The sequence below is a fragment of the Sciurus carolinensis genome, chromosome 1 (assembly GCF_902686445.1).
Source record: "Sciurus carolinensis chromosome 1, mSciCar1.2, whole genome shotgun sequence".
NCBI classification, from domain to species: domain Eukaryota; kingdom Metazoa; phylum Chordata; class Mammalia; order Rodentia; family Sciuridae; genus Sciurus; species Sciurus carolinensis.
In genome coordinates, this window is record NC_062213.1 from 73,998,842 (window position 1) to 74,143,020 (window position 144,179).

Consider the following 144,179-nt stretch of genomic DNA (forward strand, 5'->3'; position numbering starts at 1 on the left):
GGCTCAGACTGCAGAAAGTCAAAACCTGATTCCACTGTTTACCGGCTGTGTGACCTAGGGCAAATTACTTCACCTCTTCAAACTTCCATCTCACCATGTCTAAAATTGAGATGATAATTGAGGATATGCGAGATCATGTTTGTACATAGTTTAGCACAGTGTTTGCCAGATAGTGAGCGTTCAACAAATGTTAGCTATTGTTTATATGTGGGTTACCATTACTACACAGTCTTCTGATTTTAAGAATTCTTTTGGGAATATCACTATTCAGCTCTTCATTATAATCATAACTGGGTCATCCTAAGTTAACTCTGCCACAGAGGTGCTTTAGGCCTCACCTCACAGCACACTGATATCAATTCATTTCTTTTTAATTTATCAAGGGACTTCCACTAGCTACTAATTTAGCAGAGCTCTGAATCTCCCTGTATGTCCTTGAGCTGAGATGTACAAGATCAAGTACAAAGACAGAGGAAAAAAATACTAATTGCTTTCCAGCTGTTCATTTTCTTGTTTTCAAAATGGCTCTTAGCAGCAAGCAGGAGACAGGAACAAGGTGGTTTGAAACTGGAGTTTGATTTAACGTGTTCTAGACATTTAACTTTCACTTTCTGACCTCTTCAAGCCCACAATACATGAAATGCAGCCTGTAATGTGTTTAGTTAATGGTGAGGAGCCTGGAGGTCAAAGACAGTCTGGCATTAGGGGAAGATTCTGATCTTGTTCAGAAGTTGCTCTTGCTGGCTGGCTTTCCACCCAGTGGGTTTGATGGTTCCCTCATTTCTGGGGAGGCAGTGTAAAATGGGTATAAGTCCCTTTGGAACAAGGAGGGGAGAGCCTTCCCGTATTCCTTTCTCATCTCTTTACTTTGAGCAGGTTGAAGTGGCTGCAACTGAGGTCAGATTCCCACTGAGTCCACAGAGAAGGACCATTGATCCTCACTGGGGGCAGTGCAGTTGCCTGACATTCCTCCCAGGACAGGGCATGGTCCTAGGTCACTATAGTGTACAGGTCATGTTTCCAGAGAAGGGCAACTTTTGTTTTGGTGGTAAGATTATCTGTTTCAACTCATTGACTTATTTTCTTTAAAACTCATCATGGCATAAAGTCTATAAAATCTTAAAGGATATTAACTGCAGAAGAGAAATTTAGGGGGTAAATATTCTTTCTTTTACACCTAGCTTTATTCAGAAAAAATTGTATGAATGTTTAAGTTGAAGCAGGGATTTTTAACTACTGAACTCATAACTCAGATACTAAATAGTTGTTTTATTTTGGTCCCTTAGTATTTCTGGGTATCTGCTTCCTCAGATCAAAAATGAGGGGCTTGGAATAAATGAAGTTTTATAACTCCTGTCAGATTTAAAAAACTTTATGGCTTTGCTAGAGGCTTAATTTATAAAGAAATATATCCCCCTCCCCAGCAGTTCTAGATAATGTGCTATTTTTCACAAACATTGCTGATATAGCATCTATTTTCAGTTTCCAATGAAATGGAGAACAATGTGACCCATTTAAAAGCTGGCTCATAAGAGAGCATTATCCACTAGTTATCAATCCTTCTATTTAATTTTCTTGATAAGAACCATATGATAGGAACATTTCTTTGCTGCAAAACTAATAGCAGTCTAGACTGCATTTGATAATACTGTACATGTACTCTGTAATAGCTCTGAAAAATGGATTTCATATTTGTTGCCAATTCAATTTGGATGAGTTGAGAAAAAGAAGAATATTCACTTCTGTGCTCATCTATCCCGAATGACTAAACAGTTAAAAAGACATATGTTTTCTTCATCTCATTAGAAAACCATAGTTGTTGCTTTCCATATGGATGGCTCCTGTGTTTAGGATCAGAAATCATTGCTATTAAAATAATAAGAAATTTCCTTTTTAGTTTTAGGGAAATATTCTTATGTTCATAGACATGCTTTCTGAGGATGAGTTATAGGACATTCACTAAAAACGATGGGAGAATAATAATAAATGCGAAGCAGTGTTATTTTAATTAATAACTTAGTTGATAGATGTAGTTTCCTTCATTCCACCTATTTAAAAGCAATATGGATAATGTTTGTCTATGGTAGTTGAAAGAGATAATAAAAATCTGTTTCTCTAGAGACAGATGAGACTTGGATATACTTGGCAAGTAATGTCAATTGTCCTTCATCTTGATATTCTCTTTAGAAAAACGAAATTTTTGCTGTTAAGTTAGGGGGAAACCCCACAGCATATAACATTTTTAGTGATGTGTTTTAAATTTCTAAATTCACTATTTTTAAAATACCAGAATATGATGGTCTTTGGACAGAACATGTTCTATACATAAGAGATGCTTAAGAATTGCTTTCTAAGAACAAAAACTAGCCTCTCAATTCTGACACTATGACTCTGAACCCTTTCCGATTTCTGATACTCTGGGACTGGGATTATTTCATAAGACACAGACACAGACACACATGTACATGCACACACCATGCAGAGATACATACACACATGTGCACGTGTAGTCATATACACGTCATAAGATATATACACACATGCATATATCACAGACAGAAATGCACATATTACACAGACGCACACAGATATATAGACACACAGATATAAACAAACATGTACATGGCACATGTACAGACACACAGAGACATGTATACACCAATACACAAGTCACACAAAGACATAGGCACAAACCACTTACACATACACACACACACCACAGAGACATACATACAGGTGCACACATATAAGCACACCAGACAAGAAGCACACACAGAGACTAATTTGAATGGGTGATGTGGGGAGGAGAACACAGTGGCAGAAATGCCAGGTAAACAGGAGCAGGGAAAGGACTGTCTGGGGCTTGGAAACCAAGTCCTAAAAGGGAACAGAATGTGTGCTGCTCTCCCTTCCACTGGAGCTTAGATAAAGTCTGCCCAGAACAGGGGAGGCCAGCACAGGGTACAAGCCAGGGGAGCATTGTTGTCAGGCTGCTCTGTCTTTGGCTCACTTCTGCAAAGGCTGGTGTGGAGAGAGAGAGGAGAGCAAATGAGGGAAGAAGAGCACAGAAGTGAGATGGAAGGTGATGGGGAGAGAAGGATGGAGGGCAGGGAGGAGGGGAGTCCTCGAGGATGGACTTGACCTAGGAGGAAGATGACTTACATCCTGGTTTGCTTATTGTCCAGGCATAATTGGAAATGTGCTCCTTCACTCTAAAGGCATCCCAGCATTTACAAATGGTCACTTTACACCCACAAGTGTCCCCAAAGCTGGCAGTATACTCAATGATAGGACACCGGTTTGAGGACTCTGAAGGGTCGGAACTGTACAACCAGAAAGAAAAATCAACACTTGGGCAAGCAGTGGTACCTGTGGGAAGAAAATGTCATTGCACTGTCTTGCCTATTTGTGTAATTTGATTGTTAGACTTCTTGGGACTTAGATATCTAGAGAAAGGATTTTATATCAAGAGTCATGATCTGAAGTTTGGATGAGATTTTTTCCTTATCAGAATTCTGCCACTTCCTGTCTCCCCTTTCCTCTGAGATATCCCAGCAGTATCCACATCCTGTGTGATCCCTTCTCTGAATTTAGACTGGCTTTTGTGACTTCCTTCTGGCCAATGGAATGGGGAAGAGATAATGGAATGCCTCTTCCAAGATTAAGTCATGACTCAGAAGGCATCTTGGTTCTCACAATCCCCTCCCTCTCCCTCTGAGGGAAGCTGGTGCCATTTTGTGAACTTCCTTATGGGGAGATCCACATGCAAAGGAGCTGATGTCTCTGGCCAAAGTCACTAAGGACTGGGGCTGCCAACAACCAGGTGAACAACTTGGAAACAGATCCCTCCTAGTTGAGCCTAGAGATGATGCAATCCCAGTCCACACCTTGTATGTAGCCTTGGAAGAGACCATGAGACAGAGATGTGCATCCCCAGCCATGCCCAGATTCCTGAACTAGAGCAACTGTGAGATAATCAATGTTTTGATGCCCCTACATTTCAGATTAATATATTATGTGGCAGTAGATAGTGAAGACAAGAGTCTTTTTTGTCTCCTAGTGCTGCTCATATATTGGTCTCCCTACTTTCCACTGATCAAATCTGACTGAAACAAAATCTTACAATTAAGTGGATTTGAACAATTAATTAAATGTTTACTGTTTACCAGCATGGCATGATTTCAAAAGAGTTTACAAGGGAAAAGACAATAGTGAGAGAGAGGATTTCTATGCAGAGGAGGCTTCATCTGTCAAATTTTCTCAGGGCAGAGCTTTCCTTATTCATTGTCTAATCTCCTACCGTAGTTTGGATCTGGTATGTTCTCCAAAGTCTGACGCATTGGAGGCTTGATACTCAGAGTGGCACTATTGGAAAGGGGTAGAACCTTAAAGAGGTGGGGCCTAGTAGAAGTAAGTTAGATCACTGGCAGGTGCCTTATTGGTACGTCAGCATCTGACTCCTTTCCCTCTATCTCTCTGTTTCTTAGTTGCCATGAGATGAGGTAAGCAGTTTTGCTTTATCATATGCTTCCTGCCAAGATGTTCTGCATCACCACAAAAGTAATGGATCCAACCAACTATGGACTGAAGTCTTTGGAACCATGAGCCAAAATAAAATCTTTTCTTCTTATAAACTGATTATCTCAGATATTTTGTCACAGCAATGGAAAACTGATTAACACATTCTCCAACTCCAATGGCTTAAAGTCTTAAAACCTGAAACTCTTATTAGACCATCAAAAGTACACACTTCCATTTCTTATAGAACGGTTCCTAAGACAAGGACACCTTATCCAGTTTTCCACTTGAGACCCCAGTCCTCCTCCTAAATTCCCTTCAATCAGGACACAGGTTGAGGACAGGGATGTGCTGCTCTTGTTGAAAAAACAGTGGCTCCATTTTCTGCAGCTGACTAGCAAAACTTTTGGCTGACTCATTAAACAGTGTACTTTTGTTGGTTTTAAAGCATAGATTACTTCTTAATGAAGCCATCATTTCTCTTTTTGATAAAGGCTCTTTTCACAGTTTCATGATACAGTTCACTTAAAAAAATATTTTATATCTTTATTTTTATATTGTGCTGAGGATTGAACCCAGTGCCTCATACATGCTAGGCAAGCACACTAATACTGAGCCACAACTCCAGCACCAAAGTTCACTTTTGAAAAGCAATAAATCATGGTAGTTGGGAGATTGGCTCTGCATCCATTTTCAGGCTCAGGCTCTTGTTCTCAAGTTTTACCATCTGAGTGACCCTGAGTCACATCCCTTGCCAACTGTGTGACCCTGGGCAATTTCCTCCACCATTCTGTGGCTCCATTTGGATGATGATAGTTGTAATTGAATCAAGGAAAAGGTGTTCCTATTTAAAAGGACTAGAGGAGCTGAACAACTGTTTTACAATGCCCCCAAATCAGGGTCTATGGATCACATTCCTGCAGGTGCTCAGGCATACGTTAATAGCTACTATTACCACAATATTGTTGGGTACGAAATACTTTCTTGAGCTGGGACTATGTTCTTACTTAAATGTGGGGGATTTGCCACTAATTGTCAAACAGCTCACCAGCATAGAATGGATTCTTAGATCCATACACTCAAATTTCTCAAAATAAGACTTTTCTCTGCAAAGCCTTTAGAAGTCTTTTGGATTCATTGAGTCAGATACATCCTGCATTACCCCAGGAAAAGGGAAACTGCCTAGGTGAGATGAGGATACTATAGAATCATTTATTGAACTTGCAAAGAACTGCAATTTGTAAAGTAAATGAGGCATTGTGGAAAAGCCATTCTGTTAGTCAAAGGAGGATGCAATTTAAGTTTCATTATTCCACAAAAGGGAGATGAATATATGCCCAGTGATGAGGCATAGATACTCACATCCTCCTCATAAATGTTATTAATAGCAATAGTTCCAGTGGTCTAAGAAATGTGTATGTATGTAATGTTTTATTTATAAAGACTGGAAATTAATCTCTGTTTTGGAATAAAAATGCAGAACATACACACACACACACACACACACACACCACTTTCCTAAGAGGCTTGGGTGTATCTGCTCCCAGTCTTTCTTTCTTCCTGTTTCTCTGGTTCTTTCTCCACCCCATTTATTCTTTGCTTGCTGTTTTTGCTGACCCTAACCAAAGCAGTCAACCCCCTGCTCCACTGACATGGCTAACACACAGATATGCGGGCACCAGAGGTTACTGGTTGATGCCACAAATATTCATGGTGGTAATGAGAGTATGTTGTCTGCATCCAATTCCCATGAGGGAGTAGAAGATGTGGAGAAAAAAAAAACTATGAATAACATATTTTAAATAAGTGAGTGTCTATCGTTGATCCTAGACTCCTGAAACTCAGAGTATTGTCCTTGGACCACCAGTACTGGTATCACATGAGAGCTTATTAGAAATGCAGAATCTCAGATCTAAAACCAAAATACTAAACCTGAATCTGTATGCACTTTAATGTTCTAGAATTTCTTCTCTAGAAATATGTTTGATTAAAACTCCAGAGCTTAGGACAGTGTGCCACAGAAATAAAAGCTAGAACACCTAGGTTTGTATCCTACCACCTATCTATCACTTGAGCTATGCTTTCTTAAATCTAACCTCTTAGAGACTCAGTGTTATCATCTATAAAATCAGAATGAAAATGATACTATCCCACTAGATTGTTAACTGAATAAATACAGTTTTTGTTTTTGCAATGCTGGGGATTAAACTCAGAGCCTCATGCTTGCCAGGCAACTACTCTGTCACTGAGCTACATCCCAGCCCTTGCTAATCAAATTAATAATTATAGAATGTTGAGAGCAGTGACCGACATGCAGCAATGAAGTACCATATAAGTGTTGGTTAAAAAAAAGTTTCTAAAACTCAGCATAGCATAATGAAAAAGTTTTAGATTTTTTTTATGGAAAAAAATTTATGGAAAACATTTCTATGGTTTGTTTGATCAATTTCTCCATATTCTCACTCACCACTTCCCCACACCCACTTCTGGGCAGCCTCTGAGCCTTGCATATTTCTTCACTTTCTGCTCATTGCCCCTGCAATGTGATTATTTGTTTATTGCTTTACCTTCTACACTAGACCTGACCCTCAGAGACAAGGATAAAAGTTCTCAGTTCTTGTAAAATGAATGGGCAGGCCTGACATGGTGGTGTGTGCCTGTAATCCCTGCATTTAGGTAGACAGAGGCAGGAGGATTACAAGTTCAAAGTTAGCCTCAGCAACTTAGTGAGGCCCTAAGCAACTTAGAGAGACCCTGTCTCTAAATAAAATATATATAAAAGAAGGGCAAGGGATGTGACTCAGTGGTTAAGCACCCCTGGGTTCAATCCCCAGTACCAAAAAAAGAAAAAAGGAAAAAAAAGGGGCAGATGTTTGATTTATCACTATTTGTTCATCTTTCTTAAGGCCCAGACATTTCTTTGTTTTTCTCATGCATTTTTCCCTTTATATTGTTAGAGAACAGAATATGTCACGTGATTGTAAAGGAATTTGAAACTCTTCACCCAAAATATAGCACTTGGTATATTGATTATTTTAAGCAGGAGGCACTTGAGGAACAGCAAATATAGGGAGATGCTTTCTCTGAATTCCTATCTGCTTAAAGTCAGATGTTCCAAAGAAAGTCAATTGTCTTTAATCCATTCTGGGGAGTTTTGTGAACCGGGGATCAATTCCTTTTGCAGGAGAGTATACCAGAAGTTGACACCAGACTTAGAAAAGTTTAGTCACAAGCTGTTCTATCTCCTGTCTGTTCTCCTAAGGGCCCACTCATTTTTTCCCAAAAATCATATGCTTCTCCTAAGTGGGTTACATCCCCTTTCCTTTCCCCTATTAATATAGCACATAAGCTCTCAAATCTTACATTTTTGGGTATTCACATTTTTTTCCCCACCTGGAATGTCCCATGCACTTACTTCAAAAATTAAGTGGGTATGCCTTTTCTTCTGTTAAATCTGCCCATTATCAGTCTGTCTTATAGACCTAGCTATCTAGCTTAAGAGGGCAGAGGGAAAGGTTTTCTTCCCGTATGATATGATTTCATCATCATCAGTCAATACTTAGGGAGAGCCCACATATGTTACTGTATATATTTCTTGGTTTACTAAATATGTCTTTATATTATGTTTTAGTCAGCTTTTTTGCTGCTGTGACTAAAAGAATCCGAACAGCACAATTGTAGAGGAGGAAGAGTTTATTTGAGGGCTCACAGTTTCATAGGTCTCAATCCACAGACAGTAAACTCCATTCCTGGAAGCTTGAGGTGAGGCAGGACATTATGGTAGAAGAGTGTGGCAGAGGGAAGCAGCTCACATCATGGTGATCAGAAAGCAGAGAGAGAGCGAGAGAAAGAGAGAAAGAGAGAGAATGAACCTCTCGCTCCAGTCATACCCCACCTGCCTCCAGTTACCACTCAGTTAATCCCATCAGGGATTAATCCACTGATTAGGTTAAGACTCTCACAACCCAATCATTTCTCCTCTGAACTTTCTGGCATTGTTTCACATTTGAACTTTTGGGGGACACCTCACATCCAAACTATAACAATTATTTACATCAGTTTTGAAAGTAGTACTTAGTAGTCTTGAAAATACAAAACACAGCAGGTTTCTACAAGATATTAAGTCCAGGGAGGACTCTTTGCCATAAGTTAGTTTCGTTTCTGCATGCTTCATTGAGAATAGAATGTGAATTCCCTAAGCTGTAGCCCTTTGGACATATGTTACAGCCTGTGTTGGGTCCTAGGTATTTGGACCTAATTAAGGTATACAATCTTGACTTTAAATCATCGACAAAATATTAATAAACTAGTTGCATAAAAATGAAACTATTATATACTATGAGAAACTGGAATTTATCCCAGGAGTATAAGATTGGTTTAACATCAGAAAATCAATTAATATAATATGATATATTACATTAAAAACAAAAACTATATGTTCATCCAATAGATATAGAAAATTTTTTTATACAATCTACTACCTTTCATGATTAAAAAAAAAACACTCAGAAAACTAGGAATAGAAGGGAACTTCTTCAAATTGATAGAGAATCTGTGAAAAACCATCAGTGGTGCTCACACTGAAAGGTAAAAGACTGATAAAAATGTTCTAAAATTAACTGGGCACAGTGGCACAAGCCCCATAATCCCAGCAACTGGAGAGGCTGAGGCAGGAGGATTGTCAAGTTCAAGACCAGCTTCAGCAATTTAGTGAGGCCTAAACAACTTTGTAAGACCTTGACTCAAAATAGAAAATAAAAAGGACTGGAGATATAACTCAGTGGTAAAGCACCCCTAAAATGCAAAACCAAAAATCCAAAATTAATAGTTGCAAAACTCTGTACATATAGAAAATCATTGAATTGTACACTTTAAACATGTAAACTTTGTGTTATATAAATTATATTTCAATGTTGCTGTTAAAAAGGCATTATAATTTTAAAAAAATGACGTTATAAATGGTAGCTAACCTTCTTCTGAGTATTAAGGGTATGCTGGGCAGTGCACTAAACTCTTTAAATATGTTATTTCCATAATCACACATAAGGTAACATAACATTCTGCTTCTACCCTTATCTTACAGATAAGAAAATGAGTGCTTAGAAAGCTTACGTAATCAGCAAGTTTACATAGCTAGCAAGTGGTAAAGTTGGGATTTGGTACTAAATATTATCTGACTACAAAGTACAGTGGGGGCAAAGGGGAAGGATTTTTCAAATTACTGTTATTGAACAATATACTCATATTATTAAGTATTTATGCCATTATAATTCTGTGGACTTTTATAGGGTTGCTTCCCTTGGTATTGGGGGTGGGGGGTTGAATTTGCAAGAGTGCTCACCTGAGTCATAAAATGTTTCAAAAGTGGACTGAGCTGAAAAATGGACTCAGGTTTGGGGAGGTTACATACCTATTCCTTCACTTTGCAGCAATGATAATAATATTCTATCAAGTAATCATCAACACACATATCCTAAGCAGGGAGGGGGAATTCAGTAGATGAAAAATTACTAAAAAGAAACATGAGTGACAAAGGGGATTTTGGTTAAACTATCCTTATAGAATTCTTGTCAAACACAGGCCAGGGTGTTTAGACATTACCTGGTGGTCAGGGGAGGATGAACAAACCAATCAGATATTGAGGGTAAATAAGATGCTAAATCATCTTATCAGGTTCTTCACTAAAACTGGATTTTATAAGTACACAAATAGTTTAGAAAAAGTTTTAGAAGCCTAATTGAAGTTTGGTCAAGAAAAGAATATCACTATCTTTGAAACATCTCAAAGGGAAAATAGAATAAGCTCAGAATAATTTTAAAGTGATTCTAAAAAATAGATGCACGGAAAATAGATTTTTGTTTTTGTTAACAGTTTTTGTAAACTTTATTTTTGTTAGAATCATGATTGCTAATTCTCTAAATTACTTTTGAAATGACATAAGAAGTCATAGGGCTGTATAACAACAACAATAATAGATGCTTATAAAAATAAGGACATGGAAACACGTACATATCTTTTGTAAAAATGTAGGGAGTCACAGAAAAAAATTACATCAAATTTTGAGATGTGCACAAAGTCAGCACTACTAGGTACTGAGGATCTTCCCTGTCTTTCAGGGCAGATGTATGAGGAAGATAAAGAAACTTGGGCTCAGGGTCTTCACTTTCAACATGTCCCTTGCATGAACCTTAAAGGGGCTCTAGTAATTTTATATTATTAATTTTATATTCTTTTTTGGGGGGGAGAGTAATTTTATTGAAGTATAATATGACATTTTAAAAAGTGGACAATTTTGCATTATTCTTTTCCCACCTCCCTAATTGTTTAAAACTGCACAGTATGTACACTGGCTTCTCTCCACCTTGCTTCCATAGAGAAACCTTGTGCTCCATTCTTTCCAATATCAACTGTGGAAGCAGATGCAGCTTACTGAATGACTCCTTGAGGTCTAAGTGGTTTGGGTATCTGGTTTGCATTTTGATAAAGACATAAACGACGTGATTATGACTTCCTCAGGCTGACATAATTAGCTCAAATTCTCAACACTAAATTTAAAAGATAGATATAAAAGTTAGCATTTGTGCTCTTTTAAAAAAGGTACATGATGGGGGTGTTGACACAAAATAACAACTCTGCCTTAAGAGAAATAAGAAAATAGTTTATTCTGAGCCAAATATGAATTATGAATGACTCATTCTACTATGGAAGAAGTTATATGAACTTTTATAGTCATGGGGGAAAAAGGAAGTCATAAATCAATATATTTACCAAATATAATGGTGGGGATATTAGGTAAGTGGGTTATAGCAAAGGGGGAAATTTTTTCTATAATTTTCAGGTATTATAGCATTCTTAGGTTTAGGGTTGGTGGAGGCTAGAGGTCTGCTAAGGTTAGTGATACATTCCACAAGTTTTACCTAATAGTTATAGTGATATTAGGTCAGATACAGAGGTTGAAAGTAAATGGTTATTCAAGGGACTAAGATAGATCAAGATAATTTTGGTTTTTGATCTGCAACATTCCATCTCTCCATAATCACTATGGTCTAGTCATCCAAGTTCAGTCTTCAGAATCTTTAATATAGATGTGGCTTCTTCAGAGAACCTCAGTTCACAGGGGAAACTGGGCTACAGTATCATCCATAAAGAAATGAGCTAAGTCTTTGGTTTCACCACAAACTCAAAGTGTCAGTAGTGCTCATGTGGTTATTTGAAAGCTCTAGAATTAGGATGTGTGCAGTCAATGGGCAGCATGGAGGGGTCTACAAAGCTTAGACTATATGTGGTGGGTTGGACTATATTCTGGAAACCTTGTTTTATTAGTGGTAGAGCATAATTTTCAAAAAGGTAAAATTACAAAAAAATTGGACATGTGTCAAATATTTAATTTGACTCACTAATTAAAATCTACTTAAAATGAGACTTTTGACTTGCAGAAGTCTATATTCTCTGACACAAAATTCATTTGAATTGTCATCAACAGAAATCCTTTTGCATAGCTACAGGCAGAAAGCATTTGCACTATTATCCTTTTCTATACGTTAAACTCTTTTCCTACAGTTTTAACATTGCCTAGTGTGTCAAAGGCAATCTAGAAAGTACATACCTTATAGAATTAGATAATCCCCAAAGGGGCTACTAACAATGTCCTGAACTTCCCTGAAAGGAAACCAGGAATTACTTTGGCCCACTTCCAAATCTTGGACCAATTTTTCTATAGGAAGGATGTTACTGAAGAGGACAAGTTTCAGCAGAGGGTAACTGGGATAGCAGGAGCTCTTAAAATCATGCCTTATATGGACACATTGTAGGACTGGGGTTATTTGCTGTCTGGCAAAGACAAGACACATTGATGACATTGGTTCAAGTTGTGAAATACTGGAGAATTATCACAAAGCAAAGGGCTATCCTTATTCTGTGTATTTCTAAATGTTAGAACAGGGTTAAAGGCAGGGGTAGTATGGGGTCTGGTAAGAGTTGGGGTGGAAGTTAACCAAAGTGGATTTTAACAAGTGAAAGACTTGTTCAGAAATGAGAGTGCTGATTTGTGGGTCCCCTGTCATGAAAAAAAATCCAAGCAAAAATTATAAAATTTTCTGTAGAAATGTTGTGGAGGGGATTTTTATATTTTTAAGGAGTCTGGAGTAGGGAAACATTGTCCTATAGAAATATAATGTAACTCATAACTTCATGAGCTGCTCATAAACTTGCATAACTTTACTGATGTAACTACATTTTCCTGTAGACAGATGAATAAAATAAAAAGAAACCAATTAAACTGATTTTAATAATATACCTTGTTTACCCTAATTTATCCAAATTATCATTTCAATATTTAAATAATTCAAAAATAATAAAATTTTGTATATTCTGTTTGTTTTCACTGCTAAACAAAAATTATAGGACACCATTATTATTAAGCCTTTGTGTGGGGCCCCAACAGATCACACTAAAAATCAAAGTGGAGTCACCCATGCTGAAGTTCTGCATTATCAAACTGCCACTCATTTTTCATCTGACCTCCTTAGAAATCTAGGGAGGGAGGGAGTGAAGGAGGGAGGGAGGGAGGGAGGGAGGGAGGGAGAGAGAGAGAGAGAGAGAGAGAGAGAGAGAGAGAGAGAGAGGAGGGAGAGAGAGAGAGAGGAAAAAATAGTCAAATTTCCCCAACAGGCCAATTATAACTGACATAATAATGAAATTCCCTCTGTTTTAATGCTTACCAAAAAAAAAAAAATTAACCTGAAGTAACCTGATGTTAAGGAGTCAATTTTTTTATTCTTTTGATTCTCTGTCTCCACCTAAATAGAAATAATCAATCTGCTTTTTGTTCTTTGTTTCTTCTTTCTTTAGCTCTTTTCTGTCTATAATACCAAATTTTTCTGCTCATTCTATTGTAGAACTTACTCTATTTTATGAGTAAAGTGTGCGATTCTAGAATAAAATCGTCAATGAAGATCTTTAAATTTGTTGTAAGTTTTTCTTTGACATTACTAAGTTTCTGAAATCCACTGGACATCTTATACTTGACAGCATGTCTCCATTTGAACTGGCCACATTTCAAATGCCTCATAATGACATGTGGCCACTGGTGGCTCTCTTACTGGACAGCACAGATCTAGATCACTTGTTCTCAGTCTGAAATTATTAGATTGCTGGAATCAGAAACTGATTTCCTGAGTCTGAGATGGAGCCCAGGAATTTGCATTTCTTTTTTAATATGCTTTTTAGATGTTGATAGACCTTTATTTTATTCATTTATTTATATGTGGTGCTGAGAATCAAACCCAGTGTCTCATACATGCTAGGCAAGTGTTCTACCAGGGAGCCACATTTTTCAGCTGATGAGGATTCTGCTGGTCCAGCCACCATAATTTAAAAACCAATGGTTTAGACAAACCTAAGGTATTTACACATGAGAGGAGAGTTGCTTCTTTGTACAATGGATGTATATTTTTGGTTTTTGTCACTCAGTTTTGTGAAGTAATGGTCCTCACTCAGTGAACTTGAGACTTCTGGGGTTGACTCCAAATGATTCTGCCTTTTCTCAGTCTTTACTAAATATTTCCTCTATATTTTGATCTTATTTTTGAGCTCCAAATATCTTATTTGGATTCAACAGAGGCATGTCTATACATTTCACTGAACATATATGAAAATTAATGTAAGGATCAGACAAAGGTGGTGTTTAAGATATTGCATTCTTACAAATAGCATTTGGTGGTGGCACACACACTTTCTCATGTGTAAAATACAGAGGTATAAATAGCACCATGTTTTCCTTTTGTAACATTTCTGTAAGCTACTGAAATCATGAATTTATTTATATCTTTCTTTATAAATTTGTCAACCTGCATAATAATTTCTTTGAAGCTTACTAATTGCATAAAATACTTTCCATTTTTCTTAAAACTATACCTTTTGATCTCCAGGAGGAGCGTTCATAAATTTGTTATTTCAGGACTTGGCAAACATGACTAATATCCAATGTACTGACAACACATTTTTTTCCAAATAGAATGTGTATACATATCTCCTTGTTATATTAGAATCTTAAATGTCCCCACAAAGGTCCATGTATTAAAAACCTTGGTCAACTTGTGGCACTATTGGAAAGCAGAGAGACATTTAGAAGGTGTCTAACAGAAGTAGGTTAGTTCATTGGCAGTATGCCCTTCAAGGGGATGTTGGGATCTCAGCACCATCTGGTCTCTGTTCTTGACTGCCAAGAGGAGAACAGTTTTCCTTTGCCACAGTTCCTGTCATGATATATGGTGCCACCATGGGTCCAGAGCAACTGGGTCAACTAAGCATGAATTGAAACCTCTGAAACTGTGAGCCAAAATTGACCTTTTCTCCTTTTAAATTGATTTATCTCAGGTATTTAATATAGCCAATAGAAAGCTGACATATGGCTACAGCTAGTAAAGTCATAAGAGTGGGGCTGCCCAAGCCCTATGAGGCCCAAATTCTGTCACCATTTGTCCTGGATGCCAGACATGGAGTTATAGCATATAATGTTTGCTCTACTAGGTTTTGATCTTGCTTGGATCTGATTCCTCCTTGCTATTTTTCAATTCCTCCCTTTGGGCATTAGAATATTTACCCTGCACTCTTGTATGTTGGAAGTATGTAACTAAATTGTTTGATTTTTAAAGTGGTTCACAGCTAAGAATTTGTCTTGCAAATCAGAGGAGACTTCAGACTTGGATCAAACTGTTCAGCAATGTTGGAACAATTAAACCTTTGGGGAATCTCAGAGATGGACTGAGTGCATTTGCATTGTGAGATGGATGTGAGCCTTTGGGGGACAGTGGCAGAATGTTACAGTTTGGATCTGGAGTGTTCTCCATAGTCTCATGTGTTAAAGGCTTGGTCACCAGCCTGTGGCACTATTGGAAAGTGGTGGAAACATGAGGAGGTGGAATCTAATGGAAGGAAGTGAGGTCACTGAGGGCATACCCTTGAAGGGGATATTAGAACGCTGGCCCCTCCCTCACTCTTTCTTTTTGCTTTCTGGCCACCATGAAGTAGACTTCTTTGCTTCACCACATATTCCCCACCATGATGTTCTGCCTTACTGGAGGTTCAAAGCAGTGTGACCAAGACAATGAACTGAAACCTCTGAAACTATGAGCCAAAATGTAAGTTCTTTTCTCCTTGTAAGTTGATTATCTCAGGGATTTTGTTGAAGCAAGAGAAAGCTGTCACTAATCAGTTCACCTTGGAAACTTTAGTTAGGGTCTTGTGTGTTGGTTTTTATCCCTTGGATGGATATATCTGTCTGAATCCATGGGGAATTCCTTTTCAACCTACACTCCCAAAGCTACTTTCCTTGCACAAATTATTTTGGTTTAGTTGCATGAAAATCATTCGTTAGTACCAAAGCAGTTAGAGGGAGAGAGGGAGAGACAGAGAAAGGATAGTTGGGGAGAAAGGTGGGGGTGGGTAGAATTGCATTTCAGTGTATGGGGGAAAAGGAGACAGGCCTGGATATTCTTCATAGCCAAGAGGACAAAAGGTTCTTTTCAGTTGATGCAAAGAAAGACAGATCTTTATTTTCATGTAACCAAGAACCAAAAGTTTCTTTTTTGCAGCACATTCTGGAACACAGCAGGGACCATTTTCCCACAGTTATCAAAAGCACAAGGTTTCCATCAACTCCAAATATGGATGGGCTTGGATTCACATGTAAGCCAGGAGCACAAGGTCCTCATCAGGCTTCTGCTACAGAGGGGAAGGTGATTCAAGTTGGAGAAATTCCCAAGTAGGACAAAAATTAATGGTTTAAAAATAGAAAATACATTGCTGATAGTTTCCTTTGCTGAGAGAAAGCTTTTTAGTTTGAATCTATCCCAGTTATTGATTCTTGTTTTTATTTCTTGTGCTATGGGAGTCCTGTTGAGGAAGTCTGGTCCTAAGCTGACATGTTGAAGCTCTGGACCTACTTTTTCTTCTATAAGATGCAGGGTCTCTGGTCTGATTTCGAGGTCCTTAATCCATTTTGAGTTTAGTTTCGTGCATGGTGAGAGATATGGGTTTAGTTTCATCCTGTTGCATATGGTTTTCCAGTTTTCCCAGCACCATTTGTTGAAGAGGCTATCTTGTCTCCATTGCATATTTTTGGCCCCTTTGTCTAATATAAGAAAATCGTATTTATTTGGGTTTGTGTCCGTGTCCTCTATTCTGTACCATTGATCCACCTTTCTACTTTGGTACCAATACCATGCCGTTTTTGTTACTATTGTTTTGTAGTAGAGTTTGAAGATCTGGTATTGCGATACCCCCTTCTTCACTCTTTCTGCCAAGGATTGCTTTAGCTATTCTGGGTTTTTTATTCTTCCAGATGAATTTCATAATTGCTTGCTCTATTTCTGTAAAGTTTTCTCTCAGCAAAGGAAACTATCAGCAATGCGAAGAAAGAACCTACAGAGTGGGAGAAAATCTTTGCCAATCATACTTCAGATAGAACACTAATCTCCAGAATCTATAAAGAACTCAAAAAACTCTACACCAAGAATACAAATAATCCAATCGACAAATGGGCTAAGGAAATGAATAGACACTTCACAGAAGAAGATCTACAAGCAATCAACAAACATATGAAAAAATGTTCAACATCTCTAGTAATAAGAGAAATGCAAATCAAAACCACCCTAAGATTCCATCTCACCCCAATTAGAATGGCGATTATCAAGAATACAAGCAATAACAGGTGTTGGCGAGGATGTGGGGAGTAAGGTACACTCAAACATTGCTGGTGGGGCTGCAAATTAGTGCAGCCACTCTGGAAAGCAGTGTGGAGATTCCTTAGAAAACTTGGAATGGAACCACCATTTGACCCAGCTATCCCACTCCTTGGCCTATACCCAAAGGACTTAAAATCAGCATATTACAGAGATACAGTCACATCAATGTTCATAGCTGCTCAGTTCACAATAGCCAGATTGTGGAACCAACCTAGATGTCCTTCAATTGATGAATGGATAAAGAAACTGTGGTGTATGTATACGATGGAATATTACTCAGCCATAAAGAATGATAAAATTATGGCATTTGCAGGCAAATGGATGAAATTGGAGAATATCATGCTAAGTGAGATAGCCAATCTCAAAAAACCAAAGGACCAATGATATCGCTAATAAGTGGATGATGACACATAATGGGGGGTGGGAGGGGTTAGTGTGAGGGTTAGAGTTAGGGTTAGGGAGGGGGGCAAGAATGGAGGAAGGAAGGACTGTATAGAGGGAAAAGAGGGGTGGGAGGGGTGGGGGGAAGGGAAAAAATAACAGAATGAATCAAACAACATTACCCTATGTAAATTTATGATTACATAAATGGTACGCCTTTACGCCATGTACAAACAGAGAAAAAACAAGTATCCCATTTGTTTACAATTAAAAAAATGTGAAACTGGAAATAAATGTATAGTTGATAAAAAAATAGAAAATACAGAAAGTTTCAAAAATGTAAATTAAAAATTTCTTATGCTTATACTTTCCATTAACAAAAAGGATGAATTCATATCCATCATGACCTAGAAATGCCATTTAAGAATGGGACTGTGTACTCTAAAATATATAGCAATGTATTTCAATTATTTTTGCTCAAATGCTAGCTAAACAATTCTCAGCAAACCCAGAATTTTCATTTTAGAGCGTCAAATTATAGACTTTCCAAAAGATTTGTTATAGTTTTTTTTTAGATTAATATCTGGTTATGTGAATTAGTTCATAAACATTTATTGAATGCCAACAATGGGGATTTAAGGATGAATAGAACGTAGTCATTGTCTTTAGGGAATTTATACTCAAGTGCTACAGGAAGTCACATAAGCAATGATTAGGTTGGAACTTCTTTAAGAATAGCAAGCCACCTGCAGACTGTGGAAGTTTGGGAAGGCTTTACAAGGAGAAATAATTTGAACAGTTTGTAGGCAATGACTGGCCAAGGTAGGTTGTGGAGGGGAGCAGGATTGGAGTGACAAGGGTTCTGTCTTTGGGCTCAAGGGACACCATGAGCAATACACATAATTGGAAATAAATGATATCTGGGATCAACAAGCATCTGGTTTTGGAGTTATGGAAGAGGCAGGTTCAAGCCAGTTGAGATCAATCTTGTATGCAGAACATGGGATTTTTGAGAATACAGGAAGTTCAAAATGGAGAAAACTGAAGAGAGGGGTATGTGTTAGTAGATAATCATAGCAAGAAATGATGAAGTGTAATTACTAGCATCCTGATTCTTTACACTGTATATCAATAGGGACTTAATACATTTTTAATGTCAAATTGCTTTTTGAAAATCAGATTTTAGTTTGTTACCTATTAATTAGCAGCTATTTATTTTTCAAGTTTTCTTCTTCTTCTTCTTCTCCTCCTCCTCCTCCTTCTTCTTCTTCTGTTTTGTTTTTTGTGTGCTGAAGATCAAACCAAGGTCCTTATATGTGCTAGGCATGTGCTTTACCACTGAACAACACCCTCAGTCAAGCAGCTATTGATGGATTGTCCATCATGCTTCTGGAATCCCAGAACTCTATCACTGGAATAAAGGAAGTCTTATGATCTTTGAAGCTAGCACATCTTGTGCATTTTCTAATCTCACCACTTGTTTCTGTCATGTTGGGCAAGTCACACACACTCTTGGAGCTTCATTTTTCTCATCTCTAAAATGGAGATAATACATCACTGAGTTTTGAGGATTGAGTAAATAAGCCCAACAGTACCTGAAATGTGCACATAACTTCTTCTTCTACAACCCCTGCCTGGGTATGAAGTGTGTTTTTTTACACTCACTACATTTGAAATTCTTAAGTGATGGACAACTCTTGTTTTGTATGCTTTGAGCAATCTCAAAATTTACAAATCATGAAGACATTCCTGAATATAAGACAGTAATAATAAAAACACAGACAGTATTCAAACTGATAGTAATAAAGTTAAATCAAACAAAAAGTCATCTGAAAAAATATACAGGCCACATGAACTGTTAGTTTCTTATAATAATTACATTATATGAGTGTTTATTAAATGCCAGATATAGTCAGTTTTGCTATAACATTACATATACACTTCTAAAAACCAATATGCTATGAAAAGTTGGCAATAACCACCACAGTGCTTATGAGGAAAATGGATTTAGTGGCACATTAACTCCAAAAAAGCTTTATCAATCATACATTAAACACACACACAAACACACACACATGCAAACACACAGAGGACCTAATAAAATGCCATAGGTTTTTATTTTTACACATGTTCAATGGTTAAAAATATCATAAATTATCAAATAAGTATGGCATTTTAACTTGGCACTTGCTTGTGAAAGTGAGTGTCAGACAGTCACAGCTTGGGTGTTGTTGTAAAGGGGTAGAAGAAGTGTTGCCTGCAACCTGATGAGAAGTTGTAACACCAGATGGGGACAGAGATGACCGGCAGCATGTGATAAATTGAGGTAGTTGTGGCTATTTGAACTGCGCATATGTATGTGTTTTGCGTGTTCCATACAGACTCAGTTCAATTAGGTGTGGTTTTCTATTTGTTTCCTTTGTGTTTCTTAACAAGTGGCATAAACACGGGTGACTTAATGTGCTCAAATTGTTCTCTAATATGTTAATCTCATTGGAAATAGTTTGCATTTTCAAAACAAGCATTCTAATGGACCTGATTATACTATTTCAGATGCTTTATCTATTAATTTATTTAAGCCCCCCAATAGTCCTTTTGATTTGGTGCAATTACTGTTCTCATTTTAATGAACACATTGAGGCAAAAAAGTCTTGATAAAGATCAAAACTTACTAAGCAACAAAGATATTATACTCCTTCCAATGTACTATATTATACTAATGATGATAATACATTTAATAAGTATTTTCACCAGACTTTGAAGTTGGATTTTATTTTGGAAAGGTCCACTTTAAATAATTCTTAATATGTGATAATCATTGTGTCTTATTTAAAGTTTTCATGTTGTAATTATAGACTATTTTTCTGATATCTTCTCTGGCAAGGTGGGGAATATAAAGTTATTGTATTGTTTGTTATTGCCTCTAAAATAGAGGTCCAGATGAAAGTAGTGTAGTTGTTCTTGCTTAGTGCTAAGTATATTTAGAATAAAGTTCACCTTTCTCTTCTATCACTGATAATGATGCTAAAAGTAATAGCCAGAGAAGTTTAATCAAGGGGTTCCAATCATTCTGTAAACATGCTGTGCTCCATTAGCATTCAAAATGTTTATTGCTTTGGGTATTTCATTAGTGTTCCTGGTTCTTCCTCATTACACAAACTCTTTATGGAATAGAAATATTTAACATAAAACATCTTGAATGCTTTTTATTTTTGAGGAATAGCCTTTTAGATTGCTAAAAAGGCACTTCACAATTCATGTCCCACTGAGAATTGGAAGCAAATGTGAATGGATGAATAACCACTGACACTTTGAATGGGCTTTTTGGTATAATGGTGACTAACACCTGCTTCTGAGGTGCAGGTTTTGGGGGGTCCATGGAATGAGATCTGACTTTGGAGCTGATCAGAGTTACACTCCTCCCTTTATTAGCTGTGTGACTTTGGTCAATTAATTCTCTGAATTTCAGTTTCTTTAACTATAAAAAATTACCTTTTCTCATGTTTTATGAATTAATGAGTGAAATCATGCTATGCACATAATATATAGTATTGATTTAATAAATTACCTGCCAATATAAAAACATCACAGTCTATCAAGAAATCAAATACTGGGTTGCTGGTCTGAGCAGGACAAGCCTGAGATTGGAGATAAGGTGTGGACAGGTAATCTTGTGATGTTCAAATAAGCAGGACCTGAAGGACTGAGATGGGAAAAGTCAGATCAGAGCAAGCAGAGAGGGACTAGGGTATGCTTGCAGAGGAGGGTTTGTTTGGGAGCAAATCTCTTCAACAAAGACTTCTAGTCGGTGATTCCCTTTTGTAAATCTAAACAGAGTCTTAAAGTTATACACAGAATATCCATTGCAGACAGTGACCCCTAATATAAGCCATGGACTTTAGTTAACAATAATGTATAATATTGTCTCATTAATCGTAACAAATGCATTGCACTAATATTAACAACTGGGAAAACTGGAGTGAGGCGAGAAGGTGTAGGAGAGCTCTCAGTACTTTGTGCTCAAATTTTTCTGTAACAACAAATTTCTTTAAAAGAAAGTCTATTAATAATTTTTTTTTAAAGTTTTGGTTGTACTTTTTCCAACTTAACTTCCTTTATTCTTTCTCTTTAGACCCCTCTGACCCTAGCTGTGAAGACTGGTCCATCATATACCAGGGCTTGCCTGGAGGAAGGATGCACTAGGGCTGGAGTGTGCTTTTGGATAGGTGATAGTGTTTCCACAAGCCATACTCTCCTGGTGGTGGAGTTGAGCACATTGGCTCATTTCACCCACTCAAGGCTCAGAGGACAGGTTATGGAGTCAGACGGACCTCAGATAACCCACTGCTTCTCTCTATGGCAATGGATGAATCTGAGTCTTCATTTGATCCTCTGAATATTGGATGCTATTACTGAGCCTCTTGTGAGAAATAAAGGGAAACACTTGTGAAGTGCTTGCCATGGTATCTGGTATATAATAATAATTGCTTTAGTTATCTATGCTGCATAATAAACCAAAACATAGTGGTTTAAAACACTGGTTTGTTATTTCTCATGATTCTGTGGACCAGGAACTCAGGGATGATCCAGATGTGCATCTTTTTTCTCTTTCACAGCATGTCAGCTGGAGTCACTCACTTGGCTGCATTCATCTGGTGGTTACACTGTGTGGAAGGTCTTACACCAATGTGCCTCATGTCTCTCCATGAGTTTTCTCTCCCTGTAGCTGGTCTGCACTTTCTCACAGCATGGCAGTCTCAGGGTGGTAGGATTTCTTATGTGATGACTGTTTTCTGAGAGCAAAGGAGTGACCAGCCTTCTCAAAGACTCAGTCTGAAACTGGCATATGGTCACTCTGCTATAGTCTATTGGATCAAACAATTCATAAAACCAGCTCTGATTAAAGGGAAGAAATATGGCAGCCATCTTTGGAAGTGATCACAGTGCTCAGGTTATTATTTCCCTGGGATTTGGTTTGCCATCTTGCACAATTGGACAGTGAAGAATTCCAGTTCCCGTGGAAACTAAGGAATGGGTGTGGCCAAGGGGCCAGTCTAACTTGGGCATAGCATCTTCTCTTAAAGTCAAAAAAGGCTCTGTACATTTTTAGTATTGCTGTTTTGTCAACAATGTATATTCACATAAGCATATCATTTATAATTTATTTCATGTTGTGAGATTATTTTGAGACTTTTTAAAAATATTACTAAAAGAGACAAACTACTTTGTCATTTCTCTCTTTTATTAACACCATTAAAACAAAGAAGTTTGATTTACACTGCCTGCTGCATTCAAGTTTTGTTGTTTGCTTTTCATTTGGAGTGGAATGTCCTTCTTACCTTCCTTCCTTCCCCCTCTGTGGGTAAAGGAGCTCTTGTTTATCTTTCAAGACGGCTCACATGTCACTTCCTTGATGAAGCCCCTATTGACACACGAGCCACCAAGTAAACTTGACCACTCCCTTTTTTGAGGCCCCATAGCACCCAGAAAGCCTCCACCTTAGTAACCATAACTTTCATTGCACTCATATATTTATAAAGGCTAATCAGATCACTGAATGGCTGGTTATATAAACAAACTAATTCCTAAGTGCCTACCTTGTGCTGCAAGAAGGATACAAAGAGAAATAACATGAACCCCTTGCTCTTGAGAAGTTCATTGTCTATTAACAAAGGTGGTCAGAAAACTTGTATTTAAAATATAATCTTAATTTCAGGGCTAGAGATCTGTGTATTATGCAAGCATTAGGAAGAGACACTTTAACCAGTAGGATGGTTTTTTTTTTTTAAACACCAGATCTGCATTTTAACTCAAGAACAGAAATTCCTCATTTGGACAGCACCAAGAAACCTTGTAGGAAGGAAGCTGCTTCTCAAGTGTTGGAATTTGAAATTTTCTGAAGGGAGAAGGCTCCCAGAGAAAGTTTGGTTTGCTAAAATCATACGTTTATCAGTCACTGGTGTTATGATCTCAAACATTCCAACTTCAGCAGAAGTCATTTTGGTGCTGAAGTGGGTGGGTACTGGCCTCAGGCATAACTTTGGTGGTGTCAGAGAAGTAGTGAGAAATGTGGCCCATTTTCCCTTAGAGGAGACAAGGATTTTCAATGGATAAGGGCTTTCCCACTCTCTTAGGAAGCTATGAAAATCCTAGTTAGTATCAGAATTTCTAAGAAATTTGCAAGGTGAACATAAGGACATTGTTTTAGACTATTTAGCTTAAAAAAAGACAGACGCACACACACAAAAAAATTTGAGCAAAAACAAATTACCTTCCAACTCATCTTTACCTGATGGGCTACTGTAACAGTTAGCTTTTATCAAGTGATGCTCCTGTAACAAATCTCAGAGGTTTACGAAAAAGGTTTATATCTCACTGGCATTACACATCAACTTCTAGTCAGCTGTGGCTTTGATTGATGAACGTTCTCATCCCAGGGTTCTAGATGAAGGAATTGTGCTTTTATTCTGTTGGGTAGTTTAAGAGGGCAAACAAAATCCTGAAAACACAAAAATTTTTAAAGCTTCCTGCTCAAGAAAATGACACGTGCTACTTCTACTTACAGTTAATTGGTCAAAGAAAGTCACATGACCAAGCAGCGAAGGGGCAGCAAATGTGAGGGAAAATAAAAAAATCTACCATAGCAACACAGCCCTGAGACCAGAAGCTGATGTTTCTGAAGACAAAGACCAAGAAGAGGTCAAACAAAAGGAGATTAATAACCTGTTGAAGAAATCTAAAAGGAAGAATCAAGTCTTCTTATGAACAAAGTTTGAAATTGAAATATAAATTATACCAAGGAAAATTTTGATCTTTCCCTACAAAACAAAACAAAACCAATAGCAACAAACCAGACTAACGAACAATGAGGGAAATATTTTGCATAGGGTCTGAATTGATTTTGGTGGATCACAAAAGGCATTTAAAGGAGAATATGCATTCATACTGAGCACTTTCATGATCCACAATCACTGTTCATGCCTGGAATGTTCTGTACTCATTTATTGCCAACTCAAATTCTACTCACTTTTTTACATTTCCTAAACTCCATCTTTTCTAGGAAACCCTTCTGGATCTTTCCCATCTTTCTTAGTTTTAGTAGTAGTTGCATCTCCATACAACACATTTCACATGTCTTGTATTGCAGTTAATTATTTACATTCACTTTCCACTCAACCAGAGAACTGAATTCCTGGCAGGTAGAAAAAGAGTTTTATTCAGTATGGGGTCTCCTTTAGTGTCTAGTGCAGAGCAGTGCACAGGAAGGAACACAGCCATTCATTATGGTTGAAGTTCATGAATTATAATCTGGATAGAACACATTTGACACGCACAAGTTACCTCTATCCTCCAGGTGTTCCCAGAACATAAGGTGCAAACAGAGAGAGGAAGGTAATCATTGTTTATGATTACTCAAGGGCCAAACTCACTACAGGGAGAAGAAAGCCTTGGTAAGGTAGGAAATGGTGAGAAAAGATTGGAAGGAGAGGGCTGTGTAGGTATCAGTTGCTGTGAATCACTATTAGTACCTCTGTTCCTCTGATATCTAGATTAGTTTGTCCCTTTTAGGTATTTCTATTTATATTCTCTTAGTATAATGCTAATTAGTTATATAGGGCTTAGTTCTAAGAAATTGTTCCACTGATGCAGTTTGACCTTCATTATGCAAAACTAAAAGTGAGCAATAAGAGAATAAGTTAAAGGATCACATATGATCTTACATTACAAAGGATTAAAAAATCATACAAAGGGATATGTGGAATACTTACATTCATAATATAGAGCATGGATATTTTTAGATTCTCTGATATTGGATTTAGATGTGCTTGTTCTATTTTGTAAGTCCAAGAATTGGCCTATATCTTTGATCTGTGTGTTTAGGTTCTATGGTGACAGACATCTTATAATAACTAGAAATAGAAATTCCATCTTTGGTGGTAATATAGTACAGGGACCTAAGGAGAGAAGGTCTTAAGGTGCTGTTAATTAGCAGAAATCTGAAGCACACTGTCTCAAAGCAATTAAGGTTGTTAATTGAATATTTGGATGCAGAGTGGAGTGGCTCATATGTGGCTGAACAGGGTATCCTGGGCTTGCTTACAGGAGTAACATTATACAAATGATGATGAAAAGTTCAGAAAGAACAAATATGGGTCAACAAATGTTTGTCTAGTAGGCAACTGCATTTTTGAATGGCAATGCATTGCCAGTTATATGCAAAATTGTCTATTAGTCACAAAATTCAATATTAACAATTCAGTCTTTCACCCTGTTCTTTGTAAATATGCACATAACCAGTTGCTCTCAGTAAACCCAGTTGTTTGATTTGGTGATTTTGCTGTCCTCTGGTTTGGTAAGCATCTTTATGTTTATGGGATACTTTAAATGTAATTAGTGGTTACACAATGATTTCAATGTCACATCTATGCATGCTTGAGGAAAGAAGGAAATTATTATTGCTGAATAAGTTCAGTGGTAAAGTGACTTTATTTCTGAGGTCTTCCTTTATATGGGCTTCATTAGTTGTGGGGTTTGATTAAAGTGTGAACATATTTCTAAAAAGAAACTCAAAACAAGTTTAACATTGCAAAAAAAATTTTAAGTAAAGGAAAAGAAGGAAATCTTTTAGAAGAACTTCCATGGAAAGTGGTTTTGGTAATTCTTACTAGTTTTAATAGTTATATGTCTTTAGGGTAGACTTCTGCCAATCTCAGGCCTATTAAAGTGCAAAAAAAGAGAGAGACTGTCTGCTGAAGAAGAACCTGAAGACAGTGAATAGAGAGTGGATTCAGTTCCAGACTGGTTTGGTTCTATGAACGATGGAGCCAGCTTTAGGGTCTCTGCGTTAAGGGGAAAGAGAAATTACACAAATATTTGAAATCTTCAAAGCTAAAGTTGGCCAGTAGTTTTCACTTTACTGAACTTTCCAGAAAGTGGTAGAATTGATTGAGTTGAGTTCCTCTTCCCACTTTCAGACCCAATCCACTTTATGAAGGGGTTTGTAATAGGCTTGTGATAAGACTTAAAGTTTATTTTTTTATTAAAGTGAAGGTGCTGAGTAGGCATTGGAGGACAGGAGCACAGAACGCAAACATTCCCCAAACTAACCATATCCATCCTTTTGAAGAATTAAGCATTCATAAGGTTGGCATGATTTAGAACAACAGACTATTCAAACTACTAACAGACATTCTGGTGTGTGCATGGGGCATATAAAAAACAAATTGTACTTAAGGCTAGAATCTGAGCTATTATGCACATAAATCTTTCTAAAAATGTGGAGTTAACCAGTTTAGGGCTTATCAAATAGGGCATTGGAAAAGGGCGCTGAAATTATTAAACATGTTGAAGAGGTAACAGTGTGACCTCTTTGGATCAGGAAAGTTCCTGTTATGCAATGTGTGCATTTCATTATTTACACGATTTCACTAAGTGATTGGGAGCTGTGTACACAGCAAGGTGAGCCTGTAGCAGCAGACTTGAAGCTACAAGCAAGTACCCTCTCTTTATTTCCTTTCACTAGTTTTGCCTTTGAAATAATACTTTTCTATGCACAGTTTCACCCCAAGAATATCTACATCTCGACATTAAAACAATCGTTTTTCCTGAAATGTTTTTAGGAACTCCAACTATTTCAGGAAATTTCCACGCTCGTTTTCACTGTGTTCTAAGGACGAATTAAAAAGTAAATACTGAGCAATCAAAAGATTCCGGGGGAGAAATCCTTTTTAAATTTTGTTATGGGGTCTGCAAGTTCTAATTTTCCCCCCTCCATCTTTCTCCTTTCCAAGTCACTTTCTTTCCGGCATTTCCTGGAATAAAGATGAAAATAAATAAACGGAGAGAGCGCGTGTTCCAGGCTGGGGTGTGGGGTCCCGAGAGGGCTGACCTTAGGAGACTTGCGGGGCTTTGGAAGGGTGAAAAGGGCAAGGGCAGCCAGGGGTGGTGCGGACGACCTCACGGGAGAGCATGGGGTGCCCGTGTTGCTTCTGTGGTTTCGCCAGGTAGTCCCGAAGCCCTGTTTCCTGCTGTTCGCTCCATGGGTCCCCAGGCCATTAAGCGAAGGGGGCGGATCCTCGCGTGCAGACACGCCCCGGCCGGGTTTATAAATCGCCGGTTCCTTACTCCCGGACCTGCCTCTCTCCACCCCGAGTGCAGACGCGCGCCGCGGCGGGTTGCAGCAAAGCTAGGCGCTGGCGGTACGCACGTCGGCCCAGCGCCTCGGGCACTCTCTTGCCCGCGCTCCCACGCCCACGGCGGCGCGCTCACACTCCTACAGTGCTGCACCGCAGCGCGCGCGTTCACACTCCCACGCGCACCCCGGAGCGCTTATCCAGCCTAGGCGCAATCACTTCTGGAGAGAGCGCTGAGACACCCGCGACTTTCCTATGGCTGACTTGAGCTTCATCGAAGATACCGTCGCCTTCCCAGAGAAGGAGGAGGATGAAGAGGAAGAGGAGGAGGGCGTGGAGTGGGGCTACGAGGAAGGTAACAGACCGCGTGTCTGGGTGTCTGGTACGGGACGGCGCGTCAGTGTCCTGCGGAGCTCGGGGCCCTGCGCCCTGCAGCTTTCGAGCGCATCCACTCCTTCCCACGGGAGTCTCCGTTGCTTTCCGGTTTCTCTGAGGTCTTTCCAGGCGCTCCGGGGAGGCGTGCCCGCCACCTGCGGTCTCCCGCTGCCTCGGTTCGAGACCTGGGCGGCTGTGGGGGTTTGACCTTCTTGTGGCTGTTCGCACCTGCTGCTGCCTGGCGGCGGGTACTCAAAAGAGTAGCCAGGAAGAGCCGCGGTACGCGTTAATATTTAGAGGTGGCCGTGAAACTATTAGTTTCTTACTTTGTATTCTTTTCATGACGGATACTATCAACGCTCAACTCTTTATAAAACTTGTCTTAAGTTTCAAACTGAATCAATGGGTTTGGGTTGACTTTTTATTAAACAGAAAATTTATCCCTGAAGGCGTATGGTTCCCAATAGCTAAGCCTTAGTGCTGATGTTTACTACATATGCTGAAACACAGGATGTACAATTTTAATTGTAAAATATTTGGAAGGAGCACGTTTATGTATATCTAGCTATCTTTACGCACACTTTACTGCATATGCATTTCTGATACGACAGTGATAGTTTTTAGCTCTCACTAAGCATGTTGAAAGTTACAGGTATTTCTTAAGTCCTAAACATAATTGAACAGGAAATTTTTTTGTTGTATTTTTTTTATAATCACTTAGAGATAACTTTAATTTTCCAGAGCCATAAATTATTATATCTATGTGGACAAATGCAAACAAATAGGATATTTCATTAGTTAAGGATTTTGTATGTGTATCTGATAATATTAGCTCATTTATATATGAGCGCAAAAATTTACACACATCATATTTCATTTGTAGAGTTGTGGTAGTCAAGACTCTTTGTGAAGGCTGGGGTGGCTCAATGGTGGAGCGCTTGCCTAGCATGTGTGAGGCAATGGGTTAGATTCTCAACACCATATATAAATAAATGAATAAAATAAAGGTCCATCAACAGCTAAAATATATATATATATATATATATATATATATAATTTTCAAAAAACCCTATTCATAACATGAGAGTTTTTAACTAGTTTTCATGTGTTAAATTTTACTCTAATTTACTTTTTTCCTTAACTTGTTCTTGATTTTTTTATTTTTTCATTGTGTCCTTAGGTGTTGAGTGGGGCTTGGTGTTTCCTGATGCTAATGGGGAATATCAGTCTCCTATTAACCTAAACTCAAGAGAAGCTAGATATGACCCTTCACTGCTGGATGTCCGCCTCTCTCCAAATTATGTGGTCTGCCGGGACTGTGAAGTCACCAATGATGGACATACTATTCAGGTTATTCTGAAGTCCAAATCAGGTATTTTAGAAAACATGTTCATGCCCTTTTGTAAACTAGAAGTCTTCAGGAACTTAATGGAAAATGATTTAACTTGTTTGATTTTAAAGTTACAGCTAACAAAGCTCTATTTTCAGGACACCTTTTTATACCATAAGATACATTTTTGGGGGAGTATTCTGAAACAATTTTGAAAGGATAAAAGGGTCAAATTTTATGAAGATTTCAGTTGTTAGTGTTTTTTTGTGTAATGTTACTGGAACCACCTTAGTTTTGTGAACTTTGTGAAATATAAGGAAAGGTGTACAAATTCTATTTTGTTCTAAATTGTTAAATAGCTGAAATCACTTAGATAATTATAATTCTGTTTTGCTACTTTGTGAAACTGAAGATAGAACTTACTGACATAATCTGGCATTTAAGATAGACTTTGCAAATTAGTTGTTTCTACTATATTAATATTAATTATAGCACTAAAAATCCTCTAAACTAAAACATTTAAATGGCAAATGAAACTCTTGCTTTTATTTATTTTTTAACTCCCCCCATTCCCAAACCCCATTCCCAAATCTCTTTGAGATGAATTGGAAATATTTTGTGGAAAAGGGTAATTTTCAAGGAAATCAGTTTTTAGTGTAAAGTTAGGGGAAGGGAAAACAGGTTTATTTAAACATTAGCATTAATATCATGATTTTTTTTTTTTTTTTTTTTTTTTTTGGTTTTTTTGTGGTGCTGAGTATTGAACCCAGGGCCTTGTGCTTGCAAGGCAAGCACTCTACCAACTGAACTATATCCCCAGCCAGTCATTTTTTTTTTTTATAGTGAAAAATAACTGTCTTTCCCTCTTGGAAAAATTGTAAAATTATTTTCAAATAACTGGTCATGCTTGGTAAGCAGAAACTATTTAAATTAGTTCCAAATCAACAAGTTTGATATTTCAAGCCATACAATATTTAGGTTTATTATTAGGTAAGGCAGGTATTGATTTCCAACTATGGATTTTTAAAAAAATATTTTTTTAGATGTTGATAGACCTTTATTTTATTAGTTTAATTATGTACGGTGTAGTGATTTGATCCCCAGGGTCTCACACATGCAAGGCAAGTGCTCTACCACTGAGTCACAACCCCAGGCCCTAAACTATGGATTTTTAAAAATATTTTTAGCTGTATATGAACACAATATCTTTATTTTTTTTATTTGTTTATATTTGGGGTTGAGAATCAAACCCCGTGCCTTGCACATGCTAGGCAAGTGCTCTACCTCTGAGCCACAACTTCAGCCCTCCAACTATGGATTTTTCATTCACCATGAATGTTTCTGAGCTTTAAGTTAGAACCCATGAGGGAGTCTTAGATTCATGTAGTCTTCCCTGTTGTCTTGATAGCCAAGATGGGGGCATCACCCTGAGAGATCCTTAGTTTTATATATATTTAATCAAAGAGACATATATAATGTAAGTCAGAATTTTGGGGAGAAGGTTTATCTATGATGGGACACTGTATATTATTTTTAAGTATATTGTGAAGTTATTGAATGATGACTTCTGGCATATAAAAACACTTTAAGGTACTACATGTATATGACATGATGTGTTGATTGCTGACAATCTGAATGGATATCCATTTGTATTTCTGGAAATAAATGTTTATAGATTCATACAACAAAAGGCATTTTGCATTAAGCACCAGGATGAGTATTGGTTGTCTACAAATGGCTAAGAGCATTCTTGAGGACTCATTGTCTAGTGAAAACACAGTTGTTTAAAAAGTTCTAGCGTAAACATGATAGGAACCTTTTATAAAATATTGGAGCATAGAGAATGACTAAGTACAAATGCCACATTGAGTGTGTCCAGTCCTGCTTGAAAATCAAATTTACTTCATCAAATTGGACTTTTATTTTTGTAACTGAAGATTGAACATAGGGGTGCTTCATTACTAAACTATATCCCCACCCCTTTTATGTTTTATTTTGAGACAGGGGACAGGGCCTTGCTAAGTTGCTGAGGCTGGCCTCAAACTTGGGTTCGTCTTTCCCCAGCCTCCTGAGTTGCTGAGATCATAGGTGGGCACCTCCATACCTGACTGGACTTACCATTTTCTTAAGGTGCCTTCTTAAAAATTTGTGATCTTCCTTACTCCTTAATTCACCCCCAGCTGGAGACTGTCTGGCCATGTCCACTGTCTAGCCATGAGAAGTTTCTTCCTCACCTACCTTTATTTTCCCTTCCTCCATCCTCCACCCCTGTCCACTGAGGAAGAACTCTGTGTTTCTGTCTCGGCTAATGTGAATGCACTTAAACTCTTCCTCCTTGGAGACCTTCCTCCTTTAGATGCCCTGTCACCTTTCTACTTCTTTAATGCTTTCTTCCTCATTGTTTCTTCCCTTTCAGTATTTCTGCAAACAACAACAAGCAAGCAAACAAATAAAAACAAACTAAAAATACCGTATCTTGACCAATAAATTATTTTTTTCCTAGGGGATTTATGCTTCTTAAAGAAAAAGTCTGTAAGCCCTGAACACCCTGTCATTCGTGTATTTGAAAAAAATTTTCTTCTTCAAAATGGAATATAGACATAATTTAAATAACTGAATATTACTATATTTCTGTCTGTCTCTGCTTGTACCCTGACCCTCTGCACTGCAACTTCTCTTCCTCTAGTGATGGCTGCTTTGAACGTTTTTGGTTGTTTTTCATGTAGTCACCTCCATATTTCCTAATAACGTGTTTATCCTGTTATGCTCTGATGTTTAGGATATTTTTGAATGCCCTACTATGGAAGATGAGGCCAGTTCTCTTATTTCTCTTTCCTCTTGTGATTTCACTCCTACTCTTATATACTTAAGTTGTATTTTTATTTAAATTAATACTCAGTGTTTTTTATTATTTTGATTAGGTAACGATTATTTACAGCTGAGACTATATTCTGTTTCCTTTATAAAATAATGTATTTTTTTTTCCTGGAGTTAATGTGTTTTTGTTCCTTTATTTATCATAAATTCACTTTCAAACTCTGACAGATCACAGATCTTCTCTCAGGACATACAAAAGCATACAAAAGTCAGTACTCCTGCGTCTTGTCCTTTCTTCTGCTCCTTGGCTCCTTGTTCTTCTTGTCTGAACTGCAGGCTCCCCAGCCTTCTTTACAGCCATCACTTGCTCTACTAGGACCTTATACCTTCAAAGTCCCTCTGTTTTCTTTGTTGGATTCCATCTTTCCTGAAGGCTGTGCCATCTGTCATCCTCTTTTGGGACTGCCCTGTCATTTCAGGGAGTTTATTGGTCTGTTCCCTCTTATGTTCACCTTCCAGGAACTACTGGATGCTTTGTGTATCTGCCAGAGTGTCCTTACACCTCACACTTGATTGGATTTGCCTGGGATGGCTGTAGTTTTGGAAGTAGTTTCTGGTGTCATCTGTTGTTTGACATCATGGCTCCCTCGCCTGTTAGCTTCCAGTCTTGCAGTGGAAAAATCTAGTGCCATCTGCTTTTCGATTTCCATCATGGGCCTTAGTGTGTGTTTTTTATTTTATTTTTTTTCACTCCGTACTGGGCACCTGGTGAGTCCTTTCAATCAGAATAATTGTATCTTTATTTCTCAGAAATTTTCTTACATTTCTTGTATTATTTCATTGATAAGTTTTAATTTTTTTCCCTTTATTCCTGATTTCTTTTTACCTTTTTCTTCTGCTTTCTGTTACATTTCCCCAATTTATATCTTTCAGTTTTTCTGTTAGCTTTTATTTTTTCTGTTCTCATATTTTTAATTTCTAAAAAATTGTGCTCATTTTATGGAAAAAAAATTTCAGTTTTTAAAGTACAGCATCCTGTATTTCATGAATGTGAGCTCTTTCTTCATTGATTTCTGTATTGCTCCTTTCCTGAGTCCCACGTGTCTCTGTTAATTCTGGATTCTTTATTCTGTTTGTTTTTGTCCTTCTCTTTCATTTTGGAGGTGCTCATCAAACGTCTAGTGATTTTGGTTCTTTGTTCATACTTAAGAATGAGTTTAAAAAAGTACACATGATCAGGGATTGAGGTCTGGATTGACTTCTGGTAATGTGATCAGGCAAGGACCTGCCCACATGGAGGAGTCTTTGTAGATTCTGTCACTTTCTGGGAATTTATCTGCCTTTTACTTGTATTTTGGGGTGGGGGCTGACTCACACCTGACTGCCCACATTCTGACTGTTGGCCTCAGACTGGAGAATGTCACTGGCATGTTCACATTCCTTTCATCCTTTGCCAGAGAAGGTGGAGGGTAGCTGCCTGGCCATAGGAATGAGATCTGGAGGCCTAATTGCTTTTTTTTTTTTTTTTTTTTTTTTTTTTTAAGGATTTAAATCCCCTTTCTTGTTTTTTCTTTCCTACTGTGTACCTCCATATCCTGAAATACCTAATGCTTCTCCGGTCTTCCCTGGTTTCTTACTCCATTTGGTTGCTATAACAAAAGACCTTAGACTTGGTCATTTATAAACAAACGGGATTTATTTCTCACAGTTTTGTAGTCTGGGAAGTTCAAGGTGCAGGGGGATTCACTGTCTGGTAGGGACCCACTCTGCTCCATGGAGGACATCTCACGGCTGTGTCTTCATGTGGCAGACAGACAAAAAGGGGCAAAGGGGCAAATGGGCCCCCTGGAACCCTTTTGTAAGGCACTAATCCCATTTATGAGCACAGAACCCTCCTGACCTGATTACTTCATGATTACCTCTGTAGGCTCTAGCTTTTAATGCTGTTGTGTTCGGGAGAAGACACAAGCATCACACCGTAGCAACCAGCTTCTGTGGTAGGACTTGCCCACCTCCTGTGGGCTTCCCCTTCCTATAGCTTCTGTTTTGCCATATCATTTACTACCTTTTAGGCCTCTTAACAGCTCTCTGGCACTTTTTGTTTTGTTTTCTGCATTTCTCTTCTGCTATCTCCACTCTTGTCCATTTTACTTATGCAAATTTGTATTCTTCTAATTTAGTGAGGATTGAGAAGGGTGGGAAGATGAATGTTGGAGTACAGTCTTCCTTGTCTAACTGGAGGTACCCACTTCAAATGTAGTATGCTGCCTTTTTATATTTAAAAATTCATAAAATATGCACAGCTTTTTAAAAAGAAATTAAGGCCAAATTTGTATACACCACTCTGCTGAAAACTCAGGCCCCTTTGAGGCTTTAATGGTCTGGGAGCCTTAGTTTTTCTTTCCTTCCTTCTTCCTTCACTTTTTTCTTTCCTTTCGTCTCTCCCTCTTCCTCCCTCCCTTCTTCTCTTTCTTTGTGTTTATATTTAAAAAAATCATAGAGATTTACCTAAAAGGATACAACAATTGTAGTGTAATTTAAATGCTTATACTTACCAAACTAAAGCTTGTTTTGGAGATACTGCCTTTATATTTGAGGTATTTCATGAACATGTGCTTGCTGCTCCATCCAACTACCTGGGATTCTGTTGTAACTTTTCAGGCTAAGGTTACTGGTGACTTTGTAGTCCCCTAAATCCAATGGGCACTTCAAAGTTCTTGTAGTACATTAACTCTGCTGCCTTCGAAATGAAACTTTTGGAACTCCTCTCCTGTTGGTCTCTGTGACACATAGCGTTCTGACATTTCTTAGTTTTGATTGCCTCTTTTCTGCCAGTTCTTCATCCTTCATGATCCTTAATAATGGGATTCCTCAGCATTTCCTCCTTGACCCTCTTCTCGTGTTGCATGTACCCCATAAGCAGCATACCCATACACAGTGTGTGCTACTTTGTACAGCCAACGCATTTAGGAAAGGGACTGTGGTCATAGATTCTCCCTGTGAAATGGGTTCCTGGAGGGCAGCCAATCCAGCCTTCCCTCTCAGACCTTCTGGCAAGATTTGTACAGCATCAGTTTGAACATCTCAGGGAAGGAAATTCATTGGCATTTGAGCAATTACAAAAGTCAGAAAGTTCTGTAATCTCCTCCGTTGCTTTCTATTTTAGGACTCTGGACCTATATAGAACAAATATAACTGTTCTCCCACACAAAATCCAATACTGACCATTGTCATGGTACCACCTAGTTGCCACTTTTTGCCCTTCTGACATGTATTTTGTTCATTCAACTAATATGATGGTCCTTCACCCCTTTAAAATTACTAATAGGAGTTAAAAATGGGCTTATCTCTAAGAATCAGACAGACACTATAAATATCAGCAGCCAGGAAGAAGATTGAAAATAGCTACTGACTGCCTGTTTCATCTGTGGTGTTGGGAGTCAGTATGGCTAGGAGGGGACTGTCGGAAATGGGCAAGGTGCAGAGAGCATGCCTGGTTTTACAGTTGTTTGACTTGTCAGAAGCTGGAGTTGTGCACTTGTGCCCCAGACTTGCATGTTTTTGGGTTTCCTGTGGCCTGAAGGGTAGAGCTGACAGTCTTTGTTTTACCTTATGTAAGGAGTCATACATACCTTGGGTAAGGTAAACCTAAATCATGACTAAAACCTTCCCTCTGGGAGATTACACTGGAAGGTCATGGAAGATAGGTATACAGGGAAAGATGATTTTTGGTGGGAATTATCAGGAAAGGGTTTGTGGAGAAGGTAGCATTTGAAGTGATCCAAATGTGTGAACAGCATATGGGAGGAAGAGACAGCATGCAAAAGAGACACGAATGTGGAAGGGTCCAGATCTGGATGGTATGAGGAAAGGAAGATCCTTTAGCTTGGAGGGAAGATTCATGGTAAAAGGGTGTTAATGGGAAATGTAATAGAGAGGGTGTATTGGGGCACATTCACGAGGGCCCTGAACGAACTCTAAAGAATACAATCTTTTTTTTTCTCTCTGTGGAATAAAGTCATAATTAATGTGTTGCCTTAGAAAAATTAACCTGAGCGCATGGAATGAGACGGTGTCTGAGAGCGAGTTTGAAGTTCAATTCAAGAGATTAAACAATCCAAGACTGAAGCCATCACAGGATCAGTGGAAAAGGAAGGGTGACGGAGATTTCTGAGGAGCAGTTCATGGAACTCAAGGAATTAGCCATGTGGAGAAGGAGAAAAAGGAATTGTTAGAGGTGGCTGCCTGTTGGGTCTTGCCTCCTTGCCTTTGTTCCACACTGGACATATTTTCAGGGAGACAGCCCCTCCCAATGTGGAGTTGAACCAAGCATTGTGTTCTTGGTGTGACCTAACCACACCGTGGCCTTGAATGTGGAGACAATTTATTAAACCTGCCACCATGTATCATTTTATTTTTCAGTAGGACAGGTGAATCATTGTGTGCAGGAATCTTAACATTTAAGGTTACAGACAAATCAAAATTGAACATATTTATGGTATGAACAGTAGCATAAATACAAAAATATTATTACAGTAATCCTTACTTATTGATTTAGGGGTATGTTCCAAGTCCTTGGTAGATGCCTGAAATGGATTATACCAAATTCTATATACACTGTTTATTTCTATCCTACATACCTATGATAAAGTTTAATTTATAAATTAGGTGTAGTAAGAGATTAACAGCAATAAATCATAATGAAATATAACAATTATGAAAATATACTATAATAACAGTTATGTAAATCTCTGTCTCTCTCTCTTTCTCTATCTCTCTCATTTTCCATTCAGTATTTTCAAATTGTGTTTGACCATGGGTAATTGATACCACAGAAAACGAAGCAGCAGATGAGGGTTAATGGTGTGTAGATTTCTAGCCTGAGTGATTAGATACTTAGGTAGTGAGAAGGTGGGGGACTGCCCAGGCCTGTGAAGTAGCATGTCATTCCATCTGAATATCAGGAGTGTATTAAAGTAATGACATTTTTAATGGGCCATCAGTGGGAGAATTTGCTGTTCAGGATAGGTCATTTGTGCCCTTCTTGGAAACTTATTATAGAAACTTTAATTAGGAAATTTTACTTCTGGGTCTTTTACAATTCACAATACTAATTTTAGGCTAGAGGATAATTATTAGTCACACCCCTCCCCCAAAACATGACAACTTCTTATACTGTTTCTTAGCAGCCTTGCTGATACAAAGATGAAGTTGTTAAAGACATCTTGACCTTGTTTTTGCTGAAGAGGTCCTATGTTTTTTATTTATATGAGATATCAGGGTTAAATTTCTTCATGACTAACTTTATTGTTTGGAGAACTTGAATTACTTAGTTGCTTTAATCTGCTTTACTTTTCTCAGTGTGACTGACTGACCTACTCTCTATGCTATTACTGTGATCTCTACCTTTTTAAAGCTGGGTACCAAACATAGGGTCTCATGAATGCTACCTGAAAATACCTCATGAATCCATGCAAATACTCTTTAACACCTCCAGCCCTGATCTCTACCTTTGAGAGCTTGAATATGTGTGTGTGTGTGTGTGTGTGTGTGTGTAGTCACACACATATATATATATTTTTTTTTCCACAGCTTTATTGAGGTAAAATGAAGTACCATAAAGTACTTTATTTAAAGAATGTAATTTGATCAGTTTTGACATGTATGTAATCAATACAATAATATAAAAAGCACTTCCATTACTTTTTTAAAAATTTGAAATCATATAGACTGTGTTTCCTGCATGATTTATTACATTAGAAATCAATCACTTTAAGATATATAGAACCCCACCCTGACATGTCAACTATTTCAAAATGAAATATCTCAGAGGTCATGGAAGAAAGCACAAGAAAAGTAATCAAAAAGTGCTTTGAACTAAGTTATAATAAAAGCTTAAAATATCAGGATCTCTGAGATGGAATAGTACTAAGATGAACTTTTATAACTTAAAGTACTTGTATCAGAAAGAAGCTAGAATAACAACCAAAATATTTTCAAATTATGTAGTAGGAGGGAAAAATAAGAGTAGGGGCAGAAATATATGAAATAGAGAAGAAATAATACAGCTAAACTTTGATTAAAAATAAGTCTAAATTAAGAAAAAAATAAGAACACAAAAATTAATATCAATGGAAAGGGAGCTATCAAAATACCCTACAGAAGTTAAAAATATATTAAGGTAATATTACAATTGTATGCCAACATAACACGTATATATATTCATTAGCAAATAGTTTCTTGGTAAGTACATGCTTTTAATAGCAGTCATCAGTTCCCTTGAATAGGAAGAGTAATCAATTCATAAGAATAAATGTACCGCAAAAAAAAAAAAAAAAAAAAAAAAAGAAGAAATGCTTACTAGTCATCAGAAAATCTGTGGCCATTCAGGCTATCACATGCAAACCCAGAATCAGTCAGAGGCCAAATCTTAAAGAAGTTTCCTTCTCTTGTTAGTCCATGTGGAGTAGCTTCATAGCACCCGGATTTTGTGGAATTCTGTAGATTATTGCCTTCTAATCAAATATTGCCTGTTGTCACATAACTATGGCTTTTAAAGAAATTTGGACTAGTGTTGAGGATTTTGTCTTCTTCCAAACAAATCATTCTTTTGAGAATTCATTTCTCTCTCTCTTTTTTTTTTTTGTGGTACTGGGGATCGAACTCAGGGCCTTGCACTTGTGAGGCAAGCACTCTACCAGCTGAGCTCTCTCCCCAGCCCAAACAAATCATTCTTTTACAAATGTTTGATTTTGGATCACTTGGACTTTTTACAATCACAGTAGCATCTCTTTGGACACCATAACAATGTTGGCTAAGATTTTCTGCGGGACAGTATTTGGATTTTGACTTGTAAGCCCCATTGATAGTCCAGAGCATATTACAACACCACATAAAGCCTTATTCAATACAGTGGGCTCATAAAGCCTTATTAAATACCATAGGCAGTAAGTTGAAAGGTGTTTCCCATAATGCCATGGAGTATAGTTCTATGTCAGTTCTGCCACCATTGGCCATACTGTTCTACAGTGCATTCAGGTTTTAGGGTAATTGCAGGGTTTCTAGGAAAATAATCAAAAGCATGTCTCAAAGCCTATGAGGGTGATCCATGGTTTCTGATGAACTAGTGGTGAGGATTTTGACCAAAGAATCCTGGGAGTCCTTCTACAAGACTCAGATTGGGCCTTTTTCTAAAAGCTGAAGATATTTATTCTTTATATGAAAGAGAACTATGTATTAAAAAATGAGAAGAGTAAAAATATTGATCTTTGCTTTGAAGATTTAAAATGTTGAAAACAAATATTTCTTTTGGAATGTTTTATGAATGCCTTTGGGATTTCTTAAAAGTTATTCTGAAGTTTTAAAATCTTCAAACCTATTAAGAATAAAGTAGTTGGGCCTTTGGGTCCCTTAGGGGATGTGTCAGGGGTCCATTAGTGTTTCTCCTCTGGTTGGAGTGTGGCTTTAGCAGCCTTTTTCTCCTGGCCCTGCCACCTTCGCCTGGGCCATGGCAGCAGCTTTCTCACTGGTGGGGCTTGCCCTTTGCTGTTCCGATATGTGTGCAGACCCTGGAGTAGTATCTCACAAGGCAAAGACAATCATGTTAGTCTCCTGCGCAGAAGCCCTCAGTGGCTCCCTGCAGAATAAATTCTATCTCCTAGGCTGCAAGCCTCCTACTGAGGCCCCTGTTATGAACCTGCCCCTGACCATTGGTTACCTCTTTTTATTCTTGGAACAAAGTTATGCTATTTCACATCTCTGAGCCTTTCTAAGCCTCTTCTCTCTGCTTCATTTGTACTTTTCTTACTTCTCTTAGCTTGGCTATCATCGTCTTCAGAAAGTTTCCCTAACTTCCTGAACTTGTTTTAGACTTGGTTGGCTTCTCTCCTACTACCTGTCCACTTTCCTTTCCTGTCCCTGATGCATCCTACTTGGACTGTTAAGTGTGATTTCTTCATCAGTGAAAATGCCTGGCCAGTACTAAGACTGGATCCCTTCACTTTATATATTCAGTGGTCAGCATGGGACCAGGCATGGAGTTGATCTCATTATGTGTGTTGAACTCAAGTGAAATGAGCAGCAGACTTCAAATTATCTGGTAAATTTATTTTTAATAAAGGATTATAGAAGCTTAGATTCAGGTAAATGTACATACACCCAAGTCTTTTTGGGATTCTCAAATTTTGCAGGAGTTTCCTCTGGGAAACTTCTCTTTTTATGCCTGATAAGGTTAATAGTCATACTATTAAAGAGCATTTAGAAAAATCGAGGTAGTGGCAAAGACATCCATTTATTGTATAATTCTTTTCACAGGTTTGTTATTTTAAGAATATTTAGCATGTTGTTTCATTATAATTTTATTGAACATAATGTCATCACAACTAATAAACCTGCCAGTAACCAAGTATCGTTCACCAAAAATTGGCATTCATTCATGTAGGAAAAGAGCAGCACTTTGATATGACTGGTTTCTTTACAAAAAAGATATAAGGTGTAAAAAGAAAGAATAATATTTTAAGGTTATGTTGTCAGATGGATAAAAGTGAGCTGCAATGCATTTTTAGTTTTATAAATAATCACTATTGGGGGATGAACAGGTAGTACTTTTACCTAGCACCTCATAGAACTCTAAATTCCATATATATATTTATTTTTAATGGCTTTGTATAGCCACATGATTTTAGTATGGTTTTACTTTAGATTATTCATTTGCAGCAAAATGAAAGATACCCAGGCCCTAATTCCTAGTTGAAAGCCACCTCATTGTCCCCTCTTCCTGGAGGACCAGGCCTGGGCAAAGAGTTTCCCTTCTCTGTGTCCACTTCTACCTCATAGAATATAAGATCCATGAGAATCTTGTTTTGTAATTTTATTGAACGTAATAACTTTGCAATTAACACACTTGTCATACAGAGACCAAATAACAAACACTCAGTGAAATTTGGTCTTCATAAGTGAATGATTTTACATTTCAACATGGTAGAATGTAAGAACCATGAAGTCAGAAATTTTGTCTGTTTGGTCAAAATCAGTGTGTCAAACATCTCATGCAGTGCCTGGCACAGTGTAGTAGATGATCAGAAAACATTTATAAATGAACCCTCTTGGGGCTCTGGACTTCTCCCTATCAAAACATGGATCGGTGTCACTTGAATTTCCAGGTATTTCAAATAAAAGCTTTTATCTTCATGTTTTAAAGACCTGTTGCTTTTAAAGAAAAGCATTGGGATGTCAAATGGGGAGTACAGTTTTGTAAGGTAGATCTCTTTTTGGTCCCCTGAAATCACTGTTAAGACCAACTATATTATCCATTTCCATTAGAAAGTACTGATAGATTCTGTAATTGTTTCAGAGAGATATTGGGAGAGAGAGAGAGAGAGAGAGAGAGAGAGAGAGAGAGAGGGAGGAGGAGGGAGAGAGCATGTGTATGTGCGTATGCTCACAATAGTGTATGGGACGATTTTTTAAATCCTCTTTCTCATTTCATATGTGCTTCATTTCATGCTGCTTTCTTCTTTCTTATCAACATGGAGCTGAGCCTCCTCTAAGACAGTTTTATTGCTGCCTTTTAAAAGTAGAGGGTTACAGAATTAACTGGCTGAAGCCCCAGGTCAGGTCATCGCTGTGCGTGATGAAGGATGTGCTTACTCCTTCCACTGATACAGGCTGGGATGCCTTGTAAGACAGAAAAAATCCTCTCCCTCTTTATTTTATTTTATTTTCTTTCTGAGTTGGTTGGTAGTATGCAGTGGGTAGACTTATGGTCTCCTTCTGGGTTTTTCTTAAGACCAAATTTGGACAGCTATTGCCAAAGGAGGTGGTGAGGAAGTTTATTCAGAAACTGTGGCATCTACTTGAAATAAAAACAATTCACACATTCTTAAATCCACATCATGCAATGTTTATTGAAGAGGAAGATGGAGTGAGCCTGCACCATAGCTATGAATATCTGTAAACCTTTTTGATCCACATATTTAGATATTTTTTGGATTGTCTTGGAAAATAGGATGAAATGTAGTTCTCAAAGGAGGAGCTGTAGTTCAGAAATCTAGGTTTTGAGAATTCATTTTTAGTTCACATTTAAGATACTGACATTTGGGTTTTCCTGTCATTCTCACCTGGGGACATGGGCCAGGATATTCCAGCCCGGGCTCTGTCCTGGGTTTGCTAGCTGGATGAATAGAGCAGGTCACACTTAGCCCTCTTCAGCCTACCTTTCTATTTTGCTGATGGGGTTGACAACATGGACCCCTGGGATTTGTTGTGTGACCTAAAACAGGCCAGGCATGAGCAGGAACACTGAAATCCTGTGGGGTGGTCTGATTCTAATGGCCATGTATCTCACTTTTATCAACTTTAAAAATTAAAATCACCTTTTCTTATGGACGCTGTTTTTCTTTTTTTGTTTGAGCTGCTGGAAAGCTAAGAACCAAATTTTTAGGGCATGGTTAATAAGGAGTTTATGTCCTTCATTTTCTATGATAGATTTTTCCATCTATTTTCTGTTGGCCTCTTTGTTTCCCTCTGTTTTTCTACATAATTTACACTTTCTGACTATGTTTTATGTTTGTGGATATAATCAGCCTTAAATCCTGTTTAGAATAAATTATTAGGTAAGACCCAATCAAACAAATAAATATCCCTTCATTAGTTTGCTTTCTTGTCCATTGAATTTGAGGAAGGACAGCTGTTCCTCCAGGACAGGGCTCTCGTTTTTCCTCCTCAGAGGCAACTTATGTGTGAACAGTAATCTGTTTCAAAGATCCCTCTTCTATGGTGGTGGTGGTGGTGGTGGTGAAGGTTGTCAGCTCTTTGACCAAAAATAACCTAAAATTCTTAGCTACTACTGTGTAGAATTGGGAGTTGATAGAGGAAACGTGCCCGGAATTAAACCACCTTTATTTGTGTTGAAATTGGCCCATTTGTCTGTAATAAACTTTATTTCAAGTTTTTACATATGCTGTCATGGAGCATTTAGCTAAAATACTTTGTCTTCAAAACATGTTATCATGCAAATGTGCTTTTCATTATCATATGATGTATCCTTTTTTGGGATGAAATTCTGGATCATATCCAGAAATAAGGAAGAGGGACAGAGCCCTGTAGAACTGTTGTTAATATTTTGAGGATTGTTAGAAGTTTATTAAGATTAAATTTCATTTGTGTTCTATATGATAATGAGCGGTCATCTCTTTTATAAATGTGATTTCATTGTTAAGTGACTCAGTGCTTATTCTGTTCATGAATCGTTTTGTTAACCTATGCCTGTTCTCTAAATAATAGCCTGCTAGTGCCAATTGGTAATGTGTAAGTGTGGTTTAACTTATTGATAAATCTACAGCAAATTGTTGGTTATTCTGAGATTAAGATCATCTTTTTGTCACCTGACCAGTGCTAAACTTATGTCTCAGGAGGAGTTGGCTTTCCTTGTCTATTCCTGGACTGAAAACACATGAGAAGTTAAAATATACATACTATTTCCCAACTTTTTAGGGATTTTGAACTTCTACTGTATCTGAATGAGCACTTGCAAGAATTTTGGACCAACTCAAATATTGTAAATTTGCCTCAGAGTTGTGATTATTTCTCATTTTTGCTTTATAAATTTAATTTGTAGAGCTCATAAGAGCATTTTGGTCAAACACTACCAATAAAACCTGAAAAATCTCTAGTGATTATAATGTTGTACTAAAACATTTGTGATGTAATTCAATAAAATTTATTTTTCAGTTCTCTCAGGAGGACCTTTGCCTCAGGGGCATGAATTTGAACTATATGAAGTTAGATTTCACTGGGGGAGAGAAAACCAGCGTGGTTCCGAGCACACAGTTAATTTCAAGGCTTTTCCCATGGAGGTAAGAATAATGATCATTGTGTGAAAGTCTTATTCAGAAAAGTATTCAGTGATCTGCTGAGAATGAGTAAGTATAAAAGGAGATGCATAACTCTTGAATTTTGTCAGTTTATACTAAGATAAAAAAATACTTAATGAAATATAAGATTGGGGGCAGCAAGTGAAACTCCCCACCTGCTTTACTGGGCTGGGAGCATGCAGGTGGGTAGCTGGCCTTAACGGTGATCCATGCTAGTATCCTTATTGCTGTAGATATGCTGTGGTCTTGGCACATTCATCTGGTCACTTTTGTACCTTTGGGAAGGTGATGAGCTGGAAACAAATAACTGTTGGAAGAAGCTCAGGAACAATTAAAACTTTAGCTTATTTAAAATTGGTCCCCAGACTTTTGGGGATAGGGGGATTTATAGAGAGTGATTCTTTTGTCTGCAGTCTTCCCTCCTCCACTTACCTTTTTAGTTGACTCCTACACTTTCTTCAGTACCCAGTGTCATATCTTCTATGGAACTTCTTCTGAGTTCCTTCCCTAGGTAGAATTTATCTCCCACTCTCTGTGTCCCTGACCCCTGACCCCTGCCCAGTGTACTAGATGATCATGATAGGTCAGTTCCATGCACTGAACCCATGGACTGGCACATGTCATGTCCACTGTGTCTTTCTTGCTGACCTCGGATTGTCTCCCTCTCATTTCCCTGTCAACTCTGTCGTTTAGCTCATTGTAGGCACATCATAGACAAGCATTCCATGTTGGTGAGGTTGAGGGGATGTCCAGGCCTTGTCTGTGTCTCTTTCTATAATTCTCCCCAGGAAATAGCCCTTCGGAAGCATGTATGAGCATGTTTTCTTTATTTCCACCAACCTGTCTTCCTTACCCCTTTTCCTCCTCCACCCTCCCTTCCTCCCTCCTCTTTTCCTATTTTCTGGGTCATCTTTTCTGTTTCTAAGACTTTGATTCTCAATTATATCAGCTCCAGATTTTAATCTCGATCCAGAATCATATAGACGACTTAGGTGCCAAGTAGAGATGATGGATCAAAATGATCCATCCCTAAAAAAAAAAAAAAAAAAAAAAAAAAAAAGAGTACCTTGTGGGGGCTGCAGGAATGCCAGTCTCCTTTCTGTCATTCCCATCTGCTTCATATTAAACATGGAATTGCTCAGATCAGATAGCAGGTACAGTACCACCTCTGTGACTAGACATCACTATTGTATGATTTTACATAAATTATACGTGTATGTTAAAGGATTACATTGTTACATTGGAATGTTTCTTGGAATTAGTGTACTAATTTTTACAAATCCTTTTTGAAGCTCAGGATATCCATTTTATTAAAGAGACCCAAGTCTTAAAAGTGAAATGTGAGATGTTTTAGGAATGAAGGGGAAGAAAGCCGCACTGAAGTCTATTGAAGATGAAGGAGGAGTGAGGACCATGAGAGAGGACAGTTCCTTGGAGGCCTCAGTGCTGAAGGTCTTGATGTGCTGCCGTGCAGGGAGCTGCCCTCTCAGTGCCTAGAGATGTTCTCTTATTTCTGCTGTGTTAAAACAACCCTGTATCACCTCTGGCTACTGCTCTGTCCTCAGCCAACCTGGGAAGGAAACATCCACACCAGAACACATCAAAGAGGAAAGAGTTCATTTGAACCTGCTGGGTGGTGGAGGGCAAGGGGACTGGCCGGACAAGCCCTGTCCTCTTCTTTGGGTTTCAAAGGCCATTTCTTTCTTTTTGTCCCAGTTAGTTCTCAAATAATCCCTGAGTTTTAGGGAGAGATGGGCATTGTGGGGTAGGCAAGAACTTCTGGATGAGAATTTGGGGCCTTTGCTTGTGACACAGAGTTTACAGCCTTGAGAAAGTTTAATTAGATTAGGGGAGTCAGTGACCTGTGATCTTTGCTGTGTTGTCAGGTAGAATTTCCGGACCAAATGTTCAGACTGGTCTGGCTACTGGGTGGCATTTTAACTGCTCCAGACCATTAAGCACAGGTAATGGATTGTTTTGAGTGAAGATTAAATTCTGGTAGTGAGGCTTTGTTTGTGTAGAAATATTTATATTTAGGATAATGGAATTCTGATTATTTTTCCCAAATAGGTAATGAGTAATATTTATATTCTTTGTTATCCCAGGTTACCCTTGATATAATACTAGAGAAAATACTTTTTATCAGTCATCTGACATTTGTGCATTGCCATACCTGATTGAATGCATAAATACTGTGAGGGTGCAGAATTAGAGGGAGATCCCTGCAAACCAGTTTTTTTTTTTTTTTTTTGAGGCTGTGAATATGTATTGTAATGACAGAGAAGGGGACTCCAGGTGCATGAACATTCAGAAGTGATAATGAACTGGCAAATACAGGGTTGCTTAGATAGCTGACTACTGGTCTCCTGGTCCTGAACAGCCACCAGGATCACCTTTAACACAAGAATGTGGCCAACAGGATGGTGGAGAGTGAGGATTTGGACTAGGTATCTTTTTGAGCTCATGACTTTTTTCAGTTTTTTTTCTTTTTGAGTACAGTGTCCATATTTATTTATATTTTAAGACCAACTTTAATGTCAGAATCACATGCCCATTCACTGATTTCCTTTTTGTTGATTTCACTTATAATGGAATGTCTGGTTTGTTAAACAAATGGTATAAACAAATATTTATTATGCCTGTAACCTGTAGCATATAAGAACAGCTTTTAACAGAAATCCATCAACCTCTTTCCCCTTGACTTTTTAAAATTGTTTACTGCAATTATAACAACAACCCTGAGTGTATTTTTACACTACCAGGAGTCAGCACCAACACTGCTTCAAAAGTTAGCAGTTTGTGAATTCCAGCCATTTCAGTGCAGCTCTTTCAGTAACAAGATGGATAAAGCCCGCATTTGTGCTTCCCTTTCTTGAGATTTGTGGTTTTCAGAAACACGCATGCTTCCACAGCCATCTGAAGCTTCTTGTCAGGCTTTTACCTTAAACCTGAATTCTGTTATGAATTCTTTAGGTTTATGCCTAAATGACAGTGCCTTACTGAGAGAAAAAAAAAACTGTGCCATGTTTTCCAACCTGGTATCTGAAGACATAATGGATGTACACCTATTAAATATTTTCTTACGAATGTCTGTGTTGTATTTACCGGCTGGAATTTTTTCCCTTAATGTGTGAGTATTTTGCATTTTGGTTGTTGATTTAAGACAAGTTTGAGATCAACTAAAACTAATTCTTGTCTGTTTTTTCTTCTGACCATGGAAAATTATTTTCTTTGGACATCATTAGATGTCTTAGCTTGTGAAGTTCAACTTAAGTGCTATGAACTTGGCTGTTCTGCTCTCCCTAGTCAGCTCTGTGCATCCACCTTTCCCCTGGGGTTATTTATTCCAGTCACATGAATTTTTATTCTACATCTGGAGCTTCTGGGTATTCACATCATACATTCAGACTGTATTTCTATAATTTGTGGACACCATCATTTTTTTTGCTGCTTCAAAGTAGCTCAGCTCTGTGGTTTACATAATTCTTCATAAATGATGACCAGTTTTTACACTTAAAGAGCTACTTTCATAACTTTAGGGGAGAGGGCATCCCAGTATTTAGATTTTATGCTGGCTCAGTAAATTTTTTTTTTTAAAGTGAGGGGAAGACCAATGGCATGGCTAGATTTTAGTTTTTCTCAGTAAGTCTATTGCTCACCCTCTGCTGGCTTCATCATTTGATTAAAGGGAGGTTCTTTAATAGCCAAATGTAGGAAGGACATGGTCTCAGTATCAATCATAACCTAGACATTGGATAAATTAAGATTTTTAAAAAGTCATGACATTTCTGTTTTGCTCATTTCACTACAGATGCATGATGGTTTGTTATGGATGGACACTGATCCTACCCACAGACTAGATCATGTGTGGGGAGCGACTTTCTTGCCCTATGGGCCAAAATACCTGCTATTTAAGAGTGACTCATCCAGTAAGAGATCCAGTTCTGTTGCAGGACACTTGCTTATCTATATTTATATTGTATTTGAAGAGTTGCTATTGCTTTGTGTCCTCTGAAAGCGCTCACAGATAAACAAGCCACATACCAGCTGTTTATGGGAGGTTGAGTGCATTAGGTAAATAGACAGTAAAGGTGTTTCTTGTGCAGAGCAGGGTCCTTTGATTATGAAGAATCCAGGCTTGGTTGCAAAATAGGGCAACAAAAAAATGATGAAGACCATATTTCATAAAAGAGTGTTCATCCTATACATTTCATTGCCCCTCTCCATTTGGCACTCTACCCTAAGTGTGCCAGCTTTCCACATGTTCTCATTTCTTCTTTTTAGGAAAGTGGGAGTGTCTACTGTGAAGTATTCTTTTGGTACAAATGACCTGGTCTTTAGGGTTGCTGCTTCCCAGGTCATTTGCATATTCAACAGAAGGCGATGCATTTATTCTTTTTGTTACTTATTTTACTGCCCTAAGGAGATCCTAGAAATAGTTTGCCTGGTTAATACTGAAATTCTGACCTTCTCAAAGTTATTCTATTTCTAGTAACATCTCAAATAGAGCATTCTGGTTTGTGATCTTTTCTAAAGAGATCCTTCCATTGACTTTCCAATGAAATGTCATATGAGGACTTTATGAGACAGAATATCATGAGAATTAGACATATAAGATAACCTAATGTAAGCATTTTGATTTAAAAGGAACTTTCCAGATCACCTAGTCCAAACACCTATTTAGCCCAGGAGAAATTCGAGGGTTGAAAGGTCAAGCCTCATTGGACAACTTGTGGGAAACTAGAATATATGATCTGATTGAAGAAGAGTGTAGGATGGTTACTTATGTATTCCATTTAAGGAAGAATTACCTCTACTAGTGCTGCTTTTTTTTGCTAATGATCCAGATGGACACAGCCTGTTGTGTTCAACAGGCTGAATCCTCAGCCTACTGCCCATAATGAGGGGCTATTACATCTGTAGGTACCCCAGATGCAGAGGGGACTTAGCCTTGCATAGGAGGCAACAGTGACACTGGCTTTGTGAAGGCACTGGGGTATGATGTCACTAAGGTGGGGACCTGAACACTGGTCGTCTTAGTCTCACCTGCTTTACCCAGGTTCTCACCCAGGACTAGAGAGGGAAACCATTAGCTGAGAGTCATACCCCTCAAAATGGTCCATGCGCTGACTTCTGTTCCAAGAACATTTTTTAAAAAATGTTCAATCAGTTCCTAGGAAACTCAACTCTAGTTTGAGTTTCTATTTGTACCTGTAGTTATTATTTTGAAATGAAGTGCTTTGGGGGAAGAAAAAGAGCAAAAAAAAGCATTTGCCATTCAGAGGAAGTTGATTGAGGCTAAAGGAAACAATTTGCAACTTGAACATTCAGCTTCTCTGTGTAGTTTTATTATTTTCACCAAAAAAGAGGAACATCTATTTCTTAATATAATAATTATTATGATTTTTTTGTTGGTCCTCTGGAATATCCCACTGGGCTGGTTAATTGAACCTCATGCCGAAGCGGAGGAAGGAATTAGAACCTCATGCTATGACCTCTCTAGTGGCCATAGTTGTGGAAACTCCCTCTCATCTTGGCAGGAAGAAAAGAATGAAGAACAAAAAACAAATTTTATGTTTCCTGAATTCTAATGAACACTTGCATTTTTACTGCATAAAAATCATAGTTCTTGCTTTGATTCAACATGTTTATTTTTCATTTATTAAAATGAATTTTATGCAGAAACCTAACAGTTTACTGAATAGAAAATAAATTATGATGTTAAGCAAACAGAAATGTTCTTTTAGCTACTCCACGTGACAGGGCAGTCTGCCATCCCCACTGAGAGGGAGAGGGGAACGAGGCCCATTTGACCTTTGCACAGTCACTTTGCAGGCACCTTTGATTTCGCTTTTGTAAGTATTTCCTTGGTAGATCATTCTTTGTCATCACTTGAAGATATACAAAAGGTTGTTTTGACAAACTAAATTTGAAAGAAGTGTTTTTATTATAATTGGTTTTATGACATAAGACAAATTTGTACTAAATTTAAAAATTAGTTACTATAAGTGAATATGATATAATGTATGGGTAATTATATGCTAGGGTTCTAACAGATCTAAATTCTACCATAAAATACCTAATCTCTCAATATGCTTTCAGATAATAAACACACTGATTTGAATATGAAATCTGTACCAGTGTGGCTATCTCTAAACTCATATCCATCTATTCATCCTTTTGTCTGTCCATTCATCCATCTCTCCATCCCTCCATTCAAAGACTGCGTCATTATAGCCTATTGGTCAGGCCTTTGACTAAGGAGATAGTGATAGAGATTATTTTTCCTAAATGGGTGAGTCTTGAGAAGATATATTTGAGTGATTCTGTGTTCTAACCTGTCTATGGAATATGCAAATTTTGGTCAGTAAAAGTTAATAAGAGGGAGATTTGAAGAGATTTATTGGACTATAAATGTCATTTGTGATGCAAATGATTGGCAACCACATGAAATATTTGTCCACTAGTAAGTCAAAGGCACTGTGCTATATGTAACCCACTCATGGGTTCTTGTTGGCTAGATTAATTTCAAGTGACCTAACAGAGTCAGAACCAGTGAGACACAGGCTAGGAACACCATGATAACAGGGAAGAATCAAGAAAGATGTGGGTTCTGGAATGTCCTAGGAAATAATGGCTCAGTGTAACCACCTCAGTGCAAACAGTGTGGCAATGAGTCAGAAAACCCAGATTTGATCCAGGCTCTGCAGTCTTGGGCAACCTACTAACCCTCTCTGACTTTGACATTCCTACCTATAAAAATGGCTAGCACTTAACTGAGGTGGGCAGAGTCAATACTTCTGTTTCCTGTGATGAGGAAGAGATGGAAAGCATCAAAGGGGAGATTGTGATTGTGATGATAAAAAACTTGTGAAGATGTCCTGAAGGGGGATTAAAAAAAAAGTTTTTGTTGCTACAAATAAAAAAGGTAGAAAATATGAATGGAGGAAACAGTGTGAAGTTGTTTTTTTTTTTTTCCTTTGAAACTTTCCTTCTCCCTTTGGTTGAATATATTGTCTTTTAAAAGCTAACCAATATAGTATTTCCTGATAATTTTTCCTGACATCTTTCATTATAATTATTATGCATGCATATGCAATTGAAGTTTTATCAGCTTATTTAGTAGTGAAAATAGAATACATGCTGCTTTGAGAAAGATAATTAGATAATAGTATAAAACTTCTAATTGAATCAAATGATGTTAAGAGATTTTTAACTCTGTAAGACCTTAGCCAGTATAACAGCCTTGGAAGTTTGTTTTTTTTTTTTTTTTTTTTTTTTTGTTTTCAGTGTTTAGGAATGACATCTTGCCTGTGACTTATGGCAGTATGACTCAGTGGTAAAATGCTTGCCCAGCCTGGACAAGGCCCTGGGTTTGATCCCCAACACTGTGGGGCGGGGGTTGGTTCAGGGATGTTCGTGTTCTTTCTTGTTAATGCTTTGATGTGCTTGAATACACCTTTTCTTTGAGCTTTGCAGGGCTTCGCACAACAAAAGTGTGTTATAGAATCCTAGAAAAACATAACCATGTGTTCTCATGGGAGACACTGGACTTTGCTGTGATGTAGTTCCATAGGAGGCAGGCTGCTCTGGTGAGATAAATTGTTAGATCTGTATCCTGATTCCCTTTCTCCATGATATTTGCCATCTGACTTCTGTATTAGTGGCTTAACTTCAATTTATTCATTGATATATAAAGATAATAAAATTGTCCCTACCCTTATGAAATCTAGGGAGAGGCTTTAAAAATGAATAGGGTAATATTAGGAGCACCCTACACCAATTTCTCGTATGGTGGTGGATAATGTTTTTAAACAAAATCCGGTATTCACTGAAGTGCTTTCTAAAAGTATTTTATGGGCATAATTAGGTATATTGGGTGTAAAATGTATAACAGGGCAATACATTATAATAGGTTATTGTGACTTTTTGTTTTTTTTTTTTAGAAGCCTTGAAAGGAATAGAAAAAAAGAAATCAGGATTTTAAATGGTTGAATATAAAGACATTATTTATTTATTTATTTATTTTTTAAAATTGAGAAACTTCCACTTTTATTTAATAATACATTTCATGCATGATATGTAAAGACATTATTAAGCATAGAAGGAAGACATTTATTCTAAGACTTGACAAACGAAGAACCAACCTCTTTTGTCCATTAATGCCTGTACTTGAAGACCCAACGGCAAGTAAATTCTCTGAACCCAGTTTAACGAATCACTTGCCCTCTGGATGAATGAACTCATTCAGTGGAACTGATTTATTTGGCTCCAGCATTAATGTATTGCCCATGGATATTCCTTGGGAACTGTACGTTGGTGAGTTCTTTGAGGAGACTCAATAAAGAAGTCCCTTCTCCTTAGCCTGTGCTCTGAACAAATTGGGAAATAGGCCATAACTAGAGTCCTCAGAGGGAGAGCAGAACACCACCTTTGTTGTGAGTAGGATATGTGGGAGACAGCTTAGTGCGAGAGAGGAAACGGTCTCCCCAGAATCCAGCAGTTGTGTCCACAGTCACAGGCAATGGGGCGGGGGTGGGGGTGTCCCAAGTAGGAGTTATGAATCTTTTCCCTAGGAGTTGCCGGGATTTCATGAGTTAGAAATAAAACAAAAAAAGGGAGGAGTTAGTTGAAGGAGTGGAGAACTTTGTTTAGGGAAAATCCCTCTTTATAAAAACCTGGAATAGGGAAGAGACATTTCCTGTTAATGACACCCTTTAAAATTTTCCCCTTACCTTTTTGTTTTTAGTAGCAGGGATTGAGCCCAGGAATGCTTAACCACTGAGCCACATCCCTAGCTACTTTTATCTTTTATTTTGAGGCAAGGTCTCTCTAAGTTGCTTAGGGCCGCTCTAAGTTGCTGAGGCTGGCTTCGAACTTTGATCCTCCTGTCTCAGCCTCCTGAATTGCTGGAATTACAGGCCTGTGCCACTCTGCACTAGACACTAGCAAGAGGACAATGAATGAGGAAACAAATCCCATTTCGTTTTATTACAGTTGGGTTCATTTCAGTTATCCAGGACCATGCACATCCCTTCTTACTTGCTGTCTTGTATGTAAGAGTCACACAGTTTTCCACTTTCTAAAAAGATTTGGGGGTGGGGAGGTTGAGCAGGGGTTTTGAATCAATCATCCCAGTGTTTAGATCCCCCCTTTATTTCTAATTTATTCGTTGGAATTTTTGCCCAATTTGTCACCTCAGCCTGGGCCAATCACTGAACCACACACATAACTAAGGGTACTTTATGGACGATTTACTTTTCAACCACTATGACCCTAGTTCAGCACTTAAATCACTAATCCTCTTCTAAATTTGGTTTGCACAACCCTGGAAATATTTAGCAATGATTTTTAAAAAACAAATATCAACTTGTCTACCTTGTTATGGAGAACAAATATTATAGATTTTAATCAGTGGCCATTGTTCCTAATTAACTTAATCAGCCCCGACGGCTTTGTTTAAAGGTGTTCCGGCTTTTGCTCACCACCGGCTGATCTAGGGCTCCACTGCATTAAAGCGTCCTGTGAACAGCGACAGCGTGGGGCATAGTGGAGTAAAGGCCACACTACTGGCAGTGGTCTGTGGCCTTCCTTAGCTGAGCTCCATCAGGCTACTTCCTTCATAACTTTTCCAGAGATTCTTTTCCCCATGAGCAAGTGCGAAGAGAGATGTTACTGAATTTTGAGTGTATTAAGGAAGGAAGATAGTAGAGTAGAATATACCATTCAGTTACAAATGTTTAAGTGTCTTTGTTTAAAGCCACACCGTAGGAGAAACATGAAGTGTAAGAAAGCAGCATTTGTTTTTGATGACTCCAAAGTCTGGTTGGAGAGGTAGAAGTAAGAAACATGTGGAAAAATCAGGACCGAGGGGTAAATGAAAGTGTGAATTAGTTCAAAGCATATTTAGGAAACAACTACTGTGCATTTGCTGTCATGCCTAATGGTGAGGGTGTGACAGTGAATGAGAAGTTCATACTCACTACAGGAAGACAGACCTGTTAACAGATCTGAAAAAGGCCTCGGGGATGGGATTATCAAGGGGAACAGGGATTATGAAATAATAGATTTCTGTTAGGCTCAGGGAAAGGAATGGACTTGGGGGCTGGGCCTTGATAATGCAGCAGGAGTTGGCTGGGTAAGCAAGGCTGGGGAGACCATTCCAGGGTGAGAGAGTAGCATGAGCCAAGGCAGAATGTCTGGGCTTCTCACAGTGTGTGGGAAAGGGCACTGGAGTCTTGTGGAGCTTGGCTGGGGAGGGGACTTACTCCTGCTTGCAAGTTAGACTTCATCTTCTTGAGACAACACCAGGAACTGCTAGTACTTTTTTTCTTTTCTTTTCTTTCTTTCTTTTTTTTTTGGTACTGGTGATTGAACCCAGGGGTGCTTACCCACTAGGCCACATCTCCAGCTGCTAGCACTTTTAAGCAAGTAGATCATCAAGGGCTGGATTAGGGTGGTAGAATTGGAATGGGAGAAAAAAAAAAAAAGCATAGAAAAAAGAGGAGGTGGTTATGGGAGGCATGGTAGAGGATAGATGCCTGGTACTAGATGAGTGCAAAGTGGAACTTGAATAATGGAATATTACTGGAATGAAATTATTAGAATCACGATGGTAGAATTACAAGCTGAGTATCCAGAGTGCTTGGGACCAGAAGTATTTCAGATTTAAAAAAAATTCAGTAATATTTGTATATGCATAGTGGGATATCTTGGGGATGGCACCCAGGTTTAAACAGGAGAATCATTTAGGTTTCATATTCACATTACACATATAACCTGAAGGTACTTTGCATAATAATTTAAATAATGTACATGAAACAACATTTCATGGTGGGGAATTTTCCATTTGTGTCATGTTGATGCTCACAAAGTTTTGGATTTTGGAGCACCTTGGATTTCAGATTTTTTGATTTAGGGATATTCAACTTGTAGTAGGAGATAAAAAGGGAATCAGAATGTGAAAGTGCCATAGTGGAGGGAAGCTGATGAATTTGTCTCAGAGTTGGACAGTGTTGTCACTTGACCCTGTTACTGTCCACATTACTTTTGCTTCCTCACACTTTCAGATTACTTAAAGAACAATCATAGTTGGGCCATGGCTCCTTGGTAAGTTTATAAAGCTGCCCTCAACTGTAGGTAAGGTGGGGAGATAAGAATGTGTGAAGCTATACTAAGCCTTAAATAATTTGAATCTTAAGTAGAATAGCACTCATCTCTCTCCATCCTGCAGAAGAGTGAAATAAACTACTAGATTTCAGCTTTTATTTATTGTTAATTGGAGTTGATTTGAATTCTTAGGGGAAAAAAATTCAGCTTTGGAATTACTAGTGCCTTTTTAGTCCAATGGTCTTAATTTACTGATTTTCACGGGGTAATATTTATTTCTGCTCGGGTTTCCTAGGCAACATACAGCAGAAACTCTTTGGTGGTGTTTTCTGAAGACCTTTGTGTTGAGATCCACGCTCCCTGAAATTGCTGCAGCTCGCCATTGTCAGTTGTTGTTCCTACAGTCTCTTTTTTTGTCATACACTTCCCATTGCCTATTATATTTTTGAACATATAAGTTTCCTGTCAGTTCATCTGGTGCTCTCATAACTTTCTGTATTTTTACAAATTAAAAAAATGGTAGAAAATAGGTATCAAGTATATTGACTGTAAAGGCAACAAATGAAGATCCAATTACATGGATCATCTATATTCACATATATCTAAAATTTTATAGAGCCTTAGTTTTGACTTTGGAGTGAAAACCTGTTTTGTGCCAAATAACACAGAATTTTTTTTTTAAGGTGATTAGAATTTATCTTGGTGGCATTATTGATGTGGGGTGGGCTAAAAGAATTTTGGAGAACTCGACTTTTGCTTCTGTATTTCAGTTACACTTGAATTCTCCTTATAGGAAGAATTATACTTTTGGAGTCTAATTTCAAAAGCATCTAGATTGTATCTGTTAGTGAATGAATATTGAGTTTTACATGAGGCAAAGATTTGAGAAAATTTCAGATGACTCCTCTTCCCAACATTCTTTTTTTGGAGGATCTAGGAGAAGACAATAGGTATAAAATTGGGATGACCAAATACTGTATGTTGTTTTCGGAATGATTTTCAGTGAGTATGTTTGTAGTCTTATGCATGAATTGAGATTTTCAAGTGTGAGACTTGGGAGCGTTGTGTTGAATGACATGGGCATGTCAGGAGCCAAAGGGAATTGGAGGGAAGTTGTCAAACACAGTCATGTTGAAGTTAAGATTGATAGTGACTTTTATGAAATTAACCTCAGAAGCCAGTTCTAGGAATTTTCAGATTGAAAGGTTGCTTTGACTTCTATTAGAATTTCAGCTCCTAACATGTCATGAGCTCTCATTAAATACAAAGAAGGGGGTTAAAGAATAGATGGGAATGCTTTGGACATAGTGCTGGGTGCTGAGGAGGCAAAGAAGACAAAAATGTCCTCCCACCTGGAGGACTTTGCCCTTGCTATCTTCCGTGTCTGGAATGTTCTTCCCCCCAGTAGTCACAAGGTTTGCTCCTTTAGCATTTTTGGGTCTCTATTCAAAGGTTGCATAATCAGTGAGACACACCTTAACTTCCCTAACTTCTTCTCTGTTTTATTTCTCTCCATAACCTTTTATAATGATTTAATGGTACATAAATAGAAATACAACCACATGTAAGTATATATAGTTACATAGTTGCTTATGTATAGGCTGCATGTTATCAACATAAAAACAACTATTTTATAGTGATCTATTGTAACTGGAATTTAGGGAATCTGGAAACTTAGTAGCTGGAGATAAAATGGAATAGCAGGCTGAGGACAAATAATGGAAATTTCTGAATGTCAGGTTTCCAATGAGAAGTTGTGCTGTGGTCAGATGTAGATTATTTATGTTGGTGGGGTTTGACCAAGAGCTGTGGGGTGTCCCTGCTCAGCATTTCACAGGATCGACTTTTTCATTCATTAAATATTTATTGAGTCCCTGTGTTCTGTGGAGTTTAGGAGCTGGGAGCAATCAGTTAAAAAAAGAAATAAAAATTACCAGAAGACAGTCGTGCAGTGAATTTCTCTGATCGAAGAGGTGATGGATGCCCTTTAGGAAATTGTTGCTAAAGGACAGGTGTGATTGTTCAGATGACCTCAGTTGGGATGATGGCCTTGACAAAGAAGAGAAGGGAGTGGGGAGAGAAGCTCCATAGCTTTCAGAGAGGGCTTTGGTAGTGTGGAGATCGGGTAAAGAGGAGTTCCTCTAAGCTGAGAGCCTTGGAAAATGGAAGTATTATGGTGCTTTTAAGGAATGTCAGAAGGGGTCTATTTTGATGGAAAATTATCATGGTGTATGATTTGAAATGTTTTGAATTTGATCGTTTCCATTCATCCTGTGGAAATGTTCAAAAGGGGCTGGTGTTGTAGATCTGTAACTCAGAAGAGAGGTTAGAGACTGGGATTTACTGTAGCAACAAAAATTTACTCTTTATCTTTTTAATCTGGCTCTAGGTAATACATAACATTTTTCTTTCATCCAGTGTTGTGGGGTAACAGTTGAAACTTCAATTTGGTATCATATCATCAATGCCTATCAGTCTCACAGGAATATGTACTGTTCCTATGTTAGCCTAATCATGCAGTCAGTACTTTATCAAAGGGCTATTATTTTCCTGATCCGGGGTAATGGCTATTTTATGTCCCTAGTTCCCATATTGTGATTGTATCTATAATAGTAGCATATGTTGTCCTTATCCACATCAATAATCAATCCATGTTTGAAATATATTAAGCTACTCCCAATAATAAACTACTGCTAATAAAATATAATTCTTAATTATTAGGGAATGTTGATACAGTGTGAGAGGTTTGTATTAGATTTACACTCTTAAAATCTCCTTATTTGATGATATATTTTATGGTTTTCAATAACTGACCTAACATTCTTATGAATTTTTTTTTTATATTTTAAAGTAGTGATATAAAAAATGCCTTTTAGAATATCTTTGAGAGAAGTTCTAAATCAGAGCAAAAAGCTGGATCTCCTGGTCTACTCTAGATACAACTGTATTTTCAATAGATGCTACCTACCTTTTGTCTATCAGAAGCCCTCATTTAGATTGTAATGAAAATTTTTCTTTTATTTATGAAGTTATTAATTATGCATGCATATACGATTTGGTGGAAGGACCTTTTGAATATGGAGTGCTTTTGCTCATCATTTTACATCTCTTGCAGGGGTGTGTTGGTTTCAGGTAAGTAATAGAAGACACAATTGGAAAATAATTAGAACTACTCCTCTCCACATTAGAACTCCTGAAGGACAGTTCAAGGTTGGTTAATTCAGTTGCTCAGCCATATTCCCAAGGGCCCAGTTTTTTTCTGGTTTTCTTCTAAGCCACTTCAACACTTGACTTTTCTCATTTGCTTTGTTTACTTGTGTTTGCAAGATGGCTCCATCACCTGTAAGTATCAAATCCTGACAAATTAATGGTTAAAGCTTGTGAGAGGAAGGACTTCTGTTCTCTTGCATTTTTATAAAAGGTAACTTTGTGAGATATCATTTATACACTATGGTTTTAGTATGTTTTCAGCATTTTGCTTCTATTATTGTACTTTCATTATCCTCCAAAAGAAATAGTCTATATCCATTCCCTCTCCTTCAGTCTGAGGTAATTACTACTCCGTCTCTCTGGATTTGCCTGTTCTAGACACTTCAGACAAGTGGATTCATGTATTATGTGTCCCTTTCTGAATGCATCCTTTCACTTAGTGTAAGGCCTTCAGGGTTCATTCCTCCATGTTGAGACCTGTATCAGCACTCTCTTCCTTTCTGTTCTTGGAGCATATCATGTCACATGAGTACATCATGTTTTACTGGTTCATCCATCAGTTGTTGGATATTTGATTTGTTTTTGCCTTTTGACTTTGATGAATAATGTAGCTGTGAACATCGTGTGCAAGTTTTTGGGTGGATGAATTGGGTGGATGGATGCCTTCATTTCTCCTGAGTGTACTCCCAGAGGTGGAATTGCTAGGTCATATGGTAATGTATATTTAATATTTTAGAAATTGCTAATCTATTTGCCTTGGTGATTGTGCCATTTTACAATCCCACCAGCAGTGTAGGAGGGCTCCAGTTTCTCCAAATCCTAGTCGACCCATTGCCTGTCTTTTTGGTTGTAGCCATTCTAGTAGCTAGCTCTGCAGTGATAGCTCATGGTGGTTTTGACTTGCATTTCCCTAATAATTAACTATGTTGAGCATCTTTTCATGTGTTTATTGGGCATTTATGTATATTTCTATTCAAAAACTTTGCTAATTTAAAAAACCGAGTTGGGATGGTAATGTAGCTCAGTGAAGAGTGCTTACCTAGCATAAATGAGGTCCTGGGTTCAATCTCTAGCACCTAACAAATAAATAAATAGAAATAAAAAATTGAGTTATTTTTCTTATGATTGAGTTGTAAGAATTCTTTATTCTGGATACAAATATTTTATCAGACATACAATGTGCAAACATTTTCTCTTATTCTGTGGGTTGCCTTTTCACTTTCCTGACAGTATTACTTGAAATGTGAAAGTTTTTATTTTGATGACTTCCAAATTACTCTCTTTTGGAACCATCTTTATTTTCTAAAGTTAAATTTTTATAAATAAATTTAAATTTAAGTTAAATTTTTATAGATAGATAAATTTGGGCACAGAAAATTTCCCAAATTATGAGTATGCAGTTGCTTGCATTTTCACAAAGTAAACATACTTCTGAAACCAGCATTCAACCAGAACACAGCCAGTATCCCTGCAGCTCCCTCTCACTTCCTCCAAGGTCAATTACAATCTTGACATCTAGCATCATTGGTAAGTTTTGCCTCTTTGGGGGTCTTATACAAATTGAATCATGCAGTATGCATTATTTTGTGTTTGGCCTTTTGTCATTCAATATTGTGTATATAGATTCATTTATGTTGTGATATGTGCTTTTGTTTTTTTTTTAAATATTTAAATATTTTTTAATTGTTGGATTATTTATTTATTTATTTATATGTGGTGCTTAGAATTGGACGCAGTTCCTTACACATGCAAGGCAAGTGCTCTACCATTGAGCTACAACCCCAACCTGTGATATGTGCTTTTCATTTATTAATTTTCATGTGTATTATTTTCAGTATGTGAATTTTCCACAGTATATTTATTATTTATTTATTTATTTATTTATTGCGGTACTGGAGATTGAACCCAGGGCTTTGTGCTTGCGAGGCAAGCACTCTACCTACTGAGCTATAACCCCAGCCCCAATTTTCCACAGTATATTCATTTTGCAGTTGATGAACATTTAGACTGCCTTCAGGTCCCATCCACTAGAATAGAGTTTCTCTGAATATTCAGGTCTTTTAGTGGATATATACCAAAAACTGGAGCCTAGGTTATGGAATAGTTCAGTTCAAATAGTTGACCCAAGTATTTGCATCAATCCACATTCCTCACAGTGTTATGAATCTTAAGAAGGATGATTCATTTCCCCCAAAGTCCTTCTTACCCCATTTTCCATAGAATCGCTCTCATATGTCATTAGCCAGAATTTCTGTACATGCAGATTCTTTACAGTCATTTCAAGGAAAATGATGAGGCTCTGCCAGTCATGGCTTCATCAGGACCCACCCTGTGGGGCTGAGAAGGGGTCTAGCATTCTGTATGCACTTGACCTCTGATTATATCAAATGCAGTTGGGATTCTGATAGCATGAAGGTCAAAGGAGGGGAGTAGATAGTGAATAGAAGTCAACCCTGTGTGCGGGAAGAAGGAATATCCAGATTTGATATTCTGTGTTTCTGTAAAAGTGACTTTACCAGATAGAGCTTTTGGAATTATTTTGAAAACTACATGACCTTTTGGTTTCAGGGTTGTAAATAGAGTAAGTGCTAAATCAATATTTTCTATAATAATTACTTTTTTTTTTGGTACCAGGGATTGAACCTGGGAATGCTTAACCACTGAACCACATCCCCAGACCTTTTTATTTTCATTTTTTTTGAGACAGGGTCTTAGTAAGTTGCTTAGAGCCTCACTAAGTTGCTGAGATGGCTTTGAACTTGCAATCCTGCCTCGGCCTCCTGAGCCACTGGGATTACAGGTGCATGTCACCACACCCAGCTATGTTTTTCTTATTTAAAATTTTCTAACATTATATTTTCCTTATGCTTGCCATTATAAGTTGAATATCTGCCTTTGTGCAGTATATTAGTCCTTACTTTTATCTTCCTTACAGGAGTATACCATACAGTGGTTATCATTTTCCCATAGAAGTAATCTTTTAAAAAGACTTTCATTCTTTTAAAAATCTTAACCACATATTAATTAAAAATATCTAATAATGCATTATATAAAAGCAAAGATAAAGTCACTCAGAATTATCTTCTGAATTATATTCCTGTAGAGCAAGGATGGCCCTTGCTTTTCTAAAGGACCTATCTCTATGACTATATGTATGTCAAGATATTGCATTGCTCATTGAAATAGTTCATTTGTCCAAAGCCAATATGCAATCCATAATAAAAACTTTTGGAAAACAATACATTCATGCATTGCTTAATGATGGGGACTCATTCTGAAAAATACATTGGCATGCGGGCCATTTGTTACTGTGTCAACTTGATAGTGTGCACTTGCACGTACCTAGATGGTTGGTCTAGGCCAGTCACTAGCATGGTCTTCATGCAGTCAGGAGACATGGCAAACATGAGATGTGTGAGACTGCTGCCCGTGTAACACAGCATACAGTTGTACAGTGAACTTTGTCTTTTAAATATAAGTAGGAGGAATACAAGGTAACACAATAAGAAATTAGCATCATAAATGCATACATTCCTCACATTTATTCTCTTTATCAAGTATTTTGGGCCGCACCTAACTGTATGTGCTACACCTTTATGTCTGGCTGGTAGATTTGTTTACACCAGTACCACCACAAAGGTGTGAGTAGTGTGTTGTGGTGTGATGTTATGATGGACATGATATCAGTAAACAATAGGAATTTTTCAGCTCTGCAGTCCTATATGCTGTCCATCATTGATTAAAATGTCATTCTGGGGTGCACAATTATAATTTTGTTATTTAAATTTATGTAGGTTTTATGAGAATGATTTGCATAGCTAGGATAATAAAGGGATTCATTAGGGCAGCATATGTACTAGCTCGGCAACTGCGACTACAAAGGCCAGGGGAACTGAGAAATGCAGTGAAGACTCCAGCTGGATCTGAGGAAGCAGGCCCGGGGCAGGCAGGATCAGGCGTGAGTACAGAACACTTCCTGATTGCTGCTCCTACATCTGCCCTCTGAACGTGCAAAGCACTTGGGTTGATCATGATGACGATTCATTTTGGATTGTGTATAAGATGCAGTCATCTTGTTTTAGAAGTGTTCCTGTCCACCCCCCCCCGAAACAGTATGAAATGTACAGAATTGAAAGGTATCACCATAAAAACGTAGGTAAAATTTCCTATCTGAATTGTGTCTTTTTTGGTTCATGCCCATTGAAGCCTTTCCTGTTCCTAGTTGACCTCGCTTTTACCCGAGCTGTTTTGGTACAGGTTCCCGCTTAGTCAAGGAAAGTGCTGCTTTGGCTTATCATCACATTGAACAGGAACCGGACTGTGTTTTAGGTCAGTAGTGTGTTAAAGGACAGTTTCCTAGAATGTTTAAAATAACTTGATTAGTTTTGGGTTGCCTGTAGCACTGTAGGAGCAGAAGGAGAGTCAACCAAATCTTAGGAAAGCACAGTCCCCTTTAATTAATACTGGGAGTACCTGTAAATGTGGTTCATGGCAAGTTTACTGAAGAATGATTCTTTGTGCAACTCTTGAGCAACAAGTGAGTTGGATTAGTTTGTTATGATTTTAAAGTAGATTACAAAACTCTTACATAAATAAGGAAGTACTTTGTGGGAAATGCATAAGTAAAGATTTTTACAGAGTTTTTTGTCTTTCAGACCAGGGCAGCCCTCCTCAGTTTCATGTAGTTGTAGGGAAAGAGGAAAATATCTCTATTCCAGAGGTAATGTTTTTTGGTAAAATTCTACATATGTTATTTTATACACATTTACTTGTTTAACCTGTCAGAGTTCACTCTTAAAATATTTTGAAGCTAGAAGGGTTTATATTGTTGGAAAGTTTCATATTCCTTGTATTGTCTCATGACCATGGGGTTAATGCAAGATTCATTTTACTGCAATTCCCAGGGTATGCGGGAACAGCCTTAATGCTTATGTGCCAGGCACATGCCACATCTTATTTAATCCCTTCTCGGTAGATAGTGTTATGTCTCTTTTTCAGCTGGATAATCAGGTCAAGAGGCATTAAATAAGTTGCCCAAGGTTACTTAGGTAATGGCTGAGACCTGGACCAAGTATTATTCTCTTTCCTCTACCCTCTGTGCTTTCTCATATTTCTAAAAATGGTTCTGAGTTTTGCTTTAGATAATTGCAGTTCAAAAAGTGAAAGCCCCTTAGTATGCTATGTTAATGGACAAATACCTTTCCAAGTATAATGAGAATTAAATTAAAATGAAATGTTTTCTTTTTTCAATATTTTAAGATAAATGCATTTTATTATAAGTTGTAATATTTTGACTATTATAATTTGGCTTTGAAAATACTGTTCCTGAAAATCAGGTTATAAAGATTTATATGAGTTCCAAATGTTAGAGTGTAAAAACTGACAATGGTATTTCACAAAGAAATGGAATATTGTTGGATATTAAATCCAATTAAATTGCTTTATATGCATTCTTATTACTAAAATGAGCTTTTACTATAATTATTGTCAGCATACCTGAAACAGTATAAAATAAACCATGTTTGCCACACCTAAAGACTGTAGAGAGACATTGTTTGGTGTATTGCATGTTAAGGATTTAGACTGTACCATGCAGGCAGTCAGGAGTCTGATGAACAGATTTGCACTGTGTAACTGCAAGGCAGAGAATGAATTTAAGAAACAACTTTGGAGGAAGGAGACTAGGTAAGAGACTTAGGCAGCAAGTTTAGTGATAGATATGGATATCCAAACCAAAGAATTGGTCATGGAACTAAACCAAGTGGGTGAATTTGGGAGATTTTGTGGAGGTAGACATAGCCCTTGGTGGTTTTAAAGGGAAGATGATGGAAAAGATTTCTGATTTGGGTTCCATTACTGAAACGGGGAAACACAGAAGGAGACAGGCTGGGAAGGGAAATGGAGGGAATTCAGCTATGGAATACCACTTAAAAATATCTCTCTGGAGACATTTTAGTAAGCAGTTTAATAAAAGGAGGTAGAGATTTTGGTGAACGATATTGATTTTGGAATCATGAGCATCTTGGCGACAATTGAAGACATGAGAGTAAAGAAAATCACACAAGAAGAATATGCTTAATGAGAAGGGAAGAGAAGAGGTGGGAGGATGGAACCACTGAGGGGGATTGGGAGAAGGGAACCATAGAGGAGTCCAAGACAGGAGAAGGAGCCCAGGGAGTGAACACCATGGACCCATACAAAGGGTTGTGTGAGACTGAAGCCTGGGAGAATAGATAGTACACAGAAGGCAAGTATGCCCGGCTAGCACTGTGATTCTGCAGGAAGAAGGCCCTGGTGAACATGGTGAATGGTTTCACTAAAGTAATAGCCATGAGAGACAGATTGCAGTGGCTCTAGGAGGAAATGGACAGGGAGGAGGTGGTGATGGGGAATACAATAAGTTCTTGAAGTGTTTGCTGTGAAGATAAGCTAGTAGGAGGGTATGTGAGGTCAAGGCAGTATTTTTTTTTAAGGGTAAGAAATATCTATGCATATTTAAATGGTGGTCGGAAGAAACTTTCAGAGAGGGTGATATCAATTTGAAAACTCAGAAGAGAAAAGAACTGATGGACCAGAGACCCTTAAGTGGGCGGCAGCAGACTGGAGCAGAGAGCAGAGGTAATGTTTGAAGGAAAGGAGGGCAGGTGGTTCTGGTGGGAAGCGGAGACAGATCATACTGGTGGCTTTGTTTTCTCTGAGATGTAAATGGCCTCTGTTCAAGTATTAATGATACACATGATCCTATCTGGTGGTAGGTTTTCAGGGACTGGATTTAAGGATTGCTTCAGCTGGCCCCGTGTTTTACCAGATGCCACACCTGGGGACATGGCTCCATTCTTGCAGTTTTCTCAGCCCTCCCCGTCCCTGCTTCCTGGAGGCATTTGAAGTTTGATTCTGATGGAGGTAGCCTGGCTTTCTATAGTGGCAGGCATCATTAGTTATCTCTAAATTTTAAGAAAGTAAGTTAGTTCACACAGCCTCCTGAGAAAATACCCGAGGAAGGTAAGTGAGCACCTCTGTCTTCAAAGACTTCAGAGACTATGGATAATAACAATCCTGCCTGCCTGTTACGGTTTGAATCTGGAATTCCCCAAATGCTCATGTGTTGGAAGCATGGTCCCCAATGCAGCAGTGTTCAGAGGTGAAAATATTTAATTATGAACTGTAACCACATCAGTGGATTAATCCATTTGATGGATTAATAATTTACATGATCGCTGCGTAGAACCCATAGGCAGGTGGGCATGACTGGAGGGTGCGGTCTTGAACTCTATCTGTGTTTGGCTCCTTTCTCTCTCTTTATGCTTCCTGACTGCCATGAACTGAGCAGCTTTCCTATGTCACTCCTTCTGCAATGATATTCTGCCTCATCTCAGCTCAGAAGAATGAAGTCAGCTGACCATGGACTGAAGCTCTGAAACCATGGGCCAAAATAAATTTTTCCTCCCCTAATTTGTTCTTGCCAGGTATTTTGGTCACAGTGATGAAAAACTGACTAACACTCTACCTTTCTGCTGTCACTTCCTGCTTCCCCCACTCTAATTAAGTTCTGTCCAGCACATACTCATTCTGTATAGTCCAGGAACTTTCCAGAGAATATTCCTTGCCCTTGCACGATACATATTCTGGTCTGTCTTTTGTGGCTGTCTCAAAGAGATCCCAGGTAGCTTTCCCAGGAACTGGTAGCAAGAGTGTCCGCTCACCCTGGGCATGCCATTGGAGTCTGGCACAGTCTTCCTGGATCACTGGTCTTCCTTGTGTTGCACAATCTCCAGTTCTTCTTCTGTCTTTTTTTTTTTTTTTCTTGTTTCTACAGAGAACTTTGTTTGTCATTCATCCATGTTTTGTGTGAACATTCACTCTGAATTCTACTCTGCTCAGTCTTTCTTGATGCTCATTGTTTGGGATAAGGTAGCATAGAGGAGGTGTCCAAGTCCTGACTCTGTCACTTGATAGCTTTTTGACCCTGGGAAGGTTATTTTATCTTTTGTGCCTTCATTACCTCCTTGTTAAAGTGGGGTATTGATGATCGTCTTAGATTATTTTCTATTGCTATAACAGAATACCTGAGACTGGGTAATATACAAAGAAAAGAGGTTTATTTGGCTCACATTTCTGGATGCTGGGAAGTCTAAGAACATGGCATTGGCATCTGCTCAGCTTCTGGTAAGTCCTTTGTGGCATGTTACAATATGACAGGAGTTAAAAGGCCAAGAGATTATGTGTGAAGAGGCAAAGTACAAGGTGTGCCCTGGCTTCATAAGAACCTGCTTTTGCAGGGACTCTCCTAGTCTTGGCAGAAGGAGCTCTCACTACTCAAAGAGTTAATTTAATCCACAAGAAAATCATTAATCCCTCTTACAGACCTAGTCATCTTTTATAGGCCCCCCTCCCAACCACCACCATTATGGCAATCAGATTTCAAAATGCATTTCAGAGGGGACAGACCATAACAATGATATTCATAGATGCTCCCATTATAGAGATGTGAATGAGGATTGCATGAAGTAATACTTACAAAGAGCAATGCCTGGCAGAGAATGCAATGTCAGTGCTCTTTAAATCAGTACCAATACTCAGGCATCCTCCATTGTTTGTATTGCATACTAACTCTTTTTACTCATCTGTTTCTTCCATTGGGCTGTATAATTCATATTTTTTTACTTTTGCCTACCCTAAATCCTTTTACAAAAATTATTTGAGGTCTTCGTATTTCTGATGTTGAAAGCAATAACCACTAACATCCTAGATACCGTTGGTGCTCAATAAACGTTTAGAGGAATGCTGCCATTATTTCAGAACTCACTTGTCAAATATGATTCTCTTTTGAGGTGGGAAGAGAGGGATTGCAGCCTGATTGCACTGATTTACTACACAAAACGAGTAGATCCAATCTTATAAATGACTTACGGTCTACAACCTCAAGACCCTTTTTGAGGGTCCTTTTGCATTATTTGTTTTACGGAATAACACATCAAGTACAGAGAACTTAAGTTACAGCAATTAATTGCAGCAATAACCCACAGTTTAGATTTTTTTTCCCCAGAAAGTAAGACATAGGATATTTTCTGAAAAACCCAAGAAACCAGTGTCAAATGATCAGTTTTCATTGTTTCTAATTGTGTTAGTCAGGTTTTCATCACTGTGACCAAGATACCTAAAAAGGATGACTTAGAGGAGGAAGAAAAGTTTATTCGGGCTCAGTTCATGGTTGGACAAGTTCATTGCTCTGGACCTAAGATGAGGCAGAACATCTTGGAGAAAGGGCATTTTGGAGGGAAACTTCTTACCTTATGGCATCCTAGAAGTGGAATGAGCAAGGGAAAGGGACCACCAAGAAGATGAACCCTTTTAGGGCACCATCCAAGTGACCCACTTCCTCCAGCCATGATGCACCTGCCTAAAGTTAACACCCAGTTAGTTCATTCAAGCAAGGATGGACTGATTAGGTTACAACTCTCACGATCTAGTTGTTTCACTTTTGAACATTCCCATGTTAATACAGAAGCTTTAGGGGAACACCTCATATCCAAACCATAACATAATAAATATATAATAAATATAAGATATTTTAAAATGATGCAGTTTTATCTTTAGTTGACTCATACCACTCCTCCAACAAGGCTTTCTGAATTTCCTAAAGGAAGGTTCATTTTTGGGAGAAGAGCTCTGTAGTTTATGATGCCCTCAGAAGGCACAAAATTAAAGTAAACGAAAGGAAATTAATCAGCATTCAGGGAGAACAAGATTCTGCTCTGAAAGAAAATCTTTCATTATGTAGAATTAGTGTATTTTTAATTGAAAAGTCTGCACCCTAAGAACAGTTACTACAGGTACCTTTTGGTATTAATATATTAGTGGATGAAGTTATCCTGAAACACCCTAACACATTCTCCTATTTCTCTTTTGCCTATGTAAGACGATACATAATTAAGTTTGGGCAAACATAACAAGTAGGTGACAGCTAGAGATAGAATTTCAAATAATTCATTTTCCATTCCATGCTTTAGAGCACTTTGTCACTATTCTGTCTGTCTACACCTTGAATGTCCTTCTCTGAATAATAGCTGCATAATATATTGACAATGACATCTTAAAGTGCGGCAGCACCTGCAGATAATATGCACTAAATCTCGATTTATCTCCAGATGAATGGGCTGCTTCACATAATTAAGAGTGAATTGGAGAAAAATGTCACTTTCTTTGTTAACTGTTTTCCAGTTATTTAATGCTTCAATTTGTTATTCAAACATTTAACTTCCAATTTTCTTTTCTTTCTTATTCCAATGCTTAATATCTTCTTCCTTTCTGTCTCCAGTATCATAAGGATAGTCGAGATGTAACTTTCTTTTCTTTTTCTTTTTTAAAAAAGTCCACAGTTCTCCTTGTCTAGCAGGTGTGCAGCTCTGGGTTTGATCCCCGCCCCTCCCCCCAACTAATTGTACAGCTCTTTCTGAGTGCTTTGAGATTGCATGTTTTGTGTGTGGTAGAGTGTGGTGAGTGAGATAACTTGGCTTCTGAAACAATCTTTTGGAGACCAGCTACCACTCTCTGTAGTTAGATTTCTTTGGCTCTGAGAAAGACAATTAGGCAAATCAGGGCACAGAAGCCATAACTTAGCCTTGATGGCTCGTCTTCCTCTTTGAATCTCTTCTCTGTGGTGGCCTAGCTCAGAGGAAAGTTCTTAATGACTGCAGATTGGCAGAAAAGTGGCATTTCCGGTTTAATTATTTCAGAGTTCATAGATTGCCCTGAATACTTATGATTTATCTACATTTACAGTACTTTGGACGGTTAAAAGAACAGATGAAAACAGTAGTAAAAGTCAAAGGTGCACTTGTCTTTACCTCAGGCATACTCATTTTCCTTAGTTTTGAAAAAGTCAATTAGGGCTCACTTCAACTGCCTTCTGATTTCTGGTTTCTGATAATCTGATCCACCTTCTAGGATAAGTGGCCTTGTGCCACTTCCATCCTGATGCCTTCGTGTTCTGCCTCTGTGCTTTCCATTGTATTGAAACCGTCTTCTCAGTAGTCTTAAAAATAATACTTGCAAAGTCTTTTTCTGACCTCATTTTCCTTTGCTTCTTTGCAGCTATCGTAGCTGTGTTGCTAAGATAGCCACACTTTATTCTAGAAAGTCTCTTCTCAGTTGTCCCATTAGCACTCTGGAATTTTCTGAGTTTCCTCCTGTGTATTTGTTATTTCCCCTTTCCTTCATCTTACCATGTTCCATGCTCATGGCTTGTTGATGGCTCATGGCACATCTCACAATGTGGTCCACAGCTGGACTGATGCTGTAAACCACATCTCTCTAGGGACATCTGCAGCTTGCACCTTTAGCCTCTTCTTCTTAAGCAGCTCTAGTTATGCCTCTCCCTTGAGTGGGTGTTTTAGTCAGCTTTTTCATTGCTGTGGCTAAAGGACCTGACCAGAACAACTGTAGAGGAGGAAAAGTTTATTTGGGGGCTCACTGTTTCAGAGTTCTCAATTCATATAGAGCACACTCCATTCCTCTGGGCTCAAGGTGAGGCAGAACATCATGGTGGAGAGTGTGCTTGTAGAAACCAGCTCGCATGATGATCAGAAAGCAGAGAGAGAGAGAGACTCCACTCTCCAGATACAAAATATATACCCCATTGCCACGTCCCCAGTGAACCACTTCTGCCTGCCTCCAGTTACCACTCAGTTAATCCCATCATGGATGAATTCACTGATTAGGTTTAGGCTATATCCCAGTCATTTCTCCAAATCTTTTTATATTTTCTCACACTTGAGATTTGGGGGGACATCACATCTAAACCATATCAGTGGGGCACCAGTTTGACTGTAGATTTAAACTCTAATCTAAAACTGAACTTGCCTTACTTTTGATGTGATTTTGGTAGAAATTCAAGTTACCCTTTTTTTCTTCTTCTGTTTCCTTCTTGGGTATCTGTTGGTTCAAGTTCCTCTATCTCCCATCACCCTCCATCCCCCATCCCTCACATCTCATGTCCACTTTGCAGCCTCCTTTCCAGTCTGTCCATCTAATGCCTGTAAACGCCTAGGGGACATTTGCACAGGTGTCAGGACAGGGTGGGGAAAGAGGTTCTCAGTGAATGGAACATAAACTGAATGGGGAGGTTGGGTAGTTGGGGTCACACTTGATTTGAGCATTTGGGGCATAGTTAGGATGGGGACAGGATGGAGTTAGAGACAGTCAAGGCTGTTATGGTAGGAAATAAAGGAAAGTTGAGATTTTTGAACAGAGGAAATGTGGTGAAAGCTGGGTTCAAGAGAAATTGTTTGGGCTTTGTAATGCAAATGACCAGAGGGCCTGGGAAGGCCTTGGTGAGTGGGAGATAAAGGGTGGGTGAGGTCTCAAGCCTGGGAGATCTTTGAAGAGTCAGGGAGAGGGCACCTTTGAAGGGAATTGATGTCAGTTCTAGAAGTATTTAGCTTGAGGTGACAAGAAGACATCTGAAAGGAAATGTCATTAAGCATTTGCAGATAGGAGATTGCACCAAACTTCTATGCTTGCATAGGGCTGGGTAAAGAAATTTGTGAGTCATAATTGCCTTTTCAGTTTTTACTACTTTTTCCATTCCTCATGATTCATTCTTTTGTACTTTAATGCTGTCATGTTATTTATGTTAATAATAAACCTCATTTATCTTGAAGATAGCTTTCTGTTAAACTGCCACAAAATCTTCAAACTTATTTTTCTCAGTGACAAATAAATGATTATAAGGCTATGGCTTGTCACAGTTTCATAACTTTGGACAAATTTATCTATTGCTGGGAGGTAAGTATATTAAGATTAACGTTTCCCAGGTACTAATGATAAAGCCACATAATCAATGGCAGGAAATTTGAATTTGTGAGCCTTACAGCAAAAGATTTTCTTTGAAACTGTCAAGGGGCACTTTACAGTAGTTATTCTGTGGTTTGATCTTTTGTGATTATTGTTGTACTGTGGATTGAACCCAGGGGCTTGAACGTGCTAGGCAAGTGCTCTACCACTGAGCTACATTCCCAGCCCTTTTTATTTTGAGAGACATCTTACTAAATTTCTGAGACTGGAACTTGTGATCCTCCTGCCTCAGTTTCTCAAGTCCCTGGGATTCCAGGGGTGCGCCATCATGCCTGTCTGGTCTGATTTTTAATAAAAAGGCATGATGACTGGTTATCCCACTTCTAGCAGCATCTTTGTGACATATGCCTCATAGTGAAACTGGGGTTAGATGAGGAGTGGTGAGGGTGGGAGAGAGGTGGTAAGGAGTGAGGAAAAACATGGCTTTCATTTTGGGAGAAAACCCCTTTTCCGTTTGACAAGTTCATTTTGGAAGGAAGGCCAAAACATCTGTCTTTTGAGAGAAAGTCACTGGGGAGTATGGACACTGCTGATGGCTCAGTTGGAGAATTCTCACCCCCCATTTCTCAACCACTGTTATTGTAGGAGGCAGCAGAAGGTCCAGGTTCTTGCTGGCCTTGGTGAGGCTGAGTCCCACCTGGGGCATCTTTGGTTCAGTGGCCCCTGAAGCAGTTAGGTGGCCCTGCACAGTGGGCCAACTACCCAGGCAGAGACAGTGGTAACAGCGTCCAACCCTTGGATTCTCTTAGCAACAGCAAGTGGCATTGATGCGCTTGGTCTTCACTATAAACTGGTTAACCTCTCTCCCTCACATTTCATCCCCTGCTTGCATGTCTTTGCTGGCCACAGACAACTAACGCTAATGTGAGCCAAATGTGATAGGAATATAGGGATAAAGAGAGTACTGGAGGAAGACAAGCAGGGCATGAATGGGCTGGGCTTATAAGATGCTGCTCTCCTTGTGCTACAGAGACTGATACTCAAAGGAGTTAGTGACTCTGAAGTTCACAGAGCTAAAGAGTTGTGGAAATGAAATGAGAATCTGAGACCTGTGACTCCTAACTCGGAGGTGCCTCTGAGAATCATCAGTGGATCTGGGGAGGTGTGCAGTGTGGCCGCCTCTGCACTCTGCTGTGCCCTAGCTCAGCCACGCCCCAGAGCAAGTCTGCCCTGTTGGGCTTTGAAGTCGGTCCTCTGAGTCCCCGTGGCTGGTAATAGCCGGCTGCTTAAAGAAGACTGCTTCCCTCCCTTGGACTTTGCTTCGTTATTTTCTAAACCTCCTTAGTATCATATGCTTTTCTGTTCCCAGATATTTGTCTCCATGTGTTCTTGTTTAACCATTTCCAAGGAATAAACTTTGGAGGAGATATCCTTTCTATGACTATATTTTAAAATAATGTGTCCACACATTAATATGCATATAGCAATCCCCTCTTTCAAAGGGAGGTATTTTCCTTGACTTCCAGTACATGTCTAAAACCACAGATAATACCAAACTCTATCTGTATTATGTTTATTTCTATACCTGTGAATGCTTGTAGAGAAATTAGAGTTAAAGATTAATAAAAGCTAATCATAGAATAGAATAATTATAATAATATACTATTTATTCAAAACTTATAAATTTTTTGAATTATCCATTTAATATTTTGACTGTAGGTATCTGAGGAAAGTGGTAACATTGACAGTGGAGGGAGGACTACTACACATATTATGTGTTTTGTGAAGCAAAGGAAAATTGAAATAAAAGGCATCTGATAAAAATAAAGTAAAAGTTCTGACATGTTCTTTCTGATCATTTGAGGGTTGTTTGTCTCCTTATTCTTCAGTCTAGTCTTAGGGGAGTAATGACCAAATTTTCACTTTAGTTGTTAGGGTCCTTTGTCTCTCTTCCTGTACTATTAGCCTTCTTCAGACTTGAACCTACATTTGCCACCAGAGGGATCTGAGGTGGTCCCAGGGAAGGGGACCTCAGCTGAGGGTGACCAATCCCTTGACATACATCATAGAAAAGACATGTCACGTAGAGGTGCAAACAAATTTATTAGGAAAGGAAGGAGGATGCATTCACAGGGGAATGTGTGCCATCTCAAGAGAGAAGCACTGTGGGGGTCTTGGACTCTTCCTTGAAAGGAATCTTGGTGAGGGGTGTGCATGGGAAGTATCCAGAATGACCTATGTCAAGAACCTGACATCCTGAGTTGTGGATGGCATCAGTCTCATGATTGTAAGATGGTTTATGGTGACCTGGCAATTCTCAGGATCTTAGGTTGATGTCTTCTCCATTTATCTGATCAATAGATACATTGAGTAAGTACCCTGGGTTTTGTGTCTGCTTGCTCAGTCTATTCTAAAAATATATGAATTCATGGGCTCATAACAGTGCAAAGGGCAATTTTCATAAGTGGGTGATTTCTGTTAACTTTAAGATCATGAGTGAAGATTTGTGGATTTCTAGAAATTTGTCAGTGATGGGTCTCGGGGAATAACTGGCTTTGGGAGTGAAGGTATGAAGAACTTCAGCATAAGGCTTTTAGGTTAAAGTTTTAGTCTCTTTCTCCTTCCTTTTGCCTTCTTTATACCTATATTTATTTTCTTCTGTCTTACTTCACATTGGTCTTCATACATTTTTATTTATGCAACCTGTATTAGTCAGGGATCTTCAGAAAACAGGAGGAGAGGGGGGAGAGAAGGAGGATTGAGATTTAAATTAAGGAGTCAGTCCGTGTGATTTTTATAGGCTGCCAAGTTCAAAATCTGCAGGGCAGGCTGAAGGCTGGAAATCCATGCAAAAGTTGATGTTGCAGTTTGAAGGCTGAAAACTCTGGGGGAGTTCTTATCTTGTACCCTGGAGACAGAATTCTTTCTTCTTTGAGGGACCTCGATCTTTGCTTCTAAGGCCTTCGATTTATTGGATGAAGCTCACCCAGATAATGGAAGCTAGTCAACCTTACTCAGTCTACTGACTTATATGCTAATCAAATTTAAAAATGAACTTCACAAGCAACACCTAGACTGGTGTTCTATTCTAACCTAGCCAAGTTGACACATAACCCCATATCCCTATCATGGTTTTTCTACTGACACCTCTCTAGCAGTGCCTAGCTTATATTCCAACCTCTAAAACCACTCCTCATTCTCTAAAAAGAACCTTTGAAAGAAAGGATGTTGTTATGGGGAAGCTTGATCAATACTAGGCTGCATAAGTAATAATACTCACCGCAATCATATATTGCTTTAGTTTTTCTAAAATCCAATGGTGACAGCATTTAAAGCTTTGTGCCTTTTGATCTTTCTACTTTTTCAACTTCCTGTCTTGTCATGGACAGACTTACATATGCATTCATAGTTAATTCTTCATATGCATTCATAATTTTCCTACCTCTGTGGCTTTACCTTATGGAATGGAACCAATACAAACAAAAGGCAAAATAGGATAAAATTATAGGAAAAAAGAAGCAGCAACGGGAGAACAGATGTAGATTTGAATAATTCAAGCTTTTGTGATTCGAGGAACGGTAGGGGAAAAACATGCTTTTTTTTCTTGGTTTATTAATGTTTTGTTTCAGAAAAGAAAAAAATATTGCTTGAGAAGGAAGAAAAATGTCAGTTTGAATTTTGTCATTTGTTGGGGAAAAAAAAAAAAAAAAAAAAAAAAAAAAAAAAACTCCTCAACCTTGAGCCTAGACCTTCTTTGTTGATTTAATGAAAGCAGTCACTTCTTATCTGTACGACAAGGACTTCTGTGCTATTGTTGCTGCCAGAAAAGGAAATAATAAAGTTAGTCTTTTATTATTAATTGAGAGGTCATAGGACATTGTTATCTTGAAGGCGGTGCCTTGACAGTTAGCATGTACTGGCTGGTTGCAGTCCCTGTGAGCTCTCTGCAGCCTGGCCTTGGTGTATTCTTCTTTTGGTTGTTTCTGTGATGGACTTCATTACTTCCCTCTAGTGGTCAGTTTTATAATTTCAAATTCTACTCGAACAAACTCAGCAGTGAAAAAATGCAAGTTTGACAATCTGTATGATAATTAAAAAAAATATTTTAGCCTAGATTCTAAAATACATAGAGATTGAACTTTATCTGTGTCTTTTTATATTAGGATCTGTATGATAATAAAAAAATATTTTAGCCTAGATTCTAAAATACATAGAGATTGAATTTTATCTATGTCTTTTTAGATTAGGATCTAGTTTTTAAATGGGACAAAGTTTTAAGGTGGTAAGGAATTAACTTGATTAAAAGGTATACTAGGGAAGATGGTATTCTAGGCACAAGGTTTTACCTAGCTGTTCTCACACCAGGAATCTCTGTGGCCATTTGATTTTTAGTGTGGGAACTGGATGTGACTTCTTGCAAGTGTTTTAATCAGTGCTGTAGGAACAAGCGTGTATTCTAGATCATCTTGAAAGCTGCAGAATTTTATGAAGCTAGGAGTAAGGGACTCCTCAGTATTGATTGTCCTTTCTTCATAGATAAAATTTTATCCCAACTGTAGGAAAAGAATTTCTTTTGGAGATTTACATCAGCATTCATTATTTTACCATGGAAAATTTTAATATTATAATATTTTACCAGAATTTGAGAGAGGCTTTGAACCTTTCCTGATGGAAACATTACTGGTGTCGCAGTGTTTGATTAGGCAGTTCCAATCCTCGAATGAGTTCTGTGTTTGTGTCCAGATCTGGAGTTTTGTTTCTTTGAGCTCAGGAGGGAATGGCATCTAAGGAAAGAAAACTAAATCCCTGTGAAATCTGTGAGCTTCCCCTAGTCAGGATTAAGACGGAGCTCAAGAGGTGGCGATTCATTATTTATGTTCAGAAATGCAAAAAAAGAGGAAGGGATTCCTCCAGGGAACTCCTGAGAAGGCAGTAGTAGCCTGCGTGCATCAGTGACCCCCTTGTTGCATATGAGACCTTATAGATGCAGGGAAGACGGTGATGCAGCTTTGTGTTTCTGAAGAGAGGTGCATTAGTGGAATGACCTCTGCATTGTTGCCCACCAGCTCCATCTGATCCACTGGAACTCCACCCTGTTTGGCAGCATCGACGAGGCTGTTGGGAAGCCGCACGGAATCGCTATCATCGCCTTGTTCGTTCAGGTAAATGGTCTGCTGTGGTTATTGTGCTGTTCAGCGCTGCTGCTTTCTGAGTCATTTTGCAAGATGGTTTTCCATTCTCTCCCAGTTTTATTACTTAGAGGTGAAATTAAACACATTTACAGAGAACACCCATAATTTAAAAATAGAAAACTTGATAGTTGGAGTTCATGGGAGTTCAGCCATATTCCTTGATAGAAAAGAGTTCATTTATTTATTAGAAATTTTCTGCAGAGTGACATTCAGCATCTTTGGAGAAATTATTTAGAAAATGTCTCCTGAAGGCAGAATTCATTTTATTTGTGAAAAAGCATTTTAGAAAATGTTTTTAGACCCTGGCTTACTGCAAAATCAATAATATAATCATGTAGTGGATTACTTATAGCTCTTCATTATTAATAATTTTCACTTGAGGATGATTTGAAATACTTTATAGAAAACACTGATAAGAGCAAAGATGGCAGATTTACTTAATATAAATTTTAGATTTGAGTTCTGTAGTGAGCAAAAAATAGTATATAAATTTAGCCAGACATACAAAAATGGACAACATGTTTGCACAGATAAAATTTTCATCCAGTTTCTACCAAGATGAATCTTTTAAATTTTCTCTTATTATCTACTTGATGTGATAAAAGATGTAGATATAAAAGAGATTATGGAAATTTTAGACATTCCTTGACCACCAATCTTAAAAGAAATCAAGGCTCAGAGAGGTCAAGTAATTGTTTATAGTCACACAGTAATTTACTCTACCAATCAGGACCAAAATTCAGAGATCCAACTCTGCCTTGTTGCAGGTTTCCTCTTTATAAGCTGGATTCAAGCAGTAAGAGTAGTGCTATGGTTTTTTGTTACTTAATTTTCCAAAATGGGTTGAGCATTGAGTCTTTTCAAATATGCTTCCTTGTAGTGTATGCACCAAAAATGTTATTAATTGCAACAGTTTTCTATTATACCTCTAAAGTTTTTCTTTATTGATGTTTGAAACTAGTCATTCAGTTTTAGCCTCTTAATATTTTAAAACTGATCTTAAAAAGCAAATCTTTACCTTTTAAGTGTAATACTTTTTTACTACTTACTTCATGACTTTACCCACAGGCACAGCCCTATATTCATTCTGTTTTATTTCTGCATTGTATAAATAGAGTGGGATCACAAAATACCAATGAAAAACATTTGTAGTAATACATTCTGATACTCTTTATTCTTTTGAAGACATAATTTTAAAAAGTCACTTTGGTAACCTAAAAAATCAATACAGGAACATATCGGAGCTGTCAAGGCAGTAGAAGACAATATCTTATTATTTAAGAACAAGAATAAAACAATAATATAAATAAGGATGCAGATAAACAGTAATAATATACACAAGGGAAGGGAGCAAGTTAGCTTCCTCTTTGGAGTGTGCTTGGTCCATATTTGTGGGTTGCATTAGCTGTGATAACTTCGTGTTCTCAATTACTGATTCTTCATGTGTAGCAGGTGATGTGGGCTGGTAGGCCCCTGGACTGAAACCCGGCCTCTTGGAACTGACCTCAGTGTCTCTGGGAGCAAGCTGCAACACTGTCCTCGGGACCGTGCACTCTTGGTCTTGCTCTCTGTAGGTTTCCTGGGAGGAAAGGTTCAGGTTATCTACGTGAAAATACCTTTCCCAAGAGAGTGATGTTATAGAAGCTGTGAGAACTTTCACATTTTAGGAAAGATGCATCAAATGTCAAACCAAGCAGAGTGAGAAGGGCCAGAGTCCACCCCAGGGACTGGGCTGGCCCTAGAGCCGGAGCAGCAAAAGACTGGAGGGAGGACGGGCGACAGTGAGAGTGTCCGTTCCTGTCCTGGAAGCTTGACTGCAGGAAGGAAGGACAGGGCAGGCTGTAACTCATGGTGATTTTGGTACTGGAGTTCTTCGTTTTTAATTTGAGGAAGAAAAACTGGTGCAGACGTAGAGTTAGAAAATATTGGGAAGAGAAGAGATAACTGAAAAGTCCTGGAGGAGATGGGAGGCCCTGGGGTGGAGAGTGATGTAGCTGGACTAACTTTGACAGGAGAGGCCTGATCCACCCCTTCTCTGAAATAGAGGGCTAGAAGAGAGAATGGCACAAAGGTAAGTGACCAGTTTGTAGGTGCAGATAAGCAGCAAATTAGGGGCTCTTGCCTAATGACCTTCGTATCTCTGAGACCTGCAGAACAAAATTATTTACAAAGCAAGGGAAACATGAGTGTGGGTTGGGCTTTGAAATGCCCAGGGGGATTGATAATAGGTGTGGCAGTGAGTGAGGGACACCCACCCGAGGTGGAGCGTCACGGTTGTCCTGGACAGTGTATGATGAACTGCTCTCTATCCAGGGAGAGGAGTTGAGCTTCCTAGCAAATTGTCATGTTGATCCATTGCAGAGCAGATAACTTGGGAGAAAGGACTGAAGAACTGAGAGTGGTGGAAGAGATGACGGGAGGAGGTGATGCCTAGGAGGGAGTGCATCAGTAAGTGAAGAGCAGGGCATGAGGGCATCAGAGGGGGACAGTCCACTCAGAGGAGGACAGCCTTGTACATGCAGGTCAAAGATACTAAACTGAAAGTGACAGCAGGGCACTGACCGTAGCCTCCATCCTGGGAGGCTGCCCGGTTACTACTGGAAAGGCCTGAGGTCTACAGCCTTGGACAGACCCAAGGGGTTGACATTGACCAGGAGATGCTGGGAGCTTGTCGAGGATACTGCCATCCTGTGTCCTAGAAGCAGTGAACAGTAAGGTGAGAGTGAGACAGAAGTGGAAAAAACAAGTGGAACAGGACTGGGATTCTAGGAGAAGAGGCTGACGAGAGTGGTTTGCATTTTTGGTTGTGGTGCAAGGTGGCAAAGGCGAGAGGTAAGAAAGTGATAGATCTCACAGTCCCGGTGGACTCACTAGGTTGTGTTGGCACCAGAGCTGCTACAGGATTTTAGCAATTGGATGTGGAGACTGTCATGTGTACTTGGGTTTTGGCAGTTATGGAACTTTTCACATATGAATTTGGTAAAGAAGGAAAGTGACAGAGCAATAACTGGAGTTCGTTGCAGGGTATAAAGTTTGCCAGTAAAATGAAGAATCTTTATGAATGGAAGGGGTCAAGAATAGCCATTAAGTGCCACTATATGTTGAATCTCTATTTGATGCTGTACCACAACACTCAGGTTTAAGTAGGATAATGGGTGACATCTACTGAATGACAGTGCACTAAGCCGTGTTCCAAGTTGTTTGATTTGATCTGGTCATCAACCTTATCACTTTATCCTTCTCACTTTATGGGTGTTGAAGGACACAGAGGTTAAGTACATTTGCCCAAAGTCACACTGCTGAAAAGTCACAGTCCTGATAAGAACCCAGTTCATCCAATGCAAAGGAACTCTGTTATGTGGCCTAATAGTACTCAGACTGGAATCTTCTCAAAGAGTTTATGATCTGGCAGGAGCTGCATTAGAAGAAAACAGACCACAGCCAGAGGTTCAGGCATCCAAATGCTACCTCCAAGTTAAACCAGTTAGATGAGGAGGGTCCATTTTTTCTGAAGATTGAGCGAAGTCTTCTGCCTAAGATTCAACCTCCTACACTCATGCGGACATTTTTCTTTTCTTTTTCTTCTTCTTTTAACTTCATTAAATTCCTTTTCTGTTTTAGACCCTATCTCAGGAATTGCAAACCCTTCGAAAATAATGGAAATCTAATTACACTGAACGTATTGACCTATATTATGTTAGGCATTTCTTGTCGTTTTTTCCATAGCATATTTTACAGTAGGTTAATATTGAGAGAAACAGAAAATGTATGCACATTGACAGTTAGTCAAACTTCTTATAGGTCGTTCTTCAAAAATGTATGTGTAAGAGAAAAAGCTAAGGGATAGCAGTGATTGCTTTCTGAGGTCCTAAGTGATCTCTACTATTACTCTTCTCCATTGTCATGGACTATGGAAAGCTGGTTGAAAGTGTGAATCGACTGGCATTTAACGATTTGCAATGTTTAATGTCAGGGATGCTAACTATCAAAATATAATTCAAACCTCAAATTTCTTTGGAGTACTTTGTACACCAAGAATATGTAATATTTCATAGTAGAAAGCTATTGAAAGCATATTCTTATGTAAGATTAAATAAAATGATGGCTATAGAATTATGATCAGTGGTAATCAAGAAATATCTCAATTTTGATAACTTTAATATAGGACATCACATACCCACTTTTCAGAAAAAAATTTCAACTTTGAGAAAATATTCCTAAATAATGATTTATAAACACTGAAGGTAAGAATGCAAGAACTTGAATATGTGCTGAGTAGTTTTAATTAAAAAAATGTGCTTGACAATTTTATATAATAGTCTTCTTTGATTTGGTATTTGAATTATGGCATAGTGAGCAACACCTGTGCATAGAAAGATGAAGTGGAACAGGTTCTTGGGTATTAGAACTAATAATTTCTTGTACTAGCTGTTATAGCTTTACTTACCTTTAGGAGATGTTGACCTGGCCATGAAAGGAAAGGTCATTTAATTCCCCAGGAAGTGCATGCAGGTGAACTGGAACCTCACTTCTGGTTGCTATTTTGAATAAAAGTCAAGAATTTAAAAATATTGTGTTTGTGGTTTCTGCTTTATATATTTCAGATAGGGAAAGAACATGTAGGCCTCAAGGCTGTGACTGAGATCCTCCAGGATATTCAGTATAAGGTAAGTCGTTCTTTAAAACAGAAACTTTCATGTCTAAGCAGTCCCCAAGACCACCTCTTGATCACTCGCTAGAACCCATATGACTCAGAAAAGCTGTTCTATTTATGGATTAGGATAGTGCAAGGTTAGAGTTCAAAAATCAGCAAAACCCCCACGTGCCCACTCCCAGGGAGGTCTCATGGGGATGCCCCAGTTCTCCCAGCAACCTTGTGTCACAATGTGTATTGTGTTGCCAGCCTGGGAAGCCCACCTGAGCCTTGGCATCTAGAGCTTTTACTAGGGATTGGTCATGTAAGCAGGAAGGACCTGACTAACTGTCTCAGCTCATCAAACCCCAGTCCTCCTTCCCACACCCCAGAAAAACCAGGCATCCATAAATTACATTGTCAGGATAAACCTGTTTGGTCACACTGGTGCAGCTTGGCCCAAGTCCCCAGGTATCATGAGTAGTTCACCATAAATACAGCGTGTAACCCAGACCCTCAGGTTTCTTATAGGGTAGAATATTCCAGGGGCCAGCCAGGGGTTAATCCTGAAGGCAGGATGTGCTGGGTTTGGGCAGCCTTGGCCTTCTGAGTTAACCTTTACTATTCACTTGTTATAGGAAAGCCTTATAAATGAAACCAATGCAATTTTTGGAACAGACTTCAAAGTATGTATGTTAAGTAATAATAATAATAATGATAGTGGAAGTACACATAATTCATATGATAACATCCCAGAGAAGGTGATTTAGATCAACATGAGCCTGTAATGACATGGCACGGCATTGCTGAGAAGTTAAGCCCTGTTATAAACAGGACCTTCTGTGCCTGTGCTGAGTTGAATGTGAGTGGCCTTGAGCCGAGTAGTAGGTTAGTCCTGTGTGGCTACTGGAGATACAAAGCAGGAGTTGAACTTGCTTGACTTCAGGGGTTACAAGTACCCAGTGCCTATTCTGAGATCAGTCTGAAAATCAAGTGTGACTAGCTCTCTACTGGCATAGGGAGGGAACTGGTGGACCTAAAGGTTGTGACTAAGAACCTCCAGGACATTCAGAATGAGGTAAAGTTATATGTAAAAGAAAATAGAAAGACTGGTTGTATAAGAGATCTCTGAGACCACCTGGGCCATCTGGAATCAGGCAGAATCTCACTGAAGGTCTTCTGGGTGGGCTCTGAATGAACCCAGCTACTGCAGAGCCCAGACTAGTCAAAAGAATCAGGTATAAAGGGGGTGAGGACACATTTTGAACTGACTTTTTCCAATAGAAATGGATTAAGGCAATTTCCCTCATTTATTTAGCTAATAGGACATCAGTCATTATGGAATATAGAATCTGGGGTAGGGCAAAGAGGGCTGGATTCCTTAAGGTATAAAATAATCCCATGAAGGAAAGAAGAGATTTCTGCAGTAACTTTTACTGTTGCCTGGGTATTAATAGAGCAGTCTTAAAAGAGAAACCCAACTGTCTGCCTGCTTCTAAGGCCTGAGCATTTGAATGACACAATTTAAAATAAGGATCATAAGTGTCAACTGTTGAATAAGGGCACAGATATTTCCCTTAAAATTTAAATCTGGCTTTGAAAAAAGTTGATTGGAAAACATTCATATCTGAGTTTCATCTCTTTCATTCTGAATGAGAAGAGCACCCAGAATAGTTCCTAGAGCTGAAATTCCAAATGCAAATGGGACAAAATGACAAAATGGGTGCCAGATTGTAATGCCAAAGAGGTTTGGAACTATGTTCCAAACAGGCAAGAGAAAAGTCTGAGCCAGGGCTCAGGTGTTTTATAACAAGCATTCAGCCAAAGTCTTGGGTTTGAGTGTGATTGAAACATAAAAAGTGGTTGATATGGGTCAGATAGACACCAATTGTAAATCCCCACCAGAAATCATAGGGAAATTGTACTGTAGTAGCAAAGAAAATAGTCGTACGTGAGGGGTAGAAATGTCTCATTTGCATCTCAATCTTTTTCTGATGAGAAAACAGTGATACACCTGCAAAGCTAGAGGACCCAATGAGGCCATTCAGGAAAGACGTCAATCTAGAATTTTAGTTCTAATATTTTTATTAAAAAAATAAGAAATTTTACATTAACATGGAGTAAATTTTTTCCCCCAGGGGAAGTCCAAGACAATACCCTGCTTTAATCCTAACACTTTATTACCAGGTAAGCAATTCTCTGATTGCATGTTTTTTTTTTTTTTTGGAACTGCTCATTGAACCAAAGGGTGCTTTACCACTGAGCCACATACCCAGTCCTTTTTATTTTGAGATAGGGTCTCACTAAGTTGCTTAGGGCCTTGCTAAATTGCTGAGTTGGCCTTGAATTTGTGATCACCCTGCCTCAGCCTCCTAAATTGCTGGGATTATAGTCATTTGCCACTTCAGATTACTCCAAATGCAGGAATAAAGCCTTGCAATAATAAAAAAGTACTTTGCCACTAGTTCCTTTAATCCATGAAGAACTTCCTCATGACTGTCATTTGTAGAAGTGTGTAAAGTGCCCACATGATACAGAACTTTGATGAATCTTTATTAATCTCGAGTGAAATAAACTTTATATCTAATTTTATAAGATCATTGTGGTAATACTTTAATTTAGATATTATTCTAATTGTGTTCATGCATAAAATATGCAGAATAAAACTTGGATTTCAAGGTAGTTTTATATAAAATTTCAGTCTTCACATTTCTCTTCCTAAATTATGTTCTGTTTCATAGTGTTTCAAACAAAATCAGATAATTTATTTTGTCCTGCTTTCTACATTTAATTGCTCTACAAACAAGCCAATTTCTGTCAAATTTAAACATTTTCCTATTATATTTAATCATGAATTCCTCTAATGCAAAGCTAAATGATTTAATGAGAATGAAATATTTCCTTCTATATTATCATTTTAATATTTTGCTGTTGAAGAAACTATATGGACAAGGCTAGAACCATGGTTAGAAGCACAGGCTATGCAGTGAGGCATGGGTTCAAGTCCTGGTTCTGTCAGTTTTTAGCTGAGTGAACCTGGACAAATTACTAACCTTCTATGATTCAATTTTCCCATTTGAGAAATTGGGCTTATAGAAGTATCTAGAGTATTAGTTTGTTGTGAAGGTTAAGTGAATTGATGTACAATGCTCAGAATAGTACCTGCCATGTAGTTCAATAAGTATTAGGTGTGAGTCCTGTAATATAGATGTAAATCCTGTAATATAGAAACAGAAACATGGATGTATTCTTCCTAGACTAATTAAACTTGATAGACACATGTGGAAATCACCATAAACATTCATCATGTTTTTCTTTAGTTATTTTCTTGGTGATGATTAGTTTAAGAATCCACTTGTGAGGCTCTGACTTAAAAATGATATGCCCTTCTGAGAAGCATCATAGGGACAGTTTGTATTTCTGAACACTGTTGTTGGAGTCTTCTAGATCATTGTCGATTAACCTGCCTTTCCCTGATGTGTCCACGTGGTTGCACAGACCCTCTGCTGCGGGACTATTGGGTGTACGAAGGCTCTCTCACCATCCCACCTTGCAGTGAAGGTGTTACCTGGATATTATTCCGATACCCTTTAACTATATCCCAGCTACAGGTGAGCACACTCTTAAATCTCTCAGAGTGAAGTTCTGCGTTAAAGGTTAAATATTGTTTCTGTAAAAGGAAAATGTCTGTTTTATGTTTTAGCTCCCTTTAGATCAGTCATACCTTTTCGGATGAAAGTTAGATGTCTCAAGCCAGTGAGAGCAATGGAAAGGTCAAAGATGAACAAAATCCAGCACTCATTTATGATCTGTATTTTGAAAGTTTTTACAGAGTAAATAGAAGTCACTGAAAGAGCCAAACTTGTGATTAGTCTAGTTACTCCTTTATGGGGTTTTCCCAGGTGTGGAGAGAAGAAAGGTCTGGAGTAAAGTGAGAATGCTGATTATTTCTGTCAGCTTCCTCTTACTCCTTCCCTGACATGAACAGGAGCCTTCTATATGTGGAGAGGTCAGGGGGCCAAAAGAATGCCGTGGAATGCTCTAGATTGTTCTGTGGCTTTGCTTTTGGTCATCCCCTGAGGCCTTGAAGCTCTGTAAAGTGCTCTAAATGCTAATGCATTCTGGTGCAGTGGGACATACCTGTAATCTAGCTCTTTGGAAGACTGAGGTGGAAAGATCACTTGAACCCAGAAGTTGAAGACCAGCATGGGTAACATTGCAAGATGTTATCTCTAAATAAGTGAATAAATACATAAATGCTAATGCACAGTGGGCAACACCCAAGTGAATTGCCACTGGCATGTTAGCTGGTTGAACATGAGGCAACATTATCATAAGGAATTTAAACAATGATTTTGAGGGGATTAGGAATATAGCTCAGTGGAAAAAAATGCCCAGCATGTGCAAGGTACTGGGTTCATTTATCAGCACTAAAAAACAAAACAAAACAAAAAAACAACATTCAAAAAACAATGATTTTGATATTATTACAAAAAATTGCTTTAAATATCTGCTGACCTTTAGGAATCCATCCAATAGACATATTTTAGAAAGCTATTTTCCCTTTATGATCATGCTAAAAGGGCAATACTCAGAACAAACTGTTTTCTGTAGTAATATTTTATACATTTTTTTATATCTCCCTTCATTTTCAGAAGTTAAGAAGCTCAAGTTTCCTAACAACTCAGTCAGGTCTTCTTTTATTTGTCCTTAAATCTTTAAAATCCTTCTTTGAGCATTTAATATTTTTTCTTCTTTTCTAGAGATTAATTTTAAAAGTTCTTCATGCAGCCTTTCTTCTCCATACTCTTCATTGCTTTATGAACTTTCATCGTATCACTTCTGAGTCTTCATATTTTCCACATGACAAATCCTAATAACTTTATTTATTTATTCATCTATTTGTTATTATAAGAAATCTATTCCTGAGTGCCAGCTTGTCATAGAGGATTCAAAGATTAAAGCAGGGGCTCCACTTTCAAAAACTTTACCACAGTGTCGGGGAGGAAGATGCTTATATAGACAGTCATAATAATGGAAGTAAGGTGTTCTAGAAATGCATATGGAAGTTTTGGGGAATAATTCCTGAAAAATATTAGAAAGTCTGGTGAAGGAGAGTGAAGAAGTAAGAAACTGGAGTTTAATATTAAGAATAGAGGCTTGCATTAAAGATATCTAGATTTGAGATTTCAAACAAAGATAGTAGCTACTAAAACAGACAAAACTCAGAATTTCAGTGACTTACTTCAGATATCTATTTCATGCAAACGTTTCAACATATATGTTTCTGATTCACGTGGTAGAGGCTTTTCTGTGCAGCCATTCAGGAATCCATGTTGGAAGAAGTTCATTCATGTTCAGTACCTTCCTTTCAAAGTTGCTCTTGGAAGGGGCTCATAGCCAGCAGAAAGAGTGAAGACCTCTAGAGAGAATTTTCAAGGGCTGGTCCTTGAAATGGCAAAATCCCCTATGCTTACTTTATGTTGGCTACAGGTAGTCACATGACCACACCTGCCTTGGGGGAAGCTGGGAATTGCATTTTCACATCATGTTCAAGAAGAATGAATTAAGTGATCAAATTAGCGAGTGATTGCTGCCATCACGGCCTGGGTTGGGTATTGTTGGATGATGCCAGCAGGCGAAAAGCATCTGCAAAGGCCTGGAGCCAGCAGGAAGCAGAGTGCATCTGGGGAGTGCCCATGGTTAACCTGCAGGGCCTGTTCACTAGAGGAGGTTGGAGAAGGGAGCAGGCTTGACTTTTGTCATTGAGCCTGGTGCTATGTTGTGGAGGGTGTATTTTTTATTCCAAAGGTGCTACAGAATTCCTAGAATGCAGCAAGGTGGAGACATGACCAAGTTTCAGTTTGACAAACATCTCTGTAGCTGCAGAGAAAGCTGTGGCTCTGAGTTACCATGGTGGAGTGAAATGAAGGGAAGGGAATGGCTTTAGAAATAATAAGGAAGTAAAATCAAAACTTGGTGGCTGATGACATAGGAGAGATTTGGGGGAGGAGAGACTCCTGTGATATTCTCTGGGTGTGGCTTGGTGAATATTAGGTATCATTTTTCACCATAATAGGGGATCAAAAAGAACAGGTTCTGTGGAGAATTGTGAGCTCATGGCTGTAGACATCCAAGAAAGGGGTGCAGCTTATACATGGTGGGTGTAAGCTTACAGCTTATAAGTGTGGAAGAGAAAACCCTTCAGGGAAAGAAAAGAGGTGATCCTGGGAACTCTGAAGTGGCAGCTAGCCAGGGGCCTGCTTTGTAAGAGGTGTTCTAGGGAATTGACTTGAGAACCAAGAGAGTCAGGAGGCAGATGGGATGTCTGCAATGCCAAGGGAGAGGTGAGTTTCATGAATGAGAGAGTAGAGACCATGAGTTGCAGATTCTGAATATATTTCAGTTAAGGATTGAAATGCATGAATTGGGCTTAGCCCCAGGGAGAGGTCTTAGACCTGGAAATGTTGTGGAACAACTGAGTTTCTGTAGTGACATTTGTTCAGCTTTACTTTGTTGAGGGGTAATTCTGTAATACTAGATCAAATCTTTTAGTGAGAAATAAATGCATTTTCTCTGTAACTACAAGTTTCATTTTATTGAAAGTTGGTTGAGTTCAACCTTGTCAAGCCACGGAAATTCTTTTCTCCTCTTAGACCTCTCTGAAGAACTCCTTGCTAATATAGCACTGGGGATGTTCATGCTGAACTCTTGAGAATTTTAACTGAAGTCCTGTGGACAGAATGTAATGTTTTACTACCTTGTTGACCCATGTGCTATGCTGAGATCAAGGATAAACCTTTGCTCCTTTGGCTTCAAAGAGAACATAGGTTTGTATTGTCCTTCTGAGTTAAGCCAGCAACCTAACTCTAACTATGTCTTCCTTTCGGGGAGCCAAAGTCAAAGGAATGTGTATTAGAAGAAAAATCTCTACTGCCCTTAAAAATGGATGACTTTCCAATTAGCTGTAATCATTCAAGAAAAATTATTTAGGTGCTCTTAGCACATGGCACTGTTGCAGCATCTCTTCCGAGGACCAGAGTGTTAAATATAGACAAATGTGCACACACACACAGACACACGTTGAGGTATATTAAAATGCGATTTAGAGTGATTTAGAAAAACAATATGATCTCAGGAGAGTGTAAATCCTCCTGTCCTTGACTTGAAGGCTTTACTTGGTTCTGCTCATATAATTGCAGAGAAAGCAGGGCACCAATAGAAGAGATCCAGAGAGGGCAGTAAAATGAGAGAAACCAAAGGGAAAGGATGTGATTTTAGAATCTAGACCAAGAAAAATGGTCTAGATACTTGAAGGGGGAGGAGAGGCAGATAGGGAATAAGAGGGGGGAATATATATATATATATATGTATATATATATGTATATATATATATATTATATTATATTTTGTTTATATATATTCATTAACAAAAGGAATAGTGAATGATAGGTAGAGTCTCTACATACCTAAATAAATTGAGAAAATATAAAACCTTGCATTGAATTAAAAGAAAATGTCTTCTCCTGTATTATAGGGTTAATGTGTGTAATTAAGCTGCTGAATGTTGTTATGAGGCAGTTGGTCTCTTGAAATGCATCATCTGCTGTAAGATAATATTGTGTGTATTAATGACACTGAAGAGGGTGCTCTGGGTCATGATGCTTTCCTATTAAATGTGCAGTCGCTTGGGGTCAAGGGGGAGGAGACTTCTGCTGAAGTACAGTGTTGATAATTAAGGTCAGAGTGAAGCATTTACATTGTCCTGAGTGTGGAGAGTCTAGAATCCAGGACTGGAAGATGCTGCTTAGTTGAATTTTTCATTATTCTTGCATTGCATGCAATATACTAGTGGGGGAAAACATGATTTGATGGATTTGAATGAATGTAATTTTATTTTTTCTATGATCTATAACCATTAAATAAATAACTTCAACATTAATAATGGCCTAAGGATTAGGACATCAAAGTAAAAACAAACAAATATTTTCTTTTTCAACTGGATTGTTGCTTGGAAATGTGATTCCAAGATCAAAATAAAAATACCAAACGTCATCAAATCTGACAATAGAAATTGTAAGACACATCCTGATTTCACAGCCATTGAAATGTGAACTGGTATTCATCTTAGAATTGATAGAACATTGTTAAGCTTTATTCTCCTTTTCCTGCCTTTTTCTGAATTTCCCTCCTACTTATCTATTTCAGTTTCTTAGCTTATTTGTATTCTCATATTAATTGTCTGGTTTTTCTTTTTCATTCTAAAGTGACACCAATGTAAGGAAGGAACATGAGTGTGTTTACTGTTTTTCACAGCATGGGCATATTTGGAACTTTGAAACCAATTTATTTTTTTTCTTTTTAGTCTTGGCTTCTCATTCCTTCTCCATTCCATAATTCTATGGTTTGAAACATGGGATTTTTTATGACCAAGTTAGGGCATGTGTGTTCCTATTCTGTGGGATGGGCTCTAAAGCTCTTCTTTTCTTCTTTCATTTTTTTAAAAAATTATTTTATTATTGATGCTGGGGATCAACCCAGGGCCTTGCGTATGCTGCTGAGCCATGCACCCAGCATTGTGTGGTGAGAACATCTTGTCAGTTACAAGCACCTTCAGGGACCTGCTCCCTGTGACCTAAAACCTCCTACTAAACCTCACCTTATAAATTTTCCTCCACCTTCCAGTAGTATCAAACTGGAGACCAAGCCTTTACCACATGGGCCTTTCAGGAACATTCAGAACAGAACTGTAGCCATCACAGACTGGGTAATTTATAATGAATTTGTTTGACTTGTAATTCTGGAGGTCATAAAGACCAGGAGTATGGCACACACATCTGGCAAAGGTCTTTGTGGAGACCAGAAGGCATGGTAGAGAGCAGAAGGCAAGGGAGGGCGAGAGCAAGAGAGAACTGAGCTCACTTTTGTAAGAAACCCACTCTCACAATTACTAACCTTTTCCCATAATAACAGCATTAGTCCATTCTTGAGGGACAGCCCTCATGACCTGATCACCTCTTGTTAGGTCCTACCTCCCAACACTGTTGCACTGGGGATTCATTTTCCAATACGTGAACTTTGGGGGATACATTCAAACCATAACATGCATAATACAAGGAACTATATTATTCTAAATCATTTGTCTTCATTATTAATAAAGGAAAATGGGAGCACTGACCTTTTTGTTAAAAAAAGCATTTTATTGGTATGATTGACATAAAAACTGTACATATTAAATATAAATTTTATGCATATATACACATCAGATGAATTTGGGATTAGGTATATACCCATGAAACCATTAAGGTCATAGATATATCTGTTACCTCCTGAAGTTTCCTTCTATACTCTTTATGGTGGTGGTGGTGGTGGTGATGATAATGATGATGATAACAATGATGATGTGTTTCTTCTGTAAGATCACTTAATGTAATATCTATCCCCTTAGCACCTTTCAAATATATAATACAGTATTATTAGCTAGAGGTACTATGTTGTATAGTTTATCTCCAAAATTTGTTTATTTTCATAACTGAAACTTTGTACCTTTAACCATTTCCTCCCCATTCCCATCTCTTTGTAACTCGGGAAACCACCATTCTACCCTCTGCTTCTATGAGTTTGACTGTTTTAGGTTCCACATATAGGTGAGATCATACAGTATCTGTCTTCCTGCGTCTGGCTTATTTCTTCTTCTGGGTATAGAAGCAAATTAATTGAAGGCATATCTTAAAGAGGTATCTGCCCATCCCTGTTCCTTACAGCAAGGCATAGAAATAGCCAAATGTCCACAGACAGAAGAATGCATGAAAGACACTGCCTTTCTGTATTTTATTTCTTTTTTAATATGACAACACATTAAATATGGTTATAGCAATATGGGACCTCCTATAAGTTAATTTGCACCAAACTGTAAACCCTGGAAATTAACCTATTGAATGCATTCATAAAGAAAGCAATTTTAAAGCTGAATATTAGTGAGTAATCTGATTTGTGAATCAGTGAAGGTTGAATAAATGTCTCAGATCCATTGGAGTGCCTCTTCGATTCAGACAATAATGATTATTTAATTTAATACCTTCAAAAGACTTATTCTTGGAGTGTTGGACACCTCTCCAATCTCTCTCTAAAATTGGTTAAAGACAAATACTGTATTTAAGTAGAGAAACCTTAAAAATCAATGCAATTGCATGTTCAAATACATATAATACTGATGTTTTCTTCAGTGCCCTAACAGTTGAGTTCGTTGGAGACTCTCATCCTGAGATATGATCCTCTTCATTTGGCACAGTACCTCCTTTCTTTGTGGGCTAATGCAGCATGCACTTGAAACCATTTGAAGTGACTAAGGGGTTTGAGGGGTGGTTACTTCAGAAAAATTGCCAATTCAGAAATACGCATTTTTGCCTCCATCTGTTTTGATGTTTGAATCCTTCAAAGTGGCTGTGATCAGAGAACAGCATTTCCATTGGAATCATTTTCCCAGCAAGCAGTGAGTTGAAGCTGAGTGTTGATTTAGATCTGCTCTTCCTGAAGTTGTTTTCACAGAGTGTGCCTCAGGCTGAGGCCTGGGGCTTGAAGAATGTGGCTTCAGTTAAAAATATGTAAATATAAAACTCACCTACCTTTAAAATAAACTTGAAAATCCATAAAAATGGAGTCTTTCATACCACACACTAAGGAGTTAGGTTTCTAGTCCATATTGTTCATCAGTGACCACGGCTATGGTCGGATCTGTAGATTGTAGCTGCAGGTGTTACTTATGGTTATGTATGAAGTGAATACTAGAAGAGATGACTTTAAGTTTTCTCAGTGAATTGGTTTATTATCAATTGTAGCTAAAGGTTAGATTCTAAAAGAAGATGTGTGGTAAGAGGGCTAATATTTATCAAACACTTTATATGTGCTCGAAACTATTCCAATGATTTTTCATGAATTTTCTTGCTTCTTAGGTTATCTTGTGAATTTTTAAAAAATTATCATCACCATTGCATATATGTGAAAACTGAGGCTTGAGAAGCTAATGCCATGTGGTCATTTGGGTCACAAGTGGCAGAACCAGAACAAGAACTAGCCTTTGAATGCAAAACCTATACCTTCTTTTCAAAATAACATAGGATTCTCTGACTAAGGAGATTCTTTTCTACTCCACACTTAGGAAAACTTTAAGGTGAATGTAGAAAATAACAGGGGATTCTCATGATGCCTCAGTTCTAGAAATTTCTCAGCTGCCACAAGCAATAGATACTACCTACATTCCTATTTGAAGACCCTAAGAAGATCTAGTGAAAATATATTATGTAGCTGAAATAGAAGTTGCTTATCTGACTGGCACTGCTGTGTAAATACAGCCCTCAGGCATTATTGAAAAACCAAACAGCACACTCCCAGTTGGGTCAGGCTTATCCCACCTCAGGAAGTCAGTCAGGAGTTGGAGACATGGAAAAAGGAGTCAGAAGTCAACTTTGTAACCTGGTTCCTGATCTAATTTTTTTCTCACATCTGTGTCCCACCATGTATGTGAATAGCTTGAATTAGAATCTTGTGGAATTCAACTCTTTTGGAGTCAGGGAATCTCACCTTTAGAAAATGCACACATACAATTTTTTTTTTTTTTTTTTTATTACTTAGGGTTTTATGGTATCCCTGAAGTCTAGACTTCTTTTTGGATCTCCTGAATTAGTTGATCTTTTCTATTTCTTTTCTCTTTATGAAGGGAATAATTCTTTGAGCTTTATCGTATTAAGGATCTCTATAGATATACTCTTTTGATACACAGTTGATAAACTTTTGGTATATGATACTGTTCAAATCGTATTTGCTCAATACCTTGGGGTGGTCATGCATTACTAAAAAGAACAAGTAAAAAAATTTGGGATGTGTGTAGAATATAGGTTATACTGATTTGTGTAGGATTTCTGAAGAGGTGGCAGTGGAGTTGGGATAAGAGCAGGTGGACTTAGAATGTTCAGGCTTCTGCTACTAGCAGATTATGAGATCTTGTTAACCTCTGTAGCCTCACTTTCTCCATTCTGGGTAAAAATGAAGAATTGCTGTTTTATGTGACATAAAGCATTTTGATGAAGTAATGAATGATGAGACCTGCAGGTAACAAATGGGTGGGAATGAGCGTGGGGAATGCTCATCACATTTTTGTTGCTTAAATGCTTCTCAGAGAATTCTGGCTGGCCGACTGGGTTATTAGGAGGCTCAGACTTGGCAAGTCAAAGAAACTGTAGTGCATCTGATGGTTCCCTCAGGTATCTGGGAACCATATCATAGGTAAACCACAGGCCCTGTAGAAGCAACCAGAGAAAGGGAGATGAACTTGAAAATTGCTGTTGCTAAGAAAGGAAGTTGGGTTTAAACTTTTATATAATCAAAGTATTCTTGTTGGATCTGTGTCCTCTAAAGAACTAGATAAGCAGCAAAGTATTTTGGTGAAGAAATCCTCAATTCATCTAATAAATTAACATCCAATCAGTGTTGACATGCAATTACATCAGAATGTTAATTTAAAATATACTTGGAGGAGCATTTAAGAATATTTATTCATTTGTTCACCCTTTTGTGTTATGGACAGGCATAAATGCTTTTCACATTCACAAATGCAGTGTGTTTCCATGGTTATTGGAGTTGTCTGAATACCTTGATTTTTAATTCTATTGTCTTTTATAAGGGACTATGTCTAATGTCTGTCTCAGGTCTGGAAGAATTAATTCTGTTTTTCTCTTTTTGAAGTTGAATTTTTCTCTTTTATATTATTGTAATTTATGCATATTTTAGGTCATTTATGAAACCCCACTTTTGTTAATGTCTGATATGTGATGAACCTGTTTTGTTCTGCTTTTGTTTTCAGATAGAAGAATTCCGCAGGCTGAGGACACACGTTAAAGGTGCAGAACTTGTGGAAGGCTGCGATGGGATTTTGGGAGACAACTTTCGACCCACTCAACCACTTAGTGATAGAGTCATAAGAGCTGCATTTCAGTAACCAAAGAGCAGGAACAAGCCCATCTTCATCAGGGTATGTGCAGATTAAGTAGGGAAAATGAGGCACACAGTTACCTAAACCCAGCATCCCAAAGTCACTCTTATGGTCAACCTGCTAATTTAGTAATAAAACAAGTGTACTCTGTTTTAATAAAATTTAGGACACATTCTCATGCCTCATTAATAACAAATCAGGTAGTTATTTTAATTTCATGCAATGTGCTTGAAACCTATGATTCTCATATTTTCCCACCAGAGCAGCCATTAATTCCATTTTACTTTAAATATTGGTTTTCACGAGGAAAAGCACGAGGCAAAGAACAGGGCTGTGCCAGGAGGTCTTTAGTAATTTACCGTGTTGCCTCCTGAAACTGTAGCAGTTTCCCTGCACCCTCCATGATGAAGGAGCGCAAAGAAAGGGGTTAGAAAAGCATGTGAGCCTCTGTATTGATCCTCTTGAAATATTGTCCTGTTTAAGTTCTTTTTATCTGTTCAGGAAACATGTATTAATTACCTGAAAAGGGTAAATTGTTTTATAATCTACTATTGTTAATATATTGAATTCAGTATATATATCCCTTACTCATAAGGAGCTAACAAAATAACATCACAAACATGGAAAAGAAAATACACAAAGATGACAATGTGCTAGATTATTTCTTTACCTTGTTTGTTGCCTAAGCATCAGGGTACATTGCCACAGGCCTCTGCTTCCCATGAGAGAAGGTATCTGCTGGAATGGTGTGCCTGGGAGGCAGGATAGGACTTGGACAGTGTGATAAACTGTTGAAGGTGTAGACCCCCAAACCACCAGTGGAACTTTGGACTTGGGAGTCACACGTGAGTAGAAATCTCTTACCTCAAGGAGGTAAGACAAAAGGAGGCTCGACAAAAACACATAGGAATTTTCAAAGGTGGTCATTTCCTCTGTATGTTTACCATCAATTTTTCTTGCCTATTATCCTTATATAGTACTTTAGTCACACTGCCTTTTACCTTTGGTGAGTGAGGTTTGCTAACCCCAAGCTTCTCATCCTTTTGCTAGCTGACTTCCTCCAAGGCCCAGCTCCAATACCATTCTCACCAGATATCCCTGCTTCTCTCTATAATTGCACCTCTTGTATTCTTTCTTCCATGCAGCTATTTGTGTACATCTTATTTTTCTCTCTTATTTCAAGTTTCTTAAGGGTTGGAATGCATTTATTTTACTATGAATCCATCGTGATGCACTGTGTGTGGTTCTTTGCCTGAATTCAGGCCAATTAGAAGTTTCTTAGGACTCTGCAGGTTGTTTCCAAGCTAACCTCCTTCCCGTACTGCATTTTCATTTTTCCGAGTTAGCTAGTGTCATTCATCTCCTCTTTCTAATTTTGGATATGATCAGGATCAGGCAAATTAACCTTTGGTAGGAATGAAAAGAAATTTTCAGCAATACATATATGGCAATGAGAAAATCTAAGAGCGCTTTAGGCTGAACTTCATAATGAATGATATTCAGTCAGAAGTCATTATTGAGCACCTATTGTTATGACTGGTTCTGAGTATACAGAACTGAAAAGGACAGACATGGTCTCTGCTCTCATGATGCCCAGGATCCATGGTGGGTAGCCTGACAGGAATAAATATAAATTGTAAATTGCAATAAATTCCATGAATGAGAATAACAAAGCAGTGAGGGGAAAGAGCTGCCAGATGGAGGAATATCTTTTTTGACAAAGACTCAGAGGGCGTGCTCAGTGGGGAAGAAGTAAGAATTTGATCCATTGAGGTATCTGAAAGAAAGCCCTGTGAATCTGGCATGTAGAATTCAAAGGTGTGAAGGCAGCAAAACCCATATCTCAGAGGGCCTTGTCAGTCACATTAAGGCATCTTTATTTCATTATTCATGTGTTTGAGCCCTGGGGAGTGACCTGATCCCATGTATATTTTTAGTAGTTTGCCCTACCTGGAGAATTGAATGCATTCCATTACAGTGGGCTGGGGCAGGAGTAGAAAGATACTTTACAAGTCTGTTGAGTAGTCAAGGTGACAGACATGGAGACTGAGGCCCTAGAAGAGCAACAGTAGAGGTGGAGAGATGTTAATTTATAGGAAATAGAACTTGCAGGTGGTATTGGGAGAGAGTGCAAGGAAATGGAACTGCCAAAGAAAACTGCTGAGTTTGGGGCTTAAGGAATTGAGTGAGTTAAGAGAACCATTGAGTGACAGTTGGAAACCTGGGGAAATAGGCTCTCTTGGGGTTGGAAAGATTAAAGAGTTGAGTTGAAGCACATTGAGAGAGAGATTCCTGTGTGTCACTACAGTGAGCTTGTTGTGTTTGGAATTTTAAGAGTAGAGATCAGAAAAGTGATCTGGGCTAAAATATGGATGTATTTAGCATAGAGATGATCTCTCTCTCTCTATATGTGTGTGTGTATATATATATATATATATATATATATGTGTGTGTGTGTGTGTGTGTGTGTATATGATATTCTAATAGATCTGATGGGATTAGCTCATTAAATGTTCATAAAACCTTAAATGAGGTTTTTCAGAGGCGTTAATTTAACCAAGATGCAGAAGTCAGGTCATTGTCCAAAGTAATACAGTTCTTGAGCAGTGAAATCTGGAAACCTGACCCATTTGGCTTGACTGGCAGGGCAATTTTTATTAACCACCATGTGAGCAGAGGTCAAAGAGGGTCCCCTCAGTGGTGGTCAGAACAGCATAACAATGAAGGACGCATACTGCCACAGGCTGAAGGTGATAGTAGGTAGATATTGGAGGCCCAATGTCCCGGCCACGCTTGACAATTTAGTGGAAGGCTGCAGCCTGGGAGGGAGGGAGACCTCTTTATTTCATATTATTTTAGGGAAACAAAAGAAATACCAGAACTTGTCTGTCATGGTGCAGAAGGAGCATGTAGAAAGGGAGAGATTTTATCCTGGAAGGGCTAACGCTAGCAGTGAAGCCACTGGAAGCCTGAAAGGAATGAGAGTCTCAGCATATAGGAAAGACTGAATTTTATTGAGGGAACAGACACATTATGGGCTGGAACAGGAAGGAAGAAGGAAGTGGTGGTTTATTGATTGAGTGTGTCCATGACTTGATTTTATTTTTCAATAAGAAATGGGATAGTGGCAGGGAGGGTGAGAGTAGCCAGGAAGGTAGGGATGGGAACAGAGTGATGGGGTTGGACAGGCCCAATAAGAGGATCACAGGGAGGTGTGAGCAGGCTTGGTGACTAGTGAACTTGTGAATTTCTCCAGTCTACAGTTGGTATCTCTTTGTGAATGTCTGTAACTAACTGTAAATGATACTTTCAACAAAATAAGATTATGCCTTCAATGTTTGAGCCATATCAGGTCCTATACTGGAGTTGCTTCTCTAGATATTGAAGTAACCACACCATTTAATTTCTCTCTTTCACACACACACACACACACACACACACACACGCACGCACATGCACGCACAGACAGACTTAAATGTTGTTTATGAGATTATGTGTATTACAGATATTTTCATTCTATGAGAGAGGAATAATGTATAATGTTTCCAATTTTTTAAATTAATTATGATTTACATATTTTTTAAAGAAGGATGGATTTAATTTCATATCTTAGTGACTTGGATTACTTAAAAGGGGTAATTTCCCCCCAGATTTGCAAGAATGGCACAGGAATTCTTTCTAAGGGGGCTCTAATTCTGATGTGATCCTTTTATGAATATATTGTTTTTATTCTTTTTTCTTGAAATGTGTAATACAAATCTAGGCATAGTTCTACATGAAATTTATATTGGGAAATCAGACGTATGGATATGTGCTTTTTATTTGATATTTAATAATGCCCTAAGGCAGGTAATTCAAATTTTTATTAAAGTGAAGTGATTTGACAGTCAGACTTTGAATTTAATGCATGAATGTTTCATTTAAGCTCTTGGAACTAAAAGGGCAAAAAAAATATTTCCATGGTAGTTAGCTGTTCTCTAAAACAATGTTTAAAATATTTCAGACTTATTTTAGCTATATTTTACTGAAATAACTTTATTTTTGGACATAAAATGACGGGGCTTATTTTATTTTTTGCATGAAATGTCTGGACATCTGGAGAGCTTTGATAACCAAGATTTACTAACAATCTGAGACTTAACATTTAAGAAGTATGAACTATGGTTTTGTACTTGCTTAAAGAATTAGCATGTAGCTGGCCAAGGTGCTAGAAATTCTTGAGTTCAGCAATGGTAGTTCCGTTTTTTGGGAGCCACTTGCTATGAAATGATTCTTTATTCAGTGAATTTTTATATGATGCAGAAAAACCAAATCTTAATAACAACAAGTAGTAAGACCAAACTTTAGGTCTGGTTTACAAGTTATACTTGGTATCATAATATTGGTACTAATATTGTGACAAAGTGGTTCTTGGCCTATTTATTTCATTAAGTATTGGCCCATTTTTACAGGCAATTCTGATGTTTGAAAATCTGTTTTATCCTGACTCAAATTTCATGAAACAGTTACATGCTTTTAATAACTATATTGAATTATAATTTTTACTTTCTGTAAAAACCAATGCTACAGGCTCTCTAGTTTGCTTTTTTCCCCCCTTAAAAGTGGAAAAATAAATTTGCCCCAAATAGATTAGGTGAAAAGAAGGAAAATAGAGGAGCATGTGTAAGTATCTCTGAATATCCCTTGATCAAAATTGCCCTCTTTTCTTTCTGGGTCTTTGAAGTCATCCTTGACTGTGTTGAACTCTTTCCTACATGTAATTTTGTAATTCATAATACTGTCTTCTAAGCTTGAATAAAGCTATAGTTAGCTCAATTTCCTATGTTTTCTTTTACAACCTAAAAGAACTATAGGTCAGAAAAGAATAAAACATTATGGAAAAGGAGGGAGCTGTGTGGGGAAAGTGAGAATGTTGATTCTGGATAGTTGGTAAAAGCTGTTATTCTTCTAGGATAAATGAAAAGCCCCAAACCACATTTTCAGTCAGTAGAACTTAGATATTCCTCAGTGTAATCATGTAACATGACGCATAGCACATTAGGGTGAGAATCAAAAGCTCTATTGATATAGCTGTTTTCTATTTACTGTATCATATAGATTTCCTCAAAATGGAATAGATTTCCTAAAGGATCACAAAATGATTTGAGTAAAATGCTAAAGCACTAAGGATACTTAAATTATCTAGTATGTTTTTATTATGTGATATAAAATTATTATTAACCCAGGAGAAGAAAATATCAAAGCTGCATAGACTGTCTTGAGAATTTATTGAACAAGGAAAATGATTCCTGCTTTGAAATATGTCTTTTTTCCTTTTTAGTTTTAGAAGTATTTAATTTATGATGGATGAAAATTTCAGATTGATTTAGCTTTTCCTTATCTGATGAATTCAAACAAAATTGTGTTTGGAAATAAGAAGAGGACATTCTGCAGTCATGTACCAATGCATATGTTGAGCATTAATATATTCTGATTCCTTAAATGTGGTAGATTTCATGATTTTATCCCTAAAGAGTATATATATATTTTCCATAATAAAACCACTGTGGCCAGTTAATGTCATCTAAAATTGTTCTATTACGTTTGTACCAATGTAGAGGCTCAAAAAGTATGTATTGATATAAAAAAATGGCTCCCAAGTATCAGCAAAGGGATCTGGTTTAGCTATAGAAAAAATTACTTTTAGAGGCTACATGGAGGACTTTTTAAAATAGAGAGATAGATTAAACCTCAGATTCAGTTTTTGAGTAATACTGTGGCATTAAATGCTTTGAGTTCCTGGATGGTTTATGAGGGAGCCTGCCTGGACAGGAGGATGCTTGGAGAAGCCTCCCAAGGTGCCTTTGGCTGCTGGCTTTTGTGATGAATATGCTTCTCTATGTCTCTGTTCACTTTATCATGGAAAAGAAAAACGAGAGAGAATAGGCAGCAGGCAAATGAGGAAGAAAATGAAATGAATGCTTCTTTATGAATAAGGTTGTCTTAGTAAGTCTCCAACCGGGAAAGATAAAGCTAAAAGATTGATTTGAAGAAATTACCAAAAAGTGCTAAAAAATGAGTGCAGAAATCATTGGAAGTAATGTACACTTATATGAGCTTAAGGAGATCTTTTCAGATACTGAGTGGATCTTTTTTTTTTTTAAATTCTGTACCTTTTAAAATGTAGAATATTATAGTAACAACAGTTAACAAAAAGAACCTTATATGACAGTATTCTATTATGATCAAAAACCTTAAAAATGAGAGAGAAAATGTAATCAAAGTAGATTACTACTTAGGTTAATACTTGTTATTATTAGAAAAGCTCAGAAGTACCTAGAAATCTAACTTGGATTATGATAAGGAGTTAAGGAATTGACTATTAAAAATTAGATTGTTATTAGGCAAATATAAAGAGTTGATAGTAGACTATAAAAGATTAAACAGAAATCTCTGCTGTTTCAGTTATGTAAGATTAGTGACTATTGGGGAAATTATAATTTTATTTAACTTTTAGTACTATTTTACCTGACCTTCATTTTCTGTTTTTAAGCTTCTCGTTCTTTTTTGTTTCTCTGATTTCTTAGCATTTTCACAGAATTTGCTTAACTGTCTGCCTAATTAGGTCACTCTAGGAATTTACCAGTCTAATGAACAGAATGTTCTCCTGTTTTTTTGACTATTTAAATGCCGTTTATATTTGAAGGACCAGGTTTTTTTCTCCGTGAAGTGCTTTCCAAGTTAACTGACATTACTAATCTTTCTATCTTTACTTTGAGTTTTTTTTTTTTACCATATTAGTTTAGTTCTTAATTATGGTCATCTACTGTACTTAATAAGTGTTAGTTCCACTTGCTCCACTAAACTATAAATTTCTAGGTACTAGACTCAAATTAGTTTGTAAAGTACTATATCAGGTTTTCTTAATGTAAGACTGCTGAGATCCTTTAATATGCCAGTTTTCCAGACAATCTGGTATTCAGCACTGTAAGAATTTATTTAATTAGAGAGCTATACAAGGATGCAGAGTATGTTTTGGTAAATGTTTTGGTCTGTTGTGATTTTGGAAGATTTGAAGTGGAGAGGTATAGGTAGAGCAGATGTAGGGGGATCAGAGTCCATAAGTACCCTTGACAGACGCTCAGGGAAGGAAGGGCAGATACAGGATATATCTTGAGATCTGGCTAAACTAATTTGGACATAGTATGATAAGAGTAAATGAAAAGACTTGTGATTATTTTATACTTTAGTTAAAGCCTAACAAACCCTTCATGAAGACCTTCCAATAGTAATAGTAATTTGTTTTCAGGAGTGGAACTGTGCCAGGCTCCATGCTCAGTGGCTCACCTATGTCTCATTTCACCTTGGGGTAACATTTTAGGATGGGCATTGCTTTTCAAAAGTCTTTTCAATAAAGTAACTGAGATCCAGAAAATTGTCTTCGACTGATAAAATTGATAGAAATGCTCACTGAAAAGTGATACCCTTGAAAGTACATGTACACCTTTCCCATTCCCATTGCCTTTCCCTTCTTCACACTCCAGCCTGTCCAATTGGGTGAAACCCCCCACTGCCCCACCTATTGAGAGTCAGGATTCAAATATCAGAAAGAACATTTGGCCTTTGGTTTTTAGGGTTTGGCTTATTTTACTTAGCATGATAGTCTCCAGTTCCATCCATTTACTGGCAAATGCCATAATTCTATTCTTCATTATGGCTGAGTAATATTCCATTGTGTATATATACCACAGTTTCTTCATCCATTTATCTGTTGAAGGGCACCTAGGTTGGTTCCATAATTTAGCTATTGTGAATTGAGCTACTATAAACATATATGTGGTCATGTCACTTTTAGTATGCTGATACGAAGTCCTCTGGGTATATGCTGAGGAGTGGGATAACTGGGTCAAATGGTTGTTCCATTCCAAGTTTTCTGAGGAATCTCTATACTGCTTTCCAGAGTGGTTGCACCAATTTGTAGTCCCCATGGTGAGTATCTTGAAGGCACTAAATTTCAAGGGACATTTTCAGATCTTATCTTTCAGATCTCATCATCTTCTCTCAGAAGCCTCTGACATTGACTTCCTTCTTGCCATACTTGTGTCCATAACACAGATTTTCTTTTTATTTTTCTACCTGGAGACCATCTCTGCATCCCCTGTGGTCTACATGAATGGCCTTTAGGAGGTCACTTAATGTCCAGGATCTCACAGGCCTAAGTCTGTGGGTGAACCCATTCACACAGCTTTAGTCACTACTAAATGCATGGGACTCACTCCTTTATATTCCTAAATGAGGTATCTCAATTAAGTTCTAGAAATGACTGTCCAAATGTCTGTATAGCTTTCTTTTTGGATATGTCAAATGCATCTCAAACCTAACACATGCAAGATTGAATTTATGATCTTTCACAGACCTGGTTCTCTTTCAGTTTACTTTGAAAAATAAGTCAGGCATGACCCCTTGCTTGCTGACTTCTTCAACATTTCCACGTCTGCACATTTGCCTCCTGAGATCTCCCAAAGCCATCTGTGTGTCCTCATTTTCCATTTTCAGAACCCATAAAGTTAGCATCATCTCATCTAGATGATTGCGTGTCTTCTATGTAAGACTGCTAAAGATTTCTAAGAAGACATGGATGACATACAGCACTCAAACTTGTATGCCAGCTCTGATTAGTTGCTATTAGTTCTCTGCAGAATGTTGAAAGGGATTCTGAATCCACATGTAAGCCCAGCAGGAAAGACTGATGTGACCAAAAGGCAATCTCTGCCATTGGTAGGGAGGGGTATTGTTATTGTCATCAACCATGTGAGGCTGTCTTGTTGGCATCTGATTTAAATGTCTTAGCTATGAAGTGTGGAGTCTTTTGAAAATGAGTTTTGGAAAATTGACCTGCTTTAAATCTAGTGATATATAGTCAGGCATAAGCAGTTACCCAAGGAAATACAAAAACATGGCAAAAATGACTCAAGTTCCCCAATCTGCCTTGTCAGTCTTTTCCTCTCATTTGTGTACAGGTTATGATTCTCATGTTTTTGTATAGCAGATTGCTTACATACAGCAAAGCTTGGAGAACCTGAAATCTCAGAATGGAAAATAAATAGCATAAGGGTCGAGGAATTTACCCAGATCCCTTTATTAGGGATGGAAGCCCTCTCCTAAAGAAGGGAAAGAGTGAAATATCTTCCATCGGTACATCTATAACAAAATAAACTGCCTGGCTTCTAAACAAGAAAAATGTATTTCTCCAGTTTGGAGGTTGGGAAGTCAACTTCAAGATAAGGTGCAGCAATTCAGTGCCTGGCGAGGGCCCACTTCTTGGTTCATAGAATCACTGTGTCTTTGTGTGGTGTAAGGAGCTAGCTTGTTCTCTGGGGTCCCTTTTATCAGGGAACTAATCCTAATCAGGAGAGTTCTACTTTAATGATCTTATCACCTCTCAAAGCTGTTAGCTCCTGATACCATCACCCTGAGGATTAAAATTTCAACATATGAATTTGAGAGGAAAGAAACATTCAGACCATACCAGTAAGTTAGAAAAGGAACCTCACATGACATGACCCTCAGATGGGTAAAGTGCTAAGTATCAAACTCAGGGCCTACATGCTAGGCAAGTATGCTACTAGTGAGCTACATCTCCAGCTACACATATTTTTTTTAACAAAATCATATCAAACTTTTTATTTAACTATAGGATTTTGGGGTATTTTTATGTAAGTCACATGTAAGTCTGCTTCATTCTTTTAGCTATTTTAGTTTTATTTAAATATTTTAGTTAAAACATGTTTTGATAATATACAAAGCTAAAATAATTTAACTAATGTTCATTTCTTTAGATAGAATCTGAAATATTTGTTAGACAATGTGGAGGCTTCTCCAGTCAAGAAATTTGCCGTTGGATAATACCTTCTCCAAATGACTTATTTGTTAAGATGATAAAACCATTCTGATTTTGTATGGGTCCGTTTTCCATTATAGTGATTCTTAAGACAACCCCTTCAACATTTCTTATTGCTCTGAATTCCTATTGTTCATTCTTTTATGAGTCTTATTCGAAAGTTTTTAGGGCTTGTCTATAGAAAATATTTTCAGAGACATCTTAGAGGCATGGTGTTGAATTGGATTTCAAGAAATTGTTTAATCTAGTCTTTTGCCTGAAGAGATCTTCAACTAAATTATTCTAGAGGTTTACTCCCCACACCTGGGAGTAGTTGGGGGAGAAGCAAATAAAACCTTTGTTCTCTGAGAATCCCTATTTCAATATTTCCTTACTTGTGCGTAATACAAAAAATGATTTTAATAAAACCCTCATGAAATACTTTTACTATTCAGTGTTGAAAAGCCATTTTGATGGTAATATTCATTTTCTATAGATAACTATTTTTGATGAATATAATTGGTTATATTTGAAGTATTAGTTTTTTCCTTTTGTTAGCAACATGTGGAAATTCCGCCAACCTTTATGCTGCAGAGAAACTCATGTAATTTTTTGCAGATATGAATGTTCATTCTGATTTTAGTATAAGTACAACCAGTAGTTCTCTAATGGTATCTTTCTTTCAAGAATGATTATATTTAGTGGGTCCCAGCAATAAAATCACTGTAATGGGGAATAAAGATTGTAAGTAAGAATAACAATGTTATTAATCATTGAAATTAGTCATTTATGGCACATTCCTGTACCTGAAATATTTCCATAGGAAACAAGAATAAAACCCACATTTACTTATAATTAGACACAATACAAACCTTCTCTCATTATAATAGTTGCCCAAATCCCAATTCAACTTAATTTCATTGACTTTGATTTCTGGACTAAAGCATTAAGCTTGAACTAGTGAAAAATGTGTAATATGTGCATTCAATTAAGAAGTAATTAGATACTCAATCACCCTTACAACACACCAGGGATTAGGAAAGAAGGAAGAAAAATGTGACTCGCTGTAGTGTATAAAACAGTTTTGTTAATTAGTTTAGTGCTAATTGAGATTGAGAAAGTGTCAGAGCATCACATGGGCTTACTTCTGAATAACTTTAAAAGCTAAGTTTAGTGCTTTATAATATGTTAGCACAGAATAATACACAAATTACTAAGTTACATGATTTGGCCCTAAAGATTGGGCCACATTTTATGTATATAAACTAGTGAGTGATATGCATCAGAAGGAAGAGACACTGTGCTGTACTTTATCTCATTTAATTCTCACAGTGGTCCTACTGTAAGGCTTGTGCTTTATTTTCATTTTAGAGGGTCAACTAACTTGCTAATGGTCACAGCCAGTAAAGTGCAAATCAAGGTCACAAACCTAAGTAGCTCTAACTCCAAACACTGCACCTTTCTCACTCTACCACATTTAAAAATAACAAAGGGCAAAAAAAATGCACTTCTTTGTGTATCTCTGCTTCCTTGTCTCTTTTAGATAAGTTTCTTGAAATAAGACTTCTGGGAACAAAAGACCATACATGCTTTCACTTTCCAGTAATATTTGCTGATACCTCTGTGAGGGGTATACTGATTTGCATTTGCAGCATTGATTATTTCGCCAAAAGCATTTGAGCCAACTCTTGTCGATGACTCAGGATACTTTCCACCTCTTTATTGCTTCCTTCTTACCCTTCCACTTATTGAAATGTACTCATGTTCATCAATTGAAATTGCTGTGGTAAAAGTCTTCTTTGATTCTTCTTTGTTCTTTGTTCCCTTGGCTTCAAATATAACACCTGTTTATGGTGGAAAATGCTCCATGATACAGAATGAAATGAAATGAATGAATCCTCTCAGGGAGAACCATCCCCAGCACCCAGTGTTCTGGTGCACATGGAAGCCCTGGCAGGGGTGGGTAAATGTCTCCACTTCCATTCTCATTCCACCACTCGTGAGCTGTGAAAAACTTCTAATGTCTTTAAGTCTCTTTCTAAAAGAAGACCATAGTTGTGTCTATCTCAGAGAAAATACAATGATATAAAGCAAATAAAGTGCTTAATGTGATTTTGGTCGGCAGTGTGAGTATCCATTAAATGTTACTTTTATATTATTTTATGTATCTGATCTATGTGTGCATATGTGTGTGATAGAGATGGCTCTGTATATATAATATATATGACGTTCCTTATGAGATTATACAGTGCATGCTATTCTTCTGTTGATGTGAGGATACATTCTTTTATGTCATTGAGTAACTGTGTCATACTTTTAAGTAGCTATTCAGTATGTTCAAATACACATAAAAATTTATTGGGCTGTTCCTCTATTATTGTACATTTTTAGGTCATTTCCCACGTATTGTTATTAACAATAATACTTCAGTTAATTATCCACCTATTTCCCTAAAAATTGTTAGTAATAATATTGCCAGGTCCAGGTTTTATTGTAAAATATAAAAATTGCTGTCCTCACAAATTTGATCAGTTTATGTTCCCACTAACCAGGCATCAAACCATTCTCTTCACTTTCACTGGTGTTAGTATTTTGAATCTTTCCATCATTGCCAACCTAATTATCACTCCTTTTCACTGTAAGTCCTGGTGTATTCCTGAGGTTTCTCTTCTCTGCCATTAATCTGTATGCTCATGAGTGTGGACCACAATGTTTGTGGCAGTTAGTGCTTATTTTAGTGCTGGGTAGGACAAGACACCTACAATATTTTGTGCAGAATTTTCCCATATTTAATTTTTCCAGATGAAGTATAGAATCATTTTTATCAGAAGCATAGGAGAACAAAAGAAAAAGAATGTAAGAAAATGAGAATAAAAGTAAAACAGAAGAAATAAAAAGAATCCTGCTAAAAATTGTCATTTATATTGCTTGTAATTTAAGGGAATTAGTATCTTTTTAATTTTGACTCTATAAAGGAATAATGCATAGATCTTTGTTTACCACAGGTTTTTAAAGTCCTTTATACATTTTATCTTTTTTCTCATTGAACTTACTGTGGGTAGCATGTTTGGGCCCTAGAATCAGCCTGGTGTGTGGCTTGGCAAGGAACACAGAACCTCTGCTTACTGCTCCCCAACTTGGAAAACTATTCTTTCAGCCTTAGTGTCCTTACATATGAAGAGTAGATACTAAGAATCATAACTTCCTATGGGTGTTTTAAGGATTAAATGAGGTATGATAAAATGTGCAGCACAATGCTAGGCAGAGGGTTAACATTCACTGTGAACAATTGCTATTATTGTTATTGTTGACTTTGATAGTGTCCTTTCTCATTGTGTTTTTACTTTGGTTAATATGTTTTTTCATTTTTGTCCCTGGCTTGCCAGTGGGTTTCTGTTGATTATTTTGAGTTTTCTAGATAGACCATGATAATATCTATAAATAATGGCAATTTTATCTCCTCCTTTCTAATTTTACTTCATTGTACTACTGAGTTCTTCCAGAATAATGTTCAATAATTAAATGTGATGTCTGGTATCCTTCTCCTGTTTCTGATAGACTTTCATTTCTAGTTGCAAATTTAGTGGTTTGTTTTCTACTCTTTCCGTTGTATCTTCAAAAGCATTTGGCACTATTGATCTCTTCCTTTTTCTTTCTCCTGTCTCTCTTTATTTTTCTTCCTTATGTCCTGATGCTGTTATTAGCAGGTATATTGAAGAAGGTGACTGCATGCCCTTGCTTGTAATAGAAGGGCACTTATTTTTAACCTTCTATGTTGTGTATGGCAGTACTCTAGGGACTCTGAGAATATAGACAGAAGCAGACATAGACTCTCCCTTGAAGGAGCTTCCATTCTAGTATTGGGACCAAGTCAAGTCTACAGCTAAATCCACACCTGGGCAGTGTGTGCAGACTGCCCCAAAGAGATGTTCATAGTTGAGGAGAAAGAGTACACTCTAAAAGAGAGCCCTTGTTTCTGGCATATTACCATCCTAAAAGGCTCTTGTTTTGGAACTATGACCCTGAATTATTGTACTTAAGGAGGAAAGCTTTTAGTGGGTTGTTAGTTGATATAGACTTTCCAGACTTGACATCAGCCTGTGACCTGCAGCAGCCTCTGGGGGTAGGATGTGTGTGCACATGTGTTTTTTATTTTATTTATTTTATTTTTAGTAGCTTTTCAGGAAATTCCCCAGTAGGGGTTTGATTTGCACTCATTCCCTAGGGTCTCTTCATAGAAGATAATTTAAAGTTCAAAATAGTCATATGACAGATGACATCTGTTATAATTATACTGAAATAACTGAGATGACTTAGAAGACTCTTTAGGATATAACCTTACTTTAAGGTCATCGTTATGAACAATGATCATTGCATAATAGAAAATTTCATTTTATATTTAAATTTTCATGTTTAGATTTAAATAAATGGGGACTTGGAAGAATTCCCAAACTGATGAATGTAAACCTGAGTGCCTGTGTTTTTCAAAGTGACATTTCCTTTTTTTCTCCTCCTCCTTTTCCTCAACCTCTTCCCCCCCCATTCCCCCCCCCCACTTCTTCCAGTACTGGGGAGCAAACCAGGGCCTCATACGTAGTAGGCAAGTACCATACAACTGAGCTACATCCCCAGCCCCTAAACTGTTATTTCTTTAGATTGTTTTACCTAATTTATTTATATTCTGGTTTCATATATTTCAATTATTGGAGAAACTTTAGAAAATAACACAAAATGCATAAAAAGGAACTTCTTGTATAAATAATGATCATCCATTGAATATAGACAATTTTGTTTCTGTTAAAAATCTGCAGTAGAATAACAGGAAAGAGATTTTTAGGTGCACAAACCCACAGGGATAGATATAGCAAGATGGGAGACAATAGTAACCATATTTTGGAATCTGGAAGCAGATGGTTGTACGGTAATGGATGTAGCAGATGTGAGGAACAGGTCTGTTTCTGTGATAGGATCTCTCAGAGTCCCAGGAACTGGCAATGGGTATCTCTGGACATTGGAATGAAAGGAGGCTCTCATCATCTGCATTTGTTGAGAGCTGTTTGAGAAGCAATTACTTCTTCAAATCCCCTCTCAAGGCCTGGTAGGTGCCTGGAGTTGCACTTCCTCTGGGGAGAATGAAAAGAATCTCTGTAGTAAGGAACAAAGGCACAAATGAGACTCAGAAGACCTTACCCTGCCCCTCTAAACAAGGTGAATAGGTATATCCTCAGAATTCATGCTCCCTTCCTCTCTGTCCAGCCTTTAATACTACTTCCCAGACAGAAAGCTGGATGGATCTTCTTTGCAGGATCTGACCAATCAAAGGGCCAAAACAGCCCTACCAGATTCATCCTGTGGTGAGCTCATGATAGACAGGCCTCCCCCATGCCCTTGATTGTAGCAGTTGTTCTCTCTTATATATGAGCAGTTAAGGATTATTTGCAGAATGCTTGTACTATGAAATACCCAAATCAGATAAAAGGCAAGTTTAAAGAAATAAATACTTACTAGGAAGTGAAAGACTTCAAAAAGTTCTATTTTCAGAGAGGTGAGGAAAGAAATGGCAACCATGTAAAAAGAACAAGGTGCTTTCTGGGGGTAGCGGGGGGTGGGGGGGTGGGGGGCGGGTACCAGGGATTGGACCCAGGGGTACTTAACTACTGAGCCACATCTCCAGCCTCTTTTATTTTTATTTTTATTTTTATTTTTTTAATTTTTATTGTTATTGTATACAAATGGGATACATGTTGTTTCTCTATTTGTACATGGAGTCAAGGCATACCATTTGTGTAATCATACGTTTACATAGGGCAATGATGTTTGATTCACTATTTTTTTCCCCTTCCCCCCACCCCTCCCACCCCTCTTTTCCCTCTATACAGTCCTTCTTTCCTTCATTCTTACCACACTCCTTATCCCTAACCCTAAACCTAACCCTAAACCTAATGCTAACTCCTCCCACCCCCCATTATATGTCCTCATCCGCTTATCAGCGAGATCATTCGTCCTTTAGTTTTTTGAGATTGGCTTATCTCACTTAGCATGATATTCTCCAATTTCATCCATTTGCCTGCAAATGCCATAATTTTATCATTCTTCATTGCGGAGTAATATTCCATTGTATATATATGCCACAGTTTCTTTATCCATTCATCAACTGAAGGGCATCTAGGTTGATTCCACAATCTGGCTATGGTGAATTGAGCAGCAATGAACATTGATGTGGCTGTATCTCTGTAGTATGCTGATTTTAAGTCCTTTGGGTATAGGCCAGGGAGTGGGATAGCTGGGTCAAATGGTGTTTCCATTCCAAGCTTTCTGAGGAATCTCCATACTGCTTTCCAGAGTGGCTGCACTAATTTGCAACCCCACCAGCAATGTATGAGTGTTCCTTTTTCACCACATCCTCGCCAACACCTATTGTTGCTTGTGTTCTTGATAATCGCCATTCTAATTGGGGTAAGATGAAATCTTAGGGTAGTTTTGATTTGCATTTCCCTTATTACTAGGGATGTTGAACATTTTTTCATATATCTGTTGATTGCTTGTACATCTTCTTCTGTGAAGTGTCTGTTTATTTCCTTAGCCCATTTGTTGATTGGATTATTTCTGTCAACAAAGGAAACTATCAGCTATGTGAAGAGAGAGCCTACAGAGTAGGAGAATATCTTTGCCAACCATACTTCAGATAGAGCGCTAATTTCCAGAATCTATAAAGAACTCAAAAAACTTTTATTTTTTGAGATAGAGTCTTACTAAATTGCTTAGGGCCTCACCAAGTTGCTGAGGCTGGCCTTGAACTTGTGGTTCTGCCTCAGCCTCCTGAGTTGCTGGGATTACAGCAGTGCACCACTGTGTCTGGCAAGAACAGGATACTCTTAAAAAATACTCATGAAACAAAAAGCCTTTGGAAATTGAAAACATGGCTGCACATTTAAGCATTTTACTACAGAATTTGAAAAAAGTTGAAGAAATTTCTCAGTATAGTAAAGGCTAAATGATGGAAAATAGAGAAAAAGATAAGAGAGGACTAATGTGATTAGTGAATAATGTGGATCATTATTAAAATAATAGGGAAACTAGAGAGAGAACAAAACGAAGGCGAGGAACACAGCAACAGAATCATTCAAAACATTTCAGAACTTGGGGACATATATTTACACATTAAAAGGACCCAAAGGCCCTCTAGCATAGTAGGTCAAAATATACCCACATCAAGACACCATTATTGTGATATTTCAGAACACTGAGGAAGAAGTTACAGGGAGTGGGAGAAATAGGTAAATGTTAAGGAACTAGAATTTTAGTATCAGACTACTGAGCAGCAAAGCTGAAGGCAAGTCAGTGAGCATGACCCACAGAATTCTGCAGAAAAGTCCAAACCACCTAAAGAATTCCTTACTTAAAGTCCCAGCCAAGTGTGTAAGTAGAAGTCATTTTCAGATATCAAAGTCATCAAAAATTTATTTCTCAAGAAGCTTCTCTTAGCAAAGTGAAGAAATGAGTAAAGAAAAAAGATGTGAGATCTAGAAAACAGGAAATCCAGCAAAGCAGAAAGGCAGGGGGAATGCCCAAGACGACTCTGGAGCAGCCATAGGCACAGAGGGCATTCAGATGTGAACCAGGGAGAGGGTTCTAGAAGTTCGTTTTCTCCAGTTATACGATGCTGGGTTTGTCTGAACTGGAGAGTAGAGTCAGGCAATTGGTAAGTAGTTTTGGTTTGAATCAGAATACTAGATATAAAAACCCAAGATACTTATTCATTCTGGCATAAATGAAACATTGTTCAGGAAATGGATTTTGAAGATACGTAGTTCAGTTCTAATAATATTTGTGTTATTACAATAATAGAAACAATACCCAACAAAAATTACTGCTTGGCTCTGTTTGGAGGATTGAGTGACAGGAGGGGTTTATGTGTGTCTGGGATGGAGTGAGTGTGTGTATGGGTGTGTGCACACCCATAAGTGATGCTGACAGGAGGAAAGGAGGTCAGATCTTCAACCTCCACAGGGAAAGGCAGTATATAATATGAAAACAAATTGAATGGCAGTCATACAATCATGCCTTTAGCTCTAGGGTATTTTTTTTTAAATTAATTAATTAATTTTTTTTTATTATTGTACACAAATGGGATACATGTTGTTTCTCTATTTGTACATGGCGTAAAGGCATACCATTTGTGTAATCATTAATATTCATAGGGTAATGTTTGATTCATTCTGTTATTTTTTTCCCTTCCCCCCACCCCTCCCACCCCTCTTTTCCCTCTATACAGTCCTTCCTTCCTCCATTCTTGCCCCCCTCCCTAAACCTAACTCTAACCCTAACACTAACTCTTCCTACCACCCATTATGTGTCCTCATCCACTTATTAGCGATATCATTCTTCCTTTGGTTTTTTTGAGTTTGGCTTATCTCACTTAACATGATATTCTCCAGTTTCCTCCATTTGCCTGCAAATGCCATAATTTTATCATTCTTTATGGTAGAGTAATATTCCATTGTATATATATATACCACATTTTCTTTATCCATTCATCAATTGAAGGACATCTAGGTTGGTTCCACAATCTGGCTATTGTGAACTGAGCAGCTATGAACATTGATGTGGCTGTATCTCTGTAATATGTTGATTTTAAATCCTTTGGGTAAGCTCTAGGGTATTAATAAAATAATCCAAGAAAAGAGTTGAGTAGTATAAAATTGGGGATACATGGGATAGGGAAAGATAGTTTTTATAGTAACCATGTTAGAACTACTTAAACCTTTAAAACTAGACGTGTGTATAAATTTGACACCAAAAGTTCAAACAGGAACACTTGCTACTGTTGCTACTGTTTTCCACTTTTCTACACACACACACACACACACACACACACACACACACACATACAGTTTTCTTGGAATGTTTGCTTTGGATCTGATGTTGTGCCAGGTCTTGGGAAAATGGTGCCAATGAGACCACACATGTCCCTATCCCATGGAAACTGATTGTAAAACACTGGGAAGTAAATTTCAGACAAATGACATAGGAAATAATGAGCCATATCTCACATCCATGTTGGGGTACAAGTTTTATATTTTTTTCTGCGAGAGAGTTGTCTTTAAAATCAACTGAAACCATTCAAAGTAGCTCATTTATGTGTCCGGGAAGTACTGTGCTCAGCATATTATACCTACTGTGGTACTATATTCTCACATATTCTCTAGAAAGTAGGTATTATTATTTGGGGATCAGAAGGGTCAGATGCATTGCCTAAAATCTTAGAGTGATTTGGTGGAGAATCTGAAATTTGAACATGGGTTTCCCTGGTTCCAAATCCATACCCTCAAATGTGATCGATTGAAATGTATTTCCAGTTAGCCTGATACCCACAGTAAACAACATCAAGTGTACATTTTGGGAGGAGAGCTAATATAAAGATCATCATCAGAGAGTCTTGCCATTGGGAGGTGTCATTTTCTCTGTTTAAACAATATAGAAGGGGAAAACTCAACCTCATAGTGTATTCTTTTTAGTTTCCTCTGTGAGAGAAATTTGAGCAGAGCAAGTACCTACATTCACCAGCAGATTATACACCCAGGTAAATTAGAATTCATTCAGCATATGCTGGGAAGCCTCTGAATCATGCCCTTGAGCTTCAAATTGAAAGGGACACAGGTGGGCATGTGTGTCTTTTACCCTGTAGGTCTATGCTAAATGTTAAATTTATGCCTCTTTGGGAAGACCTGATTGGTTAGAGTAACTGCATGTATCTCTTCATTGATATTTTGGATCCAGGTAGCTTAATTTTTTTGGATATAGTACTAAAGTTTGGATATAGTATTAAAAATGAAATTATATTTCATAAATTAGAAAATGTACCTTTAGACCAGCCATTTCCAGGTGAGCTCTGTAGTGCACTGGTCCTCTAGGTATGTGTTAAATCAGGAGGGACTGTCCACGTGTGTCTGGAGATTTCTAGATAGAATATCCTCCTTTTGGAGATTTATAGTGCACATTAGCATATTATAGACTCTGCAATGGTTTCCCAGAGTCTCCACAGTTTCTTTGGACATGGATTCATTTTGTCAACCAACTTTTTTTAAAAACAATTTTTAATAGAATTTTTAATTGCAAAATAAAGTGTTAACAAACAGTAAAATAAATCTGTTACTGGGTACCGTATGATAAATGAGAGAATGAACTCTTTTTGTGTTATGTGGAACACTTTTTAGGGAAATACTGGACTCAGGATTATTTCCTTTTGCAGAAAATTAATACATTTACCTCTGAAATGCTGTGATTTTTACAATTTGATGGTCAGTTTTATATAATTTTATAATTTGTGGACTTGTCAAAATATATACACAAACAATGTCCTATTTTCCCTTTGAAAACATCTCTTTGAGGTTCAATTATACAGATTTGATTCCAGGAGAGAGAGTTGGGAAGAGGTTGGTCAGAGTTTAGAAACTTTAATTTAGGAGGAGACAGGAACATCTTAGTGACTATAGTTAAAAACAATATATTGTATTCTTGAAAAATGCTAAGAAAGTAGATTTTAATTGTTCTTACCACAAAATGACAACTATGTGAAGTAATACTTTAGCCATTCCATTATGTGCACAAAAATGTTCATACACATGTTTCAAAAAATGTTGTATATGATAATTATATATAATTTTACTTTTTAATTAAAAAATAAAATTTTAACTTTTCTTAAAATATTTCATCATGACTTGCTATATCTTATTTGAAATGTAGTTTATAAATATATACCCAAGATTATAAATATTTTCTTACAGACTGTTTTAGAAATTGTACATATATATACTTAGGTACATGTATATACATGTGAACAAGCACATCCACAGATACACACCCTAAAGTATTTCACTGTAATGTAATTTTACTAAGGAAGGTAGTCATTTAATTTGTTTCCACTTCTTTATTGTTGTGAATATCCTTTCACATAAAATCTTTGTATGATTGGGTGGTTTTATCTGTATTGTAAGTTGCTAGGAGTATAATCCCAGGTGTAAAAGTATATGCATTCTGAATTTCAGTATGTGTTTTTTGTCTAAAAAATTGGACCAGTTTATATGAGGCAACTGTAGAAGTGTTGATGTTCCTGCTCCCTGGTGATACTCAAGTAGAATGTTGTTGAACTAAAATCTTAGCCAATGTCCTTTCCCTAAGTGGGGAACATGTTATTCATTATCTTAAAAAGTGTTGTTGTCTCATATATTAATTTGTACTTATTATTTGTCCACATATTTAATTGAATTGTAAAATTTGTGGATAAAGAAGTGGTCTTTGTGCTCTTGGATTACCATCCATGGTTCTTACACGTGAAAATAATGGCAGTAATTTAAAGCTTTACTTGTATTTATTAGACCTGAAAAGCAAATTTTTGTTTATGAAATAGTTCAAGCGCTAATTTATTTATTTTAGTTAAAACTATTGGTTTCTGTGAAATATTGCACCCATTTTCTGTCATAGAAATAAACTTGTGGTAGACTTTGTGGAAAGATGCAGAGATAATGAACTTGAACATGAAGATTTAAAAAAATTTTTGAATTTTCTTATACAATTTTTAGCTTTTACTGTCTGTGGTTGGACTGTATAAAGACTTGTCAGTCTGCTGTGGAGGAATGTCACTAACATAATTGATTCATTCTTTTTGCCTCCAGGAGGAAGACAATGGTCCTATGGTGCCCTTGGATGAGAAATGGAAACTTTTGAACTGCAGCTTCAGTTTATTCTCAAAGCCTGTATTGTTTGTCTTCCTCTAACCCAGCTTTGATGGACTTCTAGGACAGTTTCCTGTACAATGCTGTAATGAAATACTAGAAATGGCTGTACATTCAAAAGAAATCCCATATTATATATCTACATCACTGCTGCTAGTATTCATATTTTTGCACATACTGTTTATTGCTAATGTGTAGAAGGAATGAAACTAGTTTTCAGAGTTGTTATTAATATGAATATATATTATGTATTAATATTGAGACAGGAAAAATACATTACCAGCATTAGCAGTCATTCATTTCCTGTCTCCAACAGAAAATTTGCTTATTCCAAGACTAGAGTAATTCTTGGTAATAAAATAAGAGTTTTGATCAAGAACAGCCTAGAGCTTCAAAATGCATTGTGAAAGATTAGTACAAATCATGTCTCATGTTATTTTTCAATATCCATACCACAATGTCAGGCTGGTTTGTCATGGAAAACATTTTGTGAATTATTACAACATAATACCTTATACATTACATTCTTAAAGAATTTAATTGAATATGTGAATCTAATCATACTTATTTGACATCTTAAGCTGTGGTTTCTAAGAATTTGAGAAAAGTATAAGAAACATAACAGGATTAATAAAAGGTGGGTACATTGTACCAGGAATAGCTTTATTTTCCACAGACAGAAATATAAATTTAATAGTATCCAGTATTAATTTAGTGCTTTACACTTTGTAAAACTTCAAAGTGTTTTGTTCTATGGATTTGACTTCTTTGGTATGTTAAAAACATTTCTTTTGAATATGACCAACAATATCCTTATTTTAATTTAAGTACTACTAGCAAATTTAAGTATATACTTAGTTACAGTTAAATGTGACAGAATTAGGTAATTTATGTAAAGAAGTAGAGTGCCTGACAAAAAGTAAGTAATTAATAAATATTTGTTGTAGTTATAATTGTTATAAAACGAATGACTTTAATAACATAGTTCCAATTTGAAGGCATTTTGTGATGTAAAATGTCTAAGTTAGAAATTGGTAGAATGAGTTAAGAGATTTTAGTTGTGTTGGGTAGAGGTGGTATTAATAGGAGCATTAATACAAATAAAAATCATACTAGCTGGGTGTGGTGGTGCACACCTATAATTCCAGTGGCTCAGGAGACTGAGACAGGATGATCATATGTTTAAAGCCAGCCTCAGCAACCTGGTGAGGCCCTGCGCAACTTAGTGAGACCCTGTCTCAAAATAAAAAATATGTAAAAAAGGTCTGAGTATCTGGTTCAGTGGTTAAGCAACCCTGTGTTCAGTCCTTGGTACAAAACAAATAAAACCAGATTTCACTGAGCATGGAAGCAGAAAGGTTCATCATGGAGTCCTGGTCAGGAAGAGAAAGGACTAGAGCGGCTGCAGTGAGGAAAGCAGAACTTGCAAAGGGTTGGGATATCTCCGTTGCCCTGGATCACAGTAGGGCAGCAGCAGGAGAGCATGTGAAGACAGAGAGAGGTCCTGGATACTTGCTTTTTGTAATTCCTGATATTCGCCAATGAGGAAATAACCAAGTATAGTTGAAAAAAATTGTGGTATAAACATTTATACTTTACAGACTAGTACTGTTACCACACATGTGCAAACTTGGGCTGCAGAGGTAGCCTCATTTGTAATTAACTTCTGAAGACTAGATCTGAAACCCTACTTGTCTGACCAGTCACATGGTGTTCCTTGTTCTCCTTTGGTAGACCCTCTCTTCAAGACCTGGGAGAAAACAGTGCAGAGATGCCAGTCTCTTCTGCTCCTAAACAGCCACTGTCTGTTCTTGGACTTAACTTCTCAGGCCTCCTACAGTCTCCTGTCATCTCTTCTGGAAATATACAATACATACAAATATAACAACAAAACTAATATAAATGACTCCTTGGCGATATATAATTTCCCATATTTCATCCCCCAAAATGTTTTTCTTTTACTTTTTTTTTTGGCAGGAGGGAAGCAATCAAATCTATTTTCTGTGCATTTCTGAAATGAACTACTTAAGAGTGCAAGACTGTATGGATAGTATTCTTTAATATAGAAAACCTTTTACTCAGCCGAGGTATAGAACACCAGTGTTTGTAGGAAGGGATTTGAAAGAGCAATGTGTCTGTCAACAAAACCATAAATAACTGATTTCTATTTAGTTTTGATCCTAGGTGGGGAAAGAAAAGTAAAAGCTGTACAATGGGAACTGAAACAGGGGAGGGAGTTAGCTAATGATAAATAACAAATTTTATTCATCTTGAAATTTGATTTAGGGTGGGTCTTGTTTATAAAACAGCAAAAGCCACAAAGGTACCTTTTCATATGACTTGCACCTGCATCCGCATGTGTTAAGTAATATTGTTCTCAGAAGTTTTGTCAGGTAAGATAATTTGAGTCATCTTATTTTTGTTGTTGGTCAGCCTAGCTAAAGGCGTGCCAATTTTGTTGACCTTTCCAAAGAACCAAAATTTGATTTGGTTGATTTTCTCTTATTATTTGTCTATTCTCTGTTTTCTTCATCTCTGTACTAATGTTTATTTTTCTTTTCTTATTTAATGTTTGCTTTGAATTTTGTGTGTTTTTCCAATATCTTGAGGGAGAAGTTTAGATTATTGATTAGAGTTTTTTTTAATCAAGTTATTTATAGTTATAAATTTTCCTTAAGCATCCTATAATTTTTGATATGTTTTCTTCTTTTTTTTTTTTTTTCCTTTTTGCCCAGGTTCTTAACCATAGTTCAGTGTGCTATCTTTGCATTTTCATTCAATCATTTTCTAATTTGACTTATAACTTATTTTTGACCCAGTGTTAGGAGTGTATTTAATTTCTGCATATTTGTGAATTCCCAAAGTTTTTTTATTGATTATACAGATTTTTTAATTGCAATAAGTTGTTGTTGTATGTTATGTTCTATAGATATCTGTTAGATCTAGCTGTTTGATAGTGTTCTTCAAGCCTTCTATTTTCCTTGTTTTAGTCTTCTATTTCTGTTTAATATTGAAAATAGGGAATTACAGTCTCTATTATTGATGAATTATCATTTCTCCCTTCAGTTCTATCAATTTTTTCTTCATGCATTTTGGGTTATGGGTCTTTTTTGTTAGATATGTTTGTGTGTGTATATGTGTGTGTGTGTATTTACAATTGTTACATCTTTTTGATGGAATTATCTTTATCGTAAAATATCCTTCTTTTCTCTAGTAACATTTTTTGCTTTAATACATACTTCATCATATATTACTATAGTACCTCCAGCTTTCTTATAGTTGCTGGTCACGTGATTTTTTTCATCTTTTTTTCATTCAATTAATTTATATTTTTGAATCTAAATTATGTTCATTTAGTCAGCTTACAATTGAATCTTTTAAAAAACATTCACTCTTACAGTCTCTCTGCTTTTTGATTGTTATTTAACCCATTTACATTTAATGTAAATTGCATAGATAGTTGGATTTATGTCTGCCATTTTGCTTTTTGCTTTTGATATCTTTTTGTTGTTATTCCCCTGTTCCTCCTCTGTTGAATTTTCACATGAAATAAATATTTTTCAAGGATAATATTTCCTTGAAAATTTAATGATATTTTTTACTTTTTTTGAGTTTATTTTCTTAGTGGTTGCTGTAGGGCTTATCATAGACATGTTAATTTATCAGAATCTATTTCCAGTTTGTACAAGGTTGGTTACAGTGAGCTATTTACTTTTCAACAGTTCTATCCTTTCTTTCCCTTTTGTGCTATTATTGTTATGCACATACAACATTTTACACATATATGTATGTGTGTATATATATATATATATATATATATCTCAAATCCAATAATGCATGGTTATAATTATTACTCCATATAATTGTATGCATATTAAATAAGCTACACAAAGGAAGGACAGTGGGTCTTTGAGTATACAGCTTCTTATATTAGCCTTCTTATTTATCACTTCTGGTTGTTTTCATTTGGTCTTTGCTCCTATTCTGCTTGGCTCTTGTCTACCTCATTTGTGCTGTTATAGTTAAATACATCACATTTGTATATGTTCTATGCCTAAGGGTACAATTTTATCATATTGCTTTATACAACTGCTTTTTAAATAAGAAGCAAGAAATGTGCATTTCTACTCTTTCATAGTTACCTAATTACATTTACCACTACACTTTGTTTTTTTGGTAAGAATTCATCTTAGTGTCTGGGATCACTTTGCCTCAGACCAAAGTCTTCCTTCAGTATTTCTCATATCTGCTAGCAGGAAGCCCTCTTAGTTTCTGTTTACATGGAATGTCTTCATTTTACCTTTATTTGTGAAACATGGTGCTGGGGGATGTAAGATTCTCAGTTAACAACCTTTTGTTTTTGATATGACATCCTTCTGCCTTCTGACCTCCATTGTGTCTGATCAGATGTCATCTTCTAAACTTAATGGAGCTCCCTTGCATGTGATCAATCATTTTTCTGTTGCTAAGTTCAGAATTTTCCTTTTCTCTCAGCATTCTTACTATGATAGGTCAGTGTATGATACTGTTTCTTGTACTTGGAGTTTTATGAACTTTTTAGATGATTTAGATTAATTTCTTTTTGTCAAGTTTGAGGAGTTTGGGCCATTATTTTTTGGAATAACTTTCTTCCACCACCCCCTCTTTTTCTCACATTCTGCACTTAATGGACTCCAGTATTTCTCTGACCTTCTGTATTCATTTCTGCTCCTTCTGTTTTCTTTAATCTATTGTTGTTTGCTTGCTTATTTGTTCAGTGACTTAGCTGCACTATTTTTATCAAGTCTACTACTCTTGCAATGTGAAGCCTATGACGTGGTTCCTCAGAGATCATATCCCTAGACACGTTCACAGTCACCCTGAGATGATGGTATTTTAGGTTGTGTTATTCCTCGGGTATTACAACTAGCCATTAGGTTCTGCCAGTTGCTGGCTGGTTGCTGAATTATTTTTTGCAATCCCCTGAGACATAACTTGCTCTCTATCTGATTGAATGCAATTTGAGCCCCTTCATAGGGGTAGCTTTGAGACCTATCTTTAAGGTTTGTTCTAGTCCCTTGGGGGGTTTGTTGTTGATGTGTGTGGTGGCAGTGGTGGTTGTTCTTATTTCTTCTCCCCCTTCTCTTCCTCCTCCTCCTCTCCTTGTTGCTTTCTCCTCCCTCCTCCTTTCTCCTTCCTTTCATCTTTTCCTTCTTCTAACTGTCTTCTTTTTTCCTCCCTTTCTTTTTTTTGGGTACATTATAGTCATATATAATGGTGGGGTTTGTTGTTATATATTTGTGAATGCACAAAATTAACAATATAATTTGACCAATATCACTCCCCAGCACTTCCCCTCTCCTTCCCATCTTCTCACCCCCTGGTCCCTCTTCCTCTACTGATCTCCTTTTGATTTTCATAGAATCCCCCTGCCTCTTTCTTTTCCTTTTTCCTCTCTGACTTGCACATATGAGAGAAAAGATATGACCCTTGACCTTCTGAGTTTGACTTATTTCATTTAATATAATAGACTCAAGTTCCATCCATTTTCCTGCAAATGATGTAATTTTATTTTTCTTTCTGGCTGTGTATATATACCACATTATCTTTATCCAATCATTCATTGATGGACACCTAGACTGGTTTCATAGTTGGACAACATGGCAGATTAAAGGAAGACTGCATTCCTAGTTGCACCCTGAGTGGTGGTGTTCTTGTTCTTCTTGGTCTTGTTGTTGTTCTTCTCCTCTTCCTCTTCCTCCTCCTATTCTTCTTCTTTCTTCTTTCTTCTTTCTTCTCCTTCTCCTCCTTCTCCTCCTCCTTCTCCTTCTCTCCTTCTCCTTCTTCTCCCCTTCTTCTCCTCCTCCTCCTCCTCCTCCTCCTCCTCCTCCTCCTCCTCCTTCTCCTCCTCCTCCTTCTGCTCTTTATTTTTTATGTGGTGCTGAGGATTGAACCCAGTACCTCACACACGATAGGCAAGCCTCTACCACTGAGCCACAGCCCAGGCCCTTGAGGGCTCTTCTTAGTGGTCTTTTTCCCTGCCTCTCTCTTGATAAATTAGCTGGCCTAGAGCTTACGTTGTTGCTCTAGGATAGCTAACAGCCTCCACCTAATCGGCACAAAGATCCTCATTGTTTTTCAGTGCATCCCTGGGCTTGAACTTGTCACACTTTGTTATTCATAAAGTCAGGGCTTTAGCATAGAGCCATGGTGCTCCTTGTTACTATCTACTGCCTGTTGCCCAGTGAAAAGTCTCTGAACCACAGCTCCAGAGCTATGGTTGGGGATGGTGGCTTGCTTTTCATGGAATGGCATTCTTCTCGGCAAACAGGGCAGTGGGTAGGGCTAGTAGCCTCAGGACTTTGTGACTTGCTGTCTCCATGTGGAATCTCTACCATATGAGTGAGTCAGGGTAAGGGTATTCCAGACCCCAGTATTTTCAGCCTGCTGTGTAGAGCCCCTGCTCCATGAGTGGGGGCTAGGTAAAGGAAGGGGCCCATGACTTCTTGGCCACTATCTCTGGAGACTTAGCCCCAGTGGTTCCAACAACTTAGTATCCCTTCACTGGCAGCTGAGGAAAGAGTGAGGCACCTCTTCTTAGTCATACCCTGCCAGCCCAAGAAAGGAGGTAGGGGTAGGGAAGCCAGTGGCAGGGGAAGGGAAGGAATGGGTTTGTGGATCAAGTTTCAAATCAAATTATGCTCACTGTTCTTATTGATATTTAGCAGATTTTCTGGGATAAATTTTCTCCATTTTCTGTGTGCCCTTAGGACAATTTCCAGACCTACATACACATGTTGCACACACATATAATAATTTCTACCAGTTTTGGAGGATTCACTAGGGAGCAGTCTGTAGAGTTCCTCACATTGCCATTCTTTCATCCTGGATGTAAATCTTGGATATTTAAGATAGTATGTTACTTAAAATGTCAGACTAATTGGTTCCTTTTGAAATTTTCACTTAAATAAGTGTGTATTTTAAAAAATTTGTGTCAAACATCATCATTATAGTTGAAGGTGGGCTCACACAGTTTTGATCATTTAAAGTTTATGAAACTTAGTATCAGTCATTAACTTATTGAATTAATTACTCTGAAGTTCTGTTTTTCCATTTCATTTCTGTTTTACTTAATTAACTAAAAGTGATTAAGTTGTGCACGATGGTAAATGATGTTTAAATCTTAACTCCACAACCAATCACAAGATGGTGCATGCAAAGACAGACACCCAGGAAACCTCACTTTCCTTAGAATGCTATTCATGTACTTCTATTAATATATTAATAAAAGCAAATATTGACATGATCAAAGGCAACCTCTCTTGGTTAAATGCAAGTACATTGTCTTGGTCAAAGTATGAAGTATTATGAAAAAGATAAGGCATTATACAGCAGTGATGTAATGTGACCCTAAGAATATGCACACACAAAAAAACAGTCTTGTCTTTTCTTGTGTGTTCCCCCTTTGTCTAGAGTTATTTCCTGTGGTGCTTTTTTTTATAAAAGTACACCTGGCACTCACTAAAGTAGTGAGATAGAGAGTTGAAGCTGACCCTTCAAAGATTTTTCAGAAAGACAAAAGTAACACAGAAGAAACAGTTTTAAATGGGAAATCTTGTGCTGAATCAGATTTAGATTATGCTTTAATACAGCATACTAGAGGTTTTAAACCTCAGGTTATATAAGAAAGATCATTTAGAGATGTACTGTTGAGTTTGAAGAAACTATTCCATTTCAGAAGGCCGAATGAAGCTTCACAATGATTTACCCACCACTGGAGCACTAGTTGTAGTGAATCAATAGAACTCAAAATTCTTAGAGCTGCTCCAAAGACTTAGATCTGCTTGTTTTACTTCCTTTGGGCCTGATTCGTTTCCAGGATAATTCTATTGCATAATTCCTTTGATAAAGTTTAATTGCTTTCAAATTATATTGGAATTCAGTCAGCCTCAATAGGAACTTTCCTGTGAAATCATATTAGAATCTGGCCAAAAGGGATTTTTTTTTTTTCAAAATGCAGATGGAACTAACTCTATGCATTGTAGGGGAAAAAAAAACAACAACCCATACTATCTTTTATAACAGGAAGATGTTTCTTTTTGGCATACAGAAAATTTATGCTATTATTACAGAACAAGACTTCAATGAAAATTGACCCCTTTAATATGCAATTTCAGTCATATTAAATAAATTTCCTTGCAAATACATTTTTGAGCAAATCTCATTTGAATGAAATAGTCTTAATAACCCCCCCTATAATATACAGGATTTCTTTTTCTACTTAATTATAGAAATTATCTTCATATGAAAGAGTCTCAAATATTAAAGAAATATATTTGGAATTCTAATAAAAAATTCACACGCAAGTCCAGTGAAATCTCTTAGGATGATTTTGAAGAAAGGGAACTGCCTCCTTCAGGCTCAGTAGGCACGAAGACCAAGTTCAACCTCATGCATGTTCGGAAACAGGTAGTTGTTTGGGGAAAAAAACAAAAAGAAGTTGAGTAAGAAAAGTTTAATTCTATGGATTTTTTTTTTTTCTGAATTCACAGTTCCTGAACAGAGGTCAGCTTGTGGGTAGACTGATCTTCCCAGGAGGAGGAATTCATGCTTGTAGAACACAAGGAAATGATTTTCTTACTTATATAAGTGTGAGCCAATGTACTAAGTGGCACTGCTGGGAGAAACAAGTAACAGGTGAGCAGTTAACTCTGAGGAAGGGCACATCTCACACAGATTAGGGCTGTGGTGACTGGTAGTGTTGCACAGGCTATGTATTTGAAGCGTTTTACGGTCATCAAATATGCCTGTTACTTCCCAATGCAATTTTGACCCTTTGGCTCCACCTTGCATTCCTTTGATCTCAGAGCCTCTGTGAAAAGATCATTGGGTCCATTATTACCAACTGATAGATATTTGGGAAGTGAATATATTTTCAGTACTCTCTCTATAGGCCATACTTATTTTTACCTCTCCCTGCATTTATATTTATCAAATATGTTCTTATCATAATCATGCTATTGTGAAATTAGTTCAAAGGAGATAGGCAATTCTGAGCCCATTCCCCTCCCCCTTTCTTTATTTCTAAATCACCTTTTAAAAACTAGCCAGATGGGATCCCAGAATGGACTTCTGGCATTTCTTCATTTTGCCCTCTGATTTATTTAAGTGAAATCTTTTCCTTTTTTTTTTTTCTGACCAGAAAGAAAAATGTGTCAAGCATGTATGTGTTTGTAGAACTGTTTATATTTTGAACTACCTTAGGATCTTCCATCTAGGTAGTAGTGTTAACAAAACAGAACTTGCCCAGCACCATTAGTTCCCACCATCCCCTTGTGAGGCTGGAAAGGAAGTAATAGGGAGCCATGGTGCATCCATCTCCAGCTGAAGCATGGAAGTGGTGCCTTAGCATGACTTACTGGAGGGCAAATAACTCCTTCAAGCAGAAGGTGATGTACACAAGAGTGCTTTTGGTGTAAGTGAGAAGTGAGAGAACACATAGAGACCTCACAAAAGGAATAGACAGTTTCACTGCAGCCAGACTCCCAGTGGAGCAAGGATTGTGGAAGACACAGGTCAGTGCCTTAGAAGAATCAGGGTAGTGTTTGTAATACTGTAACCTGGACATAGGCTTATGACTAATTCCAGGTAATATGGTTGTTTGGACACATCATGCCAGACAGGTCATATGTCAGGTGTAAAGAGGTTCAAGGTATGGACTGGAGCCCAACTCCTTGATTTGAGGTCTGGTTCTGAGTCCAACCAGTGATAATGTGTCCTTAATTTCATTGTGTCTCAGTTTCTTCATCTTTAAATATAAAACAGGAATCTTAAGTTTTTTTTGTCAATAAAACAAAAAAAATTAATAAGACCTTTTTTATTGTTTTTGGCAGGGCTGGTTATTTTATTTTTTTTTATAGACTGAATTTTGATTCACTGTACACAAACGGAGTACAACTTTTCGTTTCTGTGGTTGTGCATGATGTAGATTCATACCATTCTGTAATCATACATATACATAGGGTAATGATTGATTTTAGCACTCACAGGCATGTCTGAGTATTTACTGTTATTACTCCGTCACTCATAGGAATATCCAAAACATGAGAGAAGCCCCTTTTCCAGACAGTTCAGTTTTAATAATTTACAAAAGAGCTCATGCACTCATTCTACAAGTGTTTATTGAACACACAAATGTTTCAGGCACCGTTTTAGGCAGTAGTAATTGTCAACCTGAAAGACAAGTTGAGGCACACTGAGTATGGAACAAAGAGTTTATTTCAACCCTACTGAGGATGGATGCCTGGTGGGAAAAAAGCTCAAGTTCTAGTTGCCCATAATAAGTTTGAGTTTCCCAGAATAAATGTTCCATAAATGGCATCTGAGGGGCTTGGTTTTATAAATTAAAAAAAAAAAAAAAAAAAGAGGGCTGGGGAGATAGCTCAACTGGTAGAGTGCTTGCCTCGCAAGCAGAAGGCCGAGTTCCATCCCCAGTACCGAAAAAAAAAAAAAAAAAAAGAAAAGAAAAAAGAAAAAAAGAGGCTGAGCACCAAGTTAAACTGCATTGGATGACAGGAATAGCACAGCACATTTGCTTATGTTGGTCACTTACACATTCCTGGGAGAATCGCAACAAGCAGAAACAAGGCATTCTCCAAGTCATTTTCTTCTCTACAGTGTCAGTACCTATACGAGAAACTCAGCTGAAGGTTAAAGGTTAGAACTAACCATATCATGAGACTTGGGAATACAGTAGGGCATGACCACTGACCCATAACCCATGTTCACCAGGCCTGATAGGAGTTTGCTGACCCCTTTCTTTTATTTTTATATTCATAATATAGCAATGAATGAGAAGAGCATCAGCCTTACCCTTGCAGCGTTGAGACCACAAGTGGGCAGGCTGCCTGGGTGACCTCAGCTGGCCAACCTACTCCCTGCTTTTTGTGGAAACTGTAGTATACATTACCCTGTGGTCAGCTTCTCAGCACCCCAGGCTCCGGTGCCAAAAATAGCCTATTTTTTTAACTTCCCAGATCTTATTTCAGATCCAAGTTGATGAACAGTGATGACATCAGCTTTTCATTCCTAGGTCAATACCAAGAGGTAGTTTTTCTCTATTAATAGTAGTATGTCGGGTGGCTGGGGAAATAGCTCAGTTGGTAGATTGCTTGCCTCCCAAGCACAAGGCCCAGGGTTCGATCCCCAGCCCCGCCCCCACCCCCCAAAAAATAGTAGTATGTCAAAAGAACAAACATCAAAACTCTTGTGCCATTGAGTGAGATAGGGAAGACTAAAGAACTGCTTGGTGCTTTGATTAAGTGCATGGCTTGTATTCATTCTCTCAAGAGCATAGAGCTGTGTGGTTCTATGCCCTTCTGGTGATGACCAGTAGGCCCACATCTTCACCGATAAGGGAAGCCCTGTCATGCACACTAGTGATACAGAGCCCAGGGTCCCAAGGACAGCCATAAACTTGTTTTTCTTTTCTAACTCACTCGTTCCTTTTTGCCAGGAGAAACATTACAGGGCTAATCTGTCCCACCAAGGGACTTTGGCACAGACCATCATGAACCTCTTTCAATAGTTCATGTTGTGTTAGAGCATGCTCATCTCCCTGAGAGAGGACTCCCGCTCCCCAAGGCAGATTCATTCCAGCTGCTTCTCACTTTTTTCCTCCCCATACACTAAGCACCAAAAGGACCTGTCTTCCTTAGGAAGGTTCAACCTAGAACAGGCGACTGAGTATGGACAGTGTTGAAGGAAGATAATGAAATGATCCATCCACGATGAGGGAAACTGAAATGAGAAGTAAATACAATTGATTGTATTTTGCATGCTATTGTTTACTGATTTAGACAATTTAGAGTTATTCATGCTTGATTCTTCTATAGCTAGGCAGAGAGACTTTTTTAAAAGTACAATTTTCTCTCCTCCTTTGGTCGGACCCCTCTTAAAAATGCAAATGTAGGCGACTAGGCTGTTGTTGCTTGGGGAAAGGGTGCAACAGAAATTTGTGTGGTCTTAACTAAGGCCACCTATTTTCTGGCAGATAGCTTTTGTTGAGGGGGGGTCTAAGCTATTGCATAAGGAACTAGAATTCTCCTGGTAGGGAAGGAACTAAGAGTCTTAACCAAGTTTTAAGATTTAAAGGGAAGCCACAAGAGTTTGCTGCTGGCAAAGCAATATACCACACAGGGAGGACCAGGCCCACCTCTTGGCCCCTGATAAATGCTAAAATCTAAGAGCTGTTGGATAGGACTGGTCTAGCATTTGGGGACTGACCAAATATGATAGAATCTTGTCAGGGTCTGTCTGTCCCTCCTAGTTTTAATGACTATGCTGAATATGAGTGACTCTCAGTGTCCAGCTCCCTGTGAAGTAAACTCTGGATGATTGAACAAGTTGGGGTGGGGAGAGAGAGAGAGAGAGAGAGAGAGAGAGAGAGAGAGAGAGAGAGAGAGAGCCTTCCCAGTAAAGTGCTTGGATTTCCTATAAATAGGTTTATGTTGAGGTGACATCAGAAATTGTGTTGTGTTCTTGGCTCTTATGTTCCTGTATGAAGGGATGTCAAGCAAGACATGAGACTCAGTAAAATTACAGCAAAGTTTAGTAGAAGGAAAAGAAGAAAGGGAAAAAGATACTTTTAAGGGAGAGAGTTGGTCCCCTCAGAAACAGAGTGACAACTCATTTCCTTCTGTCCCAGCTTTTATTGGGGTAGGAGGAAGACTATTAGAAGGTTCCACCCAAGTGTCACCTCTGGATTGACAGAATACATTAGCTAACAACCTAATCGAAACTCTTGATCATCTTGGCCTGACTGACAGGTCCTAATTGAAACTGGTTTTACAGAATTTATGACTGGTTGGCTCCAGACTTAATTATCCTACTTTCCTTGACTTGGAAATCTCTGGTCTGTGTTTTTGCAGGGTCTTGCTTAAGATGTCTTAGTAATTAGGCCCTTTTGAACAAATATATCCTTGAGCTTTGGTTCTTACCCCCTGATTTTATCTATCCTCCTTCTGTTGTAAGAGGAATAGTTTATAGGACTGAGATAAGACAACAGTCCTAAAATAGCTATCTTGTTAGACCTTGGAGTGCCACTGAGGCAGGACTGTTGATTAACTGATTTGTTCTTCACTAAGTATTTATTTATTTATTTTGGTGGTGCTGGGGATCGAACTCAGGGCCTTATGCTCTACCAGCTGAGCTATCTTCCCAGCCCTTCACTAAGTATTTTCTTAAACTCCTTATCCTCTGCTTATGTCTAACTAACAGAGGTACAAGTCCTTCAGTAAAATAAGAGCCCAAGCTGGTAAAGAAAGTCATACCTATTATTTACAATAAACTATAAAAAAGATACAGTGAACTGGATTACAAATACCCAATTCTCCTCACTGAAGAGGCGTCATTAGCCCTTAAACAATGTGGCACAGGGAACACATGTAGATCTCTCTAGATCCCTTCCTTTTTTTTTGCAGGTTGTTTTCTTAAAAAAACTGTTTTGGGATTCTATTTTTTTCCTTATGATAATTTTTCCCTCAGATTGTTCTTAGTTTCTTTCTGTAAAATACTTGCTCAAGTGCAGATTTTAGTCTTTTTCAATAGATTTCCCCCCATTTCAATCTCTCTCTCTCTCTCTCTCTCTCTCTCTCTCTCTCTCTCTCTCTCTCTCTCTCTCTATCGCACGCACACTCTCTCCTTTCTAATGTTCTGTGACATGATGGTGACTCAGGGACCTATTAATGAAAATGGCAGCAGGAGGCCTCAGCTCTCTGCTGCTCTCTGTCCTGTAGACTGCGACAGTGTTCTCTGTGGTAGCTTCTTTCCTCTTGTGATGTTGACATTCTCCACGGCGTAATGACAGATGGCACATGTATCACCTATTGGGTCAGAAAGAATAATTTTCTGCTTAGATCCAACTGGAATAACCTCCCTCATTCCCTTTCAACACACCAAACTTCTTATGTTTGATAACAAGGAATCTGGGTGATGTGGGCATTATATTTTAACCAATTAATTCCTAGTTTTATATGTGCTATATAATTTTTTAGGACAAGAATTCCTAGGTTTTCTTATCACAAATGGAAATATAATTTTGTTCTTAAGAGACATTTAGATATGAAAGAATCACATCACTGTGAAGGTGAGTGAACTCCTGCTATGAACTTCCTCTATCAACATTCATATTTTGTTTTCATTTTTGATTTTTGTACCAGGAAGTGTACCCCCAGGGGTGTTTAACCATGGAGCCACACACCCAGCACTTTTTTAGATTTTATTTAGAGGCAGGGTCTTGCTGAGTTGCTCAGGGCCTCAGTAAGTTGCTGAGGCTGGCTTTAAACTCATGATCCTCCTGCATCAGCCTCCTGAGCCTCTGGGATTACAGGTGTGCACCACTGTACCTGGCTGTCTTTTTACTTCTAATAGCATTTGAACATCCTGTGGTCTTTTCACTGCCCACATTAATAAGTCATCTCCTAGGGCCAGCTAAATGAATAACAGAAAGATCTTCTACTGTTCACCTGTACCATGAATCAGATGTTTTCATGACAGAGTTGTAAAGGTAAATGAATGCAATGCATGGACTGCTTCATCGTGGGTGTGCAAAATACCTCTAAAACCCCCATAGAGGTAGATTTTTCAGTTATTTCCCAGTTGCCACACAAATATACAACAGTAACAGAACTTCCCAAAGTTTTCACCTGAAAATACTCTAGCAAGCTAACATAGATGGCTTTTTGATGATATGAACCTTAGGCTACTGAATTCAAGCTAGTTCCAGTACATTAAGATTTTAATAGTTTTGTTTTAACTGTATTTTAGACAAGGTGCTTTCATGTCTTGAAAAAATCAACAATTACTAAATGATTGAATTACATAGTTAGGAAATGGGCAGGGCTCTTTGCAGCAGCACATTGAGTACAGAATTAAGTGACAAGTGACTTAAGGGTCACTCAGGGACTAAAAATCTCTTTCCCTTACACAATGGACAAGTCAGTCCTTGGACAGGATGTTAGTTTGTGGGAGGTGATTTAGAATAGAAGTGTGAATTAATGATAGTTCCTTTAATTCTTTTCCCTAGCAATCCTAATTTATCCCACCCTTTTGGATTACTGCCTTATTTTTTGTTCCTTTATAAAGTTATGCCACAAATTCCTAGTATTATGATAGATAAGTTTTCTCAGTTTCTTATCTTCCAGAAAATTCTCACTGAGTTCTTACTGTGTGTTAATTACTGTGTTGATGCTGAAGAAAACTCAATCCTTGTCCTACACACATCTAATTATAATCCAGAGTATATTCTAAAGACCATGTAAGTGGCATAAATTATGTGTTCAAGAAGAAGATAACATCTTGAAGTGATCAGGGAAGGCGTCATGGAGGAGGTGGCTTAAAACTTGAGAATTAGAGAGGGAACTTTAAAAAAGCAGGTGTGGAGAAAAAAAAGTTGTGCATGCCAGCACTAGGAAAGGTGTGAGGGGGAAAACAGGAGGCCAGATGCAGAGTCAGTGAATGGACCATGTTATCTGAATCTAAATATATGCAACAGAATGGAGAAAGGTTACAATAGATAACAAGGTGAAAGCATCAAACCGAGTACTTTGAGAGTTACATTTTTAAATTGAACCTTTACCTATTTACAGGAGATAATGAAGGTACTTTACAAGTTAATGGGCATTTAAGTAGCACAGTAATGGACGCTGGAGATATTGGAAGATAAATAAGACTTCCTCCAAATAGAAATAGTAACAAGGCTTGGAAGAGGTTTGAAAGTGGGGGTAGATGTTTTCCAGAGACTGGCTGCATACTTTATTCATAGTGAACTAGAATGGAGAGAAACTGAGGGTGGACAGTTCTGTCTCCCAAAGGTGTGGCAGTAGAGAGAGATCAGGGCCAAGAAGCAAAAGGAATAGGAGACAACCTCTACCTCCTGACCTGAGCCAGTGTCCAAGGCTCCTCTTTCTCCTCATCCCATGCTTTTCTCCTCTTTATAAATGACTCCTCAGGCATATAAGTAAGTCCAGATGTACGGAAGCTGCTTACTCTCAGCCTACCCTTTTGTGGAGAGTTATTTGCTACTTTGTTACATTGCTTCTGATACTAAGAAGTTTTTTTTTTTTTTTTTTTTTTAATCTCTCAGGCTTCAAGAAATATATATAAAAATTTTCTCTCTTGTTCTCTGTCTCCCCACCCCACCCTGGATCTTGATTGTAAATTGTTCTTAAGAAAACTTTGTGTCCATGTCTGATCTTCCCGGGTGGCTTTGGGAGCCCCTCAAGGTAGCTAAGAATTACGTTTTCCATCTCTGACAGTTCTCACAGAATCTTGTTCCTCCATACACCTTTATTGCCTGGCAGATTTTCTAAGAGATAAAAGATTCTGAACTTATGACCAGACACAAACAAATTCCAGTAAACAACTAAATTCAAACTTATTTATCTTTCGGAACTGTAAAACATGACGTGTGTGTGTGTGTGTGTTTCCCCCCTCTTTTCTGGACAATCACTGCTGAATCCAACATTTCATACTATGAATATTTTGTAATCTGGAAATTATCCAGCAGGTTCTTGACCTTCAATGTTATCCTAAAACTACATCACCCGTTCTTTTCAGCTTGAGGACAGCACAGTTGTTCCAGGTCATACATTCAGGATGGGAGTGTCTTCTTGATAAAAGCTAACGGATGTGTGGTTGTCTTATCGGTTTTTGGCCTTGTTTCTAGTTCTAAAAGTGTTCTCTAAGAGGATGCATGGGTCAGCTAGAACACACCCAGTGCTCCCCTAAGCGCTTCCTGAACATTCCTTATAGTCTTAGGGGTCTCCATTTTTCTCTAGGACTGCACAGGTTTATCCAGAAAGTATAAAACAAATCTAAAATGTCTTTGGAGATGGTATCTACAAAGCAAAGAGCAGGTAATGGGTGCCTGGTGTTCCTTTGCCTGTGCTTGCCTAACTGGGATGGCAGCTGATTGCAGGAATTCCTGGAAACAGGCACCTACCCACTGGTGGAGGGCTGTCTACTCTGGCAAGACCAGAGCAAGGCCCACCGAGTCTGCAAACACATGTGGTGTGCTGTTTGGCTGTCACCCACCTCCTCGGAGTGTCTTCTGTTGTTCTTTTCCTTTTATTTTTTAGGAAGCACCTCTTTTAAATATTTGTATTCCTCTAAAAAATTGATTCATTCTATCCATTTCATGCATCACCAGTGATCTTTCATTTAGTGGCAGTTATTGCTGTTTCTTATTTTGACGGGGATTTGTCTTCAGAATTAATTTCAGTCATTTATTCTCTTTGTATCTTTAGTAACTCACACAAACATGACTTTGAAAGACTAGTTTTTATGATTCATTGGATCTTAAAAACATTCATTTTCTTCCTGTTCCATAATTATTAAGCATTATGAAGTTATAATTTTTTCTTATTTAGAAGTTAACGTGAAAAAAGAGTATGTGTGTGTTAAATACAGGAGGCAAAGAGATATCAGGATTAATTTGTTGTGTCCACGTATCAGTGGTTTTTCTTCAGTCTTTGCAAATGCAAAAGCAGTACTGTTACTTTTTTCTTTTACTTTGAACCTACCAGAGGAAAGATAGAGTCCCAAGTAGTTTTTCAATTAGCTAGATCTTTCTTTTTACAAGAAAGGTTCCAAAAAGAGAGTTGCGGGAAAGCCTTCTGCCTTCATGTTGGAGTGATAAACTGTGTCTGGTGCATGGTACTGCTTTTCTGTGACATCTTTTTCTGCACAAGCGTTCTGAAGTGACTTGATGTATAGACTATCTTAAAAGGACAGCCTACTGTGATTCGTAATCCCAGTACTGCAGCAGTGGGCATAGCTGCATAAAACAAAAAGGCTTTTTCCAGCTTTGTGTGAATCGTCACTCAAGCATTTAAAAACATGGAGTCTGTTCTTTCAGTGTGAAGCACTCCTATTAATGTTAATGAAAGTCACACATTTACCTCAAAGCCAGAAAGGATGCCTTACTCTTCCCCCAGGAATCCTAGATTATAAAGAAAGATCTATCTTTCTTTCCTTTTTGTAGTGGAGCAGAATGGAATAATGGAGCCTAGGCAGAATCTGGCAACATTTAAACTAAAGCTCTCCATTTGTTGACACTGGAAGAATATCTTAGCCTCCTGGTAACATAAATGGAAATGCTTCCATCTATCCTTGATACTTTTCAGATTTGTCTCTCACTTTGAAAAGAAAGTAAAAATCCTTTTGATTTTTAAAAGATAAAACAGATTAAAAAAAAAAAAAACACTTTACATTCACAAACCACTCATTTTCTCACTAATTCAAATCAAGAGTCCTTAAAGGGTAGGACCTGAGAAAAGGAGAAGAGATGAAACAGAATAGATGAAAGTCACAGACAGATATAGTAACCACAAAATGGTCTTGTCCCCATGTTTTAAGGAAGCATATTCTATCATTCTTATTGAGCTAAACTGCCTCTGATGTTGGTGAACTGAATGCACTGAAGATGCTTTATTTTCAAAGAGTTAGCAAGATCAATGACCAAATCCTTACCACCAAGAGTAAGAGAAAGCAGCGGACAATAGAAAAGTATCATGGAGCAAGAATTTCCATTTTATGTTTCAAATTTCTGTGTCAGTCTACAATGGTGAATCCCATTCACTTTGAGAATTTTGGTAGTTCAGCGTTTTGCTCAAAAAGTAGGGAAGCTATATGTATATCATGGGAAAGACATGGGTTTTGGAAGTTAGAACACAGGCTCAAGTTTATTGAGTCAGCACAATTCATATGCTGTGCATTCAAGTGTTCAGTCTCCTAATGTTTATGAAATTTTGTGTATAGAACTTAGTTTTTCTGAACTTTGGTATTGTGGACATTCCTCACATTTAGTCTGCGCACCAATTTTCTTTTAGGAACAACTTCTCTCCTACCTAATAAGATTGTTAATATGTTACTTCCTCCATAATGTGACTCAGACTGAGCAATCCAAATACTTGGCTGCAGTGAGGTGGGACACATGATCCAAACTGGGCTCATCTGGGAAATTTTCTGGAGCTTCCTGGAAAAATGAGTTAGTGGACACAAATTATGAGTTTTCAGATATGCACTTACTTAAGAATACATTTCAGCTCACGGACAGGGAAACCTACAGGGCTGGAGAGAAAGAAGCCCACCTGAGAGCTCTGATAACGTTTTCAATCACTGGGTCTAAACTAACCTGGATCCAGCCTTGGACATTTAGTTATGTGGGATCAAACATATTTCTCTTTTACCTGGTTTGTTCTATTTAGACTAGTTCAAGTTCTGCAAAGAATGCTTTGGAAATAAATGCTTTGTAAAGTATTTTAAAAAAATCCGTCTTGTCTTTTAAGTGGTAAAATGGGAATCATGATTTTTTTTAGGTTAAAGATGTGTTGTGATGATTGAATGAGAGTGTAGGTAAGGTGAAATGCACGGTAACAGTGGTGCACCTCACTGGGCTTGGGGAAAGCACTGAGTGAGGCCCTGCTGGACTGAGGTGAGAAATGTAAGCGCACGCATTCTGTGGAAGGTCTGCTATGATCTAGGGAAGTTATGCTTTCTTAAGATGAATCTTGGTCTTCTTTAAGGCATCATTATTCCAAGTAAATTATACTAACAGGAACATTGTACTAACAGGAAATAAATAAAACCTCCATAGCCACCAGTATCCATTCGTTCAACAATTATTTGTGAGTCTCTATATATCAGATGCTGGAGATACGGCTGTGAGTATAATGGAGGGCCTTCTGTTCCCATAGTGCTTACATTTCAATAAAGATGAAAGACCCTAACCAAAAACACTCCAAATAGATTTGGGGTCAGCTTTTATTGTCTGAGAAAAATGAAAAAGAATGCTAGTTCCTTTACTTAGCGGCTTAGGTTCCTAATAGGGAACACCAAGAGGTTAAGAACCAGGTTAATTGATTTCCTTTCTTCAGTTACATTAATGTACATCTGAACCACATATGCCCTGATCTGTCTTCTGTCTTTTCATTTAATTTGGCAAAACGGGGATATATATGTATATATGTGTGTGCTTGTGTGCGAGTCCTGTATATTCAACTGCAGATTGAAGATATTAAAAAAAAAACCACCTGTATTGAACATGTACACACGTTTTTCTTGTCATTATTCCCCAAACAACGTAACAACTATTTACGTGGCATTTATATTAAGTATTATAAGTAATCTACAGATGATTTAAAGTGTATAGGAGAATGTTATAGGTTATATGCAAGTACTGTACTATTTTATATGAGTGTGAGTATCCTCAGATTTGGGTATTTGAGCAGGATCCTGGAACTAATCCCTTCTGGATATGGAGGCATGACTGTGCGTGTGTGTGTGTGTGTGTGTGTGTGTGTGTGTGTGTTTACATGTACAATCACCCTCATGTTAACAGGAAGAATCTTGCTTGGAACAATGAAAAATAACCTTCTATCACAAAAATACATCAAGTGAGTTACCTAAAGTTTAAGTCTTCATTTTAAGGCTTATGTTGTGTTTGGCTTTAACTGTGTTTCACCCATTCTAGCATTGTGTACATAATGCAGTTTTCAAAAAGCAATCTAGTATGTTTAGTGGAAGGATGCAAACTTTGGAATCAACCATATTAACTAGAGTACCAGCTCTGTCATTTGACATGTGGAAAATAATCTTTCTTGATCCATTTTCCAGGCCTATATAAAACACTTCCTAAACTCATGCTACATATTTCTGTAGTTATTATTTTCTTATTCATTCTTATCATCTCACATCAAACTCATGCTACATATTTCTGTAGTTATTATTTTCTTATTCATTCTTATCATCTCACATCCAAAGTCAAGTCTCTTTAGAACCTACAGAATGAGAGATCTTTGCCATGTGCTCCTTGGATAGGGTATTAATATCCAGAATACCCCACCCCCATATAATAAGTGGGCAAAAGAACTAAAGACACCTCTCAAAAGAAGAAATACAAATGGCCAACAAATACATGAAAAAAAATGTTTAACATCTCTAGCAATTAGGGAAATGAAAATCTAAACTACACTGAGTTTCATCTCATTCCTGTCAGAATGGCAATTTTCAAAAATACAAATAAGTTTTGGGAGGATATAGAGAAAAAAGTGCATTCATACATTGTTGGTGGGACTGCAAATCGGTGCAACCACTCTGGAAAGCAGTAAGAAGATCCTCAAAAAACTAGGAATGGTGTCTGTCTCATTCCACAATTTTTCATACCCCCCTCCCTCTCATTTCTCTCTACATAAATTTCCTCCATTCTTCTCTCACTCCCCACCCCCAACCCCATTATATGTCATCATTCACTTATCAGGGAAAACATTTTACCTTTAGATTTTTGGGATTGGTTTATTTCACTTAGGATGATATTCTCCAATTCCATCCATTTATTTCAAATGCCATAATATTATTCTTCTTTATGGCTGAATAATATTCCATTGTGTATATATACCACAGTTTCTTTATCCATTCATCTGTTGAAGGACATCTAGGTTGTTTCCACAATCTAGCTATTGTGAATTAAGCTGCCATAAACATTGATGTGATTACATTACTGTAGCTAATTTTAAGTCCTTTGGGTATAAACCGAGGAGTGGGTTAACTGGGTCAAAAGGTGGGTCCATTCCAAGTTTTCTGAGGATTCTCAATTCTTTCCAGAGTGGCTGGCACCAATTTTCAACTTCACCAGCAATGTAAAAGTGTGCCTTTCCCTCCACATCCATGGTACATATATGATTACAGGAATGATATGAATCTACATCGTGTACAACCATAGAAACGAAGTGATCTACCCCATTTGTGTACAGTGAATCAAAATGCAGTCTTTAAAAAATAAAAAAAATAAATAATTAAAGAAGAAAATAATTTATCAGATGTGGTACTAAGTAAACAAATACACAGATCGTCAAAAAAATTATGAATGGAACCACCGTATGATTCAGCTTTACCACTTTTTGGTATGTATACCAAAGATTTAAAATCAGCATAGTACAGTGACACAGCCACATATATGTTTATAGCAGCACAATTCATAATAGCCAAGCAATGGAACCAACCTAGGTACTCTTAAACAGATGAATGGATAAAGAAAATATGGTATATATATATATGCAGTGAAGTATTACTCAGTTGTGAAGAAGAATGAAATAATGTCATTTGCTGGTAAATGAATGGAACTGGAGTCTATCATGCTAAGTGAAATAAGTCAGATCCAGAAAGTCAAAGATTGAATATTTTCTCTGATATGCAGAAGCTAGTCCATAATACAAGAAGAAAAAAAAGAGAAAAGAAATGGGAGTGAGTGGGATTTGAGCCAAATAGAATAAAGATCAGTGGAGTAGAGGAAGGGAATTGAGGGGGCAGAGGAGGGATGGGATAAGGAAAAAACAGTGGAATGAATCTTACCTAACTTTCTTATGCACATATAAAATATACCACAGTGAATCTCACCATATGTATATCTATAAGACACTAATTAAAAAAAAAGCTATATGTTAATACTAGAAAGATCAATAGAGGAGAGGAAAGAGAACAGGGGGAGGGAGGAGAGGAGGAGAGGGGAATTACTGGGAACTGAAATAGAGCAAATTATATTTCATGCATTTATAATCATTTCAAAATGAACCCTAAGATCATGTAAAACAAATAAGAACAAATAAAAAATGGAAAAAAAAATGGTTCTGTCTAGGTTACTATTTATACAATCTAATGGGAAGGGGGTGGGGGTTCACAAAATTAAGGGGGCTATGCAATCAGAGATACTTCAAAATTGCCTCTAAGTCACATATATGCCTTGTATGGTACTATTATAAAATATAAAAATATAATCTTGAATTAATAATTGAATCAGCTCATTTAGAAATGTTGCCTAATTCAAAATAGTTTTGTGTAGTTTTTTTCAATCAATGGGTGAAAATGTTTAAGTAATGTCATGTGTGATTTGTTTGATTTGTTTAAACTTCAAAGGGAGATCTCCAAAAAACCATGAATATTCAAAAATATTTTTCCCTATTTATTTTGCTCTTATTATTTTGACCTCTAAGACTGCTTCCTTTATTCTTTTCCTTCCCACTTTTATGTCTCTCTAAATAAGTTTCAGTTTTCTATGTCCAAAGTCTTCATTGGTTAATACTGAAAAGTAGACTGAAAAAAATATTGGAACTTGTTTCTTCCCTCGATTTTTCTTTCCAAGAGTCCTGTTCAGGTTTGTAAGTTGTGTGAGTGCTTCCATACTGTGCCACTGAAATGTCCTTTTAAGATATTTTTTTATCCTCCCAGCTAGGTTCTCCTTGGGGGTTCACAGTGTACTCTGCAGTATGTCGGTTTTGTTATACCTACACCTACAGTCATAACAGCTTCTGCTCCATGAACTTTGGGTTGCAGAATTCATTGAAATCCCTCCTGGTCCCAGCTCAATGAGACAGGTCACATGGAGTCACATTCACTCTACTTGAATCTGACCACAATCCAAGACCCTGTCTCCATCACCCATCCAAGCAAACTAGTAAAAGTTGGTCCTAAGCTCATTCTTTGAGTACATTTTTATTTTATCTTTATTTTGGACAATACATTTTATAGATTTAAAATTTATATAAATTTAAAATTTATAAAAATTTATTATACTTAAATTTTATAGCTTTAAAAGTTTAGAAAGTTATAATAATAATAATAATAATAAAGTTAAAAACACTCATTTCCCCACCATCAAGAATTAACTGTAAAATAAAGTGTCATATTTAATTACCCTGTTTGTTAATAAAGGGAAATATTTTTCCCACCATTACCAGTTGTGTGGCCTAATCCATTTTTCAGAGGCAACTCTTAAAACAGTATAGAACTTTATGGTTCATTTAAATAAAAATGCATTTTATCCACTATCCACTCATTTATTATTTTTCAATTGTTATTTTATCTTTTTTTTTTTTACTTAACTATTTTTTATATCTATACACACAGTCTCCTATTTTATGGCTACAATTTATTTATTTCCTACTTGATGTTAATTTAGATTGCTTCCACACAAAGCAATCATAATCTTTTACATATGAGAACACTTCAAGCCTATGTAGATTCAAAAATTTTGTACTATAGGAAAGATGTTAAACAATGTTAAAACTTGAAAATTCTTCCCATGATAGGGTTAACTTTTTTGCAGAAATTGCCTTCAATTTTTTTAGCATTGATAATATTGTTTTGTTTTGCCAAGAGTTCAAAGTCTCTTTCTCCTTCTTTCCTTCAATTACCCTGACCCTGCCTTCTGCCCCTCCCCATAGGTCTACTAAGCCAATATCCTATTCCATTAATACCTTAACCACCCAGTTACTCAGAGGATGTACACACATATTGCTTTCCTGTGACACTTTTCTCGGAAAGTGTCTGATGGGAAAAAAAAAAATCACAGAGAAAGATTTATTCTTTAAAATGCCAACTATCAGGCTGATATGAATGACTCAGATTCAAGAAGTGACAAGTAATGTATTGTCATTTGGAAACAGAAATTGCTAATCTTTAACCCCTGACCATCCAGACCATCACAGATAAGATTTCCTAATTATTTCCTAAATTAGGGCAGCAGGCCATCTGCAGCATACTGTGCACATTCATTCCATCAAGTGTCAGACCTCATCATTGAATATTTTACGATGGTAGCCAGGTAATTAAACAGATATCTGAAGGAGCAAAAGGGGTAATAGAGGTAAGTGACAGGGTAGGGAGGAGGGAGGAAGCATTAGACACTCACAGGTTTTGTTATAGAATTTGATGAGATTAAAAATTCCTAGACACAAATAGATAAGGTATTTGCATTTATACATATACATAACTTTTAGATTTTACCACACTGTTTAATATCTAGTGTGTGAAGAGGAAACTGAGACTTGCATGAATCCACACTGGTTTAACCAGTGGCAAGGTGATATTGGAAAGCCTGTCGGCTGCCCTGAGTTCACTGCCTCATTGAGTGACTACGAGGACCAGTGCAAGGCCTCAGCTGGGGATAAATACTTGACTTTTCTATGCATGTTTAAATGCTGTTAAGGCAATGAACAAGGTAGTCAGGGCAGAGAGAGCGTCATGACTTGTCCGAGTTTGTAGTTAAAATAGTGTCTTAGTTGTGTGACCATGGATCAGCACCTCCATATCCCTATCAGTAGTTTGCTATTATTATACACACAGAAACCCACAGGGTAGTTCTTGAATTTCACCAGTGTCAAACATCAGCTTTCTTTCTTTTAGCTTCTTTTTCCTTCAGAACTCTAACAAGTAGCAAATGTATTGATTGATGTTTCAGACACAAAAATTAGTGCTATTTAGAAAGGCAGTGGTTGGGAGAATGAAAAAAATTCAGACATAATCTTTCCAAAGAACACATTTGCACAAATAACAGGATACCACTAATCTCTCTTACAGAGATGCTTTGCTAGATGGCAAAAAAATCATTTATGGCCATCATTATATCTTGGAAATAAATACCTGATGGTGTATGTTATTTTAAGTAGGTTTAAATATAGATGGTATTTGCACTATTAATTACTAATATTAAAAAAAATAGACACTGCAGGACTTTTACTTTTGCCCAGGAAAGATGTAATGCTTTAGGGGTTGCTTTTTTCCCATTAAACCTGGAAAACTGGACTGTGATCCCTGAGAGAAGAATAGAGCAGAATGGGCCCTCCAAGTGCCCAATATTGCTGAAAGGCAATTTCCAGGCTGTGGTGCAGTGAGGGAGAGCCCAAGTGGAGCTGGTGGTTGGTGACTGGAGAAGATAGAGATTGTAGTTTGGAAAGGCATAAGAAAGCCCAATTTGTGGACATAGTACTAGAGAAAAAGGGCAGAAAGGGAACAGCACAGACAGAGAGCTCCAGAGATATGCAGATGATTCCCCTTGGTCTTTGACTAAAAACTCATCAGCTCATTCAGGGGTCATAAATCAGGGAATGAGTCACCAGAAAGTATTGGGCCCAACAACTCACAGATCTCATGTAAGAGTGGAGATGGTTCAATTCTCACTAGCCCAAGGGAAGAACTCCTGTACTCTAGAGTTCTCAGGTGGGACACACTTATCTCACCACTAAATTAGCCCTAGGGTAAAGTCTATTGTGAACTCACCCTAAATAAACCTTAACAGCAAGCCTTGAAGAGGTCAATATGATGTGTAAATGAAAGTGCCATAGAAAGTCAAATACTCATTAAATTTCAAAATTCAACACTCAATAGCATAAAAAATTCATGATGTCCAATAAATCATAAAAAATTCCTCTGCTTACCAATAAGCAGGAAAATTTGTCCAAAAAACTAGGATGAAAATTCATCAGTATGAAAGAACCAAAAATGACAGAGATGAAGGAATTAGGGACAAGGATTTTAAAACAACTATTAAATAGGTTCAAGGACATAAAAGCAAACATGAACACGATAAGGAGAAAAAATGGCAGGCATGGTAAAGAAGAGAATAAAACATTGAGAAATGAATAATACAACACCCACAAAGAAAAACAGGCTGAATAAAATTAACAGCAGCTTAGATACTGCAGAAGAAAGCAATAAGAATAATCCCAAATGAAGTGCAGAGAGAGAAGATAGCAAAATAAATAAATAAACAACAGTTACAAAACAGGAAGAAATAGTTCTGGTGTTTTATCACACAGTTATAGTGACTAAAATGTATATTTCAAAACAGAAGACAATTTTGAATGTTTTGTCACAAAGCATGATAAATATTTGAGGTGATGGATATGCTAATTACTATTTGATCAGTATACAATATAAACATGAATCACAACTTCATGTTGTACTTCATGAATTTGCACAATTATTATGTGTCAATGGACAATTTTAAAAATGAACAAAATCTCTGTCTTTTGGAATAATATCAAACATGTTTGATTAGTCAACAAACCACAAGAAATATAAAAATACAAGAATAAAGCAAAATAAAGCACAGTATATCAGTCAGGGTCCAATTTGAAGAAAGGAGCCACACAATAATTTGGACAGGAGAGTTTAAAGAATTATTAACTGGGCACAGTTTCACATGCCTATAATCCCAGCGCCTTAGGAGGTGGCTGAGGCAGGAGGAGTGTGACTTCAAGCCAGTCTCAGCATCTTAGCGATGTCCTAAGCCACTTAGCAAGATCCTGCCTCAAAATAAAAAATAAAAATGGGCGGGGGATGTGGCTCAGTGGTGTACATATATAAATAGAGGGAGAAAGAGAGAGAGAGAGAGAGAGGGAGAAAGAGAGAGAGAGAGAGAGAGAGAGAGAGAGAGAGAGAGAGAGAGGGAGAGAGAGAGAAAGAGAGAGAGAGAGAGGTGGGTATTGATTGTTGGGGGTTGTTGAAGTAATGAGAGCTTAGCCAGTAAGAAAGAGAACTCCAAAAATCATAGGAACTGCAGGTGTTAAGGAGCAGTCATTACCCTTGGGACCAAAATAGAGCATTAGGAAGGACTCCTTCCAGAACTGAGGTCTACTTCTTGTTGGAAAAGGCTTAGCGGTGGCTCTCTGATGGAAGAGAAGTCAGAGTGCTGCCATGCTGGTAGATCTTGCTTGCAAACATGCCTTAATGAACTTGTTAGAATTCCATATTCTAGAATTTAGGAAAAGCTGCTCCTGGGGAGATGTTTCACTGAAGGCACTTTGAGGAGTGGCAGGGGAAGTTGTTGGCATGAAATGCTGCTGGACACCATGTGCTTCAGGAGCTGGACACCCAGTAGCAGCACATCCCACCACAGAAGCACTCTAGAAACACGATGGAAAGCTCCTTCCTACTGCAGTCTCTCTAGGACCCTGTATGGACAAAACTTACAGGAAGCTGTCAAAGGAAAAACAGTTAAAGGGTCAAGATCAGTAAGCATGCACATATAACAAAGAGAATACACACACACACACACACACAAACACACACACACACACACACACACACACACACGGTGAAAGGGCGTGGTAGAGGGGCAGCCAAGCAGCAGAGAGAAGAGGAGGGAAGGGGCTTCAGGGAAGATGGACCCTTCTAGGACATATCCCCAGTGACCCACCTACTCCAGTCACACCCCATTTGCCTACACTTATGACCCAGTCAATCCATTTAAACTAGGATGGACAGATTAGGTTACAGTTCTCATAATCAAGTCACTTTACCTCTGAACAATCCTACGTTAGCACGGGAGTTTTGGGGGGACAACTTATATCCAAAGCATAACAAGGAGATTATGGGAGCCTGTCCCGACCCCACTTTCATTTCCTGGCCAATCATATGACCACTCATTTGGACATGTGCTCCTGGAGTTGCCACATGCTGCCCTCATCGGACGCCAAATGAAGGAACCTTCAGTGAACTAAATAAACCCTTACTTGCCCAAGTTAACTGCCTCAGGTATTTCCTTGCAATAACAAGAAGCTCACCAATACAGGCTTTCTCAAAGATCTCTTAGGTTCTAACCACAGTCCTCGTCACCTCTTTTATAGCAGCTATTAAGTAGTCTTTGGCAATTGGGTTTGAACACTGCAG

The 144,179-nt window shown here is 37.7% G+C and overlaps 1 protein-coding gene across 1 annotated transcript; it reads left to right on the forward strand.

Annotated features, from left to right (window-relative positions):
- Positions 1–27,787: 27,787 nt before the first annotated feature.
- Positions 27,788–116,197, forward strand: Ca8 (carbonic anhydrase 8). The gene is made up of 9 exons (XM_047565734.1): positions 27,788–28,133; positions 29,334–29,525; positions 44,031–44,155; positions 76,354–76,449; positions 81,084–81,146; positions 83,251–83,299; positions 84,611–84,723; positions 93,972–94,139; positions 115,635–116,197. Exons 1-8 carry the CDS (start codon positions 28,034–28,036, stop codon positions 94,104–94,106), a joined length of 873 nt encoding a protein of 290 aa, XP_047421690.1. The 5' UTR covers positions 27,788–28,033; the 3' UTR covers positions 94,107–94,139; positions 115,635–116,197.
- The last annotated feature ends 27,982 nt before the right edge of the window (positions 116,198–144,179 follow it).

Coding starts and splice junctions, on each gene's coding strand:
- Ca8 (XM_047565734.1), top strand. CDS start 28,034: ATGGCTGACTTGAGCTTCATCGAAGATACCGTCGCCTTCCCAGAGAAG. Junction 83,300..84,610: donor TCCTAACACTTTATTACCAG/GTAAGCAATTCT, acceptor GTGGTTGCACAG/ACCCTCTGCTGCGGGACTAT. Junction 84,724..93,971: donor TAACTATATCCCAGCTACAG/GTGAGCACACTC, acceptor TTTTGTTTTCAG/ATAGAAGAATTCCGCAGGCT.